Here is a 117,650-nt window from a genome sequence, read left to right on the forward strand (position 1 = left end):
TCAAACATTTTTTATTAAGACATACAGTTATGTCTGTCAGTCTCCACATCAGTTTGCTACTAAAAATAAAATGTCTACGGTTCACAAAACAGAAACCAAAAGTTCCACACTTTTTGAGTGCCAAGCCTAATGTATAAATAAGTGACTGGTTCCTTTTCATATCAAAATTCACATAAAAAATTGCCAGTTCCCATCCCACCCCCAGTTCTACCTAAAAAGCCATGATGAATGTAAAAATTTAAATACACGCACAATCTTGTCAAGGAAGAAGGGGCAAAGGGAGAAATAGGTGCAGAACCTATTAAGAGCGTTAGGGATTGGCATTTGCGGCATTTGATCATACAATTTATGTACTCATTCCCAAAGGTGCAAATATTGCCAGGAGATTAATACTGCTTTAATTCAACTGCAAGAAATTATATATGTGTGTATGTGTGTGTGTGTATATATATATATATATATATATATATATATATATATATATATATATATATATATATATATATATATATATATAACTGAACAGCACTGAGGAGGCTTCAATCCGCAGCTTAAAACTCCTCCCATTACTCTCCTGAACTCACTGGTGGAGATGAGAGAGAGGTCACTGGAGCTTTAATTTACTTCATACTGCCTGTACTGTCTAAAATGTCTTTTTTTAATGAAAAAAAGACCAAACAATTAAGTATTGAATACTCCAGCATAAAAAAAAAATCAAGATTGCTATAGATTACATTAATGTAAATGCCCTATCTGACATGCCCAAAGCATTACCCACACACACATACTGGAGCACTGCTCTAGCACAACGCAGTCCTCCATATTGGCATTGGTTGAACTCCAGGCCTCTACATGATTTTGGTCAGTATTCTTAACCGATCTCCATTCGCTGCAGAATGATGAGGCCAAGGAGACATACATACTACTTGTGTCCTTCTGTTTAATTTTCTCACTTCAATATGAGCAATACTGGCTTTTCTTTCACTAGTCTCTCTCTCTCTCTCTCTCTCTCTCCCCCGCCCCTTCTTGTGTTCCTTCCCTTGAGATTCTCAGCCCCAGACACTCCACTCAGGTTCCCAGATTCTGCCCTTTTGTAACAGAGGCAGATTCTAAAAGCAGTTTCCAGCGTAATGCACTGGCAGCCCCATAAACCAAGCAGCTCACAGAAATCAGCATGGGATATTATAAATACATTTTGGCCAGCATTCTGAGGATTAAACTTGTTCACAACAAGAAAAAGGAGAAGACTCCATCTGCTGAGCCCTGGAGTAGTATTTTTGCACCAGACTTTGCTAGTTCAATTCTGGATGCCTCCTTGTAGATCTTGTGTTATCATTTCTTCCTGTTTTTCAGCCAGTCCTTCTGGGCCAGTTGCTACCTGGCTGGCTTCACTGGAAGATGCCCTGTCCAAAGTGTTGTAATCTTCCTTGACATCAACAGAGTCCTGCTCTATGACAGCTTGTCCATTGTCCACAGGCTCAACTCCATTCCCTTCCTGGTGTTGAATATTGGGAGCTCCAGTAGCTTCTTGCTGAACAGTATGTTGCTCTGCTCCAAGATTTACTTGTGGCACTGGCTCCAGTCCAAGCCCAGGGGGCTGAGTGGTATTTTTAAGTTGGCAATGGCACAAGGGACAGGTTTCTTGCACATACAGCCATTTCTTAAGGCAGCCCGCATGGAAAAAATGACCACAGGGTGTGATAATAGCGGATTTCATGTCCTGAAAGGAAGAGGCACCATTATTATGACATACTAATTAACCACAAATATATTCCCCATATATTCATCATTACAGTCAACCATCCAGCCTCTGTTGACACTTTTATTTGTCAATATTCACACATAGGCTGACTTCTTAATTTGGTGCTACCTGTATATATTGCATTTTAACTCCTGTTATTTTCAATCAACAATGGATATATTTGGGCCCCCCATGCTGAGACTGATTACTTTATATTCTCTGCCTGTGTAAAGTGTAATATCAAAAAACATGAAGCTTAACATTTCATTCTGGGAGACACTGTTTAGATTAAATGGTTAACCACTGAAGTCTACACTGGCAAAATTATCAGGATGCTGTAATTGTAGGTATATATTATCTGGCTTCTTAGATTTACCCTCAGTCAAAAGCAAAACATGGTTCATCCTACTTCTAGATCCCTTCACAAATAAAGATGGAAAGAAGAATCTTATGTTGAGTCTAATCTGTGCTCTATCAAGCTGATTTCAATTCTCCACATTCTCATTCTATTACTCAAAAGTAGGGTCCACAGTTACATGTGCTTTGATGGGTGTTCCAGCATTTTTCTACATGTATCGTGAGAAGAACCACTACTGTCACCTAGAGCAGGGCTTTTCAACCAGTGGTACGTATACCACCTGTGGTACATTAGCATGTGGCAGGTCGTAAGCGGTCCTGCCCGGCCAAGTGTAGTGGAGGAGAGAATGAGCCAGCACAGCGCAGGACTTACTGTGAGAGAGTCCTCCGGAGCTGCAGAGTTGCTGGGGCGAGGAAGAGGCTCCAGGCTCACTTCCAGCTCACCAGGAAGAGAAAGGAAGAAGAGGGGGGCGGAGGCAGGAGAGGCTATAAAAGGAGGCAGTTTGGGCAGGAGAGAGAGAAAAAAGAAGCAGCCTTGGGAGGAGGTGGAGTCAGCTGTAGCTGCACTAAAGGGAAAGAAGGAGGAGGAGGGTGGGGGAGAAGAGATCAAGCAGGCTGGCCATGAGCCGATCTATAACTTCTGTGGCAGCCATCTGTGCTGGCAGCAACAAACAGGCAAGAAATGCAGCAGGGGAGGGGTCGCCCTCCACAAGGAATGAAGAAAGGCAGCATCAGCTGGAGGTGAGCAAGGAGGGAGGGAGGGAGATGGCAATGAGAAAGAGGGAGGTAGGAGCAGGAGGGAGCTATGCCTTTAAGAGAAAAGAAAAAAATAGACCACAGGAAACAAACCTCTGGCTGCTGCTTCAGCTGCTCACAGGAGATGTTTAATAGCAGAAGCGAAGTGCCGTTTCAAACTGGGAGACTGGAAGGATTCTTATGTGCTTTTGTGACTTCGAAGTTCTCGGATTTGTGCAATGTGGGCTTTGTGTTCTTAAGGAGTGTTTGGCAATTTCTATTTGGTTGATGGCTTGTGTTAGATTCTATTGCTCTGCTGTTGTTAGCTGTAAATTTTGCTGCAAGGGATTTTGAAGTATTTTTCTCCTGAATGGATTTTGCCTGTACCATTCCTTTACTTATGAATGGAACCATTTGGGGAGGCTGCCTAAGCCAGCAGCCAGTACTTACTAACTTTTTTTTTCTTCCTTAAGCTGCCGGCTCCTTAACTTTCTTTCTTGCTAGTAGCTAATTCTTAAAGGGAAATGTACCTTTTTAAGCTAGTTCCCTCAGCGACTTGTCTTTTCTGTCTCTAGAGGCGTTTCCTTGTTTGATAAATATATGGAAGAGGGAAAATATGGGGTTTTTTTCCCAAATTCTTCCTTCAGAAGGAGATGGGAATGAGAAAGAGGGAGGCAGGGAAGGAGGGAAGGAAGTCCCACCTTAGCACTTGGCCACCAGCAGCCCTGCCATTGACTTTGCTTGTCAAAAGATTGCAAAAGGGGATCACATGACCCTTGGACACTGTGACCATCATAAATATGAATTAGTTGCCAAGCATCCAAAAATAAATCACATGACTCAGGGCCTGTTGCAATGGTCATAAGTGTGAAAAATGGTCCTAAGTTATTTCAGTACAATTGCAATTTTGAACAGTTTTTTTGGGGGGGGGGTCATCAAGTTTTTGACACCTTGCTAGGTGGTACTCGAATATTGCCATATCCCCAAAGTGGTACAATCGGTGAAAAGGTTGAAAAGCCCAGATCTAGAGCTGGAGGAGAGATAGAGATCACTACTGTAATGTACTGAGCTTCTGAGGCCATTTCAAGAATCTTCAGAATGCAAAACACTGTAAGATCATCCTTATTTATCCTTCAACTACACATCAAATTGCTGCTCAGGTTTGCATTTGCAACCCAAACATGAAGTGCTGCTGGTTCAGAAGTGCAATATGAATCTTCCTCCAAAACCTTGATCTCACAAAGCTGCAGCAATAGTCATGACTCAGACTTTCTATCCCTTGTGGAAGATATCCTGACACCTGAACTTTTAATTTAGCCAGGATATATGATGTATTTCCTAAAATGCTTTTCTTTGGAAACACCATGAAGCCTGGATTCCTAAAACCTCAGATACAACTATTGCTATTCACTTGTGACTTGGATTTGTTTTTCTTAAGATTCACGTAAGAAAATACAACACATTTTGCTTCTGAAGAACCACATGGACACCAGGATATTAGTATTCAAAAACAATCCAAAGCTATAAAGAGGAAGTTTTAAAAGGAAAAACTAAGTGACAACCAAAACATATGAGGAATTTAAAGCATGCTACAGAAGTGCTACCTCTGTGCTTACTTTAGTTTCATTGCACAGACTGCTTAAATGGCACAATCTAATTGAGATAATTGGCCTTTTAATTTCTGGTCAACTGGTTCTCTCAAGAGGGCAGAAATAGGCCTGACTGATTCTGCAACTGTCATTGGCAAGAGAGGTAGAAACTAGTAACACTAGATAGCAAACATATAAACAAAGAAATAACCCACCATAAATGACAGACTTCAACTATAGGATGCTATAGAAAAAAGATGTTTGGATTCACCTATCAACATCTTATTTCTAGGTAACTCATTAACTCATTTCAATTGCCGCCATCAAAGTGAAGCCCTTAATACCAAGTTACTATTTTTTATATCATATTACATTGTTAAATTGAATCCCACTTTTATGTTCCTCCTTTCCTGGGAGCTTAAGATGGTATATACTGCAGTGGCTCTTCCCATTTCTCCCTCTACAACCACTCTGCATGAGCTGTTAGAAACAGAGTGATGGACTCAAAATGAATATGAGCATTTTAGTCCTTTACACAACACTCGTCTTTAAATCAGTGTGGTTCTTTAACTACTTATCTGCAAAATGAAAGATGTGGATACTACCTCAGCAGCCAGCCTTTCATTATTTATACTAAATGGTGACAAGGCTAGCTCAGTTAGCACTTTATGGAGCAGCTGAGCAGTAGTTTGCTACCAAAGGTGATGCACTTCTCTCTCCTTAAATTTTGCAGGTTAACATGGTACGTGATGGTCATGTGACATATAGATATTTTGGAAATGTAGGTTCCCCGTTCATATAATCTTCCACTTTTTCCTCTCCTTTACTGATTCAGCAAGTGGAGAAGCTGATCCTGTGTTCTGGCATGCAACCTGCTTCTGCTCCTTTGTCACACAGCTCTGTCTCTTCCAATTTCTTGTCGTCTCATTTAGAATTTGATCAAACCCAAACCTTTAGTCTTTTTATAAAATACCACAAGGAGGAGCCAAAGCTGCTGAAATTCAGCTCAATCGCAGCATTTACCTGGTAGCATATGGCACAGATATCGTTATGCTGTTCCAACTGGTCTTTGGTGGCCGTGGGCAGCGATTTGATCTTATTGACCGCATCCCTGCGGAGAAGAAAGCTTTTCCATCCCAACTGAGCCCGAAGCCACACATTATAGTATGAATGAATGAAAATGATCATGGAGCCCATCACGGTCCATTCTCCAAAGATGGTCTCTGATACGCCGTAGGCCACAACGCAAAGAGCCACGAAAAACTCCAGCAGCCGATAGGTGCCATTCACGTAGTAAATAACATCATCCATGTTTTCTACCGGCTCTTTTCTGAATTCTTCCACCATAAATAAGACATAAATGAAAAGTGTCCCCAGGACCTGAACGAGAGGGAAAAACCGCAGCTTCTGATTAAAGCAGGCAAGTCACGAGGTTTTGTAGCTTTTCAATATTAGCCAGTACAGCTTTTTGTAAATTACTAATTTTATAAATCAACTGCTATTAATACCATATGCTAAATTAAATCTTGTTTAATAGATGTCAGATCCAGGCTTGCAAGTATGCCTGTGAGAAAAAGAAAGAGTGAGAGAAACACGGTGTACGGGGGTTGAGAGCTCCTGCACTCCTGGATAAAACAAAGTTCTGATCACAAGCTCAACACATGCTTTGATTCCAAGCCTGAGATAGCAAGCTGGCTGGGTGGGTGGGTATATAAATTTAATAAACAAACAACAAACAAACACTGCAGTTGAAATGCAAGTGCTGGGTTCTATTCCATGTTTTGAGACCAAAATTGTATATTTATATTTCCTTGGCCATGGATATTTTATATATGGATATAAATGTATTATGACATAGTTTAGTAATCTCTGCAAAATAAGCCAATATGTTGTCCTTGGCCAGGAGCAGAAAGGGCTGTAAGCAGGGAGGTGCAACTTTCATTAGCTCAAAAGCTGTAACAGGATTTGTCTAGAACAGTGATGGCGAACCTTTTAGAGACCGAGTGCCCAAACTGCAACCCAAAACCCACTTATGCATCATCGGATGCCGGGTGGGTGTGGCCCATTGGCTGGGTGTGGCCCATTGGCTGGGCATGGCTGCGGTGGTAACGGCAGACTGGGTGGGACTAAATAGTTCAATCAATCAATTCCAACTTTGCAAGATTTTTTTTTCCCGCAAGAGGTTGAAATTGACTGATTGATTGAATCTTTTTTTTTTTTTTTGCACACGGCGGTGGAGGCCTAAAGCCAGGGCTTTTTTTTTTTTGTCATAAAACATCCAGAACAGAGTTCCGGCACCTAGGACTGGGGCAACAGCGCGCATGCCCACAGAGAGGGCTCTGAGTGTCACCTCTGGCACCCATGCCATAGGTTCGCCACCACTGATCTAGAATGTCAAGGGCCATACTCCAAAAATGGGCAAGACTTGGGCATAAGCCAATGAGAAATTGTAAAGAGTTCTAAGGCCAAAAGAGATGCCTTAAGAACCACAGAACGTATGAGACCCTTCCAAAATCCACAAAGATCCCTCCAATACAAAAAAAAAAAAGGTTTATTGGCCTTATTCATTCAAAAGGAAAGTTATTCTTGTTTACCTATATCTCTCTATCATCTCTCTCTCTATCATCTCTCTCTCTCTCTGCCAGGAGTCAGAAAAATCACATAATCAATTGGCATAGGCAATCCTTGGGCTGCATATTTTGCACATCTCCTTTAGGAGAACAGATGGAAAACGCCCCTTTACTTATTTCCATTCCTCTTTTTCCAACTGCTTGCTCTTGTTGATCACAGGAATAAAGAGGCCCTTATAACTTACCTGGAGAGAAGTGAGAATGCTGCTAGAAATGATGATCAACAGCCAAAAGTCCATGTGGAAAAACTGACAGATCATGTAGGCCATGTAAGCTGGGAAAACCAGCAAGAACAAACACAGACTCACGGCACGAAAATGCTTCCAAAGGCTCCTATTAAAAGAAATTTCCCTTTAGAACTGGGCATAGACTTCAGTACAATCACAGATTGCATGGGAGCCTGTGTTATGGTTTTACTTATTTGTATCCCGCCTTTATTATTTTTTACAAATAAGTCAAAGTGGCAAACATATCCAACATACCTTCTTCCTCCTATTTCCCTGCAATAACAACCTTGTGAGGGTTGTGGGTTGGGCTGAGAGCGTGTGAATGGCCCAAAGTCATCCACCTTGCTTTCATGGCTAAAGTGGGATTTGAACTCACGGTGTCCCACTTTCAAACATAGTGCCTTTCCTATCATAATTTCCATTTCTTCCTTTATCCTGAAAGTATGTAAGTAGAATCCATTTGTGCCTCATAGTTCCCTTTGGATACAGCTTAACAATTTGGTGACTAAATTTGGAGGAATCTGGGAGATACCTGACCCTAGCATTTCAACCATGGGCCTTTGATACCCTTGCCTTAAGAGAATATTATACTACAGTGTTTCCCAAACTTGACAATTTTAAGGCATGTGGACTTCAACTCCCAGAATCCCACAGCCAGCGTTGCTGGCTGTGGAATTCTGGGAGTTGAAGTCCTCATGCCTTAAAATTGTCAAGTTTGGGAAACACTGTTATACTACAACAAAAGCTTTGGGTTTATGCGGACATGCTGCAATTGTCAGTTAATTTGCAGAATACAATTTCCTACAAACCTGTTGCTTTGAATTAAATCACCACTTAATTGAACTGAATAGAATTTTCTGAGGGGATATGCCCATTCAACCCTCAATACTTCCTGATTTGGCTACTATTAACTTTTTTTTTTTTCAGAATGTCCAGATTTGTATATGTCCAGGATCCAATCTATATGTATTCATACAGATAAAAACAAATATATGTTTTTTCCACAAAACCTTTCAGATCTACTCAACAGACATGGCTTTAACATCACGGAGAGTTATTCCTGACCTCCTTTTTTAACTGACAACCACCACAACATCCAATTTGCCTGATACAGATTTCTTGAAACATAATCCTTGCATGCTATTTTGTAATCTTAAACTGCTCATGTAACGGGCATTGCCTCAAATAGATTTGTTGGAATTTCTGACTCAGTCTTGAGTTCTAAAAAAAATTAAAAACTAATGCTCAGCATCGTCAGCAGCGCAGGTAAAAAATACGACAGGACAACAAAAATAACAAAAGTCTGCCACACTGAGATTGCGGCAGGTTAAACTCTGGTAACTGAACACAATTCAGAAGCCATCCAGCTATTTCTCTTGATTGACATGTGGCCTACTCTGCCTTGGTTGAGCCTCACTATGCACAGAGAAGGATGTCTAACCTGGCTGACGGCTTTCTATTTTTTTTCAGAATGTGAGGTTTCCACCCACTTTTTTTCTGGGGAGAATAAGGTTCAGGCAGCACATTATTGCTGTCTGTACAAATGAATGTGGAATTAACAGAAGACAAAACCGCTGAGGAAAGTTTGTGCAAATACATAGGAACAACATGCACATTTGTGCTGTCTTTACATATAATTCTCTTCTATTGGAATGGTATTTTTGGAATGGAAACTGCATTGTGATTCTAACTGCATTATCATATTACCCTTGGGATGGTCAAAGTTATACAATCATCTGGCTTCCGCATGCATGTGGATGAAGGAAATCAAGTCCCAAAATAATAGAATAAGACAAGTTGCCTCAAAGAATAGGTGGTAGGGAATGCAAAAACAGACCACAAAATTAATACCAACAGCTTAGCTTCTTTATCTATGGGTGAGTATAAACAAATGAAACACCAAACACTTTGTGATATAATCTGAATGCGATCAGCCTTTCATTTCATAGGATCAATCATTATTATGCAACAGCAGAATCACATTGCTTCTTGCTCATGACCTAATTCAATTGAACTAAGCTAGTTACATGCTTCTGCAAATCTCATCAGCCAGTATGGTGTATGGTGAGGGTCTGAATACTGCACTATCAATCATTCATAGTAACTTCAAGATGTAAGATTCAGAATTGAATATTTAAGAACGCTAATCCACTATATATATATTTTTTCCTAGATCTTCTTCCCACTCTCTGGTTTGAAACTGGCTGATCAGAATTCCCATGTGCCCAGATCAACATGCAGAATTAAGCTAGCTACTCTCCTGTAGTTCTGCTGTCCTCGTTTCCCTTCGCTAAAAAAATTTAACAACAACATGGTGCAAGCAAAAGATGCCAGTAATAGGTGACCTCCAGCATAACAGGGCCAGTGGATAAAAATAAACCTCCTCTTATATACAGTCCTTTCTGGCTATCCTGGAGAGGAAAAAGTGAAGTAGAGAGGAAAAGTAAAAGATGGAAAGTAGCACTAACCCAATTTTAGAACCAATTTCTGACAAAACCATATTTCTTTTACTCTCTCCAGTCACTCGCCATCCTTCCCTGGATTTTATATGCATCCTATGTATTCTTCTTGCTACTGGATCAGTTTGTTCCACCTTCACTGTGGAGCCTGAGAACTCTTTCCGTACAATAGACATCATAAGGCCAGCCAGAAGAGAGACTGCCCAACTTATCTACACACCATTGTATCTCATCTCTGCAGATGCAAAGAACAGAAATCATCCAGCTACTGGCTGAGCTTTCAAGGGCTGTTAGGTTCAGCTGCTTCCTTCTCCTTCACTATAGCATATAGCAAGCCACAGCTTGTCTTAACCTGCATTTATTTTAATGTCATACTGGCCTTGACCTACATGAACCTAAGACATGAACCATGCCTTGTGGAACACAAAGGCTGGATTCACACAACATGTTAAACCATATTATCCATATTGCCTTATTATCCCCTATCAAAATGTGCTCCCCCTATCAAGCAGCAATTCCTTAGTTTCAGACAAACTGCTGTCTGTTTTGTCCATATCGCAATAAGCTATGGTTTGTGCTTGCTCTGTAAACTATAGCAGAAAAAAACAATGTAGCTTGTCCTTTGAATTGTCCCAAAACAGCGCATGAAGGAAAAGTACACGAGCCTCAGAATTCCTGAAGCCTGACCTTTGTTGTGCTAAATTATCAGCCCTGAATCAAGACACAGAATATTTACATGCAGAACAAAGAACAATCGAATGATGGCTGCCTGTTCTGAATGCTGTTGACTTACTTGTCTCTTGAAGCTCCCAGAGCTAAGACAATGGGGTCTGCGATCTCCAGCATGGACTGCAGGATGGATGCCACCACAATGAAGAGAATAATACTGAGCAGGAAGGCCCGATGTACTACTTGTAACTCAATGAGTCCAGTCTGCACAGCCAGGATCAAAAGTGTGACTCCTTCTGTCATCCCCCTTTGTAGATACATTTTTAAAGGCAATGAAAAAAGACCAAGAACAAAACTGTAGTTCTCAAGTGATCTGAGGCGGTTTTAAAAGCATGTGACTACCATACAACTATCTTCCTAAGCCTTCTGATGTGGCCAAATATCAGCTTATCAGGTGATCCCAGCCAAAGGATTTTGGCTCAACAACTCTCCGAGGGAGATTTTATCTTGACTTTAAGCTATTTGTGAATTTGCTGGATAGACAGGCAAAATATCATCCTTCAATGTTAGCCATTCATCAATAACTCAAATGAACAAATGTTGCCTGTCATTGGCTCCCTAAACCACAGCTCTGTAATCTACAAATCAGTGATCTATGGTGAGTTTGTACAGTCATGTGCATTATAAATATATTTTATGTTGTATTGTTTGAATAAATTTCATATTTGCTGTACATTTCTGTACATTATCCACATAATTTAAACATGGCAACAAATACCGTATATGCCGGCATACAAGGCGACCCGGCGTATAAGACGACCCCCATCTTTGTCGCCAAGCCGCATTCCTAGAACGTCGTCTTATACGCCGGAAAATACAGTATTTCCAGCGTATAAGACGACTCGGCGTATAAGACGACCCCCGTCTTTGGTGCCGATTTTAGCGCTTGCGGAAGTCGCCTTATATGCCGGCATATACGGTATATAAGTATTTCAGTAATTATAATGACAATGATATGAACCAGGATGGTTTTGTTCATGTGATCTCCACTTGAAATGGTCCCAAATCACTTTTGATTTCTTCCATCTTTGACTCATTTTCAAGTCCTAACTTTCTATAGATTAATAAGCTTTTTCTAGAGAACACCCGACTAATGTTTTCAATTCTATTTTTTCTGCTGAAAGAAAAAAGCTTCATCTGTTGCTGAATACAACTGAAAGCAAGGTTTTAGGTTGAAATAAAGAGAAATGGTGATAGAAAGAAGTTTACAAGTCAGTGTTTCTCAACCTTGGCGACTTTTAATATGTGTGGACCTCATTTCCCAGAATACACAAGTCAGCATGCTGGCAAGGGCATTCTGGGACTTGAGGTCCACATACCTTAAAGTTGCTAAAGTTGAGAAACATTACTATAGATTCTGATAATTTTGGTGTTACTAACATGTTTTAATACACATTGTGGAGCTAAGAAATTGGAGGAACAATGCAAAGAATGTTATATATCATAGTGGCAAGCAAATGCCAATTCCATCTGAGGTAGCAAAGATGCTGTACTTTAGAAAGTTAAGATCATAAGAAGAAATGCAGTGACCCTTATAGTCTGCCTGAGTGTAGAGATTCCAGAGGATTTAAAGAAGCCTTCCCCAATCCAGCAATGTAAGCATATGGATGGGACAAAGGGAGAATTGTAGTTCTATTAAAAAAATAGTAAGCTTCTTAGAAAACATATATTGTATCTAAATATTATCTGAAGGCATTTGGGGGTGTTTGTTTTGAAGAGATTCCACTATGCAATATATCTAATTTGCTTTGGGATAATAAACTTGGGATAGGCCCTTAAAGGGTTAGAGGCACTCTTATTTGGACACTTACCGATTCATAGCTGGATCATTCATGAATGCCCGGTAGCCTTGCAGGTAAAACTTGCAGAGTGTTAAAACGCCAAGTGCCACAAAAGAGACAGTGAACACCAATCCCAGTAAGGAGTAAGGGGTGCTGCAGCATTCTGCAATACTAGGGAAAAGAACATGCAGCAACATTAGAATCCATAAAGTTCTTAACACAGAGGAGAGAAAGGTATACTGTATGCCATTCTGCAATTTCTTTCCAAAGGAGATACTGTTGGATAAACAGTATTCAAAGAGAAGATCATATGCCAGAGATGAGTTTAATGAAAAATCATTGTCTGGTGGCTCCAAAACGCATTCAATTTTGTTCGATGATACTTCAATTCAGAATTATCCCTAAAGATGCAAAATTCAACACATGGAATTTGTAGCATCATTTCCCATTTAGCCAAGCATTTGAAACAAGTAGTTAATAGAGGTTAGGCAAACTATATAATGCAGAGGTCTCCAACCTTTTTGGTTTGGCGGCCCGGAAAGGGAGGCAGGCACTGCTACGTGCATGCGTACAAATGGGCTGCGTGCCTGCGTGTGCAAAAATGAGCCCCATGCGTGCATGCACAAATGGACGTGTGTGAGCGCATGTGCACATGCAAATGGATGCACATGAGTGCATGCGCACTTGCAAAGAGGGCTGCATGGGCGTGAATGCTGCAAATGGAGGGCGCGGGCGCTGATGGAACACTATGGGCACCAGTGTTGCTGGGATGCTCTGGGGTGGGGTGGCGCTAGTATCAGTGGGATGCTTAGGGTGGCACTAGTGCCGGTGGGACACTCAGGGATGGAGCGGAAATAGCATTGGTGGGATGCTCTGGGCGGCACTAGTCCCAGTGGGATGCTTGGGGGAGGGGCAGCACTAGCAGCGGCAGGATGCTCAGGGTGGCACTAGTGCTGGTGGAATGCTTGGGGCAGGGTGGTGCTAGCGTCGGTGGGATGCTTGGGGTGATGCTAGCATGAGGGGGGAATGAGTGCACGTGGCTGTGCATGTGCACTGGCTATCCCTTCATGCAGCCTGATGGCCAAGCGGATGTAGTCCAGTGGTGAGCCGTGGCCCACAGGTTGGGGACTCCTGATATAATGGATATATTTTCTGGAACTATTCCATAGATATTTTCTCTATACAGTTACAGGATTTTGTGGAGCCAAGGGTCAACTTCTATAAACTAAATGTGACTATAATGGAAGAAATTAAATTGTCACATAAATCTAAATCTCTTTTTGATGGGTGACCCCCATAATCAGAATCATCATAAGTGGAATAAAGTCCACTTATTTCTAGTATTCAAACTATTTCATCTGTCTTATTATAATAAAAGCAAACTGAGTTTCTTTAGTGAATGAAATTCATATATTCCTATTTCTTTTCCAGTATTTCATTATTATGTTGCTCACTAACACTTCATTCAATTACACTAAGAGTTTTAAGGATAGTCTTTAAAAAGAGCAATTTTTCAAGTCCTCTAATCATGAAGATTGGTTTAGCTAATACATTTCCTAGAGAGAGCTCAGAACACACAAAACTGTATAATGCATGGTCCTAAGGGACGTAACGCTGAGATCAAATAAATTAGAGTGCAAAAGAAGCTCTTCCATTGAGAAAGATTACACCTAAACTGAGCAGTTTCTAGGTTGAAAAAATAGTAAAGTCATCCATTTCTGATCATTTTGGTTACTAAAAAACCCCAATTCTCCCTACACTGTTATCTGATAAACATTTTATTTTATGAGGAAATAAAATATTACAAAAGACCTTCACATTCTTTGTTCTAGAAACAATGCAAGGAGTCAGAGAGAGAGAAACAGATGCTTGTGAAGTGAATGTGATTATCTGTAACTGATTCATCTCATTTGTAGAACAGAGCTTTCAGCCCTTCCAGATAGATTAACTAAGGCCAAGAGTGAACAATTGCTAATTACCTTGTTAGGAATAGAAACAGAAGCCTCTCCCTAGAGGCTGGCTGATCCCGAGTGCTGAAATAGGAGTAGATCTGAAGAGCAAACAGTAGAAGCCAGAAGACCATGAAGAGAACAGGGACCACCAGCTGGTTCCATAGAGTCATCCCCAGGGCCAGCAAGCCATAAACTTCTACTATCTGGAAGAGAAGATATGGGTTTCTTGCTCAATTCTGAAACATCAATCCAAATAAATACCTCATAAATGCTTACCTCAAATGAATGAGCGTTTGCAATTACTCATTATCTTTCATGTACATTGGCCCACATCTACAATCATTTGCCATTGGCTTTAGATCATGAGTGGTATACAGTACAAGAATTATTGAGTGTTATCTGAATGTTATATGAATATATATATAGTGAATGATACATGAGTATTATTGAATAGTATTGAGTTAGATAAATGGTATATAATACACCTACAAGGCATTATGTTGGATTTTGTATGTATTCATTGAATTTATGCCCTGCCTTTCTGTTTTTCAGCATTCAAGAGAGTTTACCATTATAAAGTATAAATCAAAACAAATTTAACAAAGTTAAAACCAGAACAAAACCAATCTAGTCATTAAAAATAATTAATAACTAGATGCTTGGCAAAAGAGAGATTTCCCTAAACACTGCAAGAATTGAAAGCAAATGGTTCAGTTTAGGGAGTATGTTCCATAGCTTGGCAGCCATGGAGGGAACCAACCTATAATAAGGAGAAATTTCTTGACGGTTAGAACACTTAATCAGTGGAACAACTTGCCTGCAGAAGTTATGACTGCTCCTATACTGGAAGTTTTTAAGAAGAGATTGGACAACCATTTGTCTGAAATGGGATAAAGTTTCCTGCTTGAGTAGGGGTTGGACTACAAGACCTCCAAGATCCCCTTCCAACTCTGTTATATATACAGCTTCAGAAGGTCCACTCATCATTGCCCTGGAACACAACCACCCTAAATTTTGTCCAGTTGACAACTAGTAGCCACTGCAGATCTTTCAGGGCCAGCATCACACAATTAATGTACCTTGCACCAGTCAGCAACCTGGCTACTGTGGAATTATGTACCAACTAAAATTTTAGTTATTTATTTGTCAAATTTATATAGCCCTTTAAATAGCCAAAATTACCAGAAAATTCTGGATTCTTTTCAAGTTTAGCTGTTGAAAAGATCTTAGGAGATTAGGAAACATTTTGTGTACTGATGTTTCACTGGAGTTAAAAGACAGGAAACTGCAGAGCTTGTTGTCATTAATATAACTGATGCATTCCCCTCTGAATGACATCTGTTGCCATTTTCAGCACCATAAAAGACAACACCAACCTCTGAGGGACATCATAGGTCAATGGCCCTCAAAAGCTCCCAGCACTATTTTGTTAACAAGTACTGACATGAAGGACCACAGCAGTACATCCAAGGCCTAACCTTACTAGATGACCTAGAAGGATACGGTATCACAAGCTGGCAAGAAATCCAAGGGAATCAGTAAGGTTGCACAGCTTACCAATCTCCTGTGATAGTTATCTACTAAGGCAGTGGTTCTCAACCTTTTTAATGCCGCGACCCCCAACCGGTCGTAAGTCGAGGACTATTCAACCGATCGTAAGTCGAGGACTACTCAACTGGTACAGCACCGTTTGCAGAATGGGACTTTTGGCAGGCTCAGCAGGGCAGAGACAGCCTGGACAATTCCTATTGGCTTTAGAAAGCCAATAGAATTAGACTCTATTCAAGAGAGTCTATTCTATTGGCTTTCAAAAGCCAATAGAATAAAAGGGAGTAGCACAGCTAAGGAAAAGGGGGAAAAATGGCGGATTGCGTTGTTTGGCAACCCCCGTGAAATGGTCGTTCGACCCCAAATGGGGTCCCGACCCATAGGTTGAGAATCAGTGTACTAAGGAGATCAAAGGAGTTTTAGCACCATGTAGACTAAATCACAATTGAAATGGTTGCAGAAAATCAGCTTCATCTCACTATATGCATAGTAAGAGTGAGTTTGGTCTAGTGCAGGGGTCTTCAAACTTGGCCCTTTTATGACTTGTGGATTTCAACTACCAGAATTCCTCAGCGCTGAGGAATTCTGGTAGTTGAAATCCACAAGTCATAAAAGGGCCAAGTTTGAAGACCCCTGGTCTAGACTTTAAGGCACCAGGCTAGAGATCACGAGACTATGAGTTCTAATCCGGCCTTAGGCATGAAAGCTGGCTGGATGACTTTGGGTCAGTCACTCTCTCTCAACTTAATCCACCTCCCAGGGTTGTTGTTGTGGGGAAAATAGGAGGAGGAAGGTCCATTGGATATGTTCACCACTTTGGATTATTTATAAAAATAATAAAGGCAGGATAAAAATAAATTTAAAAAAAAATGCTGCCTTAGACGCCGAAGCGTGCACACACACATAACTCACATGCTACTGTTTGCTATATTTCTGCTGACAAATCATGTGCTCAAGCTTAAAAGAAGTTGGTGACATAAATATGAATCACTACATCCTCCCACTCTTTATGTTATATTGCTGCTATTGCTATTTAAATAACAGTTCATGGTGCAGCCAGTGATGTGCGCATGCAATTCTGTTTATTATTAAGACCCATGTGATGACTTGGCACCTCACAGCCCTAAATAAAGTGTAACTCTCACCTAGCTGCAGCAGAGCTTATACTGTCTCTTCTATAGAGATATTAGAACCAGGAACATTGCACAGCTATTTGCAGATTTCCCAGGATATAGAATTTTGGCAGAGCAATACCATCCAAATTTTGCTTTCCTGCCTCTAAGATCAGGAACCAAATTCTGATCTAGCAAGAGAAACATTCTGCTGCTTGCTTTTTTTCCCTTGTGAGCTTTTAAAGAATATATATAAAAAAAATATTTTTGTTTTCCTTTCTGCATTTTGGACAGCAAACTGAATGAATGAAATGAAAATGAAGCTTTCCTAAAGGACAGCATGTCCAGGCAGATGCACTGGGGATTGATTTTCTCAAAGGAAGAATCGCTGCAGGGGATTAATGTGGGATAGAAAAGCAAACACAGGGAAAGTGAAGTGTGATCCCAATGACTAATTGAACTGGGGAGGAGACACTTTCCCCTAAAATCTGTGTGGCTTCCAGTTTAATTACAGCAATGCTGAGCACACAAGAGTCTGCTTGGCTCCTACAAAAGCCTCTGGGGACAGGCATTGTGGCTGTAGCACTGAACATCTAACATCCAAAAACAACTAAAAAGGATTCAGTTGCTATTGCTATTTGACTTCAGTTTGGGGAAAGGATTTTTGAGGAGGGAATTTAAAATGGAAAGTTTTATTTCTAAAATTCACAGAATTCTATCAATGCTCTGGGCCAATCCTGCTCCAGCCATTTCTTTTAAATAGTAATAATAATAATAATAATAACAACAATAATAATAATACAGTTGGAAGGGACCTTGGAGGTCATCTAATCCAACCCCCTGCTCAGGCAGGAAACCCTATACCATTTCAGACAAATGGCTGTCCAGTCTCTTCTTAAAAACTTCCAGTGTTGGAGCATTCAGCTCTTCTGGAGCAGGTTGTTCCACTGGTTAATTGTTCTAACTGTCAGGAAGTTTCTCCTTAGTTCTAGGTTGCTTCTCTCCTTGATTAGTTTCCATCCGTTGCTTCTTGTCCTGCCTTCAGGTGCTTTGGAGAATAGCTTGACTCCCTCTTCTTTGTGGCAGCCCCTGAGATATTGGAAGACTGCTATCATGTCCCGCCTCGTCCTTCTCTTCATTAAACTAGACATACCCAATTCCAGAAGCTGTTCCTTATATGTTTTAGTGCGGAAGACATTTGCAGTGTCCTTTCCCCAAGATTCCTTGACAAAGGGATAGGTTAAGAAATCCATGGAAGCTCATCAGAGAGAACTGCAAGGAATGTAATTTGCACCCAGAAATGGGCTAAGCTTTGCAACTAGTTCTGCCTTTAATTTTTCCCCTCCAAGAAATGTGGTTTTAGAACTGAAATCCCTTGGAGAGCTACCTGCAAAACAACATTGACTCTGCTGCATATTTTCATCTCCCAATAGCCCTTTCAAGCTCCGTATTAATGTAAGCTGAACCAACTTTGTGTAAGATGAGTCAATTGTCAGAATGGCTTTGTGTAATAAAAACCTTCAATTTCAGTAGGAACTGTTAGTTGTTTTTTTTTTTTAAGCATCAGAGAGCATGCACTTTCTTTTTTTAGGAGAAATAAGATTGTGATTACAATGCGCTATTAACAAAAGTTGCTATTCCTAACTAGTGATTATGCAAGATTAGAATCTTAACACAAAATCACTGAGCTATAATTATATTAGATTGCGTACCAATTGCTTGAAATGCAACTGGGGGGCAATTATCTCTGTGGCAATTATGTTACTTTATATAATACTCTTCTTTTGTTCTGTTCTACACTGTACACTGTTGTTCTCAAACACTGTTTATTTTTTATTAGCACCTCTCCTACGAAAACTGCATGACATGGGTATCTTCTAAATAGCTTAAATATTCTGCGTAATAACATAATTTACAAAGGACGTTGGTAAAATGATAGTAGGAGCACTGATCCTCAACTGTAACAGAGTTGGCATTTCTCAATGGTTGCAAATTCCCTCCCTAGGGTACTCTATCTTTTTTGGGTTATAATAATAATTCTGGAAATCAGCTATTTTTGGGGAATGGGATGGAAGAAGTATGCCACATACTCTATCTTCAGATCTTCATAGGAAAGGGGAAAAATGAAATAGATCCAATTCTGCAGATGCAATAGCTGTTTTGTAAAATGCCAACTTAAGCTGCCTTCAAGCCCTAACCATTGTGCATGCGACAATGAGGACATAATCAGGTAGCTTCTAAATCAAAGGATGAAACTTAAGGAACAAACCTAAGGAGGCAATGACATACACAGAAAAGGAAGACAAGAAATCTGTACACAGCAAATCACTGGATATTATTTCTTCTCTTAGGCTATTTGGAAGAATTCCAGGGAAGCTGCTGCTTATTAAGGTGATCTATGGACAGCCTTCCACAGAAGTAGGAAAAAGTTGCCCACAGCATGAAAGCATGTGTCAATACTCCAATTAAGTGGCATCTAATCCTTATAGAGCATGGTTAGGATTTAGGTAATTTATATACATCCTCATGGTGCTGATAGCAGATCTAGCTACGGTCATTCAGTTTGTCCTTAAAAGATCTATAATGGAGACTTTCCAACTTTTATGTCATCAGAGAGAGAAAATGGATACACAGGCAAACCAAGAACTCATCTTCCAATATTTTTTATGCAGTTTCCTTAGCTTCAAGCAACACAGACTAATTGTTTTGGTCAAAATGTTTTGTACTGTAGACCCAGGTTCACATCTCCACTCAGCAAATTATTTGGGACTAGTTGCCAAATTGTGGCCAAACCTAACTTAGAAGATTTCTAATGAGAATAAAAGGAAAGATGGATAACCAAACATGCCAATTTGAGCTTCAGAAAAAGGAAATACGCCGCAGCTTCATACTACTTTATGAATGAAATGTTGAAAATGCAAAATAAAACATTCCCATTCTTTAATCCTTAAGTGTTACTGGTTCCCAATGTAGAATTAGTTACATGTTTAACATTCCATTAATTGATATTAATCATCCTTCAGATCAGTCTTTTTTTCCCTAGAGATGATAGAAATTGCAAAGATTCTAGAGGCACCTGGTTGGAATGGACTACTTTAAATATTTCAGACAGAAATATGTTCTTCATGGAATAAACTAGCTAATTGAAACAACTTGCCCACTGAATTCTCCCTAAGTCAGAGGTCCCCAACCTTTTGAGCACCAGGGACCAGTTCCATGGAGAGAGATTTTTCTGCGCACCAGAAGGGGCGTAATTTCATGTACTGCCTGTATCCTGATGATGGGCTTTGCTTGTTTGGGCGGCCCGGTTTCTGGCATGCCTCGGCCAGGTGCTGGTCCATAGGCCGGGGGTTGAGGACCCCTGCCCTAAGCCACACAAGAAGAAAATGGAATTACAAGATTGCTATTTTAAAAAAGAGCAGACCATCTTGTTAATTAACAAGTTGATGGTTATTTATATTTCTTCAATTCTACAACTGCATTTGAGATTACAACAGCATAATTAGTTATTTCAATGGTTCATTAATTTTACAACTTAGGGAGTCATAGTATTTGTGAATCCAGAGGATTTATTACAAACACATAAGAAGCAACATTTAGAAAAGACAAAGAGGTGTCAAAATGTACTGTTTGTAGATGAAATTTTACAGGACAAATCAACAAAAGTCACGAGGGCAGAAAAGTCTGATCTAGTGCAGCGGTTCTCAACCTGTGGGTCGCGACCCCATTTGGGGTCGAACAACCATTTCACGGGGGTCGCCAAACAACGCAGTCCGCCATTTTTTCCCCTTTTCCTTAGCTGTGCTATTCCCTTTTATTCTATTGGCTTTTGAAAGCCAATAGAATAGACTCTCTTGAATAGAGTCTAATTCTATTGGCTTTCAAAAGCCAATAGGAATTGTCCAGGCTGTCTCTGCCCTCTGAGCCCGCCAAAAGTCCCATTCTGCAAACAGTGCTGCAAGTTGTCTGCAGCGAAGGCGAGCTGTCTGGAAGTTTCTACCCCTCCCTGCTGAGCAACTACTAAAAATGTAAGTAAAAGAGGGCCAGGGGTGGGAGGTGGGAGGCCGGCGGGCGCAGGGAGGATTGCTGGCGTGCGTGGGGCCCGGCGGGTGCCTTACTTCCCTTGGGCTGGGACAGCTGGTGGCCCAGCCTGTGGTCGGCCTGCTCCGTCTCTGCCGCTTGCCAGCTACCCCTCGGCCAGCGCAGAGGGCAGCACCATGCATGTGTGGCGCTCCCAGGCAGGGAAAGTCCTTGACTTACAACTGGTTGGGTAGTCCTCGACTTACGACCGGTTGGGTAGTCCTCGACTTACAATTGGTTGGGGGTCATGGCATTAAAAAGATTGAGAACCACTGATCTAGTGTTAGGAGACAAAGCTAGAAACCAGGAAACTAAGTTCTAGTCCCAACTTAAGCATTAATGCTGGCTGGATGACTGTGAGCCAGTCACTCTCTTAATTCACTGAGTTGTAGAGAAAATAGAAGAAAGAGTATTACATATGTTTGCCACTTTGAGTTATTTATAAAAATAATAAAGATGGAATAAAAAAATCTTTAAAGAAGAGTTTCAGGCACTGAGATCATTACATTAGAACAGTCCAGACTAAAGTCCATGACACTTTGCTCATCATTTAATAACAAATTACACCAGTCAATGAAGCTTGTGTTCTATCCCAGCCTATTGCCGTCCTTGTTAAAGGCACAAGGACCAAACCCCTGCTGATGCAATAGGCTGGAGACTTTGCAACAAAACAAAACTCTTTTAATATGGTTGACAAACCTGTCAAATAGTCCAAAACACAAACAGCAAAACTCAAGTCCAAAGGAAGCATGATGCAAACAGACAAGAAGTCACAAGCAAGACGAACAGAGAAGTCACAAGCAAGACGAACAGACCAGGATTCCAAGAAGCACTTTGCAAACGGTTGCCTTCAGCAACCAGCACCACCCACACCTCCTCTCTTTATATAGCAGTCCCAAGGCATTGCCTCTCAGTGCCTTCTCCTTTTTCCCTGGAGTAGTCGCATTGACTGCTGCTGATTTACTCTTGCTAATTGATGACGGGAGCATGCATCAATTAGCAAGTCCATCAGATGTGATTCTTCCAAGTCTGACTCATTCTCCTCACACAGCTGAGCTTCATCAGATACACGACTGGAGGGCCCAGGCTCTGCATCAAACTGTGAGTCCTGTAATTCATCAGAGCCTCCCTCTGCCCCTGATGGCCCTTCAAATGCCTCTTCCACCTCCTCCTCAGATTCCTCAGACTCAGCTGTTGTGAGCACAGGCTGGCACGGAATCACAACAACTTGATACAGGATGTAGCTTCAATGCATCCCCTTTAGACCTGTCTCACACTTGTATTCCAGCACTTAAAAAAACAAAAGCAAATATACGAAAAGATTTATTTTATTCTAAAATATTTCCATTCTTCTACATCAATACTGTTTGTCTCATGAAAAATGAAGAGCTTTATCGACTGATATTCAAAATACATTTAAATGGCAGCAATAAATAAAAATTCCCGCTTTAAAATGTCTTCTACTGCTCATGGCCAAGACAATATTTCCTAATATTTTTTTTTTCTTAAAATTCCCAGTTACAAACCAAACATTATTACCAGGTTTTTCACTCATTACCTAAACAGTCATATGAAATAAGGTAATCCTCATCTTACAACCATTCATTCAGCAACCATTTGAAAGTTACAATGGTACTGAAACAAGTGATTTACAACTGGTCCTCAACTTACAACCGTCACAGCGTTTCCATAGTCATATGATCAAAATTTGGGTACTTGGCAACCAGCTTGCATTTACGACCACTGCAGCGATATGGGGGTCACGTGACCACCGTTTGCAACTTCCCTAGCCAGTTTCCCACAAGCAAAGTCAATGTGGGAAGTTGATTTGCTTAACAACCATATGACTTACTTAACAAGTAGTGATTCACTTAACAGTCACCAAAAAGGCATGAGTCACTTTACAACTAGAATAGAATTGAATAGAATAAACTTTGTCATTTTAAATGTATACTAATCAGCATATATTAAAATGAAATTTCATTGCATTCAGCTCTCAAAGGGTAACCACCTCCAATATACACCCACATAAATATGACAACAGTGTATGCATATAATCACATACACACATATATATAATACAGAGAAACAACATAGTCTAGTTTGGATGTACATGGCGAGAACAAAGAATCCTGCAAATTTACAAGAGGGATGGCATAAAGAGCTGTTGCAGAATCTAGTAGTCCTGCTAAAAATACTTTCAAACCTCGTCCTAGAGGGGAGAAGCAGAAACAGACAGTGAAGTGGGTGTGTGGGGTCTCTAAAAAGGCTTCAAGTAGCAGTATCCTGAATAATGGGAAGCTGGCTTCCTATAATCTTCTCAGCTGTCCTTAACACTCTCTGTATGGACCTTCTATCTCAGGCTCTGCTACCACCAAACCAAACAGTGTTGCAGCTTGTTAAAATGCTTTCAATTGTGCCTCTGCAAAATGTGGCCAGGACAGTACTTCTGGTTTTGTGTCATAGCAATGCAGCCAAGGGACTGCATAGCTCCGTACCCCACGACTGATTTTGTCCTGCCAGGGGACCCTAAATAGGAGAGGGACGAAGGAAGGGCCCCCACTGATCACAGAAAGACGGCGGTCAATCCATTTGATCCCAGGGAAGCCCTTCAAACCAACAGGAGAAAGGCTAGTTATACCTCAGTGACTAGCCCAAGCTACTGGCAGCCGAAGTCCAAAAGCACTAACTAGAACAGACTGTGAACAGCGTGTTTGAAACTGGGTGAGAGTATTGATATTTTCTCTTTTATCTTGCAACTGATTTTCTAGAAAAAGATCCCCAAGAATAAAAAGATCCTCCTAAAGTGAGAAGGAAGGGGATCGTAGTCCCACCCTTCCATAGACAGAAGTGGCTCTAATTTTTATGGGGAACAGAAACATATTGAAATGGAACTTAATATAAAGCTATAGTCTGGATAAACCTGAAAATTGTGGTAATGTTAAGATCTTCCCTTTGAAAGAGTATTAATGAATCTACAAGAAAATAATTTTCTGTTTTAAAAGTTGGAAAATGAACAGTTACTGACACCTGGTGGTGGTTTAGAGTATAAAATTATAGCTGCTTTGGCTTAGAAATTGGCAAGACGCCCAGGAACAGATAACCTGTCCCTTTGATCCTCAGTGACTCTCAGCTAAACAGAGAACAGCTGGAAACAAAGGAGAGAAAATACATTGGGCTATCTACTACAGAATGAGAACTATAATTGTTATAAAAATTGCTGACCTTCCTTGATTATAAATACTTACTGAGCTGTGATTTTTCAGGCTCAAGAACTGTTTGCAGAGAACGAAAAACTAACTTTTGGCTACTTTTCTAGGGGGGAAGCTCTTGAAGTGATTGAATATTTTGGACTGCAAATTTTGGCTGACTGTTAATTGTAGGACCCCTGAGCAGACGAACCATTATAAAATATTGCTTTTAGTGGTGGATTGACAATTGGAAACACACTGGACTATAAAGGCCATACATAAAGATAAGAATTATAAAAGACTTTGTTATTGGACCTTAAGATTGTTTGGTTGGATAAGACTAATATACGGGGATTATGGTACCTGTGAAAGATCATTTGGAGGGGAGAGATAAAATGGATGTTGCATACCTAAATAAAAATGGTAGGAAACCACACCTAGGATTCTTTTCTGAAGCTCCCAGCCTGGAAAATCAAAGATCTACAGGAGTAATACTTCAAGACAAGGCAAATATCTTCCATGAGGAAATGCCTGCTCTGTTGCAACTAATTCAAATGACAATTATTTCAAACCATGATGAGATTAAAAATGATTTAGATTACATAAATGAGTACATCTTTAACTTAAAACTTACAACTAAAAAACTCTCGGAAAATGACGACAAAGAATGAACAAATAAATCAAGACAATAGAACACAAATTAGAGGAAAGTGACCCAAAGATGGAGGGTACAAACAAAGGGAATTACTGTTCAGCACAGGCAAAGAAAAATCTGCAAGATTCTGTTATAATATTGGAAATGGAAAAGGCATTTTATCTTTCAGGACTTCAAAATAAACTAGAGGATAAGAAAGAAGAACTGATGGGAGACAAAAAATGAAAAGAGAAATTGAGGGAAAATAAAAGTGGAAGCTCTTTAATAAATATAAATGGACAAAACTCCCCCTCAAAAGTACCCCACCTAGTCTGTCTTCCCCATTCTTAATAACATTCATAAAAATACAGGAAGAATTCCCTAGCAAACTGAACACACTGACTTGGAAAATTATCTGGCAAAAGAAGAAGGCTAGGGTCAGATTTAAGAGATCAGATGACTTGACCTACCAGAGGGAGTACTATATCACTAAACACTTGTTTGAATATGACTAAAAAAATAGTTAAATTCTGGATATAAATGGGTTCTATAGTGATCTATGAATAGTATAGTACTTTTTTAATGATATGAGAAATGTAAAAATACTGGGATGGCTTATGTGAGCAAAATGTCTAGACATTTAAATGTAATTAATTTTGAGAAAATTATAATTGACAATAATGTTTTGAATATTGAGGGGAAATTAAGCTTAAATAAGAACTTCAAAAACAGGACCTATAGTGATTTAATAAAATGACTTTTAGCAAATACAACCAAAACATAAACTGATCAGAAAAGATATTATACACTGATGTTGTTACTAGTATAAACACTAGAAAAATGTTTACATTCAACTTATGTATTGAAAGTACCAAGAATTCTATTTACTCAATGTTGGCAAAAAGATAATACTATTGGAAGAAGAGAAGTTTAAGGAAATGTATCATTGGCTAGTATGTTGATTATGGAATCATAGAAATTAACTATTATTGATTGTTATTAAATATATGAACCCAGACAATATGTTGTTTACTAAGCACTAAAGATTATTATTGTAAAAAATTAATAAGGAGAAAGAGGTGCTCTCCTCACCTGCAAGAAATGCAGACGCTGGTTTGCACGCTTCACTAAAGATGATGTACGTATGAACGTATGTATGGCAGATTGTTAGTTATCTGCACCCCCAGACACTTAATAATGTTGACCACTTCCACAGCTGCAGCCTTGATACAAAGTGGAGTATGACTATGCCAGCTCTTTCTAAAATCATCAATGATCTCCTTTGTTTTATTAGCATTCAGAACCAGGTTATTTTTACTGCACCACTGCCGTGTCATCCACATACTTCACAATATGATTCGTAGCAGACTTGGCACAGCAGTCGTGAGTCATCAAGGTGAACAGTTATAGTCTCAAGACACAGCCCTGTAGGGAACCCATACTCGAGGAGATGGAACTGAAAGTTTTTCTTCCAACTCACATATCCTATCAATAAGGAAATCAAGTATCCAGTTGCATAAAGGAGTATTAAAACCTAATAGGCCCAGTTTGTTCACCACATGCTGAGCGATGATTGTGTTGAACGCCGAACTAAAATCAACAAAGACCATTTGCACATGAGTATTCTTCTCCTCCAGGTGCACCAAGCTAAGATGAAGCACACAGGAAAGTGCATCATCTATACAGTGGTTCTTCTGATAGGCAAACTGTAATGAGTCAAATGTAGAGGGAAAGCATGAAACAACCACAGTCCTTTACCAAGAGACTGGAGAGCCATTTGTCTGAAATGGTATAGGGTATAGGGTTTCCTGCCTGAACAGGAGGTTGGACTAGATGGTCCCTTCCAACTGTTATTATTATTATTATTATTATTATTATTATTATTATTATTACTACTACTACTACTACTACTACTACTACTACTACTACTACGATTATTATTATTACTACTACTATTACTATTATTATCTCTCAAAACACTTCATCATAATGGAAGTGAGTGCAACTGGACGGTAATTATTAAGGCATGTAATTATAGATTTTTTGGGGGGGGGCACTGGTACAATGACTGCAGTCTTAAAACATGATGGAACACACAGCCTGATGCAACAAAAGATTGAAGATGTCTGTAAGGCATCCTTACGGACACTCCTTAAGTACTCGCCCAGGGGTATTATCAGGACCTGCAGTCTTTTGCGGCTGCTTAGCAATGAAAATTCTGATCCCAACTGTGCTCCTAATTCGAGAACTACCTATATTTATCTTGTACCCACAGAAAAAAAAACTGCACGGGCCAGGTTTGTTTGTTTTTTCAAAACATACACCATCAGTACCGTTTACAAAATAGCTCTTACCTGGACAAGTTCTCTATAGGCAGACTTTGCTAAATTGATTGGCACCAAAAGGTTCGACGCCAGGAAATACAGGACTTCCAAGCCAGTGAACACCATTGCAAATTTGTTGATGATGACAATAGTTTCCAGAGGAACCAAGCAAAGCCGGGCCAGCAGAGGGAGCATGTGAGCAGAGAAGAGCCAGATCTGCTTGGTTTTCATGACACAGGAACAAAGGGTGCAGACCACCAGCTGACCTGCCAAGGATTAAGAACACCAAACAGTTAAATCCTATACTTTAACCCCCCCCAAAAAAGGTTTGTCATTATAATTCCTTTTCCTCTCTATCCCTGAAAATCCAACCAATAGTATCACATCTTTGATTGTCCCTCTCATTTAACAATGACCCGTAACTTGTATGAGTATTTATAGGTTTGGCCATTTATTTTTTTTAAAAAAGAGGAATACTGTTTATATATCCTTGAAGAAGGCAATGGCAAACTACCTCCTTACTCTTGCTGTGAAAATCACATGACTCGTCTGTGAAATCACCAGAAGTCAAGTTTGACTCAAAGGAAACAACTTTTTATGCCACTGAATAAAGGTCTCATACGGATTTTTAAAAATCACACGAGTTTTTATTTTGTAAAATAATCATGGGAAAGCATGCAGCTGTTTGTTAGTTGGATCTTTACTACCCAATTTCAATAGCCCATTCTCAAAAATCTGCAGAAACGGTGCATTTATGAACAATATTCACTTCCAAAATATGCATATATAAAAAACTGAACTAAATTAAAAAAATGTTAACTCTTGACAATGAAACATATGTGCCTCTTTTTTAAAAAAATATTAATATTTAAGCTCCATTCTTTTTGAATTAAAGTAGTCCAAAAATTTAAAAACAATTAGTTCCTCATACACTTGGCTTGGATCATCATTTTTTAACAACTTGTGGAAAAATTTCCTTGAAAGGTAATTTTATATAAACAAAATCAACTTATAATCATGAATATTGCAACAATGTTATGAAAAAGACCAGACGGAAATAATGTATCTATTACTCATACTCTATGAATATAGAGTACTTCAAATAACATCTTCAATAACTTCCAAGATCGTGGGTATACCACGGAAGAGTGTGTGAACATTATCTTGAAAATTACACAATGAGGTCGCAAGTACACTTCATTCTTGATAAATTTCATACTACAATCCATAAATGCTGAGCACCCCTTAAACTGCACTAGTAACTCTTGCTATAAGATGTGATACTTAGCAATAAATGCAGAAATTAGGTGTCCAGTTCAGCCCCTCTACTCTAGTAAGCCTCCCTGCTATCAGCCCCCTTTACCACAAAGATCCCGCAGGAAAAGGGCAGTGTGGACAACCGTGGGATCTGGCAGGGTGAGAGCTGTGAACCATAAACACAAAGCTTTCGCTGTGTCCCTGCACAACAGCTACAGTGCCCTTGCTGACCTTAATAGGGACATTAAGGAGACTGGTAAAGGTATTTGTGAAGATAACTCAAATAAGCAGGGGATTGTGGTCCGAGATGAAGAACTAGATTTTGACAGGGAGAAGTGTGAATCAGGTATTGCACATCAGTCATGCAAGAATAGAAAGGCTCCCAAAAAGAGAAGCTACCTTCTGGTAGGTGATTCAATTATAAGGGATGTAAATTTAGGAAAGGACACAGAGGCTTTGAAAGAGGTCAGGTGTCTTCCAGGTGCTACTGCCAGTAGGGACAAGAAGCGTATTTCTAAAATAATCAAGAATGGCAGCAAGGACTGTGATGTGGAGGCTATTGTACATCTTGGCACTAATGATCTGTCCCAAAAAGATGTACTCTCTGTGCAGAATGATTTCCAGAGCTTGGGGAAGGAACTTAGCAGAATAGGCTGTAGGCTTACTTTCTCAGAGGTTTTACCAGTGTATAAGGAGCAAAACGGAAAAGGCCAGCGCATAGCACAATTCAATATGTGGCTAAAGGAGTGGTGTAAAGGGGAAGGCTTTGGATATATTAGTCACGATGTCAGTAGCTGGTCCAATCAAAAGATGTACAAAAGAGATGGTTTGCATCCATCAAAAAAAGGGACTGAGTTACTCGGCTATAAATTCACAGATTTTCTGGAGGGAAATTTAAACTAAACAGCGGGGACAGGGAGTTAATTGATACGGAACAACCCTGTCCCCGGCAATTTAAAAACTATAGGGCTATCAGTGCATGTAGCATAGATGTGTGTGTGGACAAGAATACCAACCTTGCTACCAATCAAAATGAAGCCTCTAATAGCGAGTGCCACATAAAGTGCACTAACCAAATAGGTGGTAAGACAATAGGGGAACTCAGGCACCACACAGGTTATGTAGAAAGGAAACACAGGGCCACCCACAAAGGACTCAAATGTTTATACACCAATGCACAGAGTATGAACAGCAAACAGGGTGAACTAGAAATTCAGGTTAACGAGGGCAGATACGATATTGTTGCCATTACGGAAACATGGTGGGATGAAACTCACACATGGAACACACAGCTAGAGGGATTTAAATTATTTAAAAGAAACAGACCAAATAAAAGAGGAGGTGGAGTTGCTCTCTATATAAGAAATAACTACATCTCCACAGAAATAGAGTACAACAATGATAAAAACTCTCTTGAATGCATTTGGGTCAATATAAAAGGGGGGGGGAAATGACATTGCCATAGGTGTATACTACAGACCACCCAACCAAACAGAGGAAATAGATGAACTTTTTGCTAGTCAGCTAACTAAGTATGTAGGAAGCACACCACAATAGTAATGGGGGACTTTAACTACCCTGACATCAACTGGGAGACAAACTCTGCACCAAGTGGAAGATCAAACAGATTCCTGGCAAACCTAGCAGACAACTTTGTCTCCCAAAAAGTAGAGAAGGGAACTAGGGGATTAGCCATTTTGGATCTAATTCTCACTAACAGAGATGAAATGATAGACTGTGTTGAAGCCATAGGAACCCTGGGAGGAAGTGATCATGCAATATTAGAATTCAACATTATAGAAGCACAACCAATAGAACACAGTCAAACTAGAGTCTTGGACTTCAAGAGAGCTAATTTCAATAAACTTAGAGAGGGCTTGGGAAGGATTCCATGGATGAGAATCCTCAAGGGGAAAACAACTCAAGAAGCTTGGGAAATTTTGAAAAATGAGATAATAAAAGCACAGTCTAGCACAATACCAACAAAGAGGAAAAATAACAGCTCTCAAAAGAAACCAGCATGGCTGCATAAAGAACTCTCTGACAAATTGAAAGATAAAAAGGACAAGTACAGAAAGTGGAAAGAGGGGAACATAACTAAGTCAGAATATCAGCAAATAGCCCGAGCCTGCAAAGATGAAGTGAAGAAAGCCAAGGCTCAAAATGAACTAAGGCTTGCGACCAAAGTCAAAAATAACAAAAAAAGCTTCTTTCAACATGTAAAAAACAAGAAAAAAGTGAAGGAAATGATTGGTCCATTAGTGGGTGGAAGTGGCAAGAAGGTGACAAGCAACAGGGAGAAAGCAGAACTATTTAACTCATTTTTTGCATCTGTCTTTACACAAAGGGAAAAAACAGACCAACCTATCAAAAATAGTGCCATAAAAAACAAAACAGAAACACAAGTTAAGATAGGCAAGAAAATGGTTAGTGAGCACCTGTCCAGCCTAGATGAGTTCAAATCGCCAGGACCAGATGGATTACACCCCAGAGTTCTCAAGGAACTGGCAGATGTGATATCGGAGCCACTGAACTATATTTTTCAAAGATCCTGGAACACAGGGGAACTACCAGAGGACTGGAAAAGAGCTGATGTAGTTCCCATCCTCAAAAAAGGAAAAAAAATGGATCCAGGAAATTACAGACCTATCAGCCTGACCTCAATACCTGGGAAGATCCTGGAAAAGATAATCAAACAACGAATCAACGAACACCTAGAGGCAAACAAAGTCATTACTAAAAGCCAACATGGGTTTGTCAAAAATAGATCATGCCAGACAAATCTTATTGCATTCTTTGACCAAGTGACAAAATTAGTGGATCAGAGGAATGCTGTGGACATAATTTACTTGGACTTCAGTAAGGCATTTGATAAAGTAGATCACAACCTACTACTTGACAAGATAGAAAAATGTGGGGTAGACAGAACCACCACCAGATGGATCCGTAGCTGGCTGACCGGCCGTACTCAGCGAGTGGTCCTCAATGGAACTGCATCTATATGGAGGGAAGTGTGTAGTGGGGTGCCCCAGGGCTCTGTTCTGGGCCCAGTACTCTTCAACATCTTCATCAACGATTTGGATGAAGGGATAGATGGGGAACTCATCAAATTTGCAGATGACACCAAGCTGGCAGGAATAGCCAACACTCCAGAAGACAGGCTTCAGGTACAGAAGGATCTGGACAGACTTGAACACTGGGCACTAACTAACAAAATGAAATTCAATGGTGAAAAAAGCAAGGTTCTACATTTAGGCAAGAAAAACCAAATGCACAAGTACAGCATAGGTGGCACCATGCTCAATAGTAGTAATTGTGAGAGGGACCTCGGAGTCCTAGTAGACAATCAGTTAAATATGAGCCAGCAGTGTGCGGCAGCTGCCAAAAAGGCCAACACAGTACTAGGCTGCATTAACAGAGGGATAGAATCAAGATCACGCGAAGTATTAATACCACTCTTCAATGCCTTGGTAAGGCCACACTTGGAATACTGCATCCAGTTTTGGTCACCACGATGTAAAAAAGATGTTGAGACTCTAGAAAGAGTACAGAGAAGAGCAACAAAGATGATTAGGGGACTGGAGGCTAAAACATATAAGGAACGGTTGCTAGAATTGGGTATGTCTAGTTTAACGAAGAGAAGGACAAGGGGGGACATGATAGCAGTATTCCAATATCTCAGGGGCTGCCATAAAGAAGAGGGAATTAAGCTATTTTCCAAAGCACCTGAAGGCAGGACAAGAAGCAACGGGTGGAAACTAATCAAGGAGAGAAGCAACCTAGAACTAAGGAGAAACTTCCTGACAGTGAGAACAATTAATCAGTGGAACAGCTTGCCTCCAGAAGCAGTAAATGCTCCAACACTGGAAGTTTTTAAGAAGAGACTGGACAGCCATTTGTCCGAAATGGTGTAGGGTTTCCTGCCCGAGCAGGGGGTTGGACTAGATGACCTCCAAGGTCCCTTCCAACTTTACTATTATTATTATTATTATTATTATTAATAATGAAAAGCACACTTGAGATCCAAATTGCCTAATACAGTATAAAACAACCATTGTTTTTTTTTCCTCCTTTTAAAATGTTTATATTTCCTTACCAGTCACTGGCTACATATTAGCTCTTCACCAAATTTTGATTAGAGTAACTTTTTAATTGATTCCGCCTGACTTCATCTTTCCAGTGTTTAAGAGAAGCAAATGACATGTTTGCAAAAAATGCAGTGAGGCTAATTAACAGAAACACACCCTTCCTAAGACAGGTTCAAACGTAACTCTACTGACTCAGTAAATGGTGTTTTATTAAAACAAAGACAATTCTGCCTTCACCAGTGCCAAAATCAGGTTACTTGCAACTGTAATTTCCATGTACAATCTTAAATTTAAACAAAATCAATTTTGAATATTGATCGATAGAGTTTTCCAATGAGTAAGCAAATGCATATTTCATGCTCCTGATATCTAATGCAAGAATTGACCCTGTAAAGTGGTTCAGGTACAAGGCTAGAAACTGAGAGACTCTGAGTTCAAGTCCCACCTTAGTAATAAAATCCATCTGGATGACCTTGGACCGGGCGTTCTCTCTCATCTCAACCCACATCACAAAGTTGTTGTTGTAATGAGAATAAGAGGAAGTACTGTTAGATATGTTCACTGCTTTGAATTGTTTATAAAAAATAAAGGTGGGATATAAACAAACAAATAAGATCAGCTCTTATGTAAATAAAGAGTTGAAATTCTCTAGATACAGTAATACAAAAGCCAAACATCAGAACCAAGCCTATATTTGGTATTTTCATCAACGAACAAGTCTTATGATGATGTTATCAACCCCATTACTGCAGTTTTTATCTTACACTGTATTTGGTAAATTGTCTTATTTATACCATTCTTTTATATCATTGTTAAATCTACATTCTGCTTTCTTTCCAGAAGCTCAAGGCAATGTATTCAGTGAATCCACCACCAATGTATCCCAGCAACTTCCCTTTCGGGTAACTTGGACAAAGTGTGTGTGCTAAAAGTCACTTTTAGTGAGTGGGTGGATGTGTTTCCAGGCCTGAGCCTAAATTTAAGGGATGTACAAACTGGTTCATGTACAGAACAGCTGATTTTAAATGGTTCATGCCTGAACTGAATGAAGGTCTGAGTATGGAATGAAACAAGACTGCTTTATTCTGGACACAGATTAAAATGAGGTTGTTCCAAGAGAAGTGCAGAGGAGAAGACCAGGAAGATTAGTGAGATTGGCAGCAGTTGGGGGAAGATCTGGGAAGATCAAGTAGGTGAGTGGCTCACTAAAGATATCATGACAGGATGGGCTAAGTAGAAGAGAGAGGTTAAGACACTGAAGCCTTGCCCCATAAAAATCACTCAGAACAGATTGGCAAAACAACTGTTTTAGATTCAAAACAAAACACATTTTCTCTTTCAGGCATATCTATAATTGATTTGAATTTGGGCTTTCCCATATCCAATCTTATCTAGGACTAGCTGTAAACTTAACTACTATACCAAAGTGACTCTCTTGTTCAATCTTTGCTCAAGCTTTAAGTATTCTGAGAAAAACTATGTATCACTGTATATAAATGCAGAATTTGTGTAATTTTTCTACAAAATGTTTGTTTTTATAAATGGAGAACATGTAGCACTTTGCTATGTGTTATGGTACACATACAGACCAAACTGGTACAATACAGACAAATCAGTCTAACATCAATACCTGGGAAGATCCTTGAAAAGATAATAAAAAAATAGATCTGCGAACAACTAGAAGCAAACAAAGTTATAACCAGTAGCCAGCAGGGGTTTGTCAAAAACAGATCATGCCAAACCAATCTTATTTCATTCTTTAATAAAGTGACTAAGTCAGTAGACCAGCGAAATGCTGTGAACATAGTATACTTAGATTTCAGTAAGACATTTGACAAAGTAGACCACAACTTGCTGCTTAGTAAGTTAGAAAAAGATGGGATAGACAACACCATCAGATGGATCTATAGCTGGTTGACAAACCGTATTCAGCGAGTAGTCCTCAATAGCACTACATCCACATGGAAAGAAATAAGCAGTGGGGTACCACAAGGTTCTGTCTTAGGCCCAGTACTTTTCAATATCTTCATTAATGAAGAAGGGGACCTCATCAAATTTGCAATGACATAAACTGGCAAGAATAGCCAACCACCCAGAAGATAAACTCAGGATCCAAGAAGATCTTGACAAATTGTACAATGGGCCCTATCCAACACAATGAATTTCTGCCTAAATGTAAAAGGCAGAAAAAAAATCAAAGGTACAAGTACAGATTGGGCAAGACCTGGATTAAAAACAGTAACTGTGAGAGTGATCTTGGAGTCCTAGTGGATGATCACTTGACTATGAACCAGCAGTGTGCAGCAGCAGCCAAAAAAGGTAATACAGTCCTGGGTTGTATAAACAGAGGCATAGAATCAAGATCAGGCGAAGTATTAGTACTGCTTTATAAAATCGTAGTAAGACCACACCTGGAATCAATTTTGGTCACCCTACTACAAAAAAGATGTTGAAAGCTTGGAAAAAGTTCAGAGAAGAGCAACTAAAATGATCAAAAGCCTGGAGACTAAAACATATGAAGAACGGCTGCAGGACTTGGGTTTGGCTAGTCTAAAGAAAAGAATAGGGGTGACATGATAGCAGTCCACAAAGAAGAGGGCATCAAACTATTCTCCATAGCACCAGAGGGCAAGACAAGAACCAATGGATGGAAACTGACCAAAAAGAGCAGCAACCTGGAATTAAGGAGAAACTTCCTGACAGTGAGGACAATTAACCAATGGAACAGCTTGCCTTCAGAAATTGTGGGTGCTCCATCACTAGATAGTCACTTGTCTGAGATGGTATAAGTTCTCCTGCTTGAGCAGGGGGCTGGACTAGAAGACCTCCAAGGTCCCTTACAGCTCTATTCTATTCTGTTCTGTTCTATTCTATTCCTGCAATTGCTTTGGAAATGAGCTAAATAAATGTTTTAGCTCTAATATGAGCACAGTACCTTTCTACTAAGCATGAACAAAGCTACAGCTCCTTTGAAGCATTGAATTGTTGAAGCCAACTATTCTTAAAGCAACTGTATCAAAGTCTGAAAAAGAGAGCTGCTTTAGTAGAAAACAGAGAATACTGTGCTCATGCATAAGTCCAAAGTACTTATTTCAAAACATTTCTGAACCATGCACAGTCCCATTATATATTCAAAACAGTTGGAAATTAAAAGATCATTAAAAGTAGCTGCACGGATTGGAGTGATTACAACACTGGCTTACTCATAAACATCTATCATCTTATTAAAATGTTATTATCAGCTGCTGAGTTAGAAGTCAGCTTCTCTGCTGGCTGCCTCCAACCTGACAAGTCTCCAAGTTAGTTTATTAATCTTATTCAATATATCTCTCTGGATTTTGGATAACTTCCAAGTATCCAACCCCCATTTTGCTGTGAAATAAGTAATAATTAAAACTGCAATTTAAAATTCTCCCATATTATTTGTACAAGTGATGATTAATTTAACAATCATGAGCTGTACTGAGGCTCATAAGGCTAAAAAGGTTAAAAATCAATAGACTTTAAAGAAAGAATATAGCTTAACAAATCAGGATGGGAATGAACAGTGTGATTGTGCCTGGATGTTAAGCATCTACTTTTGTGTTGTAACTTCTTCCATTTTGGTCTCCCGTTACAAGCCTGATGGGATTTCTCCTACTTCCTTTTCAAAATGTATTACTTTATATACAGTTGGGATCCCAAGAAATGTAACAAAACACTATAGATTGTACCTTCAGAGTATTATTGATGTTTTACAATAAATGTAACAAGTTGTATCCCCTAAATCAGTGTTTCCCAAACTTGACAATTTTAAGGCATGAGGACTTCAACTTCCAGAATTCCACAGCCAGCAACACTGGCTGTGGAATTCTGGGAGTTGAAGTCCACATGCCTTAAAATTGTCAATTTTGGGAAACACTGCCCTAAATGAACTTCTCTAGTAAGATTAGGATGAATCTTCCCTCATATCCACATAGCTACAGTTCCTACTGTTCTTAAATTGGGAGGGTAAGTTGCACATTACCATATTATGCTGTGATCTGGTTCCTACTTTCTTCTCCATCTGGTTCTTTTTCTAGTATTTCTTCCAAACAGAGAGACTCTATCTCAGTTATCTATACAACAAACCCTGGGAATTAGTTTAGTTAGCAAAGGGACTATAAGGGACTAAAAGAATAATCAGACTTTTTTTTTAAAAAAAAGCCACATGTAAATGTTTTCATCAAAATTAAATATGGGAATATTCTCAAAAGAATTAACTGTAAAATATGAACTGGCAGGGTATATGAAAGACAGAAGAGACCACAGTATTTTAAAGTTGCAATAAACAACTTCCTCTCTTTGAACAAATAATCATGCTTATAAATGAATGGCGAAAATTAGCCCAAAAGGGAAGATAGAAAAGTTGTCCATACAGCAAACTTTTTCCAAAACTATTATCCATCCCTCAACACAAAATGAATGAAAAACCAAGACCAGGTCACAAATCACAGTTTCCATAAGTAAGCTGTTTAGATTTTATTATTAAATAATAAAATCTGATTTCCTGTCAGACCAGCTGTAATCTTTCCATGGGTGATAAATCTTTTGAGCTACACAGCTGGAATGTTTTTCACTTTGAAGGAATGTACCAATCTTTTAACTGTAAATCTTAAAAAAAAAAAAAACCACCAGCCAAAATCAAAAAGGCATCATGAAAACCAAAAGCCCACCCATCTTCAAGCTTGAATACAGTATCAAGTTCAATTGAATAAATTGGTTGACTCATTTTCTTTGTTGATAGTTGGGAAGCTCCGCTTCCATCCTCTGTGTTGATCAAAGAGGATTCGACAGCTGTTGTGAGAACAGTTGTTTAGAGGTTGGGATTCCACAGTCTGGACATCTGGTATCCCAGAAAGAGGTAATCTGAGAGCTATTTGAAAGAATCCCGCATGACAGCTTGCACTACAATTATGAAGCTCTAGATCAAATAGGTTAAACACTATTTGATGCAATGTAAACTAGATTCAGCTCTTATGCTTCCCAATGTCTTTTCACATATATTAGGTTTAGGTTTAAAGAAGTTATAGCTCCATGATGTTGAATTTGAATAGAAGGAACTGTGGTTTCTTCAAAAAGAACAGTAAATCAAAGCATGAGTTGGTCTTATTTACTGAACTATCTATTTAGCAGAATTCTTATGTGTGGTCGCAAAAGAAGAAAAATATGACAACCTATTTGTGCAGATTTGGGCAGGTACTTTTTGTACAAGGGGAAATCATAGTTTCCCAATATGTCTTAACTGGATCTTGGTGCCACCACAGTAGAACACTATTCTGAATTATACAACAGTTCATTTAGTGACTGTTTGAAGTGACAATGGCACTGAAAATAGTGACTTATGAGACCATTTTTCACACTTATGACTGTGGCAGCATCCTCATGGTTACATGATTTACATTCGGATGCTTGACAACTGACTCACATTTATGATGGTTGCAGTGCCCTTGAGTCATGTGATCCCCTTTTGTGACCTTCTGACAAGCAAAGTAAATGGGGAAGCCAGATTCACTGAACAACCATGTTACTAATTTAAGAACGGCAATGATTCACTTAACAAATGTGGCGAGAAAAGACATAAAATGGGGCAAAACTCACTTAATAAATTTCTCATTTAATGACATAAATTTTGGGCTCAACTGCGGTCATAAGTTGAGGGCTACTTGTACAATGATATATACACAAAAAACTCACAACAGAAGATATTTATTTCCTGATTAAGAATATAATGGCGCCTGGCTCATTTATCTCCACCCTCCTTTCCAGTTTAAGTCAAATAATTAAAAAGAGAAGTATATTGTTGCTGAAGTGGCACAATGATAAATGAAATCTATTTTCCTATTCCAGCCTGGTATATGAGAATAAGAATTGTTGCTATTAATATTGTTTTCTACTATTATAAAGGATCGCATGAAGGCACAGGGCATGAAACAACATGACATAAAATGTTACTGGATTACTCAGAGGATGTTATTGGTGGTATAAGATCTATTTTATTAATTGCAATGCTGAGCAAAACCTTGCTATTCTATAGAACAGTGGTTCTCAACCTGTGGGTCGGGACCCCATTTGGGGTCGAATGACCATTTCACGGGGGTCGCCAAACCACGCTGCCCGCCATTTTTTTCCCATTTCCCTAGCTGTCCTACTCCCTCTTATTGGTGGCCACACCTACTTGGGGGTCACCACAACATGGGGAACTATATTATGGGGTCACAGCATTAGAAAGGTTGAGAACCACTGCTATAGAAAATTATGATGTTTGATGTACTCACCGATCAAAGCTGTCACAAAACGATTCATGGAAAGAGGCTCTAAGTACATTGGCCCTTCATAACCGGATTCTAGCTCACTTCTTACATAATCCCTAAAAAAAAAAAGAGCTGTATTAAAGGACTTTTAACATGAAACGATATTTGCAAAATGGGGGTAATTTAAGACCAGAATAATGCAAGATGCAAAGTCATGGTGATTAACCATGGTTTATTCTATATACCACCATCAATGTTTAAACATTATTTAATAAAAACAGATGTCTATTCCATATGGTTCTCACTGGTGACAAATCTTGAGGATGTAAATTTATTGATTTTTATTAAGTGACAAAAAAGCTCTATGACAAATTTAGCTATAAATCTCTTCCCCCCACTAATATATACTTCTCAAGAAAGATCATGCTCTCATCTTCTCCTCCCTGGTAACTCAGCCTTGTTATTAAACAGACATGACTGAATTATTCCAAGAATTCATTAATTCATTTGAATTTCATTCCTGAAGTTACCAAACCTCCCTAATAACATATTTGCTTTGTGAAACCTTCCTTTGTGTGCAAGCAGTTGACAAAAGGCCAAAATCCTGGCATATTGCAAAATCTCTGCTAGATAGCTGACCTTGCCTGTATTTGAGAGATAAAAGGACCAATATTTTGCCAAAGGTATAGAAAGATAAGCATTCCAGCTTATCTGAGAGTCATCAATTGTCAAGGTTCATAGTAGCTCTATCATTGAAATAGGCCCATACTGTTTTGATTTTGAAAAATAATCTCTTAACTAGTTGCATCAATTGCAATTTCTTTCTATGTCTATATTGATTCATTTAATTTAGATAGATACAGACAAATGCTGTACAGACCAGCCATATAACTGACCTCCTGCACATCCCAAATTACGTTATTTCTTCTTTGGTTGCACTAATCTTTCCTTCTACTCTTTCCTTTATTAAACCACAATTTCCCTATAATACCTTAAAGGCATAAAAAGATACAGGTAGATTTTGTTTGCCAATCGGGACCGGCAATTTAGTTGTTAAGCAAAGTTGTCACTGAATGAAACTGTGACTCTGCTTACAATCTTACTTCAGCTTTTCTTTGCTTCACAGACCAGCAAAGGTCATAACTGTAAGGATTGCTCACAAATTTATTTTTTCATCACTGTCCTAACTGAACAGTCACTAAGCAAGGCAGTTACTAGAAGAGGACTGCCTGTAAATACAACAAAACCTAAGCTGTTGTATACCTAACTCCTTCAACTTGATTATGTTAACTTGTAGAACTGTACTTTCTTAAATTATCAGCTGATAAACAGTGTTTATTTTTTTAAAAACACAATAAGTTCTGTTCATTAAAAAAAATAGAAGCTATTCATTCAATCTAAAACAATAAAACAGAATACAGTACAGGTAGTCCTCAATTAATAACCACTTCAGCAACCGCTCAAAATAGCAAGGGCACTGAACAAGTGGTACTTATAACTGGTCCTTGAAGTTCCAGCCATCGTTATCACCGCCTAAGTCACATGGTCGTAATTCAGGCACCTGGCAACTGGACACACCTACAACAGTTGCAGCACCTCACAGTCATGTGCTCACTTATTTGCAATCTTTCTTGCTGGCTTCTCACAAGCCAGGTCAATGGCAAAGCCAGCAGGAAAAATTGCAAATTGTTTCCACTACTTTTTCTCCAGAGATGCCTCACTATGGAGTACGACATCACAGGGACCTTGTAGTCCATAGCCTACATGTCCTGCACCACCCCCTCCCTAGCAGGCACGCACTTGTGTGGCGCAGAAGCAACTCTCTGTCTTGTTCTATAGTATTTTTCTGGCTTCCAGCCTGGTTGCAAGCTGTCCTATTGATCTTGTTTGTGGGAAGCCAGCAGGAGTTTGCAAGTTGCAGTCATGTGTGGTCCTGGTTTTACAATCCACAATTTTCACTTAATAATGGCAACAGGGACACCTAGGATTGCCATCATTAAGCAGTGCAGTCCTGTGACATCACACTTTGCAATTGTATTGCTTAGTAGTCCAATTACTATTGTTAATCCAGGACAGTCACTTAGACTTCACAGGGCTTTACAGCCCTCCCTAAGCAGTTTACAGAGTCGGCATATTGCCCCCAACAATCTGGCCCCTCATTTTAGTGACCTCAGAAGGATGGAAGGCTGAGTCAACCTTAATCTGGTCAGGATTGAACCCCTGCAGTGGGCAGAGTTATCCTGCAATACTGCATTCTAATCACTATGTCACCACGGCTCTTTGGGCTCACAATTGAGCCCAAAATGTCAGCTAAGCAAGATAGTTTTTAAGTGAGTTGTGGCCCGTTAACCCGGTTGCCAACTTAATCTGGCTTCCCCAGGTTGCAAAAGGGGATCACGTGACTCAGGACAATGTCATAAATTGTCTTAATGTCATAAATACATACTAGTAGTCAAGCATCCAACTTTTGAACATGACCACGGAGATGTTGCAATGGTTGTAAGTGTGAAAAAATGACATAAGTCATTTTTTTAATGCCGTTGTAATTTTGAATGGTCACTAAATGAATGGTTGCAAGTTGAGGACTACACCTTTATTTGCAAAACCCAGCTGATTTACTGCCTTTATTACAAAAGTTGCCAATATCTGTCTGCTCAGTTTCACTTCTCAAAAAGTTATTGTAAGAATAAGTAGGTTTTTCCAAAGATGAATTCCAGAAATCACAAAATATTCTATAAAAAGTACTGCTCAAATTATGGATTGTGAGACCCTTTTCTTAATAAGTATGTTTTTTTACTATATAAACTGATGGTTGTGCTTTATCCATTTTTATAAGTGGAAGAACAAAATGGTTGTTTCTAGAAGCAAGATATATTGAAAGGTGCAGCAGATATAACTCAAAGAAAAAAAATTAACCATATAATTATCTTACCCTAAAGCAGGGGTAGGCAACCTTGGCTCTTTTATGACTCGTGGACTTCAACTCCCAGAATACCTGAGCCAGCGTCCATGAGTCATAAAAGAGCCAAGGTTGCCTACCCCTGCCCTAAAGTATAACAGTTTGTACTACACTGTCATTGCAAATTAGCTGGCAACAGAAAATAAAAATGCAATTATGACAAAAAAGGGGAAAATCCATCTTCCAGTTCTCACAGCTAGCACAGTAGATATAACTAAGTCTCAAAACCTCCCATTTCCTACCAATCAGTTACACACAATTCAAGGGTCTTTTTGCTGATGAAGCGGCTTAACCTTTTCCATGCCACTTCTGTGTTTTTCCTTTCTATCAGCTCCAGGAAGTTGTATTAGACTGGTAAGAAAAGCGCTGTATACATTTCCCCTTTTACGCAGTAAATTCCTATCCTGTTTATTATTACAACTTTCTGCAAACTCTTTTTCCTTGAGCAACAATAAAGAAAAAAATGAACAATGTAATTCAGCTCTCTTTCCTAGTGACAGAAAGTGAAGATCATAATCCTGGCATGGAAAGGCTATAACTGCTAATGCAAACAAGCAAGATAACATTCATTCATAAAGCTGAAGTGAGAGACTAGTCCTTTGTCTGCCCTTAAGCTGAGAGACACAACAGCAATTTACAATTTTTAAATGAGGGCATGCAATGCTGCTGCTGTGCTTTATGGAGTGGCCAATAAAAATTAGGGGGGGGGGGATAAAAATATTGTGCCAGAAAATATTTTTCCCAGTTGCTCTTTACATACAATTTATTCTCTGTGTCATTTTTTTTCAAAAAGAAACATTCTCCAAGAAAAAAATATTGTAAAGAACTATCCTTTATGCTAGCAGTCCACAATCTTTCCAGCTCTGCAGACTGGCAGTGGCAGCAGCGGTGTGGGTGGGGGGGAAGGGGGGATGGTTTCATGTGTCCGTGTGCTACTTGCCTGCTGCTTGCATGCCCCAATTTCTAATGGGCCGTGGTCCAGCACCGGGCCACAGACTAAGGGTTGGAGACCCCTGCTTTATACCAGTCACAAGCTGAGTTCTTCATTACAAATATTTCATTGTTACAAAAATGTGCAAGTTATGCGGTAGTAGCTTTTTCTGGGCTACTACCTAAAGCTGAAATGCCTGAGGTTAATCTAGAAGTTTAATTCTTATACACATTTGGTTTTTTTCAATTCTATTCTTTGTTTCATGGAACTTTCTTTTTCCCACCTCCCAGGAAGGAATCTGTGTTCTGGAAATGTATAGGTGTTCTTATAATTTGCTTTAAAATGGGCTATTCTACCACTTCATTTAAAAGAAGTATTTTCCTCCTTTGGCTAGAGCAGGGGTCGGCAACCTTGGCTCTTTTATGACTTGTGGACCTCAACTCCCAGAATTCCTGAGCCATGCTGGCTTAGGAATTCTGGGAGTTGAAGTTCACGAGTCATAAAAGAGCCAAGGTTGCCGACCCCTGGGCTACAGAGAACTATAGTATGAAAGACAAACTAATGATATTCTGGAATTGCCTAGAACTGTCTTCGCTTTAAGAAAACTTTACTTAAACTTAATGCATACTAATCTTCTGTAATAGAATCTTTTGCTTAGCTGATCAAAATTACAGCAGATAGCCATTAAATTATCAATCACAATCAGACAATGGAAACCTTTCATGCCTATTCTGATACAGCTAGCTTCTAATCCACTTCTGAATACAATTTAAATGGATAGTGCCTTACTTTTAAAGGCCATGTTATGGGGAACCTCAGATACTATCTCCCAGATACCAAGGTAATTTTTACATATCTTCAGCTGAATGCCTCTGCCTCCTTAAATTAAGGAAGAGGCCCCTCTTAAATCCACCCCAGCAAAGAGGTCATCCTCTGTCCTTTTCCAAATTTTCAATGGCAGATCTTCAATGTATGGAGGACTACAGCCCCCCACTGCCCACAACCAGCTGAGGAAGTGAGATTGGGAATGAAAGCATCAACAGATCAACAAGCCAATACATTCTTGTTGATTCTTATACAATGCTCACTGGTCTTATTTCCACTTTTATTTATTTTACTTATTTTATTTTTACACTGCTTTGATGGAATATGTAATCTTAGTATTTTATCTCATTTATAATACTGAACTTTGTTTTAATCAACACTTTATTTGCTACGGTGTAACAGCCAACCAGGGAGTAACAAAACTGAATGATTTGGATATTTAATAATGCTTGGGATTATTTCTTTTTCAGAATAAAGCAATGAGTGCATACATGAGTAACTATATCTAAACAAAGAGTAATTTTAGAAGCATTTAGAAACTTCAACTATGCATCTTTTTGTTAATGCAGGAAAAATCTCTGCAAGTTAAAGATGCATTGTACTCATTGTGGTCAAAAGGATATATAGCTCCAAAGTGGAATGCTCAGAATGTTTTTTAAAAAAGTAATTTCATTTTCAAATAACCATTTCAACAGTAATATGCATCAATTTTCAGTAACGTAGAAGCTAAAACATAATTAATAATTAGCCAAGTAATAGACTTAAATGGATTTTTGTTAAGAAACACTTGGACCAAAATATACATTAATAGTAAAACTAATGTATGCACTTATTTCATCAGCATAATCCAGTTATATATCCAATATGTTACTGACTAACCTCAAGATTGGACTGTGCCATTTTGTAAACAAAAACAAAGTGATTTAGATAAAGATAAGCAAAACCAGAAATGAATTTCAAAATCATTAGACATATTCATGCCTTTTGTTTATACCTAAGAATGCATAATCTTCTAAGCAGAAGGAAGATGTCACTGCCAAGATAGATCCACTACTTGACACCACATTGAAGGACATTCTGGAAAGAATCTACCTGTGTGGTCACTCAGAGTCCACACCAATTTGACAATACTCCACAATCAAATAAATGATGCATAGCTAGGAGAGTGTTATGCTACACATCTTCATTCATTTCCCAGAGGGTATGAGAATGATGGCACTCAACTGAACCACTTTACACCAGAATCAGGAGTCTAGGAGCATCGCTTCATACCAAAGGTTCTGTTAGCCAAAACTCAATTTTATCAGTGGCTAGGCCAGGGATGCCCAAACTCTTTAGTTCACTGATTATTTCCTGAAGTTTTGGATTGTTAATTAACCACCAAATGTTTATTATATGAAAATAATTTAATAAATACTACTTCAACTAATAGCACTACAGATAACAACAACAGTCCCACTAAGCCTTGGGGATTGAAACTGACCACTCTGATGTTTGATATTTTATATATACAATAACATATGCTATTCCATCACCATCCTATAAGCTTACCTGGAAAAAAAAAACTCTGAGCACCTGACACTGAGCTACTGCTATGCACTGTACATGAGCTGCACTTGATGACTATTCAGAAGCTGCAGTCATGCAGGCAGTGCCTTGGCTGGCCCATATGTCAGTATTGCTCTATTAGCTGTACTGGGTTTCTGTTGCAATTCAAGGTGCTAAATTACTACTTATCAAGCCCTTTCTGGCATACAGCTTAGGTTTTGCAAAGGAATGTCTATTTCTTATGGTTTCTGCCCATCCAGTAAGTTCAGATTCTCTTGATGTTCTGTGTCTTGTTCTATGAAGTGTGGGCAGGCTCTGCTGCACAGAATGAATAGGCAGGTTCAGTTGCTACAGAGTATGAGATCCAGAGCAGTTATTTTCTTTGATTTTTTAGCCTAAACTGTCTAATACTAAACTTTTTAACAGCAGACTTTGAAGTCTCTAAAACAATCATCCATATGGCTGAGTGATACATATCAACAATTATTGGCACACATCAACTTACAATAAGATCACCTTCATTTATAATTTGTTAGTGAACGAGAAGGCTATGTCAAGGTAATTACATTGGCAGGTAAGGAAATCAATTATCTTATTCTTACCTGGAGATCTGATGCCCAGCATAGAGCAGCAGTCCAGTTAGAAAATACAGGTAGAGTTGAACCAGGTGTTGTCTAGGCAAGGTTAGGAGCACAACACTTAAGATATAACCTAAATAAGAAATTGAGAAAATACAGGGTTAACTACAGAAATCCTTACTAAATGATTTTCAGTCATTGGTGTGAAGATATTGTGACATCTCCTATGGACCTCCATGCTTTCCCTGTCTCATTATTGATACTTAGCCTCTACACATGAAGATCCAAGCATCACCCAAGCTTTTGGATGAACAGCATCTTCATCTTCCTGGAATTAAGCTTCAGCCTTTTTGCTCCTATCCAGTCACTCACAACCTCCAGGCATTGAATTAAGGCCTCAACTATATCTTCAATTAGACTCAAACCTAGGATTGACCACTCCCAGTAGTTTTATATGGATGTTAAAAAGAACCCCAAATGACATCTCTGTCACCAATTTCACCTGTCCATTTCCAGCATTATTCAGAAAGGAGTAGAATCATTCTCTCTTAATATTTGCATGCAATGCTATCCTTCCCAAATCTTGGTAGTGATCCAGAAGATACCAAGAATGTGGGTCTCAAATGCTGCTCAGAAGTCCAGAAGGACTGTACTGTCGTTAATACTGCATATCATCCACCAGGTTGACCAATGAAGTTTCAGTCTCATCCCTATGTTTGAACCATGACTGAAAGGGGTCCAGATCGTGCATTTTGCACTCTGAAAATTCTGCAACTCGTGCCCCACTGTTTCTCTAAGACCGTATCTAAAAAGAGAAGGTTGGATATTGGGCAGAAGTCATCCAGTATGATTGAACCTAGATCTGCCTTTTTTAGAAGCCATCAAACCACTGCCTCCTTCAAGACAGCTCAGACAAATCCATTCCTCAAAGAATCATTAACTAAGTCCTAAATCCAACCACTGGCAAACCTTTGGTTCCCCTTAAAGAGTCTAGAACAGCAAAAAATATAACCACAGGTGACAATCATCTCCTTGGAGAATGCCCATAGATATTCCAAGCCTAGTGAACATGAATGATTTGTTGGCATACAAAATTTAGGATACAATTTATTGGTAAAATATTTAACAAACGTTTTAACTAAAACTAGTTTATTGGTAGTTTATTGCATGTACCTTTGAAACAAAGCTTTAAACAAAGCCAAGGGAGGGCAGAATTGTACTGGTATTTAGTCAGTCTCATCATCACTTTATAAACCGAGACATGGGCTCACTTGTGTCCAAATGAAATATCCATCTTCTTGATTTCCTTCACCACTGCTCTAGGCATCATTTTTGACATTTTATCTCAAAAATTCTCCCAGGATCATAAGAAACAATGTGTCCACTTGAGAGTGGTGAGATCCAATGTTTCTTTTTTCAATTTTTTAAAATTAATTTTCTATTATTACATTTGATTAGTGCTTAATAAACATCATGTTGTCTGGGTTAATTTGTTTGCTTAATAATACAAGTTTACTGTCAAGGTTCCAACTAATGAAACACTTCAAAGAACTTCCAGGCATTTTATCCTAAAAAGTATTTTTATTCTTGTGACAACATGTCGGCATGGCATGATGAAAGGATGCTAAGATCTGAAATCTCCACCCACCCCAGCAGTTATTTTTGCTAGCATTTCCCCTCCCTTATTTTGCTGTCATGATTTACGTTCTCTAATTAGTTTGAAGGGCAAAAGTTCTCTTCCCTTTAGAGGGCTTTTCTCTCCTCCCTCATTCATCTGAATTAACTCTAAAAGTACCAGATAGTTCTGCATATTTTGTCAAAGCAAGAATATTCAATATTAGCAGCGTTGACATTTACATTCTTAGTCTCTACCCCCTTTTTTCCAACCACTGGTAAAATAAATTCCATGTTTGAAAATATTCTGTATCTTCTTTCTCTTTGATCCTCAATTAAGTCTGTCCATTTCAGCACAGTCCAATATCTTTTGTGGATAAGAGTGAGATCCAATGTTTGGAAAGGACATTCATAACTGTTCCTCCACCCTGTCTCCTAACTTTACTACAAATAAGTGAACTCTTATCCACAAAAGCTTAGGCTACTTGGTTTAATGCTTAATTTCAATGTCAGTCTAAGATATCAACAAACTGTATTTGAGGGATAACAGTTTTCCTCTGCTGTGCAATCTGTTAAAAAGTAGCAATCATAAGTCCATTGTTTCAGAGGCTCATTTTTCTTTTCAATAAAAGATGTTATCTACTTTGAAAAATAGTCTATGTTCTAGAAAAATAAGTACACCAGGACCCAACTTCTGAATAAGAAATTTGTTTCGTGCCTAGTTCCTGTAATGATTGCTGATGGGAAACAAAACTGCAAATTATTTTCTCCTTCTCATGTCAATCACTAAGCCAGATATCAAAAGCCTTAAAATATGATCTTGTGTCTTTCAACAAAGAAGACAATGAACAGAGTTAATTTTGCAAGAATTATCACAATCATATGAATCTTTTCTTTCTACAAATTGATTCTTCCGGTCACCTACAATGGTGAGAGTAGCAGCAGGCAGTGACTGCCTGAAATGGATAATAAAAAGTACATTTGCTTTTGCCAAAAATTCATTTTAAAAATCAATATCTGAAACATACCAATAGTAAAGCCTAGTAGTCACTTCAGATAGCAAACAAAGTTCCTGAATGGATGTCAGCAAAAGGCAATGCCAATGATATGCTAGTGTATATACAATAAGATCACAATCAGGATCAGAGTTTCAAGTCAGTAGATTAAAAACCCAATGTTCAGATTTATATCAGTGCATAATCAATAAAACTGCTTGTATTTAGGCCAGATATTTTAGCCCTTTTTCTGGTTTAGCTAAAGGGTGGAGTACTGAATCTGATCTATTCACAGGAAAAAAGGAAAGCCCATTCATTTTTAAAAGTATAATTAAACCTTCACAACCTTGATTACACTCTCCATTACACTGATCGATGGCTGAGACATAAAAAGAAACTGTAAATTTCTAATATTAACTTTTTTTTGCAGTTTCCTATGTTCAACAACTTCATTTTGGACCCACTGTCAGTTGAGAAATCTGAATTTCCCTTTCTTTAAAGCACTAAAAAGTAGCAAGCCCATCATAGTCACTAAGTGTGTGGGAACTATTCAGTAAATATTTCCCATTATGGGCTCACCTTCTGTGCTTGAAACAGCAACGCCTGCATTTTAACAACCAGTACGATGGAAAGGGAACAGAAATAGATTGTATAGTCAATTCTGAGCAAGAGAAATGCATTAGATCTCATATGCCTTCTCATTGTGTTAAATAACTAATTTTCTAAAAGGAACTCAGGATGGAGATTGATCATCATACTCCAGAGGAGTTCATTCCTCCATGTCGTCAGAAAAGAGTTACAAGTCCAAATCATAAGATTGTGTGTTCTCTTTAAAATAGCTGTACCCTAAAATAAAAAATTCAAAAATTAGATCTGTCATTCAGCCTAATGTCTGCTTAAGCATGAAGCTCGCTTGGAGGTGTCATTAATCAAGGCTACAATCTGAGCATTTCACGCACAGGCATAGAACATTTGCTTCCGTGATTGTTCATATATGAGAGAGGTAGGTATGTGCAAACATATGCCTATTTGAGGGAATATTACAACCATATCTTTGAACATTGGCAACCAGTATAATAATATATTTATCCTTTCTGTTCTATTCATTTAGGAGGCAATAATAGAAGAGGTGAACTGATCATCTTTATCAAGATTCAACTTAGACCCTAAACAATGAATGTATCACTTGCAAAGAATATTCTATTAATCCTGATAATATGGGGAAGTTCAGTTTCTAGAAAATAACAATGCTTTCACCCACTCCTACTCTATATATCTTTATCACTGCACATTATATTACATCTTTTTAATCCTCTACAAATGTGCAGAGGAGTCCCATGGGCATGAATGATGGCAAAGGGTATCTTGCAGCAGACAGACAAAAGCTGAGAAAGAGGGTGTGAGAAAATTGGAAACTGGATGAATTGTGATAAGCCAGGACTGAGAGCTTTCAACTGAAATGTAATAATCTTTTTTGTGCAAGGAAGTTGCTCCCATATCTTAATTACCCCTGAAATGAGAAGACATCTACAGATACTTGAATCAAGCTCAACTCTTGCTGACTACACAGGCACAAGCATGCTGTTTTCTTGGCAACAACATGGAAGTTCCTTGCCACTGTCTTTTTCCAGGATGTTTTTCTAATTTCCTGGTCTAACCTACAGCCCTGGAATTCACTGACAGTCTCTCATCATTCAACCAGGGCTGAACCTGCCTAGACAAGGACATTCAATGGCTTCAAAACTCTGCACTGCTATTACCCATGTAATTTTAGTCCATGTTAGGAAGGCAGATAGAAGGATATTATACAATTTTGGTCAAAAGTTTCCTGATATTTAAAACATGTTTAATTATACCAATTTTACTTTTTAGTTTAAGCAAAAGTAAACTGAAAGTGATTTCCCTCAACCAACCAACAAAAAAAGATTAACAGATGTCAACACTTAAAACCATAAAACAAGATTATTACAATGATGGAAACACATTAATGACATAGGAACACAGGTTTAGCCAAACATTTGGACAAACAAGATGGTCTTTAGCTCATATAAAAAGTTAACACTAGAAAAATTTGGTAGCAGCCATAAATAAACAAGAAGAGAATCACAATACTGAGGGCATTTCCATCACTAAGGCCCCTGACTAGTTGCAGAGTAAATGTACAGTAACGGTAACATCTGTTAGGTTGTTGTTACCCACCCAAAGTTGTGTGTCATAAGATGGATTGCCCAATAATCTTTTAAAATAAATAAATAAGATGGCATCCCCACTTCAACTTAATTGCTGAACAAATATATAAAGATGGTCCAATAGACATCCAGGTTACAATTGTAGTAACAGGAACCATAAATTCATAGTGATGAAACCAAGAATACTTTCTAGTGAGGGCCAACTGAATTTGGCTTTGATAATTCATTCATACATTCAATTTTATAGCTACCCATCTGGCTTTATGTTCCCCAATCCTGAAAAAGGCTGTATTTAAACATATAATCCTATAATAATGGAAGCATTTTGCGCTGGGCTCCCTTTAAACCAAAATACTTGAAAAGGGGAATTGATACGGATGTTTTACTTGATTTAATTTTAAGAATATTAATGGTAATCATCAAACTAGTGGAATCAATTTCTGCAGTTTTGAAAAGACTAGGTCACTCGGTCTTCTTGAAATACCCACATCTCCTTCTGTCTCCTTCTCATGCAGGAGGATCTTTTCATGACTGTCAAAATATTTTCCCTACATTGCTCTTCACAAATTCAGAAGGGGGTGAGTATCCAGAATATGTGCAGTGCAACACACAACAATCAGAGCAGTAAATATTTAAACACAAAGCACTGCTGGTGATTAATTACAGACAACAAGAGGAAAACACTGAGCAAATACATAGACACTTGCAAATCCCTCAGATATAAAAATATTTACCTACATTTATTAACGAGGCCTTTTTTACTCATGCTGAAAAATCCTGTGTATCTTCATGGAATTCTATAACTAAAATTTTTTCAGTATGTTTAGCATGACAAGCAAAAGTTTACTAAAAAGTAATCAAAAGATGGTGATCCATGTGAAGGGAAAAAAACTGGAAAAAGTGTGAAGCTCTTTCATATTCTCTGAATTTTTCTTCCCTATCTTAGGACGGTGTCTGTGTGTGTCTGCTTAGTTTGATAATATCTTCCCTAATCAGGAATCTGAAAGAAATGAAAAGTATGCATTCTCATTTTGACTGAGTAATGGATCTCTACACTATTGAAACAGATACATGTGAATAAAGTACTTTACCTAATAGAAAAGACATGCATTTGCCACAAGATTTAACTTTTGAGATGTGTTATTAAAGCCTTAGTTAAAAAAGCCTCACCCTCTTCTTCCTCCCGTTGTTGTGGGTGAGGTGCATTGCTTTGGCCCTTTGAAAGGCTATGGAGAGGCTCCTGGTAGCAGCAAGGGTAGGTGACAGCAGAGTGCAGGGTGGCCAGAAGGGCAGAAATGGTCGAGGCGGGGGAGGTAGGCAGATGGAGGGAGTTGAAGTAGACACTGCGGTCATAAATGTAGGTACCCAAACTTTGACTAAGTGACCGGGGGGGGGGGGGGCATTACAACTATCGGAACTTTGAGGAGCAGCCATAACTATCATTAGTTCGGCACCGTTATACCTTTGAACAGTGCTAAATAAATTGTTGTTAAGTAAGGTGTACCTGTAGTACATCTGTTTATAAACAGTTTGTATCCAGTATCACAGTATTTTCCCAGGCACCTGCTGTTTTAATGTTTAAGCTTCTTGCTGTTTGATTTTTATTTCACTAAGAGAGCAAAGAGAGGCCTATACATTTGCATCCTCTGAGGATGACACAATTTAAGTATTCCAACTAACACCAGCAAATAACTGGAAAAAGAAAGATACTTTTCACTGTCTTTTAGATTCTTGTCATGGTTCTTTTTATAGTTTAATATATTTTTAAATGCGTTTTTAGTTCTATAAAAGTTCTCAGTAAAGCCAAGAAAACAGTAAGCTATACGCACAATCACAGTTTTACTTAGTGACCACTGATTTTTAGAAAATTGGAATAGTTAACTCTGCAAACTTCATTTATACCAAGATTTCTCTGATTTTTAAATACTGAGCTGCTACCCTTTGCCTGGAATGCCTCCCCAACTTCCAGGACTGCATCTCATTTGCTTCTGAACGCTTCTGCAATAAATGAGAAACATTCCTTGAAGCCCCTGTCAAGGATGGAAACAGGTAGCCATTCAGATGGAGAAGGCAACAAAAAGCAAAGGATATGTAACTAGTTAGTTATTCCACTCAAAGAGGTGAGATGGACAGAGGAAATTAGTGGCAGCTTATGATGGAATGCAAAATGAAGAAGTGCAAACTGTAAGTAAGCCATGGCTTCATGACTTGCTAGAGGTAACCTGCCAATCAGCAGGACCATACTTCATTTTGCTGCTTTGCAAGAACAGGGAAATACTGCTGACCTCCCCAAGCATTACAGTGTAGAATCAAAGAGGGACTGCAAATTCAGACAGGAATTGGTCTGTTTAGAGCAGGGGTAGGCAACCTTGGCTCTTTTATGACTCGTGGACTTCAACTCCCAGAATTCCTGAACTGGCTTAGGAATTCTGGGAGTTGAAGTCCATGAGTCATAAAAGAGCCAAGGTTGCCTACCCCTGTTTTAGAGTGTGATGGGGATGAAATTCATTTGCACATTTTTCCAGCGAACACTTCTTAAGCCCATGTGCAAACTAGAATGCAGTGACTTCCAAATCTCCACTTTTCCACATTCACAGCTGGAGTTTACCATCTAAAAAATACATATAACTGTGGGGAATGTACAAAAAAATAATAATGGACGGAATATGTAGTCTAGAAAAATAATAAAATTGGAAATACATTTCTACACAGGGATTCTTAAGAAAAAACGGCATGGAAGTTGATGAAAACAAACACTGAACAGTATTTTTTTTTTAAAACAGAGCCATACTCTAACTGAGATGTGAGCTTACCCCAATATGCTGAACAGTGCATTTATGCAGGAGAGCTGTGCTGGTGAAGAAGGTGGAAGAAAGTCAGCAATAATGCAAATTGCAGGTATGCTTTCCACCCACATCCAGCACAACTCCCACTGAATCCTGCTACACAGGTATCATTCAACCTGGCACCATGAAGCCAAGCAGAGTCAAAAAGCCAATTGACTTCACTTTGAAATCTGTGTTATGTCCAGCACAATAGTACAACGCTAGCTGGGGAAAAAGAAAAATGCCTCCCTTGTTCCCCTTGTTTCGCTTCCCTGCTAATTCTGGAGGATGGTAATTTTTTCTTCTATGACCATCGTGGAATGTAGCAGGACAGTCAAGGTAGAATTGGTCTTGACAGAAAGCCTTAAAAATACAAAAAAACTAGTCTGGTACAAACAACGGTTTTCTACTCTCTTTAGCTGACAGGGAAACGTTGTGCTAACATTCTTCCCCCCTTCCCTCAACATTGCACTATAACTCATTATTTCACGCCACAATAATGTTTCTAATAATTTTTCAAAACTTTTTTCTAGAGCTGAAGCATCACTGTCATCTTCTACTTACACCTCCTATTTTGTTCTACAATGCTGTTCTCGATATCCCATAATATGCCTTTTATTTCTTTAGATTTAAACCCTTCTTTCTTCCCAAAGTTTGGGATGTCATATACACTTTATTTCCCACCCTGTTCCAAGTATTCTCCTCCAAAGAATTCAGTGATATAGATTAAGCTGGGAAAAAAAGGATTGCTGATGAACACATCTTGAGATAGTAAGCCAAAATATTAGCATAACTTTTTGTTGCTCAGATGAGCCTTCTATCTATGAATAAATCAATAAACCAGGAAATCTGCCAAATGTGGACTTTATCTGAATAGGGATATTAACCAAGTTCAAAATAGAGAAACAAATACTGCCTTGTTCCAGAGACATTTAGTCATAGTTCCCTGACTCAGGAAAACTGGGAAACCGTAACACATAGAAGATTTCTGGTTTCAATAGAAGACAATATATGTAGCTCAGGGTTGAACTGTGAAGTCATTGGTGCTCTCTGAGCATGGCACCAGATTCAGAGAGCACCGAGGACTCCATTTTCTGGTTTGACCATTCATTCATGCACATAGCCAATGATTTGACTACTGACTGCCCAAAGTTATTCATAAGATACATAACTCTTATTTTAACACTGCAACCGCACTATATGTCTGTAACTGCAACATGCAATTGGTTTATGAATATGACTCTTTCTACAGTATATTGAACATGAGATTTTTCATTCTCTGAGCCAATCATTAAAGAGATATTCTCAATTAAAGCAGAACCATCTAGATATTTGAGAGGAGGAAAAGAGAAAAACTAGGCTTTTCTGAATAAGCAGATAGCTCTAGTATCTCTGCAAGGCATAAATTAACTGTGGTGGTGAACAGTATATAACATGTAATCTCCAAAGAAAAGCAAGATGCTGCAGACAATAGACAGATAAGCAGATACTAATCCTACACCTACAGTAACAGGATTAAAATTGAGTTAATGAACCACGCCAAGCAAAAACGGAACCACGCCAAGCAAAAAAGGTATCACTTAGATCAACATTTCGAGACCAAGAGCAGCATTTAGCATTATTTTGCAGGGATTGGGAGGGGGAATGGGTTTGGAGGTATCTTAACTTCTTAAATATAATATGCCCATCTGAAAATGGAAGAAAACTCTTTGAAGTGGAAGATCTCAGTGTTTGGGGAAATAGAAAGATTGCTCTACTGTTTTGAGCACTTGAGTCTCTTCAGATATTCCTGTGTGGAAATTAAAAATATTGAAAAGCACGCTTGCCATAGGTTTACCACCACTGTCCTAGGGTCAACTGCGACATAACTGGATGCTCTAAATCTAGTCAGAAAGAGGTTTTACTTCAGTGGGACTATAATAGTTATCTACAACTCTGTTCTTCAATCTCAAAAACTTTAAGCTATATGGACTTCAATTCCCAGAATTCCCCAATTAGCGTGTTCCCCAGTTGAGAAACACTAGTCTATAACAATAATCTCTCCACAGGCCACATACATATATACTCACCCACGTAATGCATATTAAAGGCCAAATACTTGTATTGGAAGAGGGGATTGTTGTTTAGGCTACTTCTTTGGATCTGTTGGAAGAAGGAACTGACATCCCATCGGTATAAGACATCCAAAAGCATGATGCTTGGCACCCGTAAGGCCACATTCAACATTGCTTCCAATTTCTCCTTTGCAGCCATGCTGTTTCTTGATTGTGATGTGGGGCAGACTGTAAAGAATCCAAAGCAGCAAGTAAGTTTAACAGTTGCCATAGATGTAATACTGATGAACACTGTATCTATTTATTTTAAGATTTATCAGGCTATCCAATTTGCTGTGTGACTCCGGGCAATGTACCAACAATAAGTATCTAGCAAAAAATCTATAAATATAAAATGTAAAATAGTAACCACGCACACTACAAAACAACCTGGGGCAGGGGGTGCTCCCACTCAATCAACCCCTAATAACTGGGGGAAGGGCCAAGTGTTAAGGGCTTTCCAACAGGCAAGGTGAGTTGGGCACAACTATATATTGGGGGGGGGGACATCATTCCAAAGAGCAAGGGCAACCACAGAAAAGCTTTCTAGATACCATAAGATGCCAAAACCCTAAGGGGAACATGTGAGTCTCAGTAATGTTCTTGGGGGGGCGATCTCTCAAGTAACCCAATCCTATGCCCAGTGTTACCAGTATCTTGAATCACATCCAGAATCCTACTAGGAGCCAGTGCAGCTCACAGGATTGCAGCATTTTGTGGTATAACAAGCTGATCCCATAACTACCTATAATGCTTTAATAGTCTAATTGGGATGTGACTAAGTTGTGAATGATCATGAGCAGGGCTTCCAAGTTCAGGAATAAGTGTGACTGGTGTACAAGATCCAATTGTGTAAAGGATCACATGGTCACTGCTGCCACCTGCTCATTGAGTAGGAGTTGAGTACAGATTGTTCACCAAGTTTGAATAGGATTGTGTCATTCTATCCAGAATCCTAGAAAATCTGCAACTTCCAAATTCAGGAAACCCCAAACCCATAGCCGCTCATTCTTAACAGAGTTGAACAACAACCTCTTCTTCCCTATAAAGATGCTCCCAGCTTCCAGACACTAGGAAAGGACTCAGCACTTTCACTTGGACAGCTGGGGACAAAGACATACAGCAGGGTATCATCAGCACCTAATCCTGAACCAATTTATGACCTCCCCCAGTGGATTTACATAGATATTAAAAAGGAGGGGGATAAGGCAGATTCCTGAGGCACAAAGGCCTAGGAGTCAACAGCTCCCATTTCACCAATCAAGTAGAAAAACCATTGCAGAATAGTGGCCCTCACCACAACCAGAAGTATACCATGGTCAATGGTACCAAAAGCTGCTGACAAATCAAGGAGAGCCAGAATGGATGCACCACCTCCACCATGAGCTTGCCATCGGTCACTGACAAGCACAACCAAATACCTCTCCATACCATACTCAGGTTTGAATTCATTCAAAACTCTGGACACCTCCAATGAACATTCACACATAGCCCTGGAATTTGTCAAGCAGTCATGACATAAGCCTAAGACTGAAAATCAGGCTTGTCAGATGCTATATTTTTTCTATCCTGCTCTATGGAGTAAAGAGTTGGTCTCTGACAGAAGGCCACCTGAAGAGACTAGAAACAATTGAAATGTGGATTTACAGGCCACTGTTACATATAAGCTGGGTTGACAAGATCAGAAATGAGGAGGTGATAAGCCGCCTGGGAAAGCCAGGGGAAATCATCAAAACAATTAAAAAACGAAAATTAGAATATTTTGGACATGTGATGCGACACCCAGAAAAATACGGCTTACTCCATTTAATCCTCCAGGGAAAGATTGAAGGCAAACGAGGTCCAGGTAGAAGAAGAACACTGTGGCTTCAAAATCTAAGGGATTGGTTTGGACAAAACTCAGCAGCACTTTTTCGTGCCACTGCTGATAAAAACAGGATCGCCAACGTCCGATAATGGATATGGCACAAGAAGAAGTCTTCAAAATGAAGCAGAAAAGCTGAACTTCTATTTTAATAGAGCACAGCTTGAATGAATAGTAGGTAAATAGAGTCACAACATGATGGAAGACAAAAAAAACCGTAAGTATGGATGGAGATATATTCTAAGTTATCTTTGCAGTCCTAAAAATAGTCAGAATAAAAACATCACCAAAATAACAAAAGGGGCATTGTCTTACCTGAACGCCTTTTCTCAGTACGGAGATGGAGAATCCACCAATGGGTTTTCTCTGTCTGCCTGCTCTTGAGACCAAGTAGTCAAACTTGACATGCCCCCTGCTAGTAGATCCAGTCTTGACAAGGGTGAAAGTGGCTGATGCTAGGACAATGTTGGCTCTCTAACTCCTAATAATGGCCTAACTGACCTTAAGGGTGGGTGTGGATTCTCTATCTCCGTACTGAGAAAAGGCATTCTCGTAAGACAACGCCCCTTCTCCAGTACACCCTGGGCGCCAAGGAGAGGCCGAACAGGAGGGCTTTGTATTGGAAGTGACAGCCCCTCTAACAGAATCTGAGAAACCGCCGGTGATCTGGATGGATGGGAATGTGGAGATACGCTTCTGTGAGGTCTATTGACGCCAGGAAGTCTCCCTGTCTGATGCCTCCCAAAATGGACTGAAGTGATTGCATTTTGAACTTTTTGTATGTGATGTAATAATTCAGATTCTTGAAGTCTAGAATTGCACTCCATCCCCCCGAGGTCTTGGGGACCATGAAGAGGATGGAGTAGAATCCCCTTCCATTGTGGTCCGGCGGTACCGGTTCTATGGCGTGAATCTCTAGGAGATGTTGAATGGCCTCCTGCATAAGTCCCTTTTTGATTGGATCCCATGAAGTGGAACAGGTGATGAAGCAACCCAGGGGGCTGGCCAGAAACTCCAGGGATAGGCCAAACTGGATTGTTTGTAAGACCCAGGCATCCATGGATGTGAGTTCCCACTGATAGAAAAAGTGGGCAAGTCTTCCCCCTATGGGAAGTGTGGTATGAGAGTCATTTGGACCTCCTGTAGGGGTGTCCTGCCCCTCGAAATGGCCTCTTGTTTTGGTTCTGCTGCCTGGGTCGAAAGCCCGATCTGTCATACAGGCGGACATATGGCCGGTCCTGTCTGGGCGTGTAGGGACAGGAGGGCTGGTGATTGTTGAACCTGCTGCCGGCTGAAAGGGCTGCCTGCAAGAATAGGGAGTGGCACACTTGTTGGGCCATTTAGTAAGATGAGCCATGACCTTCCGTTTGTCCTTGTTTTCCACAAGGTACGAAGTCAGGGCCTCCCCAAAGAGATTGTTGCCCAGGTAAGGTGCAGTTGTGAGGTGCCATTTGGCCTTGGCATCGGCCTACCAGTGTTTTAGCCATAGCATCCTTCTGGCTGTAACACTGGAGGCTAGAGACCTGGAAGCAAAGTTGGCCGACTGTAGAGTCACGTTTGCAGCATACTCCGTTGCCGCAACCATTTTGCTTAGGTCCTGGTGAGTCTGAATGTCCTCTGAAGGGACTCGGGTCTGGAGCTGACAAAGCCATAAAAGATTGGTTCGGACAAAGAAGGATGCGCAAGTGGCTGTTTTAATTGCCCATGCAGCCGATTGACGGGTCTTTCGAAAGGTTAAGTCCCATTTTCTGTCCTCCACTTTAAACGCCTCCGACATGTCCCCAGAGACTGCAGTTTGGGATACCAGAGGGGTCCAGGCTTCGTCTACCTTGGGGACCTCCAGGGCCTCAGTTAGGTCTGTGGAGGTACTAAACAGCTTTTTGTCTGTCCCGCCTACAGAAGGAAATGAGGAAGCGGAGACCCATTGCTTTTTGATCCCTTTGAGGAATATGGAAGGACGGGGAACGTGGTGCTGGGCTGCCACCATTTCAAAGAATATCAGATTTGTGGCCTGTGACTGAGGGAACTGATCGGACCCTATGTTTGCCGTTGAGGTGGCCTTGCGAAGCAAGGGGAGAAACAGAGCCGAATTGAACAGGCCTCCCAATGGGGAGGGTTCAGAGGGAAGTTCCTCCTCCTCTGACAGATTGAAGTCCAGTTGATCATCCTCCTGTGGAGATGAGTATCCGCTAACTGAGGAGTGTGTGGGAAACGTGGGTTCCTGATGTAGGAGGAACATAAGGTGGCATAGCCGATGTGGAAGCCTCCTGCCCAGATGGGTGGAAGGACCTTTCTGCTAGAGCACGGTCCACCACCTTGGATATCAGGGCCTCCAGGCGGCTATCAGAGAAAATGTCTCCGAGGTCCGGTCCCCTGAGTCCGGCGGCCATTGGTGTGAAGGTGGCCTCAGGAACCGAACTCGAGGGGATGGTCGGTAGAGTGGTTGCTGTGTGCTGAACTAGCACAGAAGGAGGACAATGTGTGGCGGGGGTTTCTGTTAGGGACCACACACCCTGAGCCGAGGTTGAAGGATCTAAAAGAAGGTCAAATTCAGGGGTCACCAAGTGATCCGTCTCTGATCCTGCCAGTCTCTGTGCTCTGGAGAACTCCTTTTCCGGAGCCTGGTGCCTACAGCTGGCTTGCTTCTCTGCCAACTTGGAAGACTTCTTGAAAATGGCCTTAGCCTTGTTCTTGAGCTTGCCTGCTGCCTCCTGCTTGGAGGTTTTATGCCGGCCATAACTGGAGGACCGGGAGGCAACGCTCATGGGTTGAGGCACCGTGGAGTCCTCCATCCTGGGTCAAGCTATCTCAGGAAACCTGAGGGGGAGCTCTGGCAGGCAAGCAGTTGGCAGGAAGAGTAGTTGGAGCAAGTAATGAGGACTGCTCCCCTGACCACCTGACCAGATAATAAGTCTCTCTGGGGCTTAGGTCACAGTTGTTAAAATAAGACCCGCTATGGGCTCCACCCGGAGGCCTTAGGTGGCCAGTCAAGGTGCACCAGACAGCCCAATGAAGGGCGCAGAGAGCCTGAAGATGAGGCCTGGCAGAAGCAATGACATACAAATGGCGGCTCCGATCAAGATGGTGGCCTGAGAATTTGGGCCTTGTCTGTGAATTACTGGTTGAACTTAATGGATGAAGATTTAATGGGGCCTGGAAGACCGTCCCTGGTGCAGGTTTAGAATGGTGTCTCAGATGTCCTGAGAAGTAGCCAGAATATGGAAAAAAAATCTTGTGGAGAAGCTGGGAGCCTGCAGCCAGTACAGAAGGCCTGATGTGGTGGCTTAAGGCAAGGCCTTACAATGCTCCTAAGATGGCGGCCACAATGAGCTCTGCCAAAATTCCTGGGCTGGCAAGGTTGTGTGAGGGACCTGAAATCCTGAGGAAAAGCCCTGGAGTGAACTGAGGCCTTCAGCCAGTAATCCGGTTGATGTTAGCTGCAAGGCTGGCCGCGTGGTGTGTCCAAAATGGCAGCCGCAGCGAATTTAGGTAAAACTTCCTATGATCGGCCAGGGTATGTTTCCTGAGAAGCCCTTGTCTCGAAATGGCCGAAAGGTAGAATTTATGCCTACAGAAGTTATTTCTAAGGCCAAAAAGAACCTCCATTTGATTGTGTATGTTCTTCAGCCGTCTAAAATGGCGGCCATGATTTTCGAGCTGTTAAAAATGGCCACCAGAGATGTCTAGGGTAAAGATTAAGCTGTGGGGGTGATCTGACTGTAGCACTGAGTACTATGCAGAGACATCGACGGGGAACTGATGTGAAAGGAATCCCCTCCCCGAGCCCTGGGGATATAAATGGCAAAAAAGTCACCCCCCTTCACCCCCCAAGCCTCAAATCAGCTGATTTGAGGCAGCGCTGATCCCAGCGTTTCTGGAGAAAATGTTTGGGGAAATTATTTAGTATGGAATCATTAGGGAAGGTACAAATACCAGGAGAATTCAACAATGGATCTCTGACCTGCTATTGAAGATCTCTAAAATCTGAGAGCCAAATCTGATTCGTCTTCAAGAGCTTGAGACCAAGTCAAGACTGGATCTACTAGCAGCGGGCGTGTCAAGTTTGACTACTTGGTCTCAAGAACAGGCAAACAGAGAAAACCCATTGGTGGATTCTCCATCTCCTGTAGTGGAGAATGAAAGCATTCAACTGCCTCTCATCACTACTGAGTTTCCCTTAAGATATGAAAAGTATTAAATGATTATCTTTTAGATTAAAAAAGCAAGCCTGCAGATCATAGCCTTTACCACATGATACAGCTTAAACTCACTTGAAAACTTTGAATGCTATGGGGATCCTCATCAAACCTTGTCTTCATTCTAACAATTATTAAGAAATGCATTTTCTTTTAGTTAAGGCACAAGTTTCTGTTCCAATAATTTGCTAATGATGTTCTGCACTGCCTGGAGTTGCTTCCCTTCTCTTTAGACGGAATCATAAATTAATATGTCTAGCCCAGGGGTAGGCAACCCAAAACACTTAAAGAGCCACTTGGACCCGTTTCCCATCAAAAACAAAACACTGGGAGCCGCAAAACCCTTTTGATATCTAAAATGAAGATAACACTGCATATATCCTTTTTTACCTTTATTATAGGTGTGTGTGTTTGTGTGTGTGTGTGTTTGTGTATGTATGTGTGTGTGTGTGTGTATGTATATGTATATATGTATGTGTATATATGCACACACACACACATACACACACAGGTAAAAAAAGGATATATGAAGTGTTATCTTCATTTTAGATGTCAAAAGGGTCGCTCTCTGTCTCTCTCTCCCTCCCTCTCTATCTGCCCTTGGTCTGCCACTCCTCTTCCCCCACTCTCTTTCTTTCTCTCTCTCTCTCTCTTTCCTCTCTCTCTCTCCCTCTTTCTCTCTCTCTCTTTCTCCCCCCCCCTATCTGCTGCTCACCTGGCAAGCTTCAAGCTGTTGTCCAACAAGCAACCTCGTCTCTTTTATGACTCATGGACTTCAACTCCCAGAATTCCTGAGTCAGCCTAGCTGGGCTAGCTAGCTCTCTCCTGCTCTTCCTGCTTCCTGCAGAGATTCAGCAAAGGGAGGAGCTCTGCCCAGTAAGCTTTTCTTCTCCTCGGAGAATACTGTGAGTGCACTCTCTTTTACACATACACACAGACACACACACACAAACACAAACACACACACAGAGAGAGAGAGAGAGAGAGAGAGAAGCAGGGAAGCGCAATTGCCTCTCTCTGTCTCTGTCTCTCTCTGCAAAGGCAGAGGAGGCTGGGAGCCACAGGGGAAGGCTCAAAGAGCCGCATGCGGTTCCAGAGCCGCAGGTTGCCGACCTGTGGTCTAGCCTATTACTGCCACATTCATACTGATTTCTGGAGGAGGGGTATTGGAATAAGGAAAATACAGGCGCTCCATGCCATCAGCTTCTTCAGTTAGGCAAATTTAAGGGGAACCAAATAGTGTAAGTTGAGTCCAATGCTAGCATGCTTAACTACATACTGCAGTTTTTTCAGCCCAGGAATTTAATATAATTCACAGGTAAGATGAATTTCAAATAATTCCACAATAAAAAGCAATAGTTCACATGGAAGCCTCCTTACAGCAGGATACTCCTTATGAAGCAAAGCTAACTTATGTCATATAACTTGGACCAGCCATAAAAAAACACCCAATGTGTTTATTTTATAATGTAAATGGCTGCCCAATTGTACATACAATGAAGCTGGGTGATGATGTCAACAATAGGGTGAATAAAAATCAATTATCTTTAAAAGGGGGGTCTATTTAAATAAGATTTTAAAACTTTTCTGTATCATAAAAATGAATATAATCAGGAACATAACATCTAATAAATATTCTGTATTACTTTCTAAAATGGAAAATTTTAAAAAATAATCACTGTAAAATGGGAGGAAGAAGGCAGCGTCCTGAAGTCACATGACCACAATCTGTAACATTTTTTTGCCAGTTTCCAGCATTCTCTGTGTGACATAAAATGGTTGGCACTTACAGATATGAACCAATTACCCATATACACAAGGTACCTTAGTTTACTGGCATTTAATTTTAACCAAGTTATTACTTCAATTAACATTGTTTCTTTTGCCCTGACTCCATCTTTATTAAGAATGTGGCTTTCGGCAGGCGTATATATATCCACAGATATATGCATACACAAAAGTATAAATGTGCTCATTTATTCAGCCAGGAAAAATCTCCAAAATTAGTTTCAGCCAGAGCTGAGAACTCTAAGAAGACAAACAGGAGAGGTTGAGTATTCAGCAGGATTTTTGTCTCTGTTATATTGCTATTTCTGTCTATTCTTGGGGAGGATGGGAGAGATCCTACATTCTGCTTGATAACTGATCTCTTTCTAAAAGTACAATGATAAAGAAGGTCAATGAATACAGGGATTTTGGAATAATGAAGGAAACTTTGGGAAGGACTATAGCTTTTGAACATATACTGTATATTCACAGCCAGGGCAAAGACATTGAAAGCAAAATACAAAGCGAATTCCTCAAACCTGATCCTGAAGATTTGAGGGATAAGCTTCGAGTATATCAATCAATTCTAAACATGATAACAGGCCATAAAGCAGATCCTATTTTGGGCATATTTTCACGAATAGTCTATAATTAGGGGCAACATTGTTCATTAAGGTTAAATTTATCTGGAAAAAATATAATTTATTGGTCTATATAATATGTTCCTTCTAAAAACCAAATCTGCAAGTACTGCTGAATCCTGAATATAAATTTGTGTTACACCAAACAAAAATGCCCTTTTATCAGAAATTATAGAGCCTTCCTGGCTTGAGAAAAATTGGCAGTTTAAACTGTAAAATGAAATCTTCCAAACTAGTGATTTAAACCATTATTTATACAATCTGATTTAAATCTACCCTAATTTACAGGGCAGCTGCTCCTATTCTGGGATCTTCTAAGCTCATAGAAAGTGACTGAGCAAAAAGCCTTTCATTGATTCATTACTTGGAGCACTAAAAAAAAGTCCACAATGTTTTTATTTAATTTTTATTCTGTGGAACATTCAAGAGAAGTGCACTGGGGATTCCAATGTTGAAGTAAGCTGTGGGCAATATATTCTCTGTAGTTTTGTTGACATCACCTCCATATCTCTCCCACCCTCCCATCCAGCACACAGTTGGGAAAGGATCAAATTATTTTGGCCAAAAGTTTGAATTATTTGCAAAAAGCTTTTGAAATTAGGTCAAGAAACCCATATATTTTCCCATCTGTTGTACTGCAAGCAGATGTGTGCCAGCAATAATTGAATAACAAACCACACACTAATAAATCACAGCAATGTGGAGAGAACAGTTCTGGGAATTCCGGTTCCAACATATCTATATATGAGTTTAGGGAAGGTTCTTAATGATTTAGTTATTCGTTTGCTTTATTTCTTTAGCTACCCAACTCAACAAATGATTGTGGGTGGTAGCTCTGAGCAACTGTATCATAATGGAGACATCAGCAAAAGTATCCGCTTTGCGCAAAGTGGATTTAATTGTAACATTGTTACAAACTAAATCCAGTGCCATAGCCCAATACATTGTTATGTCAATTTTGGAGAAGAATAAATGGGTGGAATAGTTAAAACATTTTAATTTAGCAATAGGAAGGAGCCTGCCATTCCAAGTCACCAAAGTATATAGGTTGTGTTTTAACTTGTGCTCCAGGTAAGAATTTTCAGGTTTGTTGCCCTCCATTTCAGTTGGGCAGTCAGGCACATTATATTTATGCCCTTAAATTGTTTGTTAATGTGCACCACTTAAAATCTGTACAATTCTAATGCAATCCTTACACACTACACCTACTGTTAGCACCTTAATTGAACTCAATGAATCCTTCTTCCAAGAAGATCTTGGGCTGAATTCAATATTGATCAGAACCAGGGGAATGAAAAGTCATGGCAGAATGAATTCATAGAAATGCTATAAGCACCAACTTATTCTCAGCTGCTATTTGACAACATACAAGAGTGACAAAACTCATTGCATGAACAGACGTCTATTTCCCTAAAATAGGGTGTAGCCCACATTTAGATATCAACTCTTGATTAGAAGGCATTAGGTAATAGGTATCAACTCCTTCCAAATATAATTTAGCACTTGCTTACCTTCGCTTTTATATTACTCATCTTGAATAAACAAATATTTTAACAATTTAAAATCCAGGAAATTTATCCTTCCATTTCTAGACTTATAGTGAAAAGAAAGTCTTGCATAGTGGATTTTGCCTCATCTCGTATATGTAAGGGATGATTTAATCTGGGCATGGAAGAAATAACCTCAGACGTTCCAAAATATTTAGAGTAATAAGCTGTTATAATAGATTAAACATTTATCCAAACCTGCAGTAGCAAAGTCTAGGAAAACTGATATGTCTAAGATAAAGTATGCATATCATTTTAAAGTTCTCAAAGGATAATCATAGATTTGTAAAGTGTTACCTTTCCAGAACAAAACAAATATTTTATTAAATCTTTTATATTATGAACATGATTTATCACCTGTTGCTTGTATGCACACTGAGAGCTTATGCACCGGAGATAAATTCCTTGTGTGTCCAAACACACTTGGCCAATAAAGAATTCTATTCTATTCTATTCTATTCTATTCTATTCTATTCTATTCTATTCTATTCTATTCTATTCTATTCTATTCTATTCCATTCCACTCCACTCCACTCTACTCTACTCCCACCCCCACCCCATTTCCCATTCCCTTTTGGTTTTATGTCAAACTGATCAATAAATTTTATATTTACAAAAACCTTATTTACAACTTCAAATACAATTACTACTTCTCTTTTCAAACATTGGAACATAAGAAAACAGTGCTCTGCTGGATTTGATACTTGGCCCAAAAAGTCCAGCAGTTGGTTCTCATAGAGGCCGACCAATTGCACAAGTGAGGCCACCATGATCTCAGAGGATGGCCTTCAGGGAAAGTGATATTGCCATCAAGGCTAAGAGACATCGATCCCCTGACTTACATAAATTGGTCTGATCCCTATTTGAAGCCAGCTAAACTGGAAGCCACCACACATTTTGTGGTAGCAAAGTTAATTTCATAGTGCAGTAAATGTTTTATCAATTTGTTTTATCCATCCTTTAGTAAAACATACTTCTGGGGATTGCATCTTCTCTTTGCACCACTATTGCAAATGAAAAAATGAAGGTCTTAACACACTGTTCCTGTATCCATCTCTCACCTGGCCCATTGTTTGTTAAATTATCTTCACGTTTAAGAAAAAAAAGGGAACTTTTTCCCTCTCTTCTTTCTCTGTCTCCAATATGTAATTTAAAAAGAAATGGGGATTTCCTAGCTTATATATTTCATAACAAATCTTCATTCTCTTCAAATATAATGTATGTTTGTTAATATTTATTGCCAGCTATTCTAGCATCCAGACAAGATTTTTGTATTCTTACCTGAAACCATTTGAGAAAACCAAACTATGCAGCACTATTTGGCTAATGCTGAAATGTGCAAACTGTTTTAAACATCATAAATAATCATGCTACTAAAACTGGCTCTCAGCTTATTTCAGAGCAGGTTTTTCTGTTAACAGGACAAATAGAGCTCAAATTCTGGTGAACTTCTGTGGCGCAAAAAGCAAATAAGAAGATGCCTGTTGAAACAGTTCAAAAACCTTCAAGATTCTGCCCCAATGTTGCAGCATGCATTTACTACCTTTTGCCAGGTGTAGCTACTATGGTTCACTGAACTGACTCAAATGAAATAGAAACATGTAACAGAGTAAGGTTATTCTGGGCAGCTTAAGAGAATTCAGTACAAAACATAAAAAGAAGCTATAATACAATGTTTAGCTACTAAAGAAACATTACTAATCAAACCAAACTCATTGCATAGTTCACAGAATAATGTACAACAACTTCTTGACAGATAATCAAACAGCATTTATAGGCAGCTATTTAGCACTATACTTTAACAGTAAGAAATCATTTTCTAATAAAACAAAAAAGGAAAACTGTTTGCCAAGACCAGGGGTAGGCAACCTTGGCTCTTTTATGACTCATGGACTTCGACTCCCAGAATTCCTGAGCCAGCAATTCTGGGAATTGAAGTCCACGAGTCATAAAAGAGCCAAGGTTGCCTGGCCAAGATTCTTTTGCTAGACTACTGCTTACACTGCTTCCAAAAGGAGGCACACCCTACCAGTGCTCAGATCTAGACGAATGAAATGAATTATTTCAGCAAATATAAGGGTTTGTATGTGAGTGGGCCTCCATTGTGACAGAGTGTTTGATGTTTAAACTCCAACTAACTCTGTCCAACCTTTTTGCCACATGCTGGATTCTACTTGAAAGCAACCCTAAGTAGATAAATTGACTTTGGAAATTTACCCCCTAACCAGAAATCCACAAAAGATGCTATCACTTATCATATTATTCTGATAATTCCAAAGCTACAGCAGCATTTCACCTTGCTAGTTAAAAAAATGAAGAAGTTTGGATCCCCAGGGATTTTAGTTAGGTGCCTCTGTCCAGTGACAGAAAGCTCGTTAGGACATTTCAACCGCCATGTTAGATTTGGAAAATGTCAATGTATAAGGAGAGGGAAAATTAACATAAGAAAGATGCTATCCAAAGTTTTCTTGACTGGTCTGGGGAATTAACCACCTTCGTGTGTTGGTTGCTACATAATTTTACTACTTTAGAGCCAGTCCAATAAATCTATTGGCTGAAGCAAAGATTAAGATGATACCCTCCCCAATCTAAATGATCTGAAAACTAATTCTTTCTTTGGAACGGATTGGATTGGAATGGAATGGAATGTAATAGAATAGAATTTATGATTGGACACACAAAGAATAAACTCTCAATCAAACAACAAAATGATAGGTCATCAATCATAAATCATAGTTATAATAATTAATCTTAAGATACAAGCAACAAGTGATAAATCATAAGATACCAATAGGAGAAGATAGTAGAGAAGATGAAAACATGAGAAGGATGAGAAATGAGAAGATGTGAAAGATGAGAAGGGTAATGGCAAAATAGCCCACTACATGGGTAAATATCTTTATGACTGATATTGGAGAGGCATATTTCAGCATACTGGTAAACATGGGGCCAGGCTCTGAGGGATCACCTCTCCCTGATTACATCAGCCCATCCCATTAGGATCTGGCAGATACAGCAAGTTTCAGGTATCACGTGCTTGGGGCTTACAGTTGGATGTGAGTTTTTATGCTGTAGCACCTACCCAAAATCAACATTCTGAACATCCCCCAAGACAGTGCTTTTTTTGTAAGAAAAAAGGTGTCGGAACTCACATCTTGTTTTATATGTGTGTGTGTGTGTGTGTGTTTCTGAGGTTTTCGCAGGTGTTTGTATGTAGGTTTTTGGTTATTCGGGTTTTCTCCTGCGTAAAATTGGAAGTGTCTTGACGACGTTTCGACAAAGTCCCATTCGTCATCTTCAGGCTGGTGTTTTTCAGCTTCGTGCTTCGAGGAGCAATGTGTGGTCTTAGCTGTTTCTTCCTTTTAACTGCCAGTGGGGGTATAAACTGATTGGGTGGGAGCTTGGCTGTGTTCTGATTGGGTGGAGGTGTGTTCTGATTGGTTAGGGGCTTGGCTGTGCTCTGATTGGCTAGGGGGATGGCTGTGCTCTGATTGGCTGGGGGGGGTTGGTTGTGCTCTGATTGGCTGGGGGAGTGTTCTGTTTGGGTGGGGGCTTTGTTCTGCTCAGGTTAGTCTGAGTTGCAGGGGGCTTTAAGATGGTGGGCTGCCTTGCTATTTTTTGACTTTGCGTTCGTTGTCGTACCTCATCTTCATGGAGGGTGTCAGTTTGCTCCATGTATGGATTGGAGGGGTTTAAAGTGGCTAATGATGCAGCTGTGGTCTGGCTTCTGGTTTGTGATCGTGCCTCATCATCGGTGCGGCTTTGGGTTTGCTTTTTGCGTGGATGTGTGGTGGTGACATCCTGTGTGGTTTTTGTGAGTGTGGGTCTGGTGTCATTTTTAGTGTTAGGGAGTCGTTTGTCAATAAGGGCAGGTTTCCAAATGGCTGGTAGGCAGAAGGTATCATCTCGTTTGTTCATGCTGTGTGGGCATTTTTCTATCTCGATGGCTTCTCTGATTATTCTGTTATTAAAATGTTCAGTTTTGGCAATAGTTCTAGTATTTTTAAAGTCAATTTCATGTCCTGTGGCTTTAAAGTGTTGGACCAGGGAAGATGTTGGTTCCTCTTTTTTGACTGAGTTCTTATGTTCTTCAATGCGTGCGCTTGTTCTTCTGTTGGTTTGTCCGATGTATGTGTTGGGACATACATACCAAGTCTCATTCGTCATCTTCAGGCTGGTGTTTTCGGCTTCATGCTTCTAGGAGCAATGTGTGATCGTAGCTGTTTCTTCCTTTTAACTGCCAGTGGGGGTATGAACTGATTGGATGAGAACTTGGCTGTGTTCTGATTGGATGGAGGTATGTTCTGATTGGATGGGGGGTTGGCTGTGCTCTGATTGGATGGGGGGTTGGCTGTGCTCTGATTGGATGGGGGGTTGGCTGTGCTCTGATTGGTTGGGGGAGTGTTCTGTTTGGGTGAGGGCTTTGTTGTGCTCAGGTTAGTTTGAGTTGCATAGGGATGTGAGATGGTGAGCTGCATTGCTATTGTTTGGCTTCGTGGTCATGCCTCATCTTCATGGTGGGTGTCAGTTTGCTTCATGTATGGATTGGAGAGGTTTAAAGTGGCTAATGATGCCGTTGTGGTCTGGCTTCTGGTTTGTGGTCGTGCCTCATCATCGGTTTGGGTTTGGGTTTGCTTTTTGCATGGACGTATGGTAGTGACATCCTGTGTGGCTTTTGTGAGTGTGGGTCTGGTGTCAAACAGAACACTCCCCCAACCAATCAGAGCACAGCCAACCCCCCATCCAATCAGAGCACAGCCAACCCCCCCATCCAATCAGAGCACAGCCAAGTTCTCATCCAATCAGTTCATACCTCCACTGGCAGTTAAAAGGAAGAAACAGCTATGATCACACATTGCTCCTAGAAGCACGAAGCCGAAAACACCAGCCTGAAGATGACAAATGAGACTTCGTCAAAACATCGCCAAGACACTTCCAATTTTACATGGGAGAAAACCCGAATAACCAAAGACCTACACACACACACACACACATATATACACACACACACACACACACACACACACATATGTGTGTGTGTGTGTGTGTATGTATGTATGTATGTGTATGTATGTATGTATGTATGTATGTATGTATGTATGTATATGTATATATGAATAAAAGAATAAAATACGATCACCGGGAGGGTTGAAGTAAGAATACTTGACTAAAAATATACTTATACTAAAAAGTTGCCAAGCTTTCGCTGGGGGAACTCGCCAGCATCGTCAGGGCTAAAAGGCCATTACAATAAAGGTGGTTTAAGTAGGTTCAAGTAACGTTTGTGCACGGCTCCTAGACCGTGTTACTGGCCCTGATTGGCCAGCTGATAACCAAGATGTGTCTATAACGTTATGTTCTTTTCTTCGGATGCCCCTCCCTATCCCTCCACTATTGGTCTTTGGAGGCGTTAGTAACCTTGCACCCCCTCCTCTTCCGATAATACCAACGCCTGCCATATCGGGGGGAGGATTCAATGTGATGTTTTCTTGTGTCTTATGATGGGGATAGGGTTCCACTAACTGTGGGTTAACATCCCTTCCCAATTGTATACCTCTTTCCTCCTTTGTCGTGTCAACAGCTCTTATCTGAGTACGGTACGCCTCAGCAATCATGTCTTTATTCACCACCCCAGTCCTCCTTACATCCGTTCCCTCCCGTTGTTTGGCACTCAAACCGCTCTCATTACTCCTCCCCTTACTGATCGAGCGGGTTGTCATTCTATGCTTTCTCTCCCCTCTCCATGTGGGACGCTCCTCCTCGTTGCTATGGGCAACCGCACACTCCGAGATTTTAACGTTAAGTCTTTTAGGTGCTCCGGCTCCACTGGTATCGCTTCCTCCCTCCTGGGGGGGTGTGAGCTTTACATGGGGTTGTTGGGCGGTGCGTAGATCGTCCATATCGGGCACCCCTCCCTTTCTTTCTCTTGAGTGTTTCTTGATGCACCCTATCGGCCCAAATATGGGAGAAAGAAAAAGAAAGAAGATTTCTTTCTCCCATATTTGGGCCAACAGGGTGCATCAAGAAACACTCAAGATAAATCTCCTCCCCCTGTCTCTTCCCTCCCTGATACAGCTCATAAAGTGAGAAGGAGCCTGTGGCCTAGAGGTAAATACAGCTGCCTAACATGCACACAGCCCAGGCTCGAATCTCAGAAGGGTAAGTGTGGCTGAAGAAAGTTAAGAAACTTGAAAAAGCTTTCCCATTCTCCTTTAATTCTTTGTTAGCAATCCAAATTTTATATGTATATGTATATGTATACGTATACACGTATATGTGTATATATATATATATATATATATATATATATAGAGAGAGAGAGAGAGAGAAAGAGAGAGAGAGAGGAGGGGGGGAGGGAGGGAGGTGCGTGCGTATATATATATATATATATATATATATATATATATATTCAGTTCTTAACATAAATTTATTGTATTTAAGGCAATTTTATACTAAAAATTAAAAAAAGATTTTCAATTCACCAACTATTTTTTAAAATAAATTATTTACCTTTCGCACATAGTCAATCACTGTACACATACCCACACATGTCAGTTGTGTAACAAAACATAACCGTCGGTGCCTGCAGTAAGCATTCAGCGCGTGACCATATAATCAATCACAAGCTGAGCAGTGCTACAACAACAACAACAATAATAGTAGTAGTAAAGTTGGAAGGGACCTTGGAGGTCATCTAGTCCAACCCCTTGCTCAGGCAGGAAACTCTATATCATTTCAGACAAATGGCTGTCCAGTCTCTTCTTAAGAACTTCCAGTGTTGGAGCATTCACCGCTTCTGGAGGAAGGTTGTTCCGCTAGTTAATTGTTCTAACTGTCAGGAAGTTTCTCCTTAGTTCTAGGTCATCACAACCAACACGGACAAAGTACGCATGCATTGGACTCAACACACAAGCAGCCCGCATGCACCGTTTTAATGATTTTGCTGCCGACCTGCTATGCTCAACAGGGCGATTCAAGTCCACTTGGACCAAAGAGGCATTGTCTTACCTGAACGCCTTTTCTCAGCATGAAGATGTAACATCCACCAATTTGGAGGGTAATCAAAGCCTTCCTGCTCAGATTTAGACTAAGACCAAACTTGAGCCATGCCTCCTTTGGGCGTTCCTTCCCCAGTTTTGTCGAGGCGAAGCGTTCATTAGGTCCGACACAGTAGCTCCACCTAAAAGAAATCTGCCTAGACTAATTGTTAAGGGTGGGCGTGGATGCTACATCTTCATGCTGAGAAAAGGCGTTCAGGTAAGACAACGCCCCTTCTCCAGCATGATGATGTAGCATCCACCGATTGGGACATACCAAAGCCACCCATGTCCCTGTCGGGAGGGAAGTCTAGGCTAGAGAATCCTGTGTAGAAACAACCTGCTGCCGGACCCTTCTGCCGAAGGATGCATCGGAGGCAGCAAATTTATCAAGCCTGTAATGCCTTATAAATGAAGAGGGGGAAGCCCAGATGGCTGCCCTGCAAATTTCCTTAATCGAGGCCTGGGTGGACCAGGCCACAGATGTAGCTGCACTACGCGTCGAATGAGCTGTGATGTTGGGCGGAATAGGAAGGGACTGAGTGTTGTATGCATAGGAGATGCATGCTCTAATCCATCTACCGATGGTTGAGGATGATACCTTCAGACCCATGGAGGAAGGCTGGAAGGACACGAACAGAGCCTCCAATCTACGAAATGCTGCGGTTCGCTTCATGTAGTGATGCAAAGCCCTGCGCACGTCCAATGTATGCCACAACCTTTCAAGACGGTGAAACGGTCATGGACAAAAATCTGGAAGAACCAGACCCTGAGACCTATGGAACCAGGTATTGACCTTTGGGATGAAAGAAGGATCCAATTTGAGGATCACTCTGTCCTCCAGAAAAATACACAGATCTCCTCTGACCGAAAGAGCGGCCAGTTCTGAGATGTGTCTTGCTGAAGTGATGGCTATCAAAAAGGCTACTTTTAAGGATAGGAAGTGTAGCAAACAAGATTTGATGGGCTCAAATGGTGAGCCGGTAAGAACCTGCAACACCTTTGGTAAGTCCCATGTGGGATATCAATGCACCACGGGGGGACCGGTATTAATGGCTCCCTTAAGAAAAGCCTTGACTGCTGGATGATGAGAAAGCTGGACTTGATTCTCAGATTAGCACCGTGGATAATGCTGTGATCTGTCTACCAACGGTGTTATGAGACAGTCCCTTGTTTAGTCCCTCTAAAAGATAGTCTAACAATATCGGAATGGTGATAGTCAGAGGGTTGACCTTCCTAGTGTTACACCATGTGCTGAAATTTTTCTACGTGGCATCGTAGATCCTGTTAGTCGAGGGCCGTCTGGAGGCTTGAATTACAGCAATCACTTCAGATGAATAGGACTGTCTGGCTAAACTCTCCGGCTCAAGTGCCAAGCGGCTAGTTGGAGCCACTGTGGGTCTGGATGCTGGAGCTGACCCTGACTGAGTGAAATTCGATCTGATGGGATCTTCCAAGGCGGAGAGATCGATAGGTCCACCAGATCTGCAAACCAAGGGCGCCTGGGCCAAGGTGGGACCAGCGAGGTTAATTCTGCTTGTTCTAACAGGAGTTTCCTGATGACAGCCGGAATCAGAGGAAGTGGAGGGAAAGCATACAGAAGTTCCTTGGGCCATCTGCTGCGTAGAGCATCTGTTCCCTCCGCCCCCCATGACGGGAACCGTGTAAAATGTCTGGGAAGTTAAGTGTTTGCTGGAGAAGCAAACAGGTCTATCTGAGGATGTCCGAACCTCTCTGATATCTCCCTGAAGAGGTTCGGTTCCAGTTTCCACTCTGAGTGGTCTAACATGACCCTGCTCAGAGAATTCGCCTGACAGTTTTCCTCCCTGGAAATGTGTTCTGCTCTGATGGATTTCAGATGGGATTCTGCCCACTGACCCAATGCAAGTGCCTCCTGCATGAGGGGCCAAGACCTGGTCCCTCCCTGTCTGTTGATATGAGCCTTGGCTGTGACGTTGTCTGTCATTACCAGGACATGATTCCCTGTCACTATGTTGGAAAACTGGTGAAGTGCCAGGTGTATTGCCCTGAGTTCTAGCCAATTTATGTTGTGTGCTAGATCGCATCTGGACCATTGACCCTGAGTCATGTATGTCTGTATCTGAGCTCCCCAACCGAACAGACTTGCGTCCGTGGTCAGGATAAGTCTGTGAGGCTCCTTGAAGAGAGTCCCCCTGTGTATGGCTAGTGACCCCCACCATTTGGGTGACTCTAGAGTGTGATGAAGAACTCTCACCTTCCGTGTGGAAGTACTCATGTTCCGCTGCTGAAAAGGGAGTAGGAACCATTGGAGATGTCTGGAATAAAGTCTGGCCCACGGCAATATGCCTAGGCAAGAAATCATTTTCCCCAACAGCTGTGATAGTTGGACAAGTGGAACCACCTTCTCTCTCTGGATCCTGTGAACCAGGGAGCTGATGCTGTCCTTGCGTTCCTGTGAAAGATAAACCTTGCAAATGTTTGAATCTATCACCGCGCTGAGGTGGTATCCCATGGAGAGTGAGACACGCACACAGGTATCTCGGGATGGGAGCCCAGAGCTGACTCTTGCACCCTATTTTATTGTTACTAAGGTTTTTACATCACACAGGGTTAAGCAAAAGACGTATATAGGGGTGGTTACAATATATCAAATAACAGGCACTTTTCAGATGCAAGGCTACAGCAGGTGTTCTTATCAGAGTCTGTCCAAATGGTTGATGAATGCATCCTGTGTCTAGAAAACAGTCCGTTTGTTATCTCAGGGCCTTGTGGGAGATGCCCATGGACATTTTTGTGCAATTAATCCCACATCTCCTGCTTTTGTGTTTTTTTAATGTTACTCACTTCCAGTTCCAGAAGGGATCTTGATTCACTAATTAAGGCGTCCTTCCTAGTGGAGGGCGTAACATTTTTGCACATTTGCAGGAGGGAGGGAATACATTGAATGCAACAACATAGCAATACAAATAATATCAAAATGGTTACTATAATAGAAATCAAAGATCGTAGCCAGGATCCATCCGGTAGCCAGGACCAAAGGGCACCCCAAATATCCACGGTGCCTGATCCATCGCTGCGTAAGGGATTATTTTGTAGCAGAAATTCCATTTTCCTGGCTGTAGCAGAAATATTAGGTTGAAAATCATGTATATACATACAGCAATGAGAATGAATTAAGGCACATACACCGCCTTTTGCTGCTAAAATAATATCTAAAGCATACCGATTTTGCAAAACTACTTTCCTTATTTCCCCCATTTCTTGATTAATCATTTTAATGCTGTTGATTGTTTCATTAAACATATGAACAGTCCAATTGTTAAGCAAATGAAGGTCCCTATAGTTCATGGCAATTCCTAGATTGGGTAGAATCCCTCTGCTGATTTGAGTCTCTAAACTACCACCCAATGTTAGGGGTGGATCCGAGGAACCAGTATCACGTTTGTTCCGCAGGCGTCCATCAGGGAGATGAGGAAAGGCATACACAGCAGGGGTCAAAAGGCCCAGTGTACAGGTGCCTTTCCAATCCTTAGGCACCTGGCGATAGGCTCTACAGCCACATAGTAGCCACATATCGGGTAACTCATAATAACCCTGGTGAGACTCATTAGCAAATGTTATTATGGATTCCATGTCAAGGCAAGCCATGTAGATACTGACATTTGTCCATTGATTGCTTCGATAAGTGTCATTTATCTTAGTAAGGTTGCTGTTGATGGATTTGCATCTCTTTGCTGAATTCCATATAATAACTTGTTGACAATTACTATAAGTTCCCAAATAAGTAGCAGTACGGAATAGTCCTGTGCTATAAAAACAAAATCTGGCAGGTTCCATTATACGAGCGCCCACAGCATATGTCATATTCAATGTCTCTGTAGTTATGCTCCACAGCTGCTTCCATCCTGTTTCATTGAACGGAATGGCATGGAAAATGAGGCCACCATGACTGTCACCAGGAATTTGCATGCAAATCCAACAGTTCGTGACGTTAAGTGTAAGAGCAGTGCGCCCGGCATCCCGTACAAAAGCATTAAAAGCCCACAGTACCTGATCCTCATATGCCTGGCTGAGGTTGAGCCATATAAGGACGAAGTAGCCTCGACCCCAGGTAATGAGGGAGGCAGGCCCTTTCCAGGTGGGATCAGGCAAACGTCGATAGTATACCTGGGGGCATGAAGAATCTGTGGGAGAAGCAGAAAAATGCCTGCTTGCGGCAGTTGAGCCAGGGGTGCCAGAAACATTCAAAAAGTTTAAGTAAAAAGTACAAGATTAAGAGTGTTTTGTATTCCAGGCAAGCAAACACTTCTTGTTCCCGGGCAACAGGTGTGGGAAGGATCATTGCCTCCGTTTCCGGAGGCAAGGGTCCAGAATAAAGGGTTTCAGAAACCGTGAATAGGTTAGGAAAAGTAACAGAAAGATCAGAAGCCAATTTTAAATCTATGCCAGAAAAACATTGCGAAGCTGGAGTAAGATCTGAAAAGGATGCAGCCTTTGGAGAGGGGTTAGCTACAGACCCCTTTGTTAGTTTCCCCGATTAGACTGAGAGGAACGGCACTGATTGGCCCAATGAAAACCCTTTTTACATTTTGGGCACACAGTTTTGGGCTTGGCTCCGGGGATGGCAGCGGGTCGAGCTGCGCCGCCTCCTGGGGCTCTGCATTGTTTTTTAAAATGACCAGGTTTTTTACAATTAAAGCAAATGCCTTGGGGTTGATTCCCCTTTTGGATTGCAGCTGCAAGAGTGTCCATTTGAAAAGCATTGGTTCCCACAATGCGACAGGCTTTAAGAAAGTCTGCTAAGGTGGCCGTGGGACTGGAAACAATTGGTTTAAGAATGGACTGGCAGTCCACATTTGCATGTTCATAAGCCAATTTTATGAGGATTTCATTTGCTGCATCTCTGTTTGAAATTTGACGCTCAATGGCAACTTGCAGGCGATTCACAAAGTCTGCATAGGATTCAGTTGCAGTCTGGCGAATGGCAGAAAAAGATTGAATCGGGGTGCCAGACTCATCAACACGAGCCATGGCAGAAAGAACACAAGCATTAATGACAGGAAATGCAAAGGGAGTAAAAGTTTGAGCTTGAGCATTAAGGGTAGCAAAATTGCCTTCTCCAAAGAGTTGTTCTGCTGTCCATTGTGAACCTGGGTGATTAGCTCTGCTTTGTGCCTCTCTTTTATATTCAGATTCAAAAACTACGTATTGTGTTCCGTTAAGAAGCATGCGGAATAGATCTTTCCAATTTTGAGGCAACATTTGATATGCACTAGCAGTTGAATGTATCAGTCCTCTAGTATAGGGACTGGTTATGCCATAATCTTTTGTAGCCTTTTTCAATTCTCTGATCATAGCCAGGGGAAGTGCTTCCCAATCAACTACTAAGCCTGTTGCAGTCTGTTGGTAAGTAACAGGGAACAACTCTGTCTCAGATAGTTCAGAAACGCTTAAATCACCATTGTTTAAAGCCTTTTGAAAAGCACCACGGATGATTCCGGGCCGGGAGAGAGGTGGCAATGTGGCAGGAACAGGAGAGGCTATTTGTTGTTTATCAGGATCCATAGAATTTGCAGGGGTAAAAGGAGGGTTAAAACCAGCTCCAGGGGGCAAGGGAGTGGCCAACATAACAGACGGACTTTTATACAGTGGAGGATCTAATAAAGGCTGATGAGGCGAGTCAGCATGGGTTTGAATCAGGGTATAGGCAATTTTCCAAAGGCACAAAATCTCTGCTGGGGCTCTTGGAGACTGATGGAGAACGGTGCCAATTTTCCTCCATGTATCTACTTTTAAAGATCCAGACTCCGGATAGGATGAGCAGTTAGCCCATACGTAAGCAAGCAATTTAACAGCCTCAGATTTAGAAAGGTGACAGGTTAATTTCTGTTCCTGATCAGTAAGATATTTTTTCCTGCCAAGTAGCCTCAGCTCTTCCACATGCTGCTTTTGAGCGTGAGACATTCCACCCCCCCATACTTACGAAGAGGAGTCAGTTGCCAGCAACTTCGTCGGGTGCACCAAGCCTATTCCAGGCGATAAGTAAAGGGTCAACAGGGACGTATCTCTCAGTGGATCACATCGGGGTCACCAGATGAGGTGGTCTCCCATGGAGAATGAGACACGCACACAGGTATCTCGGGATGGGAGCCCAGAGCTGACTCTTGCACCCTATTTTATTGTTACTAAGGTTTTTACATCACACAGCGTAGCAAAAGACGTATATAGGGGTGGTTACAATATATCAAATAACAGACACTTTCCAGATGCAAGGCTACAGCAGGTGTTCTTATCAGAGTCTGTCCAAATGGTTGATGAATGCATCCTGTGTCTAGAAAACAGTCCGTTTGTTATCTCAGGGCCTTGTGGGAGATGCCCATGGACATTTTTGTGCAATTAATCCCACACCGCGCCAAGATGTAGAATCCGAGTGGTAGATGTGGTGTGGCTCTTTTTGAAATTCACAGAAAAACCGTGCCTCTGAAGCGTCTCTATTGTAGTCTGTAGATCTGTCTGAGCGGTGCAGAATGAGCTGGACTGGATAATTATATCGTCCAGGTAGCACTGCACTCTTACCAGTATCAGCCTGAGATGGGCTGCTAATACTGCTAGAATCTTTGTGAAAACCCGAGGTGCTGAGGATAGGCCGAAGGGAAGGGCCCTGTACTGATAATGTTTGTGTGCGTGACAGAAACGGAGGTATCTGCGGTGATGTGGTCTGATAGGAACATGAAGATAGGCCTCTGTCAGGTCTATGAAGGAAAGGTAATCTCCTTTCCTGACACTGGCCAGAATGGACTTTAGGGTCTGCATCTTGAATTTTCTGTATATAAGGAAGTGGTTGAGTCCCTTCAGATCCAATATCGCTCTCCAACCCCCCGAGGCCTTGGGGACCACAAAGAGTATTGAGTAGAATCCTTTTCCTCTTTGGTCCAGAGGAACTGGTTCTCTGGCCTTTATGTTTCATAAGTGTGCTATTGCTGTGGCTACCAGCTCGGCCTTGAGTGCGTGTCTTGAGGCCGGACACTGAAGGAAGCGGTCTGGTGGGATGGACTTTAGCTCTAGGGATAGACCAAATCTTATGGTCTCTCTGACCCAAGCATCGTTTGTGGTAACCTCCCAGACGTCGCTGAACGGAGCTAAGCGTCCGTTTATGGGAGGGTCCAATTTGGCGTCACTTAGACTTTCTATAAGGATGACCTCCCGCCCCCGAGGGGGAGCTTTGCCTGGAATTGACCCCTGGCTCCTGAATTCTGGCGGTCCTGTTGGCGATCCTGTTGGGAACCTCTGGGCCAATTCCAGGACTGCCCTGATCGAAAGGGCTGCCTCCATTCCCAAGAACTTCCGGCACGAAAGGGCTGCCTGCGAAATTCTTGTTGGGACTTCCTATTTGTCTTTTTGGATGGATGAGCTATCTTTATCTTTCCCTTCGACCAGGTACAGCTCTAGGATTTAGCCAAATAGATTCTTACCAGTGTAGGTGTCTGTAGCTAGACGCCACCTTGACTTTAGGTCAGCCCTCCACTGCTTTAGCCACAAGAACCTGCGAGAAGCTACTGTGGCCGCAATTGATCTGGCGGAAAATTTGGTAGAATGGAGGGAGGCATCCGACATGTACTCTGCCGTGGCTACAAGCTTACCTAGGGTCTGTTGCGCATGCACCTGGTCCAGAGGAATTAAAGCCTGTAGTTCACGGAGCCACATTATAGAGGTCCTTGTGAAAAAGGACGAGGATGAAGCTGCCCTGATAGCCCAGGCAGAGGCCTGGTGAGCCCTGCGGAGAGAAAATTCCAACCTCTTATCCTCCGCTTTGAGATGTTCAGCCATGTCTCCAGGCATCGTGGATGTGGAAAACAAGTATGTTAAGGGGGCGTCCACTGTAGGTACCTCTAGGAGGGAAGAGAATACAGAAGATACGCTATACAACTTCTTTTCCGTGCTGGTTGGAGGAGGCAGAGTGGCTAATGAAATCCATTGCTTCTCCACCGTCTCGCAGAAAACAGCTGGGCAAGGGACCTGTCTTTCCTCCACCACCTTTATAGCAAACAGGGGATCTGCCTCCTTTGCAGTAGAGGTGGATGGCTTGGTTTCTTGCTCTGAGACCAAGTTAGCCACGGTGTAGGCTTTTAATAATAGAGACTTAAACAGGTTTGGATCAAAAAGACCCAATGTCGGAGTCGGATCCGGAGTCACCTCTTCATTCTCAGACATGGGAGCATCAGTTGTCTCCAAGTCCACAGACTCGGTCTCCCTAATCTGAGATGAAGTCTCAGAAATACCTGAACCCGCTGACTGGAGATGTTCAGTGCGGTCTGCGGGCAGGGGTGGAGAAGATGGTATCTGCGAGAGTCCCTTTGCCAAGGAAAAAGACATAAATTGATCAAAGGCCTGATGTATAAAGCTCTGGAACTGCTGAGCCCATAAGGTTCACTCAGCTGAGGTCACGCCAGCGGCAGTGGCTTCAGGAGCCTGATGGTAGCAGGCGAAATGGAAGGGCCCAGGATAGGAGATGAAGGAATAGGCTGGATAGGGACAGGTAGACCGACCTGTTCAGTTCCCCCTTGAGGAGACCAAGCCCTGAGGGGTTGATAAGAAGGTACTAGCGGGGGCACATAAAGTGAACTGACCAGAGAAGTAGGGGGAACCACTGCAGCTTCGCTGGACCTGAGCCTCTGTGCTTTGGAGAATTCTTTCTCCAGAGCCTGATGTCTCCTCGAGGGCTCTCGCTCAGCAGATTTGGAGGGTTCTTTGGTTGTTAGATGCTTGGTTTTAGCTTTTTTCTTTCCCCCCATGTTCACTTCAGATGATCTGCGTTTAGACTGAGTGGGGGGAACATCAGAACCCTGCAATGTCTGAGGAGACTCACCATCTGCCATTGTGCCCTGGACCTTCCAGACAGGAGAAGCCCTGGGGTGGGGGTAAACACACAGATCAAGTTGTCCAGGAGGGAAGCTTCCCGCGCCCTAAGACAACCACAATGGCAAACGGCCAGAACAGCTATCTAAAACTGTCTGTTTGGCCCTTCCGACACAGCGCCGGGCATTAAGGAGAACAGGTCATATATTACTACAGAAATAAGACTGCAAGCTTCCACCACTAATTACACCTCCAGTAAGGAGGCTCTATGAGGAAGTTGGGGCAGAACCAACTGATAACCCCCCACAAGAACCCAACACAGTGGGCTACTAGTAATAGGCCTGAATCAGAGTCAAGAGGACAATCCTCAATACGGCAACCACGCCCAGGCCTGAATTCAAAATGGCTGCGAGTCTCGTTGGCACTTAAAAAAATGGCTTCTCCCCTTAGTTAAACACACAGAAGCTCACTGAGCTCGTTTGCTTGAATTCCCCGTTCAGGGAGACCAAGTGAGGGAAATTACACCACTCGCCCCCCCCCTGCATTTATAAGGCACCGTTAAACTTGCGATTCTGTAGCGTAGGGGAGATTCTGAGTTCTCTTCAATGGAACCTCATGGCTACGAGGCAAGAGCAGCAATCCGGAGTTTTCCAGAACGCTGGAAGAAAATGCTCTCTCCGGCGCAAGGGAAGCCTCCTTGGCTGTGCTCAACAGTCCGGTGCTCAGCTGATTTTCAGATTGCTGGAAGAAAGTCTGCTCTCCGGCGCAAGGGACGCCTCCCTAACTGCGCTCAGCAGCTGAGCTGCGCCAACGCCGCCGTAGCAGCAGAGCTCTGAGGATCCACAAGGCCCAATGGGCCCTCTGGAGCCAACGCTCTCAAATTTGTCCAGAAAGTTATGAGTTTTACAAATTACTATCTTCCAGTCATTAAAACAACAAAAACTAAATTAAATTCCTGACTTTCTAACCCAGGGGTTCTCAACCTTGGCAACTTTAAGACTTGTGGACTTCAACTCCCAGAATTCCTCAGCCAGCTTTGCTGGCTGACGAATTCTGGGAGTTGAAGTCCACAAGTCTTAAAGTTGCCAAGGTTGAGAACCCCTGTTCTAACCTAATCTAACTGTTTTAAGCAACAAACTAATGAGGAGCTAGTAAAGCTGTGTCCTATCTGAGCATAGACTAAGACAAAACTGGGGAAAGAACGCCCAAAGGAGGCGTGGCTCAAGTTTGGTCTTAGTCTAAATCTGAGCAGGAAGGCTTTGATTACCCACCAAATCGGTGGATGCTACATCATCATGCTGGAGAACATCAAATTTTCAAAAGTTATTTTTAAAACATGGAAAATTCATCGAAAAAAGGTGCCAGAACTCTGTTCCGGTACATTCTATGACAAAAAAAATCATTGCCCCAAACCTGGTTATGTCACTAGGCCTCAGGGTTTCAGGGAACCAGAGATGTTCTTAGATTGCTCCACTGTAGTTGATATATTCACTCTCTGTGTATGGTTTGTACATTTCAAACTTTTAATATTCTAATTTTTAATACTGCTTTTTATATTTTTATAATTACTGTTTTTATATATTTGTGGTTTTATTGTATGATTGTAAATCACTTAGCGTTAACTTCTTCATAAAGAAACAAACAATATTCCTCAAGTTGAATGCCCTTCAGCTACTTAATTAGTACAGTAAAAGTGTACACTTCAACTTTCAGTGTTCCCTGATCAGTATAAACTCTGAAAACTGTCCAGATTCAGGAAAAGTAGCATAAAGGCAGCCCTGTCATATATCACTTTTTCCTCAAATTTTGTTGCCACCTCGCAGTACCTGCCAACTGATGGCACTGACTAATCATATAATCAGGTCTGCAGCATATTCACATCCATATTTATTTCACAGCAGAAAATTTTGTTTAGCAAAGATTTATCCGTTTCTAAGGGTGGGAAAAGAAGTTACTACTCATCAACTAGTAAGACTAAACTGTTGTTCTAAAACTGTTGTATAGGTAGTCCTTGACTAACAACTGGCTCTTCAAAATTATCACAAGCCCAGAATGGGTATTTATGGCCCCAAAAGCACTTCTGGCCATCATAAAATGCTGTGACACACCCCCTTTCCACATTCATCTGATTGCTTTTTGTGTGCCTTGCAGCTTTCTTGCTTTTACAAATGGTTGCAGCATCCCAGGGTCACATGATTGTGACTTGCAAAAAAAATGCTCATTTAGAAAAATGGACTCACATGACCATGGAATTTGCCTAACAACTCCAGTGATTCACCACTGAAAAAGTATCCTAAAATTGAGTGTGATCACAGGGGTGCCTCGATTTATGATGTAATAACTTCCAACTAGAAATCCCATTCCAATGGTGGTCATAAGTCAAGGTTTACCTGTAAATACAAAATAGTAAATAGTTCAAAGAACAGAACTAGGGTTCCTTCTTTTACACACCCAAAATTACAGCAGAGCTACTTCTCAAAATTAAAATTCAAGTTGGTAATAATACTGGTCATTGAAATAAATAAGTTTATGGAGTTTCAGTAGCAAAATACTGACTTCAGTTTGTATGATGCAGTTTTGATCCTGAAAAGAAAAACTTTACAGAATTCCAGAGAAGTCACTTGAATTTATTCCAGAGATTCGAAAATTGTGTAGCAATCTTTGTACGTTTTGAAAAATTTCTCAGTAATTTTTGAGATCTAACTCAAGGACACTTGATAACCTTTCATAATTCTGCAGCTTTAAAAAAAACATTTAAATTCAAATGATGCACAATAGTACTAACCAACAGATTAGTTTTAAAAAAAGCCAGAATTTAAAACATGAATTGCACTTCTAATATCTGAACTACCGAAAGACTAATTGAAAGGCAATGAAAAGTGTGCTTTAAAGTTTTCTTAAAGCAGACTGCAAGGCATAAGAAAGGCTATTCAATGTTTCTTCAACACAAAGGAGGACATCCTTTCTCAAGACCTCCAGAAGCTGGATAATTACTCCAAAAAAATGGTGCCTCCAACCAAGCCTAACAAAAACAGAAGTAGCCACATTCCACCTCAGCAATAGGTATGCACATTACTGGCCTTTGGTTAAGTTTTGAAACTGTATTTTATAATACAATAACTCTCAGAAGCACTTAGGGGTAACACTAGACCAGAGGTGTCAAACTCGCAACGTCATTTGACGTATCGCGACGTATCACGACTTTTTTTCCATTGCCGGCAGTGTGGTGGGCGCGATTTCAGCATGACGAGTCCAGCCCACAGGCCAGCAGTTTGACACCCCTGCACTAGACAGATCACTAACCTTCTGACAATATCTGAAAAAGAAATAGCTGCAAAACTGAAAAGCCACAACTTACTGAACAGACTGGCTGGAACATCCTGGGGTGCTGATGGTAACACCCTACAAACAATAGCCTTGGCTTTGGTTTATTTCACAGCTAAATATTGTGCTAGTGTGTGGCTTAATAGCGCCCACACCCAAATGGTCGAAGTGCAACTCCATCAGACAATGTTTATCATCTCTGGAACATTGCATCCCACTCTTGTGCATTGGTTACCAGTACTTAGCAGTATTATACCACCCCATATTAGAAGACAACAAGCTCTTCCTGTTCAACTATGGTCAAGGATGCTGTACAAGGCCCTCCCTATTCACAAAGACAATGTGCAGCCCATCACCAGACTGAAGTCTCCTAGGGCCAGCAGGGTAAACATCTATTCACTTAATACCTACCCAGTTTAACACAGAGAATGCCTGGAGAAAGGAATGGTCAAAGGTACCACCCTAGCGATCCCCCTACCAAACCACCTGGTTTTGACCTGCCTCACTCTGTCTGGACAAAATTGAACAGAATTGTGTTGCTAGAAGAAGTGCCTCTGTCCTATATCAGTGGGGATGGAAAGATTCCCCAATGTGGGAATTATGGTGCTGACATGTAAATTATTAAACACGTTGTGCAAGACTGCCCACGATATACATTCTCCCAGAAACCGATCTGCACAAACAAGCGAAGCTCCATCTGCAGAATGCAGGCAGCACACAAAACCATGGCCCTCTCCAGCCCGCAGAAAAACCTTTCTCCATGGAACCAGTCCTTGGTGCCCAAAAGATTGGGGGCCATTGCCCTAGAACAGTGGTTCTCAACCTTTTTAATGCCGCAACCCCCAACCGGTCGTAAGTCGAGGACTACTCAACCAGTCGTAAGTCAAGGACTACTCAACTGGTGCAGCACCGTTTGCAGAATGGGACTTTTGGCGGGCTCAGCAGGGCAGAGACAGCCTGGACAATTCCTATTGGCTTTTGAAAGCCAATAGAATTAGACTCTATTCAAGAGAGTCTATTCTATTGGCTTTCAAAAGCCAATAAAATAAAAGGGAGTAGCACAGCTAAGGAAAAGGGGAAAAAATGGTGGACTGCGTTGTTTGGCGACCCCCATGAAATGGTCGTTCGACCCCAAATGGTGTCCCGACCCATAGGTTGAGAACCACTGCCCTAGAAGACCTGCATGAAACAATGGCAGAGATGATCGCCTGGATAGCTGAACTAGATATCTAGTTATGAGGTCACTCCCACAGTTCCATAGAAGTTTGAAATATACATTTACTTCTCTTCTGCCATGTTCTCATATACGCTAAATAAATAATCAGCACAAATTCTGTCTAAGACTTTATCTTGTTTAGCTACAGTTCTTATACACTTTCCCGGAGATATCAGAAATTGAGGGAAATGAAGATTTTGTCCAATAGAATACCTTTGAAGTCAAGATGGACAAACTGGACTTTCTTGCTATTCAAATTATGTCCATGGTTCATATAATTTCTCATATTATTTTCAGCAATTGAATAGCAATACAGTGCTATACAAAGTTCAGAACATCAATTACTGTTAACATTGGAAAACATGGGTAATGACAAAGGATGAGGAGAATTGCAGACCAAAACAGTGTAAGGTGATCTGCTTGCTTTTCAAAAGCTTCACAAATTGTGCTAAATAGCCACACTGTGAAAAATCAGCTCCTATGATTTCTAAAACATGGTCTCTGGCTCAGCACAAAGAGCCAACTCAACCAATTACAATTCATTCAGCAAACCACAGATTAGTATGGTATATGAACTAAGCCCTTATTTTAAAAATATATGAGACATTGTTATAACTCACAGAAGCCTGTTTTTCTTTAACAAACAGAATTTTATTTCCCCCTTAGATCACAGTCAAATTGGATTACTAACCTTTTCTCCAGCAAGGCTGTTATGCCCCAAACAGCTATAAAAGAAGTAGAATTGTAGCAAACAAGGAGCTTCCCCACTGTTTTAGGTAGAACTGCAGCTGAAAAAATTTCTGCTGGTTATAACACAGGACCTTTGCAAGTGACCATTCCCATAAGAAAATCAACAACTATAGTAAAACTATCAGAGCTGCTTGCTTTTGACACTCAAGCAAACCAGAGGTCATACCCCCAAACACAATTACAAGCATAAATTCGTGTTTTAATTTGTTAAAGAATATTACACTTGAGAAGAGGAAACCTAGATTCATATCTCTATTCCAGTACTGGGCTCACCAAATGGTTTTAGGCGAGTCATTTTCTCTTACCTCAGCCTACTTTACAGGTTAGCTGTTACGAAATAAATTTAGAGAACGCCTTCATTCACTGGCCTAGAGAGTTCAGAAAAAGCCATAGCATAAATGCAATGAACAAAAATGGCAAACAGTTCAATGACAAGTTGCCTTATTGCACTTTTGCTCGAGCTCTGTAAATTTACATAGCAACAGTTACTTCCAAATAAGATATCACCTACAGCTCAAACTTTTGTAGTGCATCCTGCTGTTTCCAAGATAGTTAAACCTAAGATTGCAGTTTTGCATATCTAAAGTTAAAAAGGGGAAACTTAACATGTATTAACTGTTGTATATTTAGAAGAGAAAATGGAGAAAATGTTAACAGTTTCAAACATAATCACTAAAAACAAAAACCAAACTACATCTGGGTCACTATTTTAAATTCTGTTCTGAAGTCTACTTCAATTAAAACAAATCTGAACATCAAAATACTGGTTAGTCCTTTTTTGTGTTTTCTAATACAGCCCATGGAATTACTAGAACATCACATTTTCCTTCAAACCAGTTCAACTCACTCATTAGCACATGATTCTTCGGTTCTTGCCAGGAAAAAAAGGTAATCCCAAATTTGAAGAAAGCTTTCCATAACTATCTGCCTCGCCGCATAAATTCAGTAACTGGCCCCAAATGGATTTTTTAAAAGAAAAGATAATTAGGGGTTTCAATTTTGGAGAAGAAAAAGATCAAGAGCAGCAGGCAGAGGCCCTCCAACAAAGCATTTTTTTCCCATAAGCATTCGCTTTCTATAATAATTGAATTTCTCCACTTCCTTGTAGACTTTCTGCACATAATAGGAAGGGAATTTACTGATCGTAAAACTCCAACTATGGCCAATGACCAACAAATGGAAGCCTTTTATCTTAGTCGCACGATCTGGAAACCTTGGTTGACTTGGATGGCTTTTATTTCCTTCACCAACTTTCAGATTTCAGAACTAGTGGTTTTATCATTTATCATTTAAGGAAGCAGAACACCACAAGTGATGCATAATAAAAATCACAACCAGGGTCAAATACACACCTCCCCACCCCCTCAAATCAATCTAATTGATGGCTCTCGTCAGGAGAGTCCAATCTGTTCCTTAGAAACCGAAGTCTTCCCAGCCCCTGCGGTCTCCCCCTCCCCACTTCCGTGCAGAATCGAGGAATTTCCCTGTTCTTTGCCTCGGACGCTGAATGCAATGTCAAAACTCCTAACGTTTGTCAATGTGTTGCAGAACGCCCCCCCCCCCTCGTCTCGGGCGCGTTTGAACTCTAGTAACCCCAGCACAGCTAGCTGCCAATCGAAGGCGGTCGACGACGCCTGCCCAGCAGGAAAAGACCGACGGGGGTTCCCGACACCAATCGGCGTTCCTTCGGGGTGGGTGGGGGAAGGTGAGACAACGTTAAAAGGTTTCCCTCTCTTCATTAAACGGGGGAGGGTGGAATTGGTGGGGGGCGTTGCAACATTGCAAAAGGATTTTCCTGGGCCTTTTAGAGACCACCGATTTTACTGGTCAAGGAGAGAGTTTGGCGGGGAGGGGGCGGAGAAGGCCCAGGCTGCCGGAAGGGAGGGGGGGCTTGCGATCTGCGGGCTCGGGGAGCGGGGAAAGTCAGCCAACTTGGCAGGCAGCCGGACTACGGGGGTTGGGGAAAGACGAGGGTCTAAGAAGGATAACGCCGAGATGGAGCAAAACCAAGGAAGGGTAGAAAACTCCCGCGAGAGAGGATCCTGACCCGGCTGGTTCGCGCGGATCTCTCACCTGGCCGTGCGATTGATCTTCACCCCAGCCGGGGCTGGAGAAGGGGGGTCCCGGTTGCTTTGCCGGTCCGCTCCCGTCTTCCTTCCTCCTCCTCCTCCGCCTCGGCGCAGTTCCTCCAACAGCCACTACGGCACCATGCCTGGCCTGCGCTGGTGTGGCTGCAACCGATCGCGCCTCCAGGGCAGCATCGCCGCTGCCGCCACGGTTGTCTACCCGCTAAGGCCCACAAAGCCGACCCGAAGCAAGCTCTCCTTCCCCATTAACGGGCGCCCGGGGACCCACGAGCTCCTGCGTTGCGCGCTTCCAGCTCCGCCAACAACCGTCAGGATCAGGCAGCCTCCTCCGCCCCCTACCCTAACGGTGAAGAGCGCATGCGTTCCGGGGGCATCGAGACAAAGTGGCTGGCTGCTCCGTGGCGGGAGGCGAGTGGAAGTGGGCCGCCCTCTCCTGGGAAGCGCGGCATTTGCGGCTCTCCTTCGAGTCCCCAGCGCTGCCTGAGGCGGCCATGTTTCCGCGAAAGCTGTTCGGAGCTGCAAATCCGGTATCTTTACGAGGGCAGGCATAACCCTCTGATCCCCGCCGGGGTTTCCAAGCGCTTCATTCCTTTACTAAGAAGTAAGCACTTTATTTAATGGTGCCCTCGCTCGAGTAATGGTGGATGGTGTAACTGTGTGTGGAAGAAGCAAACTCGGAATGGCAGAGCTCGGAACCAAGCTTTACGAAAGCTTGCTCCATTTATGTGACTTTGAATGTAATGAGGTTGAGTGGAATACGTTCCATAGATGATATGACTCTTAGATTTTCTCCAGGAGGATCTATCCCGGACCTGGTCTTCCGACGGTGTACCCATCACTGCTGTAATCGGGTCCATCCACCTTGCCGCTGCTTGTCGTCTTATCTTTCCTACCACATTCCCCAGCATTTAAAGTCTGTTCCAGACATTTCTTTGCCTCCCGTATGAAAAATTGAGTCTGGTCATCTGTGCTCAAGTGACAACTCTGAGTTGATTTGCTCTTTGATTCGTTTGTTTCCTTTCTGGGCTATCCATGGTATCCTCAGGAGTTTTCTTCAACACCAAAGTTTAAAAGCCTCAATACTGTTAATGTTTATTTGGAAGTAAAATACTCTGTGCCTGAGGAGAAAGGAATCTTCCCTCATGCCTAACCATAATCTGGAAAAGGTAGATGCCCTGGAGTAAAATTGGGTGTCTTCATAGACATGGGTGTATTTGCTGAAAAAGCATATATGTCCCATTCTAGCAGACGTAATTATTTTCCATGACATTCAGTATGATACAAATTACAGTGCTATATTATAAATCTGCGCTTTCTGTTTTAATGTAATCCAGTCTTTCTATGGTAACTGTGCTGTATGATAATGTGCCCAGTACTTCACATTAAAGTATGTATTGTTCCACATAATTTGCTCTGATTTAAGTTATCTCATATGTGAATAGCAAAAACACTTTCAGATTTCAAGAAGTACATCTGACTGAACACAGATGAAAATTTGGATTATCATTAGAGATTTATTGACCTATTGATTTCAGTCCCATCTATAAATCGAAATATGGCCTGTACTTAGCAAATTGTCCAAGATAACTAATTTGGCAATGCAGTCCTTATAAAGGCTACTCAGAATGAAAATGTAGTAAGTTCAGTGAACCTTATTTCCAAGAAAGTATGTTAAATATTGCAATTTCAGAAGGATAAAAATTGTAAAGATAATTTTTTGGTTGTCCCAGAAAAAATCGCTAACTAAACTGTCTTTGGATATGGATATATAGTACCTGAATATGGGGGGGGGGAAGAATTTTGTGGGTTTTCATTTTCCATGACCTCTGTTTTCTTGACATAGCATTTGTACAGCTTTATTATTAAAAATATTTTTTTTTTGTTTTTTTGCAAGGACAGTTTATATTCGCCCAAACACAGATTTGTGTTCTTTCTGAAAAGCATTATGACTCAGAAATACATAAATCTTCCAATGGGGCAACCACGCAGATTTTTTTAAAAAACATGCCGAGCATTTCAAAAGGTCATTTGTTGCTCCAAAATTTGCAATTATAATTTTAAAAGCTTTACTGTATAGAAAATGTATTTTTCAACATTCCAAGTCAATTTGAAAAAGTTGAGGGCTTTTGTTTCTGAGAGAAAAAGACATTTCTCTCAGAAACAAAAGCTCTATTGCAGGGGTGTCAAACTGCTGGCCCACGTGCCAGATACGTCATGCCAAAACTGTGCTCACCCCATTGCTGGCAGTGGAAAAAAAAGTCGCGATTCATCGCAACATGTGACATTGCGAGTTTGACACCCCTGCTCTATTGAGATGTGAAAATAAGTTTACAGAATACAAGAAAATTATTAAATGTTTAAACAGTTTGTCTGAGACCTGGAATACAACTGTCATCTTCAGTATGAACTGCATTGATTGCCAATTTGTTCCCTGATCCAATTCAGGGTGCTGGTTTTAACCTATAAAGCCCTTCCTGGCATAGGGCTAGGGTATCTGAGGGAGTGCCTCTCCCAGATTATATCAGCCTGCCCAGTAAGATCTGGGAGAGATGGCATTGGCTAGGGATCTTCACTTGGTGAGTCCCAAGAGACTTGCCTTCTCTGTCATGGCATCCATCTTTTGAAGCATTTTCCTCCCCCCCGAAATTAGATTAGCTTCATCCTTTTTGATATTCCAGAAAGCCCTCAAGATTTGGCTATTTTGTTAGGCCTGGATCTCCCAGGCAACCAGAGTCTTGCTCAGACGATTCCATTGTTGAGAGGGCTATTTTCCTCTTATATTTGTTCTCACTTTTATGATATTAATATGGATTTTATCTTTTTTTGTTTTTATTTGTTTTTATCTGATTGTTGAGTGCTGCCCAGGGTTGCTTTTGGTGAGATGGGTGATTATATAATTTTGATAGATAATCAAAAGATTATTTCTTCCAGGGAGATTTTGAGCACTGTAGGGAAAAATTGTCATGGAACAAAGCAGAGTATGGGCTAGAATGGGTAGGCAACCTCGGCTCTTTTATGACTCATGGACTTCAACTCCCAGAATTCCTGAGTCAGCATAGGTATGCTGACTCAGGAATTCTGGGACTTGAAGTCCATGAGTCATAAAAGAGCTGAGGTTGCCTACCCCTGGTAGAAGTAGCAATACATTTTACTCTCTCTTCAAAATTATTCCAAGAGGAATAAGAAATTGTTGCAAATTATACAGTGCTTCATGGAATCAATTGCCTAGGCCTAATTGACACATCATTTTTAAAGATGTGTATGTGAATAAGTAGCAGAGTCTTCAGTGATCCCACAAAGTCTTAGTAGGATCAGATTTGGTTAGTACTTAAGAGGGTAGATTACCAAGTGATCCAAAGGCTATAGCTTTAAAACAATTCCCAGGAGCCAGAATTCCTGCATTGTGGCTAATGCATAGATACATAGTCATTAAGAACTAAATCTGACTTATCAGATATAAGGAAATGGTATTTATTTCTATGCATTCTACTGTGAAGGAACCCCATCTGAAATGTCATATGCCAGCATTTAAAATGATCCGATAGATTTAAATTTAATTTAGTAGCATTAATCTTCTCTCAGATTTCTACTTCCATGGTCACTGACAATGAAAAAAAAATTCAATATAGGATACAGTGAAGTGGGGAGGGGGGGTAGTCAAATGAACATTGAGATCTTCAGAATGGCATTAAATGTTCATTTAGTCACAAAATCTGCAGTCTGAAGGATTAATTTAAATTATTCCACTGACTGGGCCAATTCAATGGCTATAAAGTCATGATCTCCATGGGAACCTTTCACAGTTTCACTAATTGCATATTTCGGATGCTGCAGTTAAAATCTCAGAACAAAAGCATCCCTTCTGCTTCATTGGCTTTTTTGAGAAAAATTCTTTTCTAGCAGAGAGAATTTTGAAAAATGTGAGTTTCTTTGCACTAAACTTCCAGTGTTCAAATTTAGAAAGAAACCTTGTTTCAAGTAGCAAACCAGTAAACACAATTGAACATAATGGGAGTTGTGGTATGTGGAACTCCTAAAGATGACAAACAAAATTCTGGGATGCATCACTAGAGGGATCATCAACAGGGAAAAGGAGGTCCAAGCTCTGCTTATATAGGGTTTAGTCAGACCCCATTTGGAATACTGTGTCCAATTCTGGAGACCCTACTTTAAAAAAAAGAGATTGATAAGTTTGAGCAAGTCCAGAGATGGGCAACAAAAATGGTGCAAGGTCTGAGGGACAGAATGTATCAGGAGACAATGGAGGAACTGAATATGTATAGCCTGCAGAATATAAAGGAAAGGAGTGACATGACTGAATCCTTTAAATATATTAAGGGTGTAAATAAGGTTCTAGAAAATAATATTTACAATAGTAAGCAAAAATCAAGAACATGGAGACATAATGTCAAACTGACAGGAGGGAAGTTCAAAAGTAATATTAGAAAGCATTACTTCACAGAAAAAATAATGGAAGCTTGGAACCAACTTCCAGTTTAAACATGCTTGGGATAAACACATGTCCATCATCCATAAAAAATCAAAAGATAAAGTAAAAAAATTAAAATTAAAATTAAAAATATATACATTTTAAAAAACAAAAAATCTCAAAGTGCAGATTCAAGGACCACTAGTCTTTTTCTGCCATCAGTTTTCTATGTTTCTATGGCACTTTTGAACAGGAATTCCCCAACAAAATTGCCTGTACTTTGTGTCCCCAAGGAGATAATCATATCCACAAAATAAATATGTGCTTATTTATATAAGATTTGTATAGTATTTAGGAGAGTCAGTGTGGCCTAGTGGTTAAGGAGCTAAACTAGGAATAGTAAAACCTGAATTCTACTCTTACCTTAACCAGGAAAGCCAGCTGGCTAATTTTAGTCAAATCACATCCTTTTTGGACCAACCACTTACAGAGTAAGTCCAGCCTAAAGGAATATAACATTTCTACTATTTATTCTAAAAAAAGAACCCCTAATAGGTTTCAGAACTTCAGCATAGAATATGGGAAGCAAATGCAGACAAATACACCAATACTGTAAATAAATTTGCAACAGATTGTTTCGTCATCTCAAACTCGGCAAAGCCAACCCCAGAATGCATGCTTTCAACTTGCTACAAGCACCATACTATAACGAGCTATCTGACCAATTAAGACAACCTTTAATTTTTTTAGAAATGAAACAACCCTACCAAAAAGTATCAACCAATTTGTTAGCATAAAATACTTAGGAATCCCAGTAATCTCTTTGCTGGTTTACTTATTCATGACATCCTTGATTAAAATTTTTAAAAAAAGTACTTGAAAGCTTCAATATTGTCTCATTCATTGCCAAGCAAAGAATAAACACTTGTTACTCTGAAATTAATATTTCATTCTTTGAAAAAGCTCATATTCGCTTGTATTCACCTTGAAAAATAATTGGAGGTGGGAAGTGACAAAAGCAGCGTGGTGCACATACAAAAGGTGTCATGAAGGCAGAACCCTGCTGTTGCCATCATGTCAATGTCTCTGCACCTTTCACAGCTGGCATATTCATGCACAAGACTGAATTCACAATTATTCCTACACAGAATGTATGTCTTGTCTTGCATATAGTTTTCAGTTCATAAAATGTTTTAAGGGACTTCCGGTGGCGATCGCCACACCAATGGCGGCTTTTTCTTTAGCCGCCCGTCTTGGGAACGTGTAAAAGCCGGCAAAGACAGCGAATATCAGCTGTTTTGCGGCTTAGAACCTTCCTTCCCAGGCGAAGGGAAGAAGGTGAGTTTTTTCGAGATGGAGGTCGAGTTTTTCTAGTCTCCCCCCAATTTTTTTTTTGGGGGGGGGGGAGACGAAGAGTGAGAGCTCCCTCAGAGTCTGTATCATCTCCGCATCCCAGGATGCCTTTGTTCTTCAGAACGAAGCCAGACGCTCTTCCACATCTGCTGCTTTAAGAGAATTGTGAGTAAAATCAAAAGCAGATGGAGCTGTTCAGGAGGATCAGAATTGTGATGATCTGTAACTTTAACTCAAGGAAGAATTAATATTTTCTCCATTTATTATTTTAACAAAAGGAGGGAGGAAAAAATGGCGGAGGAATCCTGTTTCTTTGTTTGAAAGGACATTGTTAAGAAAAACTTTCACTTTCATCTGGCAACAAAGTTTAAACAATGTAACAGACTTTGCTTATTTAAAGAGATAGTTTCTTTTTTGTGTATGGGGGATTTGTTTTTATTATCCTCTTATTTCATTTTGCTATAAGACATGGCTTTTAAAAAAAAGAAAGTTGGAAAATGGCTTCAAAACGCCCTGGAATTTCTTCTCTTCCTAAAGGCTCAATTTCTTCTCCAATAATTCAGACAGTATAGCAATCTAAGCCTAAATCTCCTCCACCCTCCCCTCCATCTCAGGCACTCACACTTAAAGATTTACAGGATGTTTTACAGGATGCTTTGGAGAAAACTGCACAAAAGATTAAACATGAGACAGCAGAGCTTTTGGAGGAGAAAAATAATGAGATGAGGGAAGATATAGTACTGGCTCTCCAGGGACTTGCAGCTCATGTAGAACACCTTGACGGGCGTGTGGATGAGGTGGTGGGAAGTGTTGAAAGATTGGAGGACAGAGTTGAAAAAGTTGAAAATAATGTTGATGTAGCACAGAATGAAATTATAATGTCACAATACAGAGATATGGAATATGCTTTGAGAATAAGAGGGTTGAAGGAGAATGTGCAAGAGAATTTGAAAGAAGAAATTGCAGCAGAATTAGCCTCCATTTTGGGATGTGAACCTGAAGAAATGTTGAAAAAGATAGAAAAATTGTTTAGAGTTAACTCATGGATTGCGAGGCAGAGGAATCTACCAAGAGATGTGGTTATTTATTTTTCCAGAAGATCACTTTGTAATGAAATTATACAGGCTTTTTATAAGCAAAGATTTCAAATTGCAACTCAAGATGTTATAATTTTAAAAGAAATACCTCCAAAAATTCTTAGAAAAAGAAAGGACTTTGCTTTTCTGGTTGAGGAGCTTAAGAAATGACAGATTCAATTCAGATGGGATGTACCTGTTGGAATAATGGTGAATTATGTTGGCACACATTATAGACTTAACACAATTTTAAAAGCAAGAGATTTTTATGTTTCTGTTCTGAAGGCAGGTGCACCACCATCTCCACGATGTAAAAGAAATGAAGGCAAGTCTGAAGGACAGTTGGCTGAAGGACCAATGTCATTAGTAGGAGAAGAACTGTTGATTGAATCTATGCAGCAGTGTTTGGAGATAAAAGAAGACCCAAGGGAAGAGAGAATGACTCATGCAGCCCATAAACATAGAGAAAAAGAACAACAAAAGGTAGATGTTGGAGCTACAACACAAGTGGTTACCTCTGAGCCAGTGGGAGGAACAAGACCAAAGAGGTCATCGACTGCAGATTTACACGCAGTGTTCCAAAGGCTTCAAGTTACTAAAGATGGCAAAGTTCCTGACATGGAATGTTAATGGTTTGAATTCACCACAGAAAAGAAAAAAAGTATTTCATTATTTGAAACAACATAAGAATGATGTTATATGTTTGCAAGAGACTCATATTGCTTTAAAGGATCAAAAGTATTTGATTAACTCCCGGGAGGAATGGCAGAAGGGGATTAATAAGTTTATTTGGACAGGGAAAAAAACAAGAGTTAAGTTTAAGATTATACAAGATGTACAGGAAAGAGGAGGACTTAAGGCGCCTAATTTAAAATTGTACTATGATGCGGTAGCTTTAACGCTGATTAGTGATTGGCTCAATTTAACAAATAAAAATATCCTTTCTCTTGAGGGATGGGATTTAGTATATGGATGGCATGCTTATTTAATTTATGATAAAAAAAGTGGATCAGGTTTTTAAATCCCATATCTTGAGAAGTGCTTTGTTGCGTGTCTGGAAGAAGTATTATTATAGGTTAAATTATAAAATTCCAATTTGGGGAATTCCTGGACATGCGATAGAGGGAATATCTAGGGGTGTGAATTTGGATAGGATTTCTTATAAGGAATTATTTAGTTTGGTAGGGAAGGATTGGCAACTAAACTCTTTAACTGAGCTGAAGCAAGAAAATATTGTATACTCTTGGTTTCAGTATAATCAATTGTTAATGAGGTGGAGTCTAGATCAAAAGATTGGTATTACTTTAGAGGATGTGAATTTGGTAAAACAGATTAAAGATCAAACTCGAGCCCAAATAAAGAGAATTTATAATGTTTTAATAGAATTAGATTCCGAAACGGAGTTAGTTAAAGATTGTATGGTTAAGTGGGCTCAAAATATTCAAGAACCGATTTTATTGGATACATGGGAGACAATTTGGGTTAGAAATGTAAAATTTACCCAAGCGCAAAATTTAAGAGAAAATTTTTATAAAATATTTTATAGATGGCATTTGGATCCCCAAAAGTTGTCCCGCATGTATCCTAATTTACAGCCCAAATGTTGGAGATGTGGAAGCTTAGATGCAACCTATTTTCATATTTGGTGGACTTGTAGAGATATAAAAACTTTTTGGATTAAGATTTGGTGGAATATTCAAAAGATTTTTAAGAGAAAGATAAAGTTTACTCCGCAATTATTTTTGTTGGATATTATGGTTGATTTTGATGGCAAAGAAATTAATTTGATGCTGAATCTTATAACAGCTGCAAGATTATTGGTGGGGCAATACTGGAAGAAAAACTCTTTGCCTACTATGGAAGAATGGATACTTAAGGTGTCTAACTTAGCAGAAATGGTGAAAATTTCTGCTTATTTGAAGGACCATTCACAAGAAAAATACCTTTCAGTCTGGAGAAGATGGATTGATTATATTAAAAAGAAATATGAGACTGAAAAGTATTATCTTGCTTATGAGTAGATTTTAGGTTATTAAAAGTTTAATATGATTGAATTTATGTTATTTTTAGTGTTATGGTTTAATTATATTATTATTTTTGTTTTTAATTTGTTAATATTTGTTTTGAAAAGGAGTTAAAGTATGTTATGGTTTGATTGATAGTACAGGCAGGTAATGTTAGTTAGATTATGATTGTTTATTTGTTACTCTGTGATCAGCTCTGGGAAGTGGGGGAGGGGGTGGGAGGGGTTTGGGTTATATTGTATTAAATTTGTAAAACTTTTAACAAAAAAAAATGTTTTAAGGTCTCCTCATTCATGCTGAAATTCTTTCAAGGTGACTGCATACAAGGAACCAAGGCAAAACCTTTTGTTTCCTCAAACTTTCAGTGCTAGGTTTAGGTTTATGCATTGTTGTATAAGTTGGTATAGATTGAAGGTTATACTTTTGAATTTTGGAATTCCAGAGAACCAGGATTCTCTTTTTTGATGCAAAAGTCCAGTACAAACAAGGACAAGCTGAAAAATCTGTTGATCTTGCTGTAGATGAAAAAAACTGTTCATTGTACTTTCCAACTAGGTATGGTATACCAGCTGAATATTCTCTAAGGTAACAATCTTTCATCCCTTACTCCTGTCAAGAACCATAAAGTTGCTTTTGAAGATTATTTAGAAATCATTGCCAGTCCAGTTAATCTCACCAATACTGGCCAAAAAGCAATTTCATACTTGTTCTTATGAAGCAAACCTGGCTTTCATACTTAAAGATATTTGGAAAAGCACCAAATATTAATCAGCTTAAGAAAAATCTATTTTATATCACGAATTTCCTGCCATTGTAGATGGGAACCATTGATCTACAAACCTAAAATAGGTTTAGTGTAATCTCACGTCTCAAAGAAAACCAAACCAAATTTCCTCCCCAAGAAACTCAGGAAAACACAAAGCATTCCTGACCTTTTCATATAAGGACATGGCCACTTTCTTCATCTTTAAAGTTCTAAACAAGATTTTACTTCTGGATCTCATTCATTCACCATGTTGATGCCTTCTTCTGCAAAGTCATCTCCAATTCTTCTCTTACTCCTTTGGAGTGTTGTATGCAAATAATCTCTATCTACCTTCAACAATTTTAAAATTCATACAAACATACCCTTTTGTTTATAATTACATTAACACCTTCGTCTCCCTCCCTCTCTCCCTCCCTCCCCCTCTCTCTCTCTCTCTCCAGTATAATAAATGCACATGTTAAAATAAACATATCCATATAATAAATGCAAAATGCTTCACACATAATGAAAACCAACTGAGAGCTCCACTCTTTTTCTTCATCTTCACCGACACATTTCTTTCCTAACTTCTTTGAGCAGCGCTCGCTTCTTCAAAGGAACGGAGGGTTTCTAAACTGAAACTCGGAAGTCCCACGTACAAGCCTCCGATGGCCCCCTCTTCTTTTCTTGTCTGCGTTTCCAGCCTAGTGCTTCTGAAAGTACTTCCGGTTCGTGAGGGCCCGGGCTGCCGGGGTCTGGTTGTCGGGGCGGTCGCTTGGAAGTGAGGTAGGGTGGCTGCCGGTTCTGGTCCTTTCTTTGGTTGCGCGGGTGGCCGATGGAGCTGCCTCCGCTTATCAGCGATTACTGAAGAGCAGGGACCCTCCCACCCCCCCCGCATTCAGCAAAGGGCAGGAAGAGTAACCTTTGTGGGCAGGGAGCGCTCTCCACCCTACATGCTCACGATCTGCAGGTGGATTTGCTCCCTCCGCGCAGATCTCGAGGGGCGTCTGAAGCTGCCAGGTAGTCTTCGGGAGATACGCTCGCTGCGTATCTGGTGCCTGGCTGAGTTAACGTGCCCTGTCTCGGCTGAGGGGATCTGTCTTGTAAACTTCTACGCCACGGGGTGCGCTTTCCGCTTGCCGAGAAAAGGGACCGTGCATAAGCAGACTGACACGAGAAGCATCTTTCTATAAAACCACCACGTTGTAAAAAAAAAAAAAAAAAAAGCAACAGCTCAACAGTGATAATTTGTTGAAGTTGACAGTAGGATTAAACTGAGAGAAGTATGAAATAGATAAAAGTAGATGCTTTGCTTCGGGTAGGGCTCTCTCGTAAATTGTTGAGCCTTCGTTTGCTTGAATCAGATTCTTTATTTAGGCAAGGGCTGGCTGGGCTGGTCTGTCTGTGAAATATATTATTCTTTGTTAAATAATTGTTAAACAGAGTAAATTTTCCGTAAGTGCTGATTTTATAGGTATATATATATAAAGCTCTCTTCTAGAGATTTGAATGCATTGCATGTTTTGCTGATCTGTTGATCCGTATACAAGTAGTGTGGTTATGCTGTTTTCGCTAACACTTTTTTCCCTCCAATTTCTAAATACCACACTATTATGTATACTTTCCTAGGAGTCTATTTATTAAAGTTGTTAGAAAAGTATTGTCTATTTTATTAAAGTTATTAGAAAAGTATTGTGTAAAAGAGAATATAGAAGTTTTTAAGATATTGCAAAAATAATGTCCTGGATTTGTTACAATGCCATCAGATACATACAGCATTTATTGAGAAACGAGTCCCATTAAGTATATTGAGGATGACACTCAAGTTTAAATATTTAGGTTGTTTTTCCTATTATATCTAAAAAGGATTAGATATCTGGAATTGTCTGATCTTTTTTTTTTCTTTATTTCTTTTGCTTTTTCACAGGATTGTTTTAAACGTATGTTAGAAATATGGCTGTGTCTCTCATTATAAAATGGGGTGGGCAAGAATTTTTAATAACCACCTTGTCAGAAGAGGACACAGTGTTGGATCTCAAGCAATCACTCAAAGGACTTACAGGAGTGCTACCAGAACGCCAAAAACTTCTGGGACTTAAAGTAAAAGGTAATCTTTGTCTTTCTTAAGTGAGGTAGTTGCGATAGTGCTGGTTGTTTAAATCAGTGGTTCTTAACCTTTTTGAACGAATCGCCCCCTTGAGCCAATGAGGAAGTTGTCATCGCTCCCCCCTCCCCCAACATAACCTCTCAGTCACAACATAGGAAATAATTCTTCAATTTATGCAAACACTTTTTTTTGTTTTCTTTAAAATTGTCATCAGGACATATTGATGCAAATAATTTATTTCCAGTCTTTTTCCTATATCTCAACTGTGTGAAAAATATTGATGCCACCCGTCACTTTATTCCCAAACTTATTTATTCAAGACACTGAAATGTAATGACCACTGAAAACAAAATTCAATTGCAAGAAAGTGAAATGCCCAAAAAGAAAAACAGTAACATTTAATGATTGTATTACAAGTGAAATTTAAGACGCAAAAAGAAATATAAAAAGGGTAGAGGCTGCTGTGCAACGCGCATGAAGATAAGCGATGCGTATTCACATATGTACGGCGTTCTGTACTGAAGCCAGCTGGAGGAACATTTGAAAACATAATTCAATCCACCAATAGCGAGCGATCTGATGTTTTTGTACGACAGATATACAGCGATTCACTGTATAGTGTATAGTCTCAAAAGTGTCCCCAAAACTTCTCGCTCCATCGCCCCCATATCGCCCCCTTTTTGTTCCTTCGCCCCCACGTTGCCCCTTTTTGTTCCATCGCCCCCCTGAAAAATGAAATCACCCCCTGGGGGGCAATATCGCCCAGGTTAAGAACCATTGGTTTAAATGACTAAATGTTAAAGCACTTCTTAAAAAATACAACATAAACCCTAGTCTAAGGTTTATCCTTCACACCCTGTATAAGAAACAGACTGATATCAGGCTTGTGCAGTCAACAATGGTCCATCCTCTTTAACAGAACATTCTAGTGATGTATTAATGCATAGATGTTGAATGTTCAACTAATTTTATGCATGTGCTCTGTGTGTGTGTATGTCATGTGACATACAGGTAGTCCTTGACTTACGACAGCAATTGAGCCCAAAATTTATGTTGCTAAGTGAGAAATTTGTTAAGTGAGTTTTGTCCCATTTTATGACTTTTCTTGCCATAGTTGTTAAGTGAATCACTGAAGTTGTTAAATTAGTGACATGGTTGGTAAGTGAATCTGGCTTTCCCATTGACTTTGTTTGTCAGAAGGTCACAAAAGATTATCACATGAACTTCAGACACTGCAAATGTCATAAATATGAACCAGTTGTCAAGCATCCTAATGTAAATCACATGACCATGGGGATGGTGCAATGGTCATAAGTGAAAAATAGTCATAAGTCACTTTTTTCAGTGCTGTTGTAACTTTGAACAGTCACTAAATGATCTGTTGTAAGTCAAGGACTATATATATCACCAATCGTATTGTTCTTAAAGGGCCCACACTTGTCAATGTATATATATACATACATACGTACGTACATACATATATACATACATATGATACACACACACACGTATACATATATATCTCCATTTGTTTTCAAGGAAGTTTGCTTTCTAATGCAGACATATTCATTTATGAAAAAAATAAATGAAATACAGTTGTAACATGTTAAAGGGTTAGAAACAATGTATCTATCCAACAGATTAAAGAGAAAACCTTATCTCTAGGACTATAGCCTTAGACATACTTGTTTATGAAGATCTTTGTTCATTCCCCCTTGGGGATCTTCCTGTAGTATATTGGTTGAATGGATTAAAATGATATATTTATATATTTGTTTATTAGAGTGACATCACTTTTTTACTTTATGAACTTAAGGCAGTGTACACAGCATACTTTCCTTAATCTATTTTCCACAGCATTCCTGTGAAGCAAATTGGACTGAGAGACATTGACTAGCTCATGGTTATTCAATGAGTTTTCATGGTTAAATTTGAACCTAGGTTTCCCTGATTCTTGTCAAACATTTAATCACTATACAATGTCTGCTCTTTCAGAGTATTATTTACACTTGGAGTTCTAGTAGGATTTGGAAATGTGATAGATGGGGCAGGGCCATCCCTGAGTGCACAGTACAAGTGAGACGCAAGTTGAGCTAGCGGCTCCAAGCATGGCAGATTAGGGTCAGCAAACTGCTAAGCCAGTGTTGGGGCATGAGTATTCATTCTCGCTACTTTGTCTCCACACCATGATCATGCTTGTGAGTTGGGCAGTCATTCCAATTGAATGAATAAATTGCTTTCAGCATTCAAAATGTGTAAAACAACCACCATCTGCAGTTTAGCTGTAACAGTCAGGACTGGAGTTCAAAACCACAAACACACAATTTCTAGGTTATTTAGTTATCTGTGTTAGTAGAAAAAACTGAAAAATATATTGTATTTTATTGTACAGCTTGTTCTTAATTTTCTACAATGTTTGTATTAGTTGTGACTGCAGTAGTTTTAATATCATTACACAAAGAACTAAAGTGCAAGCTAACAGGGATTTCAGCTACCTAGAAAAAACAAGTGGAAACTGCTCAGGATGTAAGCCCCAGCAGTTCTTCAGACAGGCTGTTCTTATTTGAAAAGAAAGAGAAATGTTTCTTGTCTGAATGAAATAAAATAAATGCCAAGCTGTGTTAGAGAAGCAGCCAAGAGAATTCTTACTGATTTATTGAAGCCTTTCCAACATGCATAGCAGAAAAGTAGAGAGAGGAGGGGGGGAAAGAAAGAGGGGGAGAGGGAGAGAGAGAAAGGGGGAGAGAGAGAGAGAGAGAGAGAGAGAGAGAGAGAGAGAGAGAGAGAGAGAGAGAGAGAGAGATAAGCTACTCATCTTTCCTCAGGGTAACTCTGGGCGTCTTTCAATCATAGAAAATGTTATATAGTGAGAATTGGTCAACATTGATTTGTTTTATGTGGTTAAAGGGATATTTTGCTTCATTGAGCTTAATGTGTCAGTGATTCAAAAATGTCATGCAGAATAAGCAAGAAGAGGAAATTGCACGATGTTACTTAGGAAGTCTAATCTGTTTATATTGCAGGCAAGACAGCAGAAAATGATGTGAAGCTTGGATCATTGAAATTGAAACCAAATACAAAAATCATGATGATGGGGACTCGTGAGGAAAGTTTGGTAAAATACCTTATTGCTCTATTAAAACACAGAAACCAATTTTACCAGTTTTGGTAAAATACCTTATTGCTCTGTTAAAACACAGAAACCAATTTACTCCCTAAAATGTAATCATCAAAATCATGTTAAAATGATGTAAGGAGCCTGCTTTTGTGAAAACTTTCAGGGTGGCCCTTTGTGTAAGTATTTGCTTTTGCACAATACATATTAATGGACCAAATATATTATTTCAAATGCAGGATTCGTATGTATCATGTGAACGAACTTATGGAATGCAGTACCATTTGCTTTCCATTTTATTTCCATGTTTTTTTTGGTGTTGGCAGTAGCCTTTAATTAAATGGCAGCTGCCGATTTCCTGTGAGCATAGTGTCTGTCAATTCATTCAACCATGTTTTCTCTCTGTTAATTTCTATAGTATGAATAGCTATCTAGAAGTCATTGTTCTGGGCTTTGGCTAATCCACCAAATTAGGCAAACGTGACTATCTCTGTGCTAATTTGTTTAAAAAATTACCTTCATTATAGGAAGATGTCCTTGGGCCACCTCCTGATAATGAAGATGTAGTGAATGATTTTGATATTGAAGAGGAAGTTGTTGAAGTAGAAAATCGGTGAGTCACTGTGTAGAGTAATAAATGAATGACTAGCTAAAGGAACTACAGCTACATGATGCTTACATTATTTGTGTTTAGGGAGGAGAATCTGCTGAAAATCTCCCGCAGAGTTAAAGACTACAAAATAGAAATACTGAATCCTCCAAGAGAAGGGAAGAAATTGTTGGTTCTTGATGTTGATTACACATTGTTTGGTAAGTCATTAACTTTAGGTTGAAACTGTTCCTCACTGTTTAATGTTGTATATCTTGACTGTGTATTACTTTTACTATATTCTTTATAGCTCTTAAGACATGCTTTACAACAATAATTACAATATCTCAAATAATAATAGTTTGAATAGTAGCAGGCAGGTCATGATGACAGCATAAAACCATAAGAAAGTAAGCAAAATGAGACAAAACATTTTAAGCATCTTTTGAAAAACCACCAGTGAGGGAAATATAAACATATTTAAGTGAAATAATTTCAATAAGTCAAGTTGATTATGAAAATATTTCATTTCCTGTTACCTGTTAATCCAAAGATCTTCAAGATATTCAAGATGGACAGTATTTAATATTTATTTGTTATGTATATGTAGGGGTGTGGGTCTATATATATGTTGTATATAGTATGTTTAGGTATGTGTCATGTATGTGTTTCACTTTGAGAGCGGGCAACTAAATTTTATTTTTGATGTGTGCCATTGTGCCCACAGTAAAAAAATGACAATAAAGGTTATCTTATCTTATCTATCTTATCTTATCTTATCTTATCTTAATCCCCAGCTGTAAAATATGTTCTCTAAGGCTAATTTTATGGTCTACATATGGTCAGTTCTTTGGTAAATTTATGGGTCAAGGCTTTAAAAATAAAATGTTGAACATGAAAACAAGCAGTCAATCAGTTGCAGTCACGTTTTTAAATGTACGCCTACTCTTTATAACTTAGGGGGAAAACACTGATAACAGTAATTTAATATAAAACATATCATGGTAAGCATTATAATTCTCTATGAGATAGCTTTGATTAAGTTATATTTAAATTCAGATGTAAACAAAAATCTGAAATCAGTAGGTCGGTTGGAACAATGTGTACAGATTGTGGTTCTAGGTAATTAAAGTTTAGTTCCCTGTTTTAGATGTAACAAATAGAACCTAAGCTAAGAAGAATCTGTGCTGATGGTAGTATATGTAAAAAAAAAAAAAAAAGCAAGCTGAAAAACAACTCATCACTTAGGCCTAATGTTGATCTCCAGGTTATTGAAATCTGATTTAGCAACTTTGCAGTGTCATGTCTGCACGGTGGTGATTGTATTTGTTGAATTGTATATTGTGGAATCATTATCTTTTTTTTTAATTAAATTTTTTACAAAGAACATTAAACAGAGAAAGAAAAAATGCAGGGAGAATGAAAACAAAATAGAAAGAAAAATCTTTCAGGTTCCTTTGCAGTAAATATAAGTAAAATTATCAAATAATCTCTTACTCTACACAGAAAGCTCATTCCTTTCTATTCTCCAGTTTTTTTCTACTCATGCAAACCACAGGTTCATTTTTTTTCCATTTTATGCAGCAAATCTCTAAGGGATTCCAGTCAGTCATAAATATGTTTTCTCTCTAAGCAATGAAGTTAATTTAGCCATCTCTGTAAAGGTTATTTTTAGATTTTTTGTTCTGCCTTTATTACTTTTATAAGTAACACAAAGTGGTGAAGATACCTAATATTCCTTCCTTCCTTCTTCTATTATCCCTACTACAACAACCCTGAGAAGTGAGTTAGGCTGAGAGAGAGAGTGACTGGCCCAAAATCACCCAGCTAGCTTTCAGCCTTAGTTAGGGCTAGAATTTGCATTCTAACCCTAGTCTGCATTGTAGTCTGATGCATTAATTGCCAGACCAGTTCCAATATCTTCACCAACGTTCCTCCATTGTAGGTATTGAACGTTTCCATTTTTAAGCTTATAGTAGTCTCACTGCAGTTATCATATATAAAAACAAATCATTATTAGGCTTGTATAGAGCAATTTAGTTTCACCCTATGGGGACAGTGATTCTTTGTGTTGAAGTGAGGAGGTGGTGTGTTTTGCCTTAAACTACTTTAGGCTAGTACTGCAGGAGAAGACTCTGCTTATTCTAAGGCTGTTAAGGGATATCGACAGTTATTTTGTAATAATCGCACCAACTGTTGTCACCTTCCCACCAAGCTGCTTGGTGATATTCTTGTAGCCCATTCCAGCCTTGTGTAGGTCTACAATCTTGTCCCTGACATCCTTGGACAGCTCTTTGGTCTTGGCCATGCTGGAGAGTTTGAGATCTGATTGACTGACTGCTTCTGTGGACAGGTGTCTTTTATACAGGTAACAAGCTGAGATTAGGAGCACTCCCTTAAGAGAGTGCTCCTAATCTCAGCTCGTTACCTATATAAAAGACACCTGGGAGCCAGAAATCTTGCTGTTTGATAGGGGATCTAATACTTATTTCACTCATTAAAATGCAAATCAATTTATAACTTTTTTGAAATGTGTTTTTCTGGATTTTTTTGTTGTTATTCTGTTTCTCACTGTTAAACTAAAATAAACCTACCATTAAAATTATAGATTGATCATTTCTTTGTCAGTGGGCAAACATACAATTTTTTTCTCCCTCATTGTACCTATCCATTGGTATGGAGATGAGAGATTGGATTTTTTCCTGATTTCCTTTCTCTGGAAAGCTCTGATTTGTAGTATTTTAGGCTTTTTTTAAAAAAAAAAACACCATAGGTCAACAGCACTGGACTGTTTGCAACTTGTTGAGGTCAGAGTGTTACTCTATGGGGATGGTGTTCAAAGAAAATTTGAACTGAGTCAAATGAATCAGATGACTTTCTTCTCAGATCACAGGTCATGCGCAGAAACGGGAATTGAGCTGATGAGGCCCTACCTTCATGAGTTTCTGACATCTGCTTATGAAGATTATGATATTGTAATTTGGTGTAAGTCATTTACTTTACAAACAAATGATTTGATTACTTGCCATTTTTATTTGCAATGCGTGAATCTGATGATAGATGTTGAAGCTTATGTTTTTGGTGTTCAGTCTTTCTGTTACATTTAATCCTCTTTAACTTTGGGCAGTTGTGCAAACTATGTTGATGAAAAATACAGCTTTTCCTGGGCAAAAATAGACTAGAAATCCTTTTGAAAAGTAAACCAGAACTACTGCACTTTGCCCAATACTTTGGGAATGATACATTAAGTGGCAGATTCCCTGTGCCTTGTCATTTCCTATTACAAACTGATTTGACAGCTTTTCCTGATCTCCAAAGAGCACAACTGCCCAGGTGAAAGAGCAAGAAAAAAGCGGCAATATGAATCCAATTTTTTCTAAAGATGTGCAGTTTTTAAATGATTCTATGAATCTATATCATGAGGTAACAAACACTCTTAGCACTAGTTATTGAGTCATTTTATTATTCTTTCGATGTTCATATTTTATAAAATGATATCTTAATACTTTCTCCTGCTCTTATAGGTTCCTATTAAAGTGAATGCAGGATAGAATAAGTCTATACTTCACATATACCCCTTGAATTGTTTCTGCCTTTATTTATTCATATGTGGTAGCATTATGTGGTTTATATCTCTGTCTACAATCAAATGTCTTCTAGGTAGGAGTTCTGATACTTCTTCCAATACATCTGAGTAGTACCAGGTTGGGGAAAGCTTTCTTAGAAGTATCCAGAATCATCAAATAAGTAGAATGTATAGCTCCTTCTTAATAAGGAGCTGATGGGCAGATCCATTGGACTTGAATAGGCAGGATGATTTCTTAATTATAAATAAGGGAGTGAAAGGTAATCTAAAAATATCAGAATGATTACCCTTATTTTAAAAACAGAACAACTTTTCATTTTATAATCTCTTTTTCTACTTCAGCTGCAACTAATATGAAATGGATTGAAGCTAAAATGAAAGTAAGTTTTCTATATATCTTTCTGTTTCTAATGATCTGTTTAGATTGTTTAGAATTTGTGTGGTTTTTAAAATGATCTATTCGCAAAATTAAAAATCCACTTTAAATTAGAATACAGAATTCCATTGGCTTGGATCTTTGTGTTTCCACAAATAAAGTGTTTTAATTCTGCCCATAAGAAGCTCCTGCAAATAAATGGACAAGGAGTTCCTTTTCCACCAATTCTCCTTTTATGCGTTAGAAATATCCTTGTTGTTGGAACTGTTTGGAAGATGGTCTTGTGAGCTGTAGAGGAGCAAAGAAATTGACTAAAACCAACCCTCTTTTTAACCTCAGGAGCCTCAGTGCAGTCAGATTATTTTCCTGAATAAAAAGGAACTTCTTCTTTCTGAAGAGTTAAATCTGAATCCAGGTCATTGGGGAATTTTTCTTAGGATAGTTCATGGGATTGTGACTTCTCATTCATTCCCTAGTAGAGATTAGCAGCAGATGTACTCTCATATGTTGGCCTATGGTTAAGTGCCAAAATAGCAGCAGAGTCTGAGTTAAATCTGTAGGAATCTAATAACTGCCCATCACCAGATCCTGAAATCATCCCATATTTTTTCCTCTGGACCAGATATTTTCTAATAGATCCCTCAAGTCTAACTGTAGATATAGTCCCCTGAGGAACATTCCCATATATATATCTGAAGAATGGAAAAAATAAGAACAAGAATGTCCTTTTCTTTGCTGTGCTCTTTTTTCAGCTTAGCTGACTTCTCACTCATTATATTAGATAATGTATTTGGCAGGACTTCATGTAATCCACCACATAATTTTCAAGAGTTCCTAAGCATAGGAAAGCTATGCTAAATCGCTCCAATTCATCACTTACCCAGCTCCTCACAGACTATAGGTAAAAAGCATAATCCTATTTTTATTCCTGCAGCCTGTTTGGAACTACAGGAATAATGCAGCTGTGTTTGCAGACTGCAGTGTATGGCTCTGGGTTGGTGGATTAGAAGTTCTGCAGATAAGATATATGGCCAGCTTTACACACTACTAATAGAAATGGGAGAATTGAAATATCTTAATCACTTTCTCAAATTGTACCGGGATACCTGCAAATAGCCATGATGGAAAATGTGTCCTATTTTTAATCTTAACAATTTCAGTTTGTGAATGTATAATCAGGAACATAAGAAAGGCATTTTACTTAAGTTAGATCAGTCCACTGTAGAATCTCTCTGTGAAAGAGATGGGTAATTCTTAAATATGACAATTAGTTTAGGTGATAATAGTAGTCATAGAAGAATCAAAAGCTACCATTAAGCAGTTTATCTTACTTTAAAACCATTATTTAAAACCATTGTGTAATACTTGGTTAGTAAACTTGTTCATAAGATTTGTGCTTTTGCATGACATTGTTGAGCATTCTTAGCTTTTGAATGCACGGACCACAGTTTAGCCTTCTAGGTATACATGGATGGCACTTTTATATATACAGTTTATAACCAAGCCCAAAGGACTGCTAGGTGTTTTTGGCCTCTCATTCCTGAAGCCAAGCACATTTTCCAGCATTTCCCATCAAAACCCAGGCTGTGACTTGAAACAATAGTAGTCATTCCAACCAGGTACAAAAATAAAGCTGCCGTGTTTGCATAGAGAGAGTGGCATTGTCTCTTGGAAATAGTTTGTCACACAAAAAAGACGCCAAGTGCTCAAATGTGTTGATTTTAAAAAAGAAATTAGCTAATTGGCCTGTTAAAAGCACCTGCTTCTTTGAACATCAAAATGCCTTTTTGTAGAGTAATCTTTTTAGATTTCTGAACCTTTTAAAATTTGTCTGCAGCATTAAATAACCTAATAAATGAAAATAAAATGAGAAATGCCTTCTATTGACTGTGATAAATTAGTAAAGCAGCCAATTCTGTTGCTTTCGTTGGCTGCAGTGCCACAATTTGTAGGTACAACTCCACCCAGAGTTACCTTGAGGTAAGATGGGCAGTCTATAAATTTTATAAATAAACAAACAAACAAGGCCTACATTCCAACCCTCACCCTTCAGAGTCTCCTTGGAGAGAGGAGTAGGCATTTATTTTAACAAGTTTTAGCTAAGTGTTTTTTATCTCTTTTAGGCAAATTGTTTCTGGTTTGTAAATTACAGAAGAGAGGTAGTTTGTGCACGAAATTTCAATCATTGTTCATTTTGCATTGCAGGAGCTGGGAGTGAGCACTAATGCAAACTACAAGATAACGTTCATGTTGGATAGTGCTGCCATGATAACTGTGCACACTCCAAGGCGAGGCTTAATTGATGTATGAGCAATTACTTTTCTATAGAGGGGATATTTTCTCAATTTTTAGAAGTCTATTTATTTGTGTAGTCTATTTATTTATTCTATAAAATGTGGATTGAGGACTCAGTGACTCCCAATGAAACCTTTTCCATCAGCAGTATGTCTGAAGATTATTCTTCACGCTGGCTGAAGAATTCTGGGAGTTGAAGTCCACAAGTCATAACTAATCAAGTTAGTTATTGATTAGAGTATATAGTTCAGGTACTAGTGGAACTCCACAGTAAAATAATCTAAGGAATAATCGTTTTAGATAATTGAAGTATTCAGTACAAATGTACACTATAAGAACTGTGCAATTTGTTTTGTGTGCTTGAGACATTTGAAAGCAGTATATCTCTTACAGAAAGAGAGGGAGATGCTCGAACAACTTAGAAAAGTGAGACAAGCTGCAGTTAATTCTCAAATTTCCCAAATTAATGCTGTGATGAATTACAGAATTGGAGATCTCATCACATATTTCATTTTAAAGATTACTTTGTAATAAATTCTGTTAAATTCAGTGATATGTGTATTCCAAGCTAGTGAGTGGACGATTGCAGGCTTAGATTTCTAAAATTGTTTAACTCAGCAATTTTATTTGATTTTCTTCTAACTTTGCTTCTATAGGTGAAACCTCTAGGAGTTATATGGGGCAAATTTTCAGAGTTTTACAGCAAGAAAAATACTATTATGTTTGATGACATTGGTCGAAATTTTCTGATGAACCCACAGAATGGACTAAAGGTAATTTTTTTACTTAGAAAAAAATATCAGCTGGCTAAAAAAAAAGTAAACTTGGGTAGATTTATATTTGAATAGTTTTGATGCTTTCATTGGAACCAGCCTTTGATCCTGTCAGCATAGTTGCTATTTGGAGAGCTGCTTCCATTTTTTTCATGCCACTATCTGTATAAATCCCTCTATTATGTTAACACAACAGCATGGGGACATACTGTAGGTTCTGTTCCGAGCCTTAGCAGCTAAGTATATCCAGTCTAATATTGGAAAGAAAGGCTTGAGTGAACTGGGATTTCTCTGATCCTAATCTAGCACCTGACCCACTGACACCATGTTGTCTTTCTACTTACAATAATTTCACCAGCTCTTTTAAAACTTGTGTAACTACTTCTGAGTAAGTCCATGTTGTACTTTACTACTAATTTTTGGGTATAGAACATGGTAAAACCCTTTTGGTGCTAGCACTGATGCAATTTTTTTAAGTGGTTTCTCCCCCCCCCCCCAGCTAAGGAAAATATGGTAGATATTCCTGGAGGGCAGTAGGTAGTTTGGAGGAAGGCTTGGGGGATTTTAACAAAACAGTATGTTTAGGATATTAAACCTATTTAATACAAATAACAACAAGAAAAATCACACATTTTTCCCATGTTTTGCTGCTACTTTTTGTTGACTGTGTGTTGCCTTTTCCTGATTCAGAGTGGATAAAGCGTTTCAAATCGTCGTACAAATCAATCCTGAATATTAATTTAGTATATTATGCGCACATTTAAAAAAATGGATAGGTGAAAGGCTTACATAACACTTTTTGTTAGTTGACAGGAAATAAGGAGTTGAAACATGTAAATAAATAGTATAGTATATAGGACTGCAGCTTTAGCTGCTATACAGTATTCTCTGATTTACGTAAAATATCTATGTTATGTCAATTGTTTGATATCACTGAATAATTCAGGAGCAATATTTTGGTACTTTTGCTAATAACTGGTAGAAGTTTCTTCTGTTCTGAGAGGAATAAAAGTGCACTTGCATACCTGTTCTGAAATTATTGGTAAAATTGCAGATCTGTTTCTTCCATCCTCAAATTTGACAAGACTTTAGGAAGATATTTTTCTTGGCTGTCATGCAAGCTAGTATTGCCTTCCCAATCTCTCCAGTTTTGGGAAAATATGGCTAAAGAATGCAAATAGCTTTAAAATCTGTTGATCGACTGGATAGAGCGCAACACTAACAGAACAATATCAGTGTTTCCTTCCTGGGCAAAAAAACAAGCCGTGTTCAGATTTTATTGACAGCAAGACAAATTGTGGGTGACTGCTTATGGGAATGTTTCTGTTGGAGGAATCAAGACCAGATGTTTTACTAGATACAGCAAATTTTAATTAGCATAGAACATTAATTTATTGTCACCAAGGTTTAATAAACATGACAAGTAGTGCTTGGGGTAAGTTTTATAATCTTCTTAGAAGGACATGGAATCTGGTGGAAGCTATTGCAGCAAAGGTAATAATAGTTCCTATTCCAGTTACTTTTTGTTCTTTGTAATTAAACATACCTGGTGTACTTTTTTCCCCCCTCCTAAGTCATAGACTGTCAGATTGATGGAGAAGCCAAAACCTGCATTTATATAATCTAGTAGAGCAAGTACTTTGAATATACAATTCTGTACCATATCAAACTGCCTCTGAGGATTATCCAGAAGCTATGGCTACTCCAGAATGTGGCAGCATAGGCAGTGTTGGGATTCTCACATTATGCTCATGTGACCCCACTGCTTTGCAAGCTATACTGGTTACCAGTCAGCTTCCAGGTGAATTCAAGGTACTTCAGTGCTCTTATAACATAGGCCAGGTTAGCTGAGGGATTTCCAATCTCCAATTGTTGGTGCCCATCCAATATAGTCAAGTAGTACGGGTGCGCTCTTGATCTCATCAATTAAATGGCGCCATCTTGTGTCGTCTTCTCTGTTGTGATGCCTGCCTTCTGAAATAACAGGACCCCCCCCAAAAGGTTTATATGACTCCCATCATAATAACATATAAATTCAGACAAGTTGGCATGAGATTATTTTCTTCATTATAATGGAAGAGAATATACATAGCTCAGAGTTGAACTGTGGAGTCTTTGGTGCTCTCTGAGCTTCATTCAGACGGTGGAACTCTCATGCTCACTAGCGCTGGTGAAGTTAGCTAATCAAGTAATGAAACATCTGCAATAAACAACCTAGCTCAGCAAGCACCAAAGACTGCACGGTTTCTTCAATGTCTTGTGGGCACTTGCATATATTTACGATTGGAAGGAAAATAATGTATTATAGCTCTGCTACAATGTGATGACTGTACACTGGAGGGCAGTCTCTAGCAAGAAGTCAGAGTAACCAATGTTCTCTGTGAGAATGATGCAGGATGGAAAGCTGATGAAGTTAAAAAATAAATTTATTTCTGGAATGAGCTTGCAGCAAGTGATTACTGCAGTATTGTTTTTGTATCCCTTTATCTGGCATGCAATTGTATTTTTTGTCCAATGCATAGAGACAATTATTTACATTAGTTTAGCTGGTTTTAATATTATGGGAGTTGTTCAAAGGAGCTTAAGCTGACGTAAATTCTCAAATGTAGAATACCAGGCTTCTATACCTTGACATGCCAAATCTAGTGGCCTTTTTACAGCAAATACAATTTTTGTTAGGAAGATTCAATCAAAGTCCCATGCACAAGGAAATTATTCTTGCTCTCAAGTTCAGTTGCAATATGCTGCCTCATGGCTAATTAAAGTGTGGGTATTAGAAAATAATAATAATATGCCTGGATCTTTGAGTTGCTGCATGGATATGACTAGAACACAGGAGCATATCCAAGGTCATTTGCACAGGATGCTTGGGACTTGTTGATCGTAGTGAGAGAGTAAGAGATCATTATCATCTGAGGTGGGAGGTTGGAGATTGGCTGAACTGTGCCAGTGATCAGCTAAAGCTGATCTAGGAGATCAGGCTGCAAACAAACCATCCACCATGTTAGTATGCTCTTTATGTAATTAACTCCCATTTTATTTTTTGGTCAACAGATAAAACCCTTCATGAAGGCACATTTAAACAGAGATAAAGATAAAGAGCTTTTAAAACTTACTCAGTATCTCAAGGAAATAGCAAAATTAGATGACTTTTTGGAGTTGAACCACAAACACTGGGAAAGGTAAAGATTATATAATTTGATATATAAGTGAATTAGGATTGGTCATGAGATGTGTGTTGTCTTAAAATTGTTAGAGGAGCTGCATCCTTGGCCATAATGTACAGTGCACTTGTGTTTGATTTTTAGAATTCACATTCAAATGTTTAGGGAAATGAAAAAAGGCAGTCACATGTTCCGGAACTAGATCCACATCTTTTCTTTCCCTGGTGAAATGGAACAATCTGAAGTGAAGTTGTAGGTATGCTGAGTTGAACTTAGTTTCAGCCCTTCCTAGGAATAGATATATTTACAACATCTTTTCAGATCTTCCTTCTTTGCGCCAAGAGGTTAGGAAAAAATGCATTCACCACACACTACCTTGCAAGCTCTCTACAGATACACTTTTGAGTTTCTAAATAGGGCCAATATCATAATTGGAGGGTCGAAATAAGCTGCCATTGCCACTCAGCCAATCACCCAGATGTCTTCAGTGACCTTGCTGGAATCTGATTTCTCTTCTGGTCTGGATCAAAGAAATGGAATCTCTCAAAATTCTGTTCATGGCTTGGCAATACATGAGATTGAAGTGTAGTTGACTCAAGTGAAAAGCCACACCAAGCTTTTTATTGAAACTGCAAAGGAACATTATCCACAAATGGTGTGCTATTCCCCTTCTCATTATGGTTCTGAAGACTACATGGTACCCAATCTGAAATGAATACATACATTAATCCAATATATATGTTTCCAGAATATCAATCAGCTCAGTAGCGGCTGTATCAGTTTGAAATGCCCAGTGTTTCAGAATATATATATCATGTTCATGGCGAATTATATTTCATGTTGTACATACAAAATGTTTTGATTTCTTTCAGGTACCTCTCAAAGAAACAAGGACAGTAATTTTAATTTTGTGATGCTGAAACCAAACAGAAGATAGAGATCCTTTGATCTTGTATAAGCTAGAATAAAGTAGTGCTGGACACTGACTTCATCCACCTGAGTGACTCTTATACCTGGCCTTTTGGTTTGTTCTGGTCTCTTTCGTGAAGATCAGTGCTGACAAAATAAAAGAAAAGAAAACTCGGAGATGACCTTATCTCTGAGGCTGTGTAGAACAATCTCCTTGTTACTGCTATTGTAGTATTGCCAAAAGTTTGAAGATTGTATTGTTTTTCAGGAGTGGGGGATGGAAAATAATTATTCAGTCATTCTGTACTGTAAATCAATTTCCAAATTCTGATCTTGACCATGGAGCCAGTTTTTTTGTATTCTCAATTTGAGAAACAAGTACATTTCATGTTATGATATTTAAGTTTATGAATTATAAATTGTCTGATTATGTAATGGTTTGTTAAGTGTTCCTTTTATGCAGGAAAGCACGATCAAGAGGGAAATATACCTTCATGCGCAGATCTGAATGACAAGATTCTTTATACAAAATGTTTTGAATAAGAGAAAGGATTTAAACCTGAAGAGAACCAAGAATAACTTCTTAAAAAATGAGCACTTGCTGTTCTATTCTAAATCAATCTTCTTCAGGATACAAGTGCTGTCAGTGACAACATTCAGCAACAATTGTTCTAAAGCATCACATAATTTGTTCTGCTTTGGCCCACACTGTGGAAGTACGATAAACATCAACCGATAGTCCCTCACTGTGCCGTTCTTATGCTCAAAAGCAGGTTGCCTGTTTCAAATTAAGATAACAAAATAGTTCTGAAAATAGTAGAACAGGCATGCTAATATGAAAAATGATAATAAATGCATTTCTTAAAATTGCCGTCCTGTCATTCTTAATTTTATTACTCAGGTTTAAGGATGTAGGTAATATTTGATTTTAATGGTCAGTAGTAGTTCAGTCTCTGCGAGAGGTTCTGGCTTGAATCTAAGAAACACTTGATGGAGATATGAAACCAATATACAGCAATCGTTCAGAGACTCAAATGCTAAGATATGTTTTCTGGTGGATTGTTTTGCCAGAAAATCAGAAGCGGAATTTAGCTAACAATTCCATTGAAACATGGATTGTTTCTTGCGATCAGCAGAAGTAAAACCTTTAGGGCAGGGATGCAACCCATGTATATAGTGTTATGTAAATTAGAATATATTTGATTGATCATGAGAGGGTGGATTCAATGAAAGGTGATTAGAAATATGAAAACAATGATACATTGAGAAAACAAAGACAATATTTACAAGCTTGGTTACTTTTATGAGCTTAAATTCATAAACTTTATTTCATATTGACTTTGGGTACCAGAGCCTTTGCTTGCTTCTAGTATCTTCCAGTGTTATCAATGTTCTTTGCCTTCCAGCTGTTTTATTGGTGTGCGGAACAGGTTTTATGGTTTATCAAGTCCTTGAAAAGATACTTTAGGGAGTGGCTTGGTTTGCTTTTCCTAGGTAACAAATGCCACATTTCCCACGCACATTAAAAACACTATTTTTTTACTTTTCTTCAAAATTATGTATTGCAAAACATCCTATATTTTTGAAAACACTAGTTCTGATTAGTTATTAGTTATTTTCAAAATGTATTCAACTTGTTTTTCATGAATTCTTACCAATCAGCAAATTGTAAGTGGGGCCATAAGCTGTTGTCTTAGATATATGACTGAATCATGCAGCATTGGAGTGACTAAACAATCATCCAGCTGTAAAAACAAGCTGTCCTAACACTGAGTCACTCAAACTGCTGTAATGCAATATTACATATTTGGCTTCATAGGATTACAACTTGTAGTATTCTCCACAGATAGGTTGATCTTGCCTTTCTGCCCTAGAGACTAAGTCAATCAACCTTTGCCATGCCTCCCTTCTTCCGGCTAGGAATCTCCAGTCACGACTTAGTCTTAGCCCAAGAGAGATGTGATTTGGCTTCATAGGATTACAACTTGTCGTATTCTCAGCCAGTGGGTTAGAGTCTAATTCAATGAGAAGGAACAAATTTCGGGAAGTTTGTAGAGAACCTATAAGTGTTATTTTCTCCTCTGAAGCCTGTGTGGGTTTGCTCTCAGTTTTATCTAAAAAGTTGAATTTGTGTAGTAATTTCCAATATAGTTTACACCTACTACATTTCCAGTCAAGTTCTATATCCAGACAAGAGCAAGCACATGTATCATTTAATATAGCCAATGAAAAATAATTTGATATTTATCAAACATCAGCAAAGGTTTTTTTTTTTTTTGAAAAAACAGTTAATTGTGAAACCATAATGTAGGAACTCAAAGAATTTACAGTATCTATACCCCCCATATCAAAATGCACAGGACTTTCCATAGCTATGGTAAACAATATTGTGGGTAATTAATATGATCAGTCCCAAAGAGGCTTAATTATTTTTAGGTATATAACCATAGAAAATAGACACCACATGATCCTTTCTGTAATCTGAACTATGAATGAAACTATTTAATGGATGGGCATGATCTATCCAAATAAACTTTCTCTATTAATATAAAATTGTAATGTACTTTCTCTGTGTATTT

At 39.7% G+C, this 117,650-nt stretch overlaps 2 protein-coding genes across 8 annotated transcripts; one reads left to right on the forward strand and one right to left on the reverse strand.

Moving 5' to 3' along the window:
* Positions 1 to 502: 502 nt before the first annotated feature.
* RNF145 (ring finger protein 145) lies at positions 503 to 88,878 on the reverse strand. 2 transcript variants are annotated; one of them, XM_039330224.1, is made up of 11 exons: positions 88,517 to 88,878; positions 55,240 to 55,452; positions 45,572 to 45,680; positions 38,731 to 38,822; positions 27,120 to 27,355; positions 14,228 to 14,403; positions 12,279 to 12,419; positions 10,532 to 10,714; positions 7,238 to 7,385; positions 5,446 to 5,802; positions 503 to 1,720 (listed from the first exon to the last, which is right to left on the reverse strand). In XM_039330224.1, the coding sequence occupies exons 2-11, from the start codon at positions 55,421 to 55,423 to the stop codon at positions 1,298 to 1,300; spliced, it is 2,049 nt and encodes a 682-aa protein (XP_039186158.1). In that variant the 5' UTR covers positions 55,424 to 55,452; positions 88,517 to 88,878; the 3' UTR covers positions 503 to 1,297. The 2 variants fall into 2 exon arrangements, with proteins under 2 accessions (XP_039186158.1, XP_039186157.1); XM_039330223.1 differs by lacking the exon at positions 88,517 to 88,878 and adding an exon at positions 87,291 to 87,769.
* A 56-nt stretch (positions 88,879 to 88,934) lies between these two features.
* UBLCP1 (ubiquitin like domain containing CTD phosphatase 1) lies at positions 88,935 to 115,938 on the forward strand. 6 transcript variants are annotated; one of them, XM_039330230.1, is made up of 11 exons: positions 88,935 to 89,131; positions 100,085 to 100,264; positions 103,288 to 103,379; positions 103,907 to 103,992; positions 104,074 to 104,189; positions 106,855 to 106,953; positions 107,897 to 107,934; positions 110,136 to 110,234; positions 110,882 to 110,998; positions 114,053 to 114,180; positions 115,035 to 115,938. In XM_039330230.1, exons 2-11 carry the CDS (start codon positions 100,111 to 100,113, stop codon positions 115,060 to 115,062), a joined length of 957 nt encoding a protein of 318 aa, XP_039186164.1. In that variant the 5' UTR covers positions 88,935 to 89,131; positions 100,085 to 100,110; the 3' UTR covers positions 115,063 to 115,938. The 6 variants fall into 6 exon arrangements, with proteins under 6 accessions (XP_039186164.1, XP_039186159.1, XP_039186165.1 ...); XM_039330225.1 differs by lacking the exon at positions 88,935 to 89,131 and adding an exon at positions 98,880 to 98,943; XM_039330226.1 differs by lacking the exon at positions 88,935 to 89,131 and adding an exon at positions 99,025 to 99,177.
* The last annotated feature ends 1,712 nt before the right edge of the window (positions 115,939 to 117,650 follow it).

Source organism: Crotalus tigris, unplaced genomic scaffold (genome assembly GCF_016545835.1).
Source record: "Crotalus tigris isolate CLP2741 ecotype Arizona unplaced genomic scaffold, ASM1654583v1 scf7180000024427.8105951120:4207309, whole genome shotgun sequence".
Lineage (NCBI taxonomy): Eukaryota > Metazoa > Chordata > Lepidosauria > Squamata > Viperidae > Crotalus > Crotalus tigris.

Coding starts and splice junctions, on each gene's coding strand:
- RNF145 (XM_039330223.1), bottom strand. Junction 14,404..27,119: donor CCTATAGAGAACTTGTCCAG/GTAAGAGCTATT, acceptor CTTCTCTTCCAG/ATAGTAGAAGTTTATGGCTT. Junction 10,715..12,278: donor AATGATCCAGCTATGAATCG/GTAAGTGTCCAA, acceptor GTATCTACAAAG/GGGGATGACAGAAGGAGTCA.
- UBLCP1 (XM_039330230.1), top strand. CDS start 100,111: ATGGCTGTGTCTCTCATTATAAAATGGGGTGGGCAAGAATTTTTAATA. Junction 100,265..103,287: donor TCTGGGACTTAAAGTAAAAG/GTAATCTTTGTC, acceptor TTTATATTGCAG/GCAAGACAGCAGAAAATGAT. Junction 104,190..106,854: donor TGTTGATTACACATTGTTTG/GTAAGTCATTAA, acceptor CTTTCTTCTCAG/ATCACAGGTCATGCGCAGAA.